This window comes from Aquarana catesbeiana, linkage group LG02 (genome assembly GCF_042186555.1).
Source record: "Aquarana catesbeiana isolate 2022-GZ linkage group LG02, ASM4218655v1, whole genome shotgun sequence".
NCBI lineage: Eukaryota > Metazoa > Chordata > Amphibia > Anura > Ranidae > Aquarana > Aquarana catesbeiana.
The window spans coordinates 70937907-71064019 of NC_133325.1; the positions used below are offsets into that span (position 1 = coordinate 70937907).

General features: G+C 43.2%; 2 protein-coding genes across 6 annotated transcripts; one reads left to right on the forward strand and one right to left on the reverse strand.

Annotated features, from left to right (window-relative positions):
* Window positions 1-20940: 20940 nt before the first annotated feature.
* On the reverse strand, window positions 20941-50103 carry FAM76B (family with sequence similarity 76 member B). Of its 2 annotated transcripts, none has more exons than XM_073613035.1 (10): window positions 49495-50103; window positions 45485-45549; window positions 43283-43337; window positions 41777-41932; window positions 39863-40062; window positions 38058-38105; window positions 35399-35479; window positions 30956-31091; window positions 27255-27356; window positions 20941-23928 (listed from the first exon to the last, which is right to left on the reverse strand). In XM_073613035.1, exons 1-10 carry the CDS (start codon window positions 49576-49578, stop codon window positions 23842-23844), a joined length of 1014 nt encoding a protein of 337 aa, XP_073469136.1. In that variant the 5' UTR covers window positions 49579-50103; the 3' UTR covers window positions 20941-23841. The 2 variants fall into 2 exon arrangements, with proteins under 2 accessions (XP_073469136.1, XP_073469135.1); XM_073613034.1 differs by having other exon boundaries at window positions 30956-31106.
* On the forward strand, window positions 49492-114043 carry CEP57 (centrosomal protein 57). Of its 4 annotated transcripts, none has more exons than XM_073613032.1 (11): window positions 49492-50603; window positions 58508-58655; window positions 64817-64996; window positions 69372-69493; window positions 77527-77634; window positions 79252-79329; window positions 86964-87062; window positions 88574-88657; window positions 90767-90987; window positions 99985-100129; window positions 105113-111041. In XM_073613032.1, exons 1-11 carry the CDS (start codon window positions 50574-50576, stop codon window positions 105320-105322), a joined length of 1425 nt encoding a protein of 474 aa, XP_073469133.1. In that variant the 5' UTR covers window positions 49492-50573; the 3' UTR covers window positions 105323-111041. The 4 variants fall into 4 exon arrangements, with proteins under 4 accessions (XP_073469133.1, XP_073469132.1, XP_073469131.1 ...); XM_073613031.1 differs by lacking the exons at window positions 49492-50603; window positions 58508-58655 and adding exons at window positions 62956-63157; window positions 113250-114043 and having other exon boundaries at window positions 105113-105341; XM_073613030.1 differs by lacking the exons at window positions 49492-50603; window positions 58508-58655 and adding an exon at window positions 62956-63157.
* Window positions 114044-126113: the final 12070 nt, after the last annotated feature.

A 126113-nucleotide genomic window follows, 5' to 3' on the forward strand; every position in this document is an offset into this window, starting at 1 on the left:
GAATTTTTCTTTAATTTAAATAGTTTTTTTTTTACACTGTAGCTTTATTTATTAGGATCAAGTTTATTGCTACTACAAGGAATAAACAACATCTCTTGTGATAGCATGGGACATGACAGGTCCTCTTTATGGAGAGATCTGGGGTCTTTTAGACCCCAGATCTCTCCTCTGGCCTCTAAAGCATCTGATCAAACCAAGAGTGGTTTGATCAGATGCTGTCCAAGCCGGAGACCAGATTTCTGACATCATGGAAGAGGGGCAAGAACGTCCATTCCTACCACTCTTCACAGGGAATGTGACCCGAGCAGTTGCATTGGTACAATGGGGCTGGAGAGCCCAGTAAAGGTGACAGTGCCACCTGCAAAAGTGATGGAGTGGCTGTATAGTTGCTCGGATCACTTTGCCGACAGAAAAGAATGGCATCAGGATCATGGCTGTAGTTGCCATGATCCTAGTATAACCACTTCAACCTGAGCCCCTATATACATTCACAGGACACTTTATTAGGTACACCTGTTCAACTGGTAACACAAATTGTAAATCAGCCAATCACATGGCAGCAACTCAATGCATTTAGGCATCTAGATGTGGTGAAGATGACCTGCTTAAGTTTAAACAGTATCTGAATGGGGAAGAAAGGGGATTTAACTGGCTTTGAATGTGGCATGGTTGTTGGTGCCAGACGGGCTGGTCTGAGTATTTAAAGGGTAACTTCACTTTCGTGGGGAACAAAAAATATATAGCATGTACAATTGCGATACAAGTCGTATTGTAATTGAATGTTATTAAGAATTATCTTTCCTTTTCAATCTGCAGCCGCTGTAATTTTCTATACATGCAAAGCAATATTAAGAGTTTTTCTGTACACAGAATGTGTACAGACCACTCCCCAGAAACATAATTTCCTGCTTGTGTGATTGGCTCAATAATTTTCCCAGAAGTCTGCCCAGGCATGTACTGGACATCGGGACTACCAGGAGCTTCCCGGTGGGCTAATGACTCAGTGGGCCGGTTCGAGTGACAGCCTGTCAAAGTAATGGCTGCGCGGCCCTGCTGTACTACAGGGGTGGACTGACCTATTGGCCTTGTGGGGCCCCATGAGAGGCTCTGCAACACTAGCACCAGAAGCGGCTGCAATAGGACCTCTCACAGCATGCTGTTCCCCGCCGGCCCCTCCTTCTCTCCCGTCCACCCCAGGTGCTTGTACATGACATCATCCAGGGCGGACGAGAAGAGCGGAGGGGCCGGCAGAGAGCAGCACGCCATGAGAGGTCTTATTGCAGGCATCGGGTGAGGCTGTCTACTATCAACATCACTGAGGAGGAGGGAGCAGAGGCAGCCAGTACAGAAGTAGGGGGCCAGAGCCCCAACAGGATCGCAGGAGGCACCATGATACTCTCCTGTTTCCCCCCCACACTTTCCCCCTCTGTCCTCCAGCCCCCACGCTGTCCCCCTCAGTCCTCCACCCCCCACAGTGTCCCCCTCTGTCCTCCAGCCCCCACACTGTCCCCCCCAGTCCTCCACCCCCCACTGTGTCCTCCACCCCCCATGGTGTCCCCCTCTGTCCACCACCCCCACAGTGTCTTGCACCCCCCACAATGTCCCACTGTGTCCTAAACCCCACATGGTGTCTCACTGTGTCCTCCACCACCCACGCTGTCCCTCTGTGTCCTCCACCCCCCACGCTGTCCCACTGTGTCCTCCACCCCCACGCTGTCCGTGTTCTCCACCCCCCCCCCACTGTGTCCCACTGTGTCCTCCACCCCCCCCAATGTGTCCTCCACCACCCCACAATGTCCCACTGTGTACTCCACCCCCCCCCCCACGCTGTCCCTCTGTGTCCTCCACCCCCGCAGTGTCCAAATGTGTCCTCCACACCCACTGTGTCCTCCACCCCCCACAGTGTCCCACTGTGTCCCCCACACTGTCCCTCTGTGTTCTCCAACCCCCCCCCCACTGTGTCCTCCACCCCCTATGGTGTCCCCCCCATGGTGTCCCTCTGTGTCCTCCACCCCCCAGGCTGTCCCTCTGTTTCCTCCACCCCCACGCTGTGCGTGTTCTCCAACCCCCACTGTATCCTCCACTCCCGCGGTGTCCAACAATGTCCCACTGTATCCTCCACCCCCTCAACAGTATATATAACAATATATACTGTTTTTGTGCGTGTTTGCAAAATTAAAGTGGGTCGGTTTGGATGATGTCCAGGGCCAAATTTTTGTCCCAGTCCAGCCCTAAGTCTGCCTAAGATAAAAGTCAGATTTCAGGCGTAACAAAAATGTCATTTTTGGTGAGATATTTCCAATAGGAACCCGTCTAAAGGGATGCAGGCCCTGCAGCTTTCTTCATTAGTGCCCTGCAGCTGCCACACCTGACTGATAATTATGAAACCACTCCCATTAGACCCACTTAGTATAGAGCCACAGACAAACACACAGGGATTTCTTCAGAATTACAGAATTTGTCCCAGTCCAGCCCTGAGTCTGCCTAAGATACAAGTCAGATTTCAGGCATCCCCTGTAACAAAACCCCCACGCTGTCCTCCACCCCCACATGGTTCCCCACCCCCCACGCTGTCCCTCTGTATTCTCCACCCCCCTACTGTGTCCCACTGTGTCCTCCGCCCTTCCGGTGTCCAACTGTGTCCTCCACCCCCCCCATGGTGTCCAACTGTGTCCTCCACCCCCCCCCCCATGGTGTACCACTGTGTCCTCCACCCCCCCCACAGTGTCCCATTGTGTCCATCACCCCCCACGGTGTCCCACTGTGTCCTCTACCCCCCATGGTGTCCCCCCCCCCACTGTGTCCTGCACCTCCCACAATGTCCCCCTGTGTCCTAAACCCCCCATGGTGTCCCACTGTATCCTCCACGCCCCCCATGGTGTCCTCCACCCTCCCATGGTGCCCCCCCAAGCTGTCCGTGTTCCCCACCCCCCACTGTGTCCTCCACCCTCCCATGGTGTCCACCCCCCCCACTCTATCCCTCTGTGTCCTCCACCCCCCCCCCCAGTGTCCTCCACCCCCCCCACGGTGTCCCACTGTGTCCTCCACCCCCCCACGGTGTCCCACTGTGTCCCCAACCCACACTGTCCCTCTGTGTCCTCCACCCCCCCCCCACGCTGTCCCACTGTGTCCTCCACCCCCACGATGTCTGTGTTTCCCACCCCACCCCCACTGTGTCCTCCACCCCCGCGGCGTCCAACTGTGTCCTCCACCCCCCCCAACAGTATATATAACAATATATACTGTTTTTGTGTGTGTTTGCAAAATTAATGTGGGTCAGTCAGGATGATGTCCAGGGCCAAATTTTTGTCCCAGTCCAGCCCTGAGCCTGCCTAAGATAAAAGTCAGATTTCAGGCATCCCCTGTAACAAAAATGTCATTTTTGGTGAGATATTTCCAATAGGAACCCGTCTAAAGGGATGCAGGCCCTGCAGCTTTTTTTATTAGTGCCCTGCAGCTGCCACACCTGACTGATAATTATGAAACCACTCCCATTAGACCCACTTAGTGTAGAGCCACAGACAAACACACAGGGATTTCTTAAGAATTACAAAAGGTAGGAATCTGCAACAAAGTTTGTTATAATCCGTGCAATGTACATGGATCACCCAGAGGGGAATGTTTTTTTCTCAATAAAAGTGGAGTTACGCTTTAAAAAAAACTGCTGATCTACTGGGATTTTCATACACAAGCATCTCTAGGATTTACAGAGAATGGTCAGAAAAAGAGAAAATATCCAGTGAGCTGCAGTTGTGTGGACAAAAATGCCTTGTTGATGTCATAGGGGAATAGGCAGACTGGTTCGAGATGATAGAAAGGGAACCATAACTCAAATAACCACACGTTACAACCAAGGTATGCAGAATACCATCTCTGAACGCATAACACATTGAACCTTGAAGCAGATGGGCTACAGCAGCAGAAGGCCACACCGGGTGCCACTCCTGTCAACTAAGAACAGGGAACTGAGGCTAAAATTAGCACAGGCTCACCACAATTGGACAATAGAAGATTGGAAAAAAATTGCCTGGTCTTGTGAGTTTTGATTTCAGCTGCGACAATCAGATGGTCGGGTCAGAATTTGGCATAAACAACATGAAATGATGGATCCATCCTGCCTTGTATCAACGGTTCAGGCTGGTGGAGGTTGGGTAAGTTTTCTTGGCACACTTTGAGCCCCTTAGTACCAATTGAGCATCATTTAAATGCCACGGTCTACCTGAGTATTGTTGCTGACCATGTCTATCCCTTTATGACTACAGTGTACCCATCTTCTGATAGCTCCTTCCAGCAGGATTATGCACCATGTCACAAAGCTCAAATCATCTCACCACTGGTTTCTTAAACATGACAACGAGGTCACTGTACTCCAATGGCCTCCACAGTCACCAGATCTCAATCTAATAGAGCATCTTTGGGATGGGGTGGAAGGGGAGATTTGCATCATGGATGTGCAGCCGACAAATCTGCAGCAATTGCGTGATGCTATCATGTCGATATGGACCAAAATTTCTGAGGAATGTTTCCAAAACCTTGTTGAATCTATGCCACGAAGAACTGAGGCAGTTCTGAAGGCAAAAGGGGGTCCAACCCCTTAATAGCAAGGTGTATATAATAAAAGTGGCCGGTGAGTGTACATATATCCTACAGACAGGAAGTGGTTAAGGTAAAAAAAATAATAATTTTATATGTCCCAGTATATGTATTGAAAACAAGGAAAAAAAATTGTGCTTAGTGTTAATTATTAATAGTGTCTAGAGCTGCACTTATAATTCACCAGAATACCAGATGATATAAATTATATACACAAAAAATAAGCGCGCATACAAGCACAAACATCACTTAAAACGTAAAAGTCCAGTGATTCCCAAATGTGATAAAAATCAATATTAAAAAAAAAAAAAAAAAAAAAAAAGTCTTTTCAGACAAAGGTAAAAAAGAAATTCCAGACTTCCACCAATAGGATGCACGATTCTTCAAAAAGCACACATGTCCTTGAGCCCTTCACAACATGAATGAGCCTCTTACCAGATTGTGTTGATCCCCAATTAGAGAGATCAACAAAGCATTTGAACTCTAGGATGATTCCAGGCTTTTAATAGCAGATCATCAGCATCACCATTTATGGAGTCCCCAGACACTTCCAGTATCAGTTGGCTCGGCCGGCTGGCCATGCTATTGAAAGCCTGGAATCATCCTAGTGTTCATATGCTTTGTTGGTCTCTGTAAGACCCCTTTCACATTGGGGCCGTGGCCACGTTAGCGCTAAAGTGCCGCTTGTTATAGTGGCGCTTTTCAGCTGCTAGCAGGGCACTTTTAACACCAAAGAAGGGGTTAAAAACTTCCGTGTTGCGGCGCTTCTGAAGTGCTGCCCTATTATTGCAATGGGTAGGGGCGTTTTGGGAGAGCTGCATACAGAGCTCCCAAACTGCCCCAAAGATGCTGCTTGCAGGACTTTTCCAAACGTCCCGCTAGCGCACCGCCTGTGTGTGAAAGCATTTATTGGAATGAATGGGAGGCAGTTTTCAGGTGCTTTTTGTAGCTAAAAACCCATGAAAACTGCCTCAGTGTGAAAGGGGTCTAATTGGGGATCAACACAATCTGGTAAGAGGCTCATTCATGTGGTGAAGAGCACAAGGACATGTGTGCTTTTTGAGAATCGTGTATCCTGTTGGTGGAAGTCTGGAATTTTATTTACCTTTGTCTAAATAGATTCACTTTTTTCACATCGATTTTTAATCACATTTGGAAATCACTGGACCTTCAAATTTTTAGTGATATTTGTATCTGTATGTGCATTTCCAGTATATGTATTGCCCCAACCCTGTGGTGTACAGTTAGGAAACGTGTCGCTTCAACAACAATGTGGATTTTGTAGATCTCCACTCAGAGATCTACCTACTTAAGCCAAAAAATATTCCACAAAGACACATTGTTACAAGGCATGAGCACAGGTTTGAGAACACTGTATGCGTTAGCAAGAACTATAGGTTCTGGATGTCGTTTGCTATATAGGACCTAAAGGATTTCATTTTATGTCTAGCCAGTTAGGAACCAAGGTTGTACACGGTACGTCTCGAGTCCATTTCCTCAGTCCAGACCACGCATGTAACTGTTGCGACCTTTTTGAGTAAATGGTAAAAGTGAGTGGTGCTGCGCTAATCCAAGAATAGGTGTAAGTAAATGTGTCAAAAATTCAGTGCAATTTCTTAAAAAATATATGTAAATATAACCACAATAATCAATAAATAAAGTGGCTGGAGCAAACGTGGCAAGCATATATTAAAAAGGATGGTAAATCTAAAAATTGTGAACGTAGTGGATATAGCTGCCTGTAACATTAGCTAGTAATAGAAACAATAGCTAATGTTACAGGCAGCTATATCCACTACGTTCACAATTTTTAGATTTACAATCCTTTTTAATATATGCTTGCCACGTTTGCTCCAGCCACTTTATTTATTGATTATTGTGGTTATATTTACATATATTTTTTAAGAAATTGCACTGAATTTTTGACACATTTACTTACACCTATTCTTGGATTAGCGCAGCACCACTCACTTTTACCATTTACTCAAAAAGGCCTGGTGTTCACCTTACCGGTGCATGCGGCTTTTCCAATCTTAGCCATTTCCATATCTGATAGCGCGGGAATAACTCTCTAAATCTACAAAACTGTTGCGACCTGCTGTGAGTTTGACGGGCGAAATCCTGGTTTGCATATTATAGCTGATACTAGCGGCATATGCTGACTTCAAAAAGTCATGTGCTAGCAAAACCCTTTTTTTGTGTGATGCAATTTGAGCCCATACAAAATGAATGGGCTCAAATCGCAATGCAAAAAAAAAAAAAAAAAAATCACGTGATTTAGCGAAGAATGCGGTGTGATTCCTGACCAAATCACATACAGTTTACCAACACTGCTCCTTTGTGAACCCAGACTAACTTTTTGCCTGGACCCAGATGGGGAGAGGAAATCCCCATACTTCAAATCCCAGAGCAGTCAGTGAGAAGAGTAGTGATGATCGGAAGCGGGAGGTGAGACCGCAACCCCACTCCTAGCAAAGGGAAGTAGATCTGGTAAGAGTTGCCTACAAATCCCGGCACAGATCACTCCACTTCCAGAGAATACACACAATAACCCCCCCCCCATAGGTGACTCCAACCAGACCCCTGCTACATACAAAGATCGGGGAGGAGGTGGAGGGGACATTCATCATCAGCACCGGCCTGGGACTTTTGTTTTTTGTGTTAAAAAATGAACTACACAGTGACTGGAGCTTATCCATCATTCATATCTAGAGCACTATGACACTACTTCAGCTTGGGTTCACACAGGAGTGGTGCGGCAAACTGCAAGTGATTCGGATAGGAATCACACCACATTCCTGTCCAAAGCACATGCGCACCGGATAAAAAAAAATAGATATTGATGAGTACTTGATAAAATGTATCGGTACTTGTACTTGTTCTTAAAAATCTGGTATCAGCGCATCCCTACCCAATACCAGCATGGACAAGAAAACAATGGCAGCAGCAAAAAAAAAAAAGTTGTGACTGCTACAGTGCCTTGCAAAAGTATTCACCCCTTTGGCATTTTTCGTGATTTGTTTCCTCACAACCTGGAATTAACATTGTTTTAGGATTTGCATCATTTAATTTACAGAACACGCCCACAACTTTGAAGTTGTTTTTTTTTTTTTTATTGTGAAGCAATCAACAAATAGGACAAAATAACAGAAAAAGTCAATGTGCATAACTATTCACCCCCCTAAAGCCAATACTTTGTAGAGTCACCTTTTGCAGCTATCACAGCTCCAAGTCGCTTTGGATAAGTCTCTATGAGCTTGCCACATCTTAACACTGGGATTTTTGCCCATTCCTCCTTGCAAAACTGTTCCAGCTCCTTCAAGTTGTATGGTTTGCACTTGTGAACAGCAATCTTTAAGTCTGACCACAGATTTTCTGTTGGATTGAGGTCTGGGCTTTGACTAGGCCATTTCAACACATTTACATGTTTCCCCTTAAACCACTCAAGTGTTGCTTTAGCAGTGTGTTTGGGGTCATTTTCCTGCTGGAAGGTGAACCTCCGTCCTAGCCTCAAATCACACAGAGTGGTACAGGTTTTGCTCAAGAATATCCCTGTATTTAGCACCATCCATCTTTCCCACAACTCTGACCAGTTTCCCAGTCCCGACTGCTAAAAAACATCCCCACAGCATGATGCGGCCACCACGTTTCGCTGTGGGGGATGGTGTTCTTTGGGTGATGTGATGTGTTGGGTTTGTACCAGACATAGCATTTTCTTTGAAGGCCAAAAAGTTCAATTTTAGTCTCATCAGACCAGAGCACCTTCCTCCATACATTTTGGGAGTCTCCCACATGCCTTTTCGCAAACTCAAAACATGCCATTTTGTTTTTTGCTGAAAGTAATGGCTTTCTTCTGGCCACTTTGCCATAAAGCCCAACTCTATGGAGCATACGGCTTATTTTCATCCTATGTACAGATACTCCAGTCTCTGCTGTGGAACTCTGCAGCTCCTCCAGGGTTACCTTAGCTCTCTGTGCTGCCTCTCTGATTAATGCCCTCCTTGCCCGGTCCGTGAGTTTGGTGTGTGGCCGTCTCTTGGCAGGTTTGCTGTTGTGTCTTTCCATTTGGTTATGATAAATTTGATGGTGCTCCTAGGGATCATCACAGATTTGCATATTTTTTTTTTTTTATAACCTAACCCTGACTTGTACTTCTCAACAACATTGTCCCTTACTTGTTTGGAGCGTTCCTTGGTCTTCATGGCAGTGTTTGGTTAGTGGTGTCTCTTGCTTGGGTGTTGCAGCCTCTGGGGCCTCTCAAAAAGGTGTGTATATGTAATGACAGATCATGTGACACTTAGATTGCACACAGGTGAATATCATTTCACTAATGTGACTTCTGAAGGTAATTGGTTGCACCAAAGCTTTTTATGGGCTTCAAAACAAAGGAGTTGAATACATACGCACATGCCAATTATCAGTTTTTTTATTTCTGAAAAATAGTTTTATGTATATATTTTTCTAATTTTACTTCACCAACTTAGACTATTGTGCTCCGATCCATCACATATAATTCAGATTAAAAAAAAAAAAAAAGACATTGAACCAAAGGCTGTAATGTAACAAAAGAAGTAAAAAGCTGGGGGGGGTATACTTTTGCAAGGCACTGTATACTCATCTGATCTCCAGTAACATCCCCTCAAAGGCTTACCCCTACAGAGATGGGGTACTGCTCCTATTAAGGACTTAACAACACCTACCATCATTTAACCCTGTCTATGCAGCAGATCAAGTCTCCACCACACCCCCCCCCCCCTCTCTGGACAGGACGCTGATGAGTGCTGGCACACAATTACATTGCATTACTCTTCACAGCCTTTAGGATCCTCACGCTACAGCAGGGATCTGCACTTAGCGGACCTCCAGCTGTTGCAAAACTACAAGACCCATCATGCCTCTGGGTGTCATGCTTGTGGCTGTCAGAGTCTTGCTATGCCTCATGGGTCTTGTAGTTCTGCAACAGCTGGAGGTCCGCTAATTGCATATCACTGCGCTACAGGAACAGGATCTGTGAAATTATTGGACCCAGCCAAACACCAGGAATAGAAGTGTGCCTTTTTGTTCCTAACTGGGTACTGAAGTACTACAAATGGGGAACAGGTGGGGCAAGCCAATGTTCTCCATTATCAATCCTCTTACTACACATCAAAATCCCTAATTAGCTCCTTCCTCAGAATTTATTTTTACACTACCATGACGTTTAAATCACAACACCATGACCTGGTCCATCCCGAATTTGTGAAGCACTTATTCAACCCCCAACCAAACCTTAGCCCAGGAAAAGCACACAATTATTGTTTCAGACGACAGCTCAATACCTTCTTTTCGGCAAATATGGTGGAGAACCATCCAGGAATCCTTACTTCTAGACTTGGCTACAGCATCCAACTCACCAGGGGAATAGGAATGAGAAAAATTACCTACTCTGCAACACCAGCCTGACCAGCAGCCATTCACCAGGTCCTGGAAACTCATAACGAAGTGGGGCCTAGGGCAGGTAACCATTAGAGAATCAACAGGGATGCAGCTAAAAGGCACAGAAAGCATACAAATAAAATCAGAGCTCTAAATACATATGTGAGCTGCTTTACCTGCCAAAAGATAGTTATTGCTGTCCACCCAGTCCAGAGATTTACACAGCTCTGCAACAAAGAACAGTCTTGTGTGGCAGGGGAGATGATTTTTCACTGCTTTAGTTTCCCTTTCACCTAGAGTACTTGCCGCTCCCCCAGCCTCCAACTGGACAGTGACATGAGAAGAAGCAGACCAATGAGGTCATGTCACCAATCCCTTCCATCAGCATGCTCACACCGGATTGGCTTGTGCTGCTCCACCCTCTCCCAGACTTGAGACCCTAGCAATCTTTATGGTGGGCAGTTGTGCATCCACTTGCATTGGGGTTTATCCGATTCGTCACCTTGGGGTCCACAAAGACGCCAGACTATTTCTATTTGTTTTTGCAACCTGCACACTCGGTCTGTGTGCAGGTTGTTCTCACTGCCCAATAGTACTGTGGGGGGCTGTTCTCATGCCTATGTCTGATGCATTTTGTCCCAGCCTTCTCCTGCGACCTTTGTTTAGGACGCCAGTGCTACATGCATGCCAATCTCTGCAGATTTACAAGTGGATACTTTGTTTTATTCAATAAAGATTAGAAGATTACAGATACTCCTCTCGGACATACGACCAACTCTCCTCACCCAAACAACGCGCTATACATCATTGTATTGTACAGTACACAGTTTCATTTTCGTTCTGTACTTATGCAAATTAAAACAATGTTATTGAGCTGGAGTTGTGTTTAGACCTTTTTTTTCACAATACAGTACAGTAGTTAAGAATGCTTAAACTATTGGATTACTTGTGGTTCCTCATTTAACAACCAATTCGTTTAACTTCCTGGTCATTGGAACGGAACCTGGTCGTTAACTGAGGCGTACCAGTAATGATGCATCTCTGCACCTTTGCAGTTTTTCATGTTGCCTGATGCGGTCGGATCCTCCCTGATTTTAAGTGTGTGGTGTTGCAGGAGGCTTTAACCCTTGAATTGACAGATGCCCATTACCCTTGCTGGTTCTGACTGTGTTGGTCCACAGTCCATATGAGTGAGCTTCATCCAGTGACAGATACCTGGACTCTATACTTGAATATTTAATATCACAATTATTCCTAACTTGTAAACTTTTTTCTTTAAAGAGAAGGTCATACTTACCAGATCCTCTTCTTCCGAGGTTCCCTTCTGGCTCCACCTCTTTGGCGAGTGCCCCCATACAAAGTCACTTCCTATGGGGGCACTCAGGCAGGCTCAATTCCAAGATGTGCTGTCTGAGTCAAATAGACACAAACAGCACGGCTTGGCCCTGCCCATCCACTCTGCTATCAATCTGCCCTGTGAGGAGTGAGAAAGAAGAGAAAGCTGCTGCTCTCGGGTACAGCGCTGGATCAAGATCGGGCTCATGTAAGAATGGGGGTCTTACAGAGGAGCTCCGGGGGCCTTCAGAAAAGATTAAAAGTCAGCAGCTAAAAATACTGTAGCTGCTGACTGCTGACTTTTAATACAAGGGCACTTACCTGTCCAGGAATCCAATGGTGTCCTGACACAAGCTGACTTTTCAGTGAGCTATCATCAGGTGCGCCGCCATCTTGACTGAGGTAAATTGGCAGGCCTGAGCCAGTAGGAGGCGGTACCTGTCAAAAGCAGGTACCCGCTCCCCCACAAAACGATGCCAAATGTGGCACTGGATGGGGGGGGGGGGGTGGCTAGGCAGACAAACAGAGCTTCCACTTTTGGGTGAAGCTTTCCTTCAAGCCTTTAGAACCACTTTAAATTGTTGTTGGTATTTTGGAGCTATTAGGTGAGTGATAAGGTTTACAATTTACCGAATGGAAATTTTGGTGCCGAAACTGAAAATGAAGGATACACTAGGCTGAAAACCGATACCGAAAATGACAGTTTAAAAAATATTCATATATAAATCGACTTTAATATCATCAATTTAAATTAATATAAATTTATTGTTGGTCATTATTGGCACCTTTAGTGCAAGAAAAGCTCAAGAAAAATGCAGTCTGCAGTCTGACCATCTCTTGTATCATGTCTGCAAACTCTTACTTAAACACACTTAATAGCATTAGCAAAATTTCCATTCGGTACACCTCTAGCAGACATGATATAGTAGAAGCCAGTGCCTAGCATCCTCACCAGTGCCCATCATATGCAGCCTGCCTGGGCCCAGATTAGAGCAGCAATCTCAAGTGTGTCACAATTTTCTGCGGCCGAAACTTCAGTGCACCACTAGTTTACAGTCAGGTCTATCATAAGAGGTTAACATGTAAAATCATAATTGTTAGCATACAAAACCAGGCAATTTTTTTTTAAATCAAGTTTTATTTTATTGTGAAATATTGGATTTAGAAAAAAATATACAAAATGCCAACAGTAAGATGTGCAAGTATAGTATCCCAATAATCTATACAGGTGAAAAAGCTGACTGCGTCATGTTGACACTGCATATCTGGACAAATATACATAATGTAGGTAGGAACAACGCGTATTCACAAGCTCTGAATGCACAAACAGATCTCACTGGGTAATATCACTAAACATCTGAAAATATCCTGGAGTAAGCACAATACAGTACGTCTTATCTGAGCCACATGAAAAGAAATTCATTCATTCATTTCACTACAGACCCAAGATCAAGAATATTGTTCAAATTGTTTGTTTTTTTCCATCCTTTTTATACATTTTTTTAAGTTAGAAAATGAGGTTAATATAGTCATATTTAATGTGGACTAATACTGTGAAGCCCCTAAAACAAAAGCAAACAAGATTTTAGAGACTTACTCCGCCTTTTTAGGAAATTAGACAGTGTAAAATCAGGGCAGCAAAATCAACTTTGTGAATAGTACACATTAGCCATCTTGTTCAGTTATGTTTGTACTGGCTCTTGCATTATCTACTGTACCCAAAAGGAAAAAAAAAAAAAAAAAAAAAATTTGTTTGCTGGAATGGAGAAATGATTGCAGCTGTAGAATCGTGCTGTGACAACAAGCAAGACTGAGCAATTCTCACTGTATACAAATGAAACATCTCCAACACCATACAGACAGAATTAAACAGAATAGCTAATACAAGGTTGGTTTTACTCTCCTTTCTACCATTATGAAAAGGCATAAAAAGGTGGAGTAATGCAATAAAATAAAAATACCTGATGAAAATATATATTTAGAAAAGTTTTTTTTATTTTTTTATTTTGTTGTTTAACCTTCCTTTACCTTCTTGACCTACAGATCATAATCCAACCACCAAGCGATACATGGGGAAAAAAAAAAAAAATCCAACTCATCTTAAGTTAGTCTTCAATAAAATAAACATATGTATATAGAATATACAAATTTATAATGTACTGCAGTTTTGAATTCTCTTAAATAAGCTAAATATAATAAATCAGACAAATCCAGTTCACCGCTAAGATTAATAACCGCATAAAAAAGGCAGACTTGCTTCCAGGGTTGCAATTGAAATATATTTGGATTTCGACTCTGGCTTTACTACAATAAAAAAAGTGAAGCAAAGGCTAAATCAAGCAGCATTAAATAGGTTAGAGGAAAAAAACAAAAACCGAAAAAAAAAAACAAAAAAAAAAAAATTACAAAAGCTAATGGAAACTGCTGCTGGCAGTTTTGGGTGGGCATATTGCAATAGAAACAACAGGTTTTAATCTGGATAATCAGACTAATTACAGCCAACTGATTAAATATTCAATAGTTGCAACTCAAAACTATTAAAAGAGAAGTACAGTAAAACCTTGGTTTCAGAGCATTTTGCAAGATGAGCAACATTTTTTCATAAATTTTGACTTGATATACAAGTAGCGTCATGTCACAACTAAGTATAAAAGAGAAGAGAGGCGCCTCTAAGTGTAGCAATATGGTTACATTTAACGAAGGTACAACATTTTAGAAACTCACATGGTTGATTAAAACAATCATATCTAAATATGCAGGCATCCGGGGTAAAGCTGTCCACAGACTATCCTCCGCACCGCCGGCTCTCATCGCTGTCAACCTGTAGTCATGACCGGGAAGACTACCCTGCAGTAGAGCGATCTGAACGTGAGGATTGAAGAGCTCGTGGAGCGCAGCGTGGAAAGGATGGTGGATGATCTATGTGGACAGCTTTACCCCGGATGCCTTCATACTTAGATGTGCCTGTTTTAATCATCAGCCATGTGAGTTGCTAAATGCTGTACCTTCATTAAATGTAACCACATTGCTACACTTAGAGGCACCTCTCTTCTCTTTTATACTCAGTTGTGACATGACGCTACTTGTATATCAAGTCAATTCATGAAAAAAAAAAATCTTGCTTGTCTTGCAAAATGCTCTCAAACCAAGGTTTTACTGTACTTCTCTTCATTAAATATTTAATCAGTTGGCTGGAATTGGTCTGAAATCAAAATATATATTACACACACACACACACACACACACACACACAGTTGTGCTCATAAGTTTACATACCCTGGCAGAATTCATGATTTCTTGGCCATTTTTCAGAGAATATGAATAACGCAAAAACCTCTCTTTCACGCATGGTCAGTGTTTGGCTGAAGCCATTTATTATCAACCAACTGTGTTTACTCTTTTTAAATCATAACAGCAACAGAAACTACCCAAATGACCCTGATCAAAAGTTTACATACCCTGGTGGTTTTGGCCCGATAACATACACACAAGTTCACACAAAGGCCAACACTAACCATGAGTGAAAGAAAGGTTTGTGTTACTCATAGTCTCTGAAAACTGGCCAAGAAATCATATTCTGCCAGGGTATGTACACTTATGAGCACAACTATATATATATATATATATATATATATATATATATATATATATATATATATATATATATATATATATATATATATATATATATATATATATATATATATACATACACACACACAGATACATAGTCAGGATCCAACGAGGGGTTAACTAGCAGCTGTGAGATAGTTCAGCCAACTTAAAAAGCTTTATTTAGCAAAAAGCAACAACAATTTGACAGACTGTCTTTATAGGGTGTTCAAACAGCACAAAAGCTCTTCTTAGCAGTACAAGACAGTCCTTTTAATAAATGCTCAGCATCCCAGCCACAGCATAAAACATAGCAAAGTCCCAGTTCAGGCAAGCTCACCCAGCAGGATCAAGTCAACATAGGCAACATGGGTCCTCCCAGCTTCAAGCTCCTCTCAGCTCTGATAGCTCAACAGCCATCTCTCTCACAGCCTCTATGACCAGGTGCCTAAGCAGGCCTGAAAGGTTAGTACTTGCGCTGTGTCATCACCCCTTCCCAGGCCGACTCTCCACATATGTATAATAATAAAGTGTATATCTTAAAAAATATGTAAACACAACATTTTATATTCCTGATGTGCCTGTTGTACCATGTACTTTTATGAAAGGGTATCCTGTTGTCTTTGTATTGCTTCTTTTGTGTGAAATCCTTGGTGATCCTGCCAGTCTACTTTGCTATTAAAAACTGACCACACTAAGCAGAACACATCATGGTCAGTTCACTAGCTATGCTGGGAACTCAACCTGCTCCGCTCCAATTGTCAGACTTGTTCCGACACCCCCTCCCCCCATGCACACCCATTCACTAAGAAGATCAGTGTGCTGTTGATTCTCCTCCCCCAGCTCTTATGCAGCTGAGAACAAAGGGAATTGTATCACTTATAAAACAGGGAAAAATAAGGTAATGTTCTTTTTTATTTCTACATGCATTTTTTTTTTTTTTTTAAACTAAGTGGGTTGTTTTACAAGGTGATCTTTTACAATCACAAAAAGTAAAAAAAACCCACAACAACCCCCCCAAACCCTTACTAGGAGAAGTACAGCCAAAGCTCGTTTGGCTATACTTCTCCTATGGATCACTGTGACCCGTTTTCAGCAGACAGCGAGCTGAAGTCCACTGTCATCACAGAGCCGGTCCAAGCTCAGGAAAATCTGCGACATTGGAGTCGGGATCCGCCCACATGACTGGATCAGCACAGCCTCTAAGAGCCCAGTGCTCTAGTGAGAGAGGAGGGGGCAGAGCAGAGAGCGGTGAATGACAGTCAGCAGCTCTCTGCACAAGGAGCCCTGAGAACCGAGCGATCAGTAGTGTGAACGCTCAGTGCTCAGCATTAGAGCCCACGGGGGACCCAAGTATAAATCTGCAAAAACCCCATAGTTCTCTTTTAAGGGATCATTTACACTAGCAGTTGGGGAGCAGTAAAACCATGCAGGGTTCAGCCACTTCTCCTTAAGCTGCAAAGACAGCAGCCGGGGGTGTACACATGCTGCGGTGCTTTGCTACTAGGGGTGCAACGGATCATCCCCGATTCGTGATCCGAACGGTTCAGCCTGTTTGAATCGGCACACACGCGCTCCACCTCCTCGGCCTTAGGAAAGGCCGCGGCTATCTTGGTACACGCGGCGGCGGCCTAGGTGAGTGGCGCGCTGACGTCATCATCAGCCGCCTCAATTGCTAGCAAGCTCCAATCGTAGGGGAGATGTGGATATTACAGTGGGGGGAGATGTGGATTTTACAGTGGGGGAGATGACGTGGATATTACAGTGGGGACTATATGGTGGTGGAATTTTCACAAATTTTTGTAAATTCAATTAATTTTTTTTTTTTTTGGATCCGAAAATGATCCGATCCGTGACTCCTGATCCAAGGAACGATCCGAACCGTGAGTTTTTTGATCCGTTGCACCCCTATTTGCTACAGAATCACCCCCACCTGTTACTTTTGGCGGGCACTACCATCCACCAAACGCAACCCAGTCAAGTGAATAGGGGCGTACAGCAATCATGCGTAATGAAAGCAGTTTAGGTGTGGTAGTCTGGCATTTAGTGGGTTACAACAAGTGGTGAGGAGGCAATACAATGCCTCCTCACTGCCTGTCAAATGCTCTCTAATTAGCAATCCAAAAGCAGATCCAAGAGCAACGCAAGTGTATACGATTCCCAAGACTATAGTTTCCTTTTAGGGGTAAGCACACTGCAGTTAGATATAGAACAGAAGACATGACACCCCTATAGGTAAGAAATGTACAACAAGGGTGAGATTAAATGGCTATGCCAACTAGTGTGATCTCTCATTAGCTCAAGCAAACCCTAATGAAAAGAATCGGCAATACATTCCCTTCATGCAACACATGGGAGATAGAAATGATTACAGCAAACTACCTTTCACATTATTGATATATACCACAAATCTTCATGCTGACATCAAACACATAATATGTCGCCTCATTCTAAACAGCATGAATTGACACAAATAAAATGCACAACACTGGCGGATCATAGAAAATGCATTCCTGCTTTATAACCGAAGAGACAGATCTAAGGGCCTGTTCAATCTCCGCAATACAACACAGCGGCCGCCAGAGGTAACCTGCAGAACATCGGGGAAATGACCCGAGGTCACGGGAGGTAGATCACAGTGCACCAATTTAAACAGTACATGTTGCTGTTTGACCATATGCTTTCAGGCTTCTAGGAAAATAAATGGTAAAAAAAAACAAACCAAGTATTCTTTTGTGTATTCTCAACTCAAACATATGAGTAAAAAATAAATAAGATAAAAAAAAAAAAAAAAAAACACCACTCACGCCGAAAAACAGCAATGATACTGTATATACCATTTCATTAGCAAAGTCGTAAACAAGGCTTAGGGGTCATGTCACGCCAACAACTTTGTAACAGATTTCTATCAGCTACAGATTTGCTGCTGTGACCGACTACAAGATATACTTAGGAGGCTACAATCCCTGGTGTGCCACGGTCATCAGCAGCTGCACCCCAGAACACTACAAGATAGTAAAAAGCTGAACTCCGGTATAAGAAAATATTCTCTAAATACAAGTCATGAGTATTCATAGGTGAACCTTGGTGTGCTTGCATATTTCTACCAGATATGCGCAGTTAAGTTGCCTCTGAGTCAGAGTTTCCAGTAATAAATACCAATCACGGCTGCTCTCTCTCTCTTTGCACAGGGCGACTGGTCTTATATCAACCCCCTGCGACAGTCATCCTACAGGGGGCACCTGCTCTGCTCTTTTCACAGGCTATGTACAGCACAGTGATGAGGTCACTACTACTACTATTACAAGGTAATAAACTGGGTTTGAAAAGGCATTTGATGCTCACAAAGTAGGTTTATATCCTTTGTGATTATTGAGGAACATATTTATGACATTTTTGTGCCTGGACTTCAGTTTGAAGCTGGCAATTCTGAAGCTAGCTTAAAATGCTGCCAAAAAAAGCCAACCAGCATCAAGGACATAATGGGCCATTTCCAACTACACAACTTAAATCACCAGTGACTGCTAATTTGGGGGGGGGGGAATGGGGAGTTGAGGCAATGCCAAACCGGATGTCCCCTCTGCCCATCCAATGAAAGTGGGCAGCAATCGAGACCTGGAAGCCGGCCGCCCAAAGAGGTCAATGGCTGGGCGGGGGAGCTCAGAGACGCCACATCGCTGAAGCCGAGGAGAGTATAGTGCCATTTTAAAATGGTTATAACTACTAATTTTTTTTTACCGTGATGCATTCCTTGCATTATGGTAAAGAAAGTTTTGGCATCAGTATCCCCTTTAACCCACCCCCCTTTTTACTTACCTGAGTCCTCATTTCATCCAGCGCTGTGAATGTCTGCAGCTCTTCTCTCCCCTTACTTCCTGGTCTCACGGGCTTTACTGATGCAGTGGCTCCCGCTGCTGTCAATCAAAGCCAGTGATGAGGGAGCAGGGGCGGGGCCAAGTTCAGCTGTTCTGTGTCAATACACGCAGTGAGGCTCAACAATGAGCCCGCACATGTGTCCCCATGGAAAGCGGCTTGCTATGGGGACACTTGGCGGAGGGGGAAGAGCCAGTGCTCTGGCAGGTGACCTAAAAAGAGGATGTTAAGGGCCGCTCTGTGCAATTCCATTTCACACAGCATGCAAGTACAAGCCTGTTTTGTTACGCCTGCTATGACATTGAGGAGCTGAAGATATACCACACAACTGACACTGTAAAGGCTAAAAAGTTTTGATAAAACCGCATCAAAGATGCGGCAAGCACATTTTTTTATTTAATGCCTCACACCTTAAAACGCACACTTACAATAAACTGGAGGCTATACCCAAACAGCAGTCAGTTGTGATGGTTTTGCAACTACTGACATCGTGGTTAGCTGTAGAGAAAGTCTAGAGTAAGTCACCAGTATGGTTTTGTCCTACTACTCTATGGTGTGAAGAAAGTTGGGGGGGTGGGGCGGAGGATAGGAAAATAAATGTAATAACCCCTAAGAAACCAATTCATGCATCAGTGGGGTCATGACTTCCATCAGCTAGGCCTCCTCCCCACTCAACAGAATAGAGCCAACTATGGCTTGCCTGGTCCTTTGGCACTGCGGGGGGGGGGTTCAGGGGTTGGGGGTTTATAAAACATCTAAATACATGCAAATGTGCATAATCTGCTTTAACTCCTTCGAGCCCAAGGGTAAAACAAATGTTGATGCTTAAAGCGGAGGTCCGCTGAAAAAAAAAAAAAAAAAAAAATTAAAAGCCACCAGCTACACATACTGCAGCTGCTGACTTTTAATATATGGACACTTACATGTCCAGGGGAACCGCGATGTTGGCAGCCGAAGCCGATCCGTCCTTTGGCTCTCGGCTGCTGCCGCCGCCATCCTCGGTAAGGGAATAAGGGAGTGAAGCCGTGCGGCTACTGTGCTAGTCGCGCTGCTCGTCCTCTCAGGTTCCTGCTGTGTTCTGGGACCTGTGTGTCTCCCAGAATACAGCGGGGGAGGACGGGGTAGGCGCCGGAAGTGGCATAGGTCACCGCAAGTGCCGCGGTGATCTATGTCAGGAAGTGGGATCAAATACCTGTATTAGACAGGTATCTGCTCCCTCCTCCCCCCTGAAAGGTGCCAAATGTGACACCGAAGGGGGGGATGGGATCCAAAAATGTTAAGTTCCATTTTTGGGTGGAACTCCACTTTAAGCTCAAATTTTATTTTTTTGCAACTTTGACATGGGTTAGTAAAACCGTATATAGCATCACAACTCCTTTGTGCATCCAGGTGGATTATACCTTGTTTTTTTCAGGACAAATTGGGATTTCATTTGGTGGTAAATGGTAAAAGGATATCTCCCGTTTTTTTTTTTTTTTAAATCAAAGTAAAACTAGCAAAATAGAAAAAAAAATAAAAATTTATGTAGCTGTATATTTGTTACAACCTCAAACTACCACCAAACAACCACCCAAAATAAATTCTCTTGTTCGCAACGATTCCACATGTGTATGTTATTTGTGCCCGTAGTGCAGGCCCAGAAACAGTAGTGCGCACTTTGCGTTTTTTTTTTTTTTTTTTGTCCAACCTAAAAAACACAGATACAACTTACATTTTTTTTTTCCTTAAATAAGATCCTGCCCAAAATATACTGACCCTTACATGACCCAAACACTAACCCTGGCACTGACCTAGATCAAACCTTGATCTACGCATTTTATCTTCAAAATTACATTTTTTCTAACATTATTTTATTTTTATCACACACGTCTCTCTCTTCAGAGCGAGTACAGAGGCTTCACTGTGACTGATCACTGTGCTAGCCAGAGGGTACCACAGCAATCAGGTGACCCAGAATCGGGAGTTCCTGGTCCCGATCATTAAATAGCGCTCAATGAGACCCCAGTCTCTGTGCTGGGAGCATGCTGTGCCGCACACTCCCAGTACAAAAACAGATAGGCATATATGCATCTCAACAGCAATAAGCCCAGTCCATAGAGATATAGATGGATGTGTGTGTGTGTGTGTGTATATATATATATATATATATATATATATATATATATATATATATATATATATATATACACACACATATACACACACACACGTTATGTCAGCTTGAAGGGGTTAAAGCAGAAATGGAGCTATTTCCAAAAGTAGCCACAAAAAAAAAAAAAAACGCCTGTAAACGAAATGCGGTTAAACACAACTTACCGCGTTTAGAAGCATTTGACGCTTGAAATGCCTCTAAAATCAGCGTCTGAACTCATTTTTTTGCTTTCCAAAAAAGGCCTCTAAACTCAACTGCCTAAAAACGACATTAAATGAACCTGTGTACATGTACACATAAGATAACATTGGATGAGTTCAAAGGCAGTTGAAAAAAAGCATCCAACTGCCTCTGAACGTCTGTTTACTAACAACAGTGTACATGAGGTCTAAGAGCCAGTGTAAATGAGGCCTTAATCTCTACCTTTTCATGAATGGGGAATTATTCAGTGATCTACAACCCCTAGCCTTTTAAATTTCCACAGAAGAGCCAAGGGCCATGTGAAGTATGAGGACATGTAGGCAAGCATCTTCCTAACATGCTGATAATTAAGTACTGTCATAAGTATTCATAAAACTGAATAGCCACCAACCCCTACAACAACCAGTCCTTCTCAACACAGTCGATTTCTGATAGGGGCGGACAACTACATGCAGACCAAGCTTCTCCTAGGAATAATCCAAAAGCTGTAAATCACCGAACAGCCTTCCACTATGAGAAAGGTCTAAATGTCAGATATAAGCTAATGTAGTTGATCTTTCATCAATTTTTTGATGGTCTGTACAAAAAAAAAAAAAAATACACAAACACCACAATACTATGGTTTCCATACATATAAGACACACACACACCTATAAAATTTTAAAAGAACACCCAAGGCACTTGCAAGTAAAAATCCACAGAAAAACAGAAAAAAAAACAAAAAAAAAACAAACAAACCCCACACCTTATTTTCCTGCTGGCACTGTACAAGAAAGAAACGAGCAGTTTCCTTTCTCTTAAGAAAATTACATATTACTGAATAGATAAACCTTGGAAGTCATTTACACAGTAGTTTTTATTTTAAAGAAGAACTCCACCCACAAGCTTAGGCTAAGAGCGTTTGGCAATTAAGCCCCACACTCCAATACGCCATGCTGGTCACATCAATTCTCGAAAACGTTAAAATGGAACATGGAGTAACATTTTTGATTGACCACATTTTTAATTCACTAAAATTTGATTTAGAAAAAAAAAAAACAAAACAAAAAAAACAAAACACCTTGCTATCAAATACTTTTAGTAGGCTAAAATGTAACACTACAATACACTTTAAGGGGAATGTACTACATGCATAAAATGTTTGTATGTTCCAAACTTCAATTTTTTCATTTTTCATAAAATAAAGATCAAATATTGACTATAAACATAACTTGGTACAAGCACCATCTAGGCACCATTTTTTATTTTATTTACTACTGTGATGTAAGGTGTCCAGTGTGGTGACCTGAACAGCAGGATATCACATTACATAGCTATACGTTTTAGAGGAAGGGCCCACTGTGTCTGTCTGGATTTTCTATATGCAGGGGCAGAGTGTATCACAATTTACAAACACTGTATTGTAAAAAAGTACAGTGTGTTTATTTTTTCATAAAAAATGATTAAAATAAGACAAGTAATGAAACCAAATGATATGAATCAGCAATTTATAAACTCATAAAATGTTTAATTAAAATTGATCAAAAAGCCACAATCCTTTCCTTTAATGTCCTATACACATGATTAGCAATATTCAAGTGGTCAGACAAAAACTGGTCAATTTTTTTAGATGCAATTAGAATATCAATCAGGATTGTTCACATAATTGGATAGGAAGTTTTGTAGCCAGTCTGCAGTTGACCTATACACAAGTGATAACATATAGCTATATTAAATTGAGCGAAGATGGAAAATCAAGAGTAATAGTACTGGAGAAAACACTGTCCAAGGCTTCTTCCAGTGGCATGGAGGTATGGCACTAAACTAAAAAGTGAGAGAGATAGGAGAGCAGTCTGGCTGGTCCTCCTTTTACTACAGAACAGATGACCAAAGAGTGGAAACCTGACGGACTGAGACCCCTCCATGTAGTAACTTGGAATGGTCAGAACCCCGATCTCAGACTCTGAACTGCTTCCTGACCATTAAAACCCAATGGGCCTTTTAGATGAGCGCTGCACTAAATGGCCATTGCCACAATAGCAATTCAACACTGAAAACATAATTGGCGTTTTCTGCTCTGTCCCGAAATAAATCATGGGAGAAGCAGGAGTGGTCTTAAAATATTTGCTTCACCAAACCTTTCTGCCCAAACTGTTTTGGGTGGAGTCCCCCTTTAACCCTTTCTATGATAATGAAGGGAAACCAGCAGCACACTATCTTCCATAGCATTTTACCTGTTGCTGACAGCAGAGGGTATAAAGCACCATCATTAATCTTGCTGCATTATTAAATACAAATAAATTTTTAAAACACCCAGGTACCCCCCCCCCAAAAAAATCCCCAAAAAGTAATTTGTCACAGCAGATGTAAAGCGCTCATAAAAATGTGAGCACCAATAAAACACCAGCTGTTGATCTAAGTTTTATTTTTTTTTTTCCATTTTATTGCCTTCTGCTTTTTTCTTTTTTTTTCCTATCTTAGTGATGCTCTTCCTCCACAGCTGAAGTGGATCAGAGGTGTCTTCAAGCCAGTTGAAGTTGGTTGCGTCTGAGCGGTTTATAATTAAAAAGAGTCCAGGATTGACTATAAAATAGGCTAAAAATGAAGATTCCCTTGTGACTAAAACCATTTTAAGGGCTTCACAGACTAACAAACACTGTGTCCTCCTGTTAAACAGGTCCTCAAGAGGTCAGGATGCTGCCACTTTTATCAAATTTTTTACCCTTTGACAGAGCTGCAACTTGTTTCAGTAATTCCCGGTTTTTGCCCTAAAGACCAAAGAAAAGAAAAAAAAGTTAGAACATCACATATATTCGACCAATGTAATATGGAAACTCTCAGCCAGTGTTAGCTCCACTATTGACTAAGCCTGGTACACGCTAGCAGTGTTTTTTTCCCCCCATTTAATCCAGCAGGCAGAGTGAAAAAGGAACAAAAAAACAAAAAACTGAAGAGCTCGGGAGGTGCCACTGTACTAACAATCCGGATGTTAGAACACAATACCTCAGCAGGTGAGATGGCTGTACTAACAGGACGACACCCCCAAACTCTCCCACCCAACCCCGTCAGTTCTCTCAGCCCTTGGCTGATTGGATGCCAATTGGCAGCCCTTTTCTGGTCATGCCCCTTCGACAGAAGCCGGACCGGCTGCTGTACACACAGGCCGAATACCAGGCGGGATCAGGCTGCTTCAATAGAAACCAACCGATACCCGCGTGTATGAGGTTTAAAGCGGTAGTAAAATAAATACTATTGGGCCCCGGAAAGTCCTAATGTGCTGGTGTGCATTGCATACTAGCACATTAGGACAGACTTTAATGAAAATATGAATGTGCGTGGGAGGTGCTGTTTACAGGGTATGCCATTCCTTCAGAGCGCATGCACCGGTGGCATCACTGGCAGCATTTTAAGTAAATACCTCTTATGATGCACGATTAGATCGTAACACAGTACCTATAGGTAAGCCTCATTATAGACCTATAGTTATAAATCATACATGGGAGTTTACTCCCACTTCAAGGGTGGCCATACACAAAAGGTTTTCCATCACCTTATCATGGCCTGAACATCATGTGATTAGGCAAGAACCTGTCCCTTAATACATTTAGCAAATGTTTCTTTTCGATCTATAAGACCTTTCACACTGGGGCGGTTTTCAGGTGCTTTAGTGCTGGAAATAGCTTCTGTTAAGCGCCTGAAAACCGCTTCCCATTCATTCAAGTGTGACTTCTCGCACTGGGGCGGTGTGCTTGCGGGACGCAAGCAGACCAGCCATTTAGCATAGGACCTGGAAGCTAGTGAGGATCACTGGATGAGTGGTGTATACAGATAGTATATATTGTTTCCAGCTTGCAGAGGCATCAGCCAGTAGTACCAAATATCATTTTTTTAAATAATGCAATTCCTGTTTCGTGGCTGTATCACTATAGATGTTGGAGTTTTGTAAGTCGAAATGCGTTACGCCCACATTTATGTAACCAATAAAGTTATCACGTTGCCGGCTATTACCATGCATTTATGGTATACACAGTTTCATTGGTCCAAGCTGAACCAAATGTAACATGTATAAAAATAGCCATACCTGGAAATCATCTTTGAATTCCACAGGGAAGTAAAGCTGCAACTTACACTTGCCTCCAAGGATGCAATGCAGAGATCATCCACAGTCAATTTCAGCTTGTGACACACTTTTCTTAAAAACTGCTTTGCATTACATAGGATGCAGATTTCCCAAAGCCGGACATTTTGCAGATATGTACTCAGGGGCCAGAAGCGTGGCAGCAGGTGTGGTCCCTGCATGGCAGCAATGAAGGTTGATTATTAGCTTTATGCTGCCTTCCCCAGATTCAGAGGTGTGATTTTTACAGGGACCTTTGAGTATCAGATTTGAACATTTCTAACAAGAAAGACAGCATGGCCTGTGCCAGACAAAATGGCAAAAGGCACTGCACAAAAATAAAAAAATTGTCTACAATTGAGGGGGGGGATAAAAAAAAAAAAAAAAAAAAAAAAATGTACTCAACCTCTTCCCGCCCTCAAATGACGGCTGGGCAGCGCGGCTCTCGTTCTGGGTAGACGCCATGTGACAGCCCTCCAGAACGACCACTCTCGCGCACCCCTGGGGGCATGCAGTGATCGTGGCTGTGCCGTGTTGCTAGGACACGGCTCGAGCCCGATCTGTGTCCAGTTACAGCTGGTCACATGTCAACACGGAGATGCCGGTAATCGGCACTCCTCTCCTCACACTGAGAGTGTGAGGAGAGGAGAACCAATCAGCGGCATCTCCTTACAGAGGACATCTAGGGATGTAATCAGGGCACTGGTAATCAGGGCACTGATCATCAGTGCCTTGACTACAATTAAGTGCCAGCAATGTATGCCCACCACTGCCAGCAATCAGTGCCAGCCGCCAGTGCCCACCAGTGGCACCTATCAGTGCCCATAAGTGCAGCATATTCGTGCCTCCTCATCAGTGCCCATAAGTGTTGCCTTATCAACAACGCCCATCAGTAAGGGAGAAAAATTACTTATTTACAAAATTTACTGACAGAACTTTTTTTTCAAAATTTTTGGTCTTTAGGAAAAAATAAAAAAAACCCAGGAGTGATTAAAAGAAAGCTCTATTTATGTGAATAAAACAATAAAAAAATTCACATGGTTATAAAGTAGCATGACCGCGCAATTGTCATTCATAGTGTGACAGCACTGAAAGCTGAAAAATGGCCTGGGCAGGAAGGGGGTTTAAGTGCCCAGTATTAAGGTGGTTAAAGTTGTATTAAACCCAAAATCTAAAATGTAATATATTGCAGATTACCAAGCATTAGATGTGGTGGCTGCATTAGTTTTTTTTACTTAGGCCTTTTTCCCCCCTCTTTTTTCCCCTGGTGATCTGGCCAGTAACATACCTCCTGAAGTGCCCCCATTTTGAATGAAGGAGCACAGGGGGTGCACCTTGGGACAGCAACATTATCAACAACAAAATGAATCTCTGTAACTGAAACAATCTTCTAGAGCACTTGTTCTTTTGAAAAAACAGGACTTACTGGCAGGATCACTAGGTAAAAACAGAGGAAAGCCTAAAAAAAGAAAACGAATGCAGCTGCCACATCTAAGAATTGATAAGCTGCAATATATTAAAGGTTTGCTTTAAAAGTTTAATACTGCTTTAATACTCAAGTTGTCCGGGGCTGTTCTTCTGCAAACTGTTCTGTAAACACAGATTATTCTGTTGAAAAATGTAAAAGTAGGCTCTGTCAGGGTTTGTTCAAACTGCAGCAAGAATGGGACACTCAGCAGGAGATTGTCAACTTCCCAGCACCTACAATTATGTTGGTGACTGGAGGTAGAGGTGGCAAAAAAAAAAACAGTAGACCACGTTAAGGCATGGCTGCCTATTGATTTACACGGCCTAGCCCCTCCCCTCAGGCATGGTTGTCGATTTGTACAGTTTCTGCATGCTCTACCCCCTAGCTGCCTTACCAGCCAATGGATGAACTTCTGAACCACACATAGTATATGAACGCAGTCAAAGTTTTATTCCTTTACCGCAAAACAAGAATGGGATTCTTTAATACAACGAGAAGGAAATGCTTACCTGCAACTGCTCAAACGATTCCTTGTGGGCCTTTTCCATGCCATTCATCTTTGTCCTCAAGTTATTCTCTTGGAACCTGAAGTCTGCTTTCAGCTCTGTCAACTTTAAAAAATAAATAAATCAATCAATCCACAGAAGTATTTAAAACACCATGTAGTAAATATCTACTGGGGTCTAATCATGCCAAAAAATGTCAAAATAAAACCAAGCAGATAAAAAAAAAAAAAAAAAAATGCTGTTTGCGATCCCCCCCATTAGTTACAATAAACTGATGGCCCATGTCAGAAAATGCTGGTTCTTCCATGGAATGGGGTCAATTGCATGTAGCATAATCACTTTCTTATTCGATCTTTTAAAACATGAGCAGTTCATTTAAGACCTCTTTCACACTGAGGAGTTTTTCAGGTGCTACAACGCTAAAAATAGCGCTTGAAAAAAGCCTCAGCTGTGTGAAAGCCCGAGTGCAGGGCGTCACAAAAAGTCCTGCCAGCAGCTTCTTTGCAGCGGTGTAGGAGCAGCGAAGACACCGCTCCTCCACCGATCCTGCCCATTGAAAACAATGGGGCAGCGCTGCTATACGGCCGGCAAAGCGCTGCTGCAGCAGCGTTTTGCGGGTGGATTTAACCCCTTTTCGGCCACTAGCGGGGGTTAAAACCTCCCTGCTAGCGGCCGAATAGCGTCGCTTTACCGCTGACGCCCGGGGCGGCTCAGTGTGAAAGGGGTCTAACACTGAACATGTACTGTTTGCATGGCAGGGCAAGTTTATAGGTCCTCTTAAAGTGGTTCCTAAGGCTACTTGCACTCTGAACCGCCACAAAAATGCATATGCGTGTTTGCAGTGCATTTTTTAAAGAACATGCGACTCAAACTGCACCAAAAATGCATCGAGGGTGCGTTTTTGCTGCATTTTCCATTGCTTTTAATGGAGAGCTGAGTTTCTTTCTTTTTTTTTTTTTTTTTTAACCACTGACCAAAACGTGCTCCAAAAATGGGCAAACAGGATTTTTTAACACTGCAACGGAAGTGCAACGCCCCAGTCTGAACACATACATGGAATTTAAAAAGGAAACATTTTTCTTAAGCTTTTCTGCCTCTTTTTTGTCTGTGCAATGATATTGGGAAGTAAAAAAAAACTGCGCTTAGAGGCAAATAAGCTGCCAACACTTGATCAGAGTGCAGCGCTCATGATAAACCAAATAAATTTAATATGAAAACATGTATATGTATAAACCTGGGTTTCCCAAGGTCTGTAAAAAAACAAAAATAAAGATGCCAAAATAAACACACAATGATGTGAAAAATAAAATGAACAATGATGTGAAAATAAGAGTGGCCCAAAGCTCATAAATGATCATCATATTGTAGTCCATCATAAAAATGAAGTCCCAAAATTGAAGAAAAGAAGAAGATCACCCATGACTGTCCACAGTAGATTAAAACTTGATCTTTAAAGTGCAATCCACCAAGTGAGAACGTTGGCATGCTTACCAGAAATGGTGGACTACAACAGTGTATACAGATCGCAATGACTCCACGAGCGTCAACTGACGCGTTTCATCCTATTGGACATCTGGGATGAACAGATGTCCAATAGGACAAAACGCATTGGATAACGCTTGTGGAGTCATTGCGTTCTGAATACACTATTGAAGGATTACATAGCGTGATTTTATTGGAATTCTTGTAAGTGCACCTTCATTTTTTACATTATATGTGCAGCTGTTTTTTTTTTTTTTATACATACTGCCACGGATTGCCTTATTAACTGATGTGGTCTACAGCATATTGGGAGCTTGTTATATAAAAAGGTGGTACCTCTCCTTTCAAAATCAGATGGGGCTTATTCCATAGACATCAGCATATCCATAATGGATTTGGTTGAGGAGTTTCCTTATGACTGCTTGATTGACTCCCATGCTATACAGTATATAAGTCCACCACTTCTGGTAAGTGTGCCAACGGTCTCACTTGGTGGATTGCACTTTAAAGATCAAGTTCTAATCTACTGTGAACAGTCACGGGTGATCTTTTCTTCAATTTTGGGACTTCATTTTTATGATGGATTACAATAGGATGTTCATTTATGAACTTTGGGCCACTCTTATTTTCACATCATTGTTCATTTTATTTTTCACATCATTGAGTGTTTATTTTGGCATCTTTATCCATTTGTTTGTTTTAGACCTTGGGAAAACCAGGTTTATACTTTTCATCCTAAATTTAGTTTATTATCTTGAGCGCTGCACTATATTTTTTTATATGCTTGACACTTTAACTGCTGCCCTCCACAGCTCCTTCCTTTCACTTTCCTGTTGCTCTAATCAGATGCCATGTGATCAGATCAGTGATCAGAAGATGCCATGTGGAAGCTCTAGGTCATGACTTGCAGCCAACACAGGACTAAGGGCTCACTATCCAACCCAGGTGAAGTTTACAAAGAACTAAGGGATCTCTCTTTACACCCAGGTAATGCTTACACAGGTCTACAGGCTCTCAGGGGCAACAAGACCGCTCTACCTGCCCCCAGGTTAAGCTTACATAGGGCTAAGAGCTCTCTCTTTGCCTCCATGGGTGAACTGGGAGCTCAGAAGTACCAATTATCTTCATTGACTGTGGTTAGAGAAAGCAAAAGACGTGCTGCTGGTGGGGCTACCATTATATTGAACTGGTTTTTACTTTGGAAAAGAACAGATCCACGTTCATCCTATTAAATGAAAAGCCAAATTATACTGGTACAGGCAGTCCCCGAGTTAAGCATCCGACTTACAAACGGAGGGAGACAACAGGGAGTGAAAGGAAATCTACTCCTAGGAAGGGAAATTCACTCTTCTAAAAAAAAAAAGGTATGAGAAAAATTGGTCTCCACTGAAACTTTATTACCAATCCTCATTTCCACAACTCAAAATGTTCTAAAAATATTTTTTTTAAAAATGTACCAGTTTCAACTTACATACACATAGAACTTAAAGTGATACTAAAGTCTCTTTTTTTTGTCAAAAATAACAAACGTTTTATACTTACCTGCTCTTTGTAATGGTTTTGCACGGAGCAGCCCCGATCCTCCTCTTCGGCGCTCCTGGCACCTCCCTCCTGTTGGGTGCGCCCACAGCAAACAGCTTGCTATGGGGGCACCCGAGCCATTCGAGTCGCGGCCTGGCCCTGCCCCCTCTCTCTCTCATTGGCTGAGTTTGATTGTCAGCAGCAGGAGCCACTGGCACTTTGCTGCTGTCTCAGCCAATAAGGAGGGGAGTCCCAGGCAGCCGAGTCTCTCGTGCAACATCGCTGGATAGAGATGGGGCTCAGGTAAGTATTAGGGGGGCTGTTGCACACAGAAGGCTTTTTATCTTAATGCATAGAATGTATTAAGATAAAAAAAACCTTCTGCCTTTACAACCACTTTAAGAACAAACCTACAGAACCTATCTGGGTTTGTAACCCGGAGACTGCCTGTACTTGGATCAAAATTCCTACTAAAAATGAAACAAAAAAAAAAAAAAGGTGCAGCTTGTTATATTTATTTTTAAAAAGACAAGTATGTGGCAAGATTTGGTATAAATCAGACTTTACTTTCATTCTGCTGAGTTATTGTCATATTTAGTATATAAAAAAAATGTTAGCTAATAGAAGCCTGTGATTAGAGCATTTATGTAAACCTCTACAAAAAGAAAGAAAATGAAAATTGAGCCTGCATTCACACATACCTTTTTATCCTTCTCCAGAATGGTTTGGTCTCTCTGTTGCAAGAGACGTTTCAGAGACATGACTTCCTCTTTCAGCTGGCTGATTAGGACAAAGTTGTCTGTACCACCACTGTCAGTCGACTGAGTGATTGAACTACTAAAATAAAACATGCTGGAATTTGAATATTTATTGTAATACCGAAGAATTGTGTGTTTCTCACAGCACAGACATGCTTTTCATTGCAACAAAAAAACTTTAACAATACCAACTACTCCTATCCTCATTACTCTTACTACTAAAGTAAACCCATCGGGTCATTGGGAAAAAAAAAAAAAAAAAAAAAAAACCAGCACTACCAAATGTCTGACGCTCCACAACTAATGTTCCTTGTGCTTGGAGAACCCACCCAGTTCCCAGGACAACACACAAATATGCCACACACAGTAGACGTCTGTAAAGCACATATCTGTACTTATTATAACCGCAATATAGCTGCAGTACAGCCATCCCGATTTTTTACCCCACTTTGATACCAGGTACTTTCACCCCCTTTCTGCCCAGACCAATTTTCAGTGATGTCGCACTTTGAATGACAATTGTGCAGTCATGCAATTCTGTACCCAAACAAAACGGTTATAATTTTTTATAAGCGGATAGAACTTTCTTTTGGTGGCATTTACTAACCACAGAGTTTCATTTTTTACTAAAGAAATGAAAATAGACCGAACATTTTTTTTCTGTTCAAAAAAAAAAAAAAAAAAAAGTCTTAGTTTGTTACAAAAGTTAGTAAATAAGTAATTTTTCTCCTTCACTAATGTGCGCCGATGAGGCTGCACTGATGGGCGGCAAGGATAAGCAGTACTGATGGGCAGCCTTTATGGGCACCAATAGGCGGCACTGGCAGGCATCACTGATGGGACTGCACTGATTATCAGAAAAGTCGCTTATCGGCTCTCCTCTACTCACGCTGTCAGCATGAGTAGAAGAATGCCAATAACCGTAATTTCCTATTTACTATATAAGATGTGGATTGGACACAGCTGATCACATGGTAAATGGCCTACCTCACTGGCTCTTTACCGTGATTGGAGATGCGGTGTGTCCGAGAAACACACCACACCACCGATCGTCGCGCTGCACACCCCAAGCGGCTTGTTCTGAAGGATGTCAAATGATGTCCAGTCAGAATAATGAAAACCCCGGCTGGCATTTTGCTATAGGCGAGGTAGGAAGGTGTTAAAAATGCCCCCCCAACCCCCCCCCCCGCCCCACATATGTATAGTGTGGGCCTGAGATCCAGGTGTCCTACACACAAGAAAAGGGATTGGCAAATATATATACAGGCACAAAACAAGGTACCTCTATTTTGACAATGTTAATCAAATATTCTTAAATGCCTGAAAGGTTCACTTTGCTTTTCATAATGACCTCAGTTCCTAAAGCTCAAAACCAGGCAAAACTTTGTCAGGTTTTAAATTTCTGCATGTGGTTCTACTACGGAGGTTGACCCAGACCCTGTGACTCGGGTACAAGAAATGAATGGTGAATGGCAGAGGATAATAGTCAGCAATAAAGATGTCAATTTCTATGTTCACCACTTTACTCCGCATTATGGGTTTCTGATTTCACATCATTTTCAATAGTAGAAAATCTCCATTACTTCCTGTTGCTCTGATCGTCTGGTCACTAACACAGAAAGTAGGAGGTATACTGCAGATGACGAAGGGACATATGCTGACCACGGTGGTTAGGGATCAGCAGCCCCGATTATAGTGGTCAGCACAGAGAGGGGGGCACAGGAAGTGGCAGGATCAGCCAGGTTTATTACAGTTTAGAGAGAAGCAGGACTGTGCTGTTTAATGCGCTTTAAGGGAACAGGATCTCTCTTTTTTTTTTTTAGGTTAACAAACACTAAGTTGCCGACCAGTAAAAACAAAAAAAAAAAACAAAAAACAAAAAAAAAAACAAAAAAACATCAGGAATCCTGAACTCATTTACAGCAGTCTTTTTACAAATTTGTGACTTAAAAGTAAAATTAAAAAATATACTGACAGATAGGTGTTTAAGTTATGTAATCCCAATCCAGACAACCAAGACAGGTTGAGAATTTCGAACTCAGAAAACGGGGCAAAGATTGAAGCACTAGTGACCGATGATGGAAAGAGCAGACACCTAAATCGCTGAAGAAGCAAAATTTGCAAGGTAAGACTGTCATAAGACTTCTGCGGGGCCCAAAACTATCTTAGCAATTCAGACAACAGCATTTCAAGAAGGAAGCAATTGATGGCGAGCCCCTGTATGTCTCTTATAATGGTTACTTTAAATGCAACATGGCAGACACACAGGGACAACTATTAAAGTGTTACTAAACCCACAGCAGTAAAATCAGTCTGTGTATGCAGTAAAGCATGCTTATTATACTCACTGTGGAACCTAAGGAGTTAATCCTCTGCATTGCGTAAAAAGGTGGTTCGATCCTCTCTTTTCTTCTCTGATCCTCCCTTTTTTCCCACAGTCCCCCAACCCATCTGCCAATAGTACAGAGCCTTGGGGGCACTCTGCACATGCTCAGTTTGGGGTGTATTGCTAGTTTTTTTTCCTTGGGAAGGTGCATGCGATCAGCATAGGGCCAAGCAGCACTGACCAGACAGAGGGTCAGGGGTCCCGCAGCCTCATAGGACAGTCAGAGTAGAATGAAAACTCCTCCTACAAGCTTTAACCAGACACTGATAGAAGTCACAAGACTGCTATATACTGCTGATGAGAAAAGGTATTTAGCAGTTTATATTTACTAACACTATTGCATTTCCATGTTCTGTGTACTGTGGGAGACCAGATATAATGAATGCAGGGTCCTGGGTTTAGTAACACTTTAAGGGGACTTTATTAATAACATCCATTTTTAAGTGTGTGTAAATATTGGTAAAAGGCAAACCTGTGCTTTTCCCACTCCGCTCTAAGCAACAGATTTGCATTACTGCTGCTGTCTCCAGTAACATAGACCCCAACCCTGTGTAAGCTCCGACCTACGTGACACAGGGCTGTACTAAGAAAAGGTATTATCTTCCCCATGACTATGTGGTCGTGACTAAGCTAGCCCTGTCATATAAAACAAAGGGGAGCGAGACGCACACATCTTCATACCCAGAAATATCAATTTCTTTCACTACAGGTAGCTGAACAGAGGGGTAGGGAGGTGAATAACGTATATATGCTGCAGGGAAAACGGACACTACCAGGAATCTAATGCTTTGTTGTGTGGGCACAGCAGATTTTTGCTTTGAAATCAATTCTTAAAATTAAGTGGCAACATTAAACACCATGTTCCTGTATATAGTTTATAGCCATAAGGGCTTGCTTACCTTAACGGCACTCTCTACCACCATTCTAAAAAAGCGGCATGTAGCCCTGGCTCTCAGGCTCAATTCACATCTATGCATGTTGCTTTTGAGCGTTTCTGCAGTGTTTTTTGTGATGCTTGCCACATTTTTGAGCCAAAAACGCAAAACGCTGCACTTGCGTTTTTGATGCTGGTCCATTGAATACTATTACATGCGAAACGCTGCATTTTGCATGAAAAAAAGTCCCTGACCCTTTCCAAAAACGCAGATGTACAAAAAGGCATTGATGTGAACATGTTCCATAGGAACCCATGTTAAAAAATTGCAATGCATTTCTGCAAAATGCATCAAAAAACGCGCTAGTGTGAATGGAGCCTCAGTGACTTGAATGTGGCCATTTTAACCTGTGGCTTGGCGTTGAGTAAAACTGCAGCCCAGCCACCTATTTTTTTTACTGCTCCCCTCCCCCAACGTAAACGAGACCTAAATGTAGTTGTGGGCATTCATTATTTTTTTTAAATATGCAAGCTCTGCTTCCAGCCTAATAGTGCTGTACAATGATTGTGCTTTACTACACCCCTCCATAATAAATTTGTAGCGTCTAATGGAATTAAAACAACAACAACTGCGCTCCAGTAAGCCAGAGACCATGTGACCATTTTCCTAGTCTAGGCCTCACAAAGCAGCCTGCAGAGCAGTGTGTTTAATGACGGCAACAAAGTTATTTTAAACTTAAACCAATACCATCTTTAGTAATGCTGAATAGCAATGTATTGATTAATAAGACATTTGAATTTTAGGAGGTTCACTTTAAACTGCTTTTTAAATAAAATACATTGAAATATAAAAGACCTGTCACAACGCTGTATTTTTGACATGACGTTTGGGAGCAGTGATTTTTAGGGATATAAATTATATTGTATAACAATTTAAGATTGTTGGGTTTCAATCTCTGTCAAATATGCTGCAAAGTCCCATTTGAGAATTGGAAGCAGAGGGCAGGGCTGGACCCCCAGTAAAATTACATTTGTAGCACCGCTGGATATTATGTTGATAACTATGTATACTACAAACTCACCCCCCCCCATATTGATCCATTGAATAAAAGGTGACTAAGCATACCTGTCTCCGTTAGATGGCTTTGATTCCAATTTGGGCTTTTTCTTTGGAGTTTCATTCTGAATTGCTGTAGTGGATTTATGACTGGAAAAACAAAAAAGAAGAAAGGTTTGTCAAAACGATGAGAGATTACTAAAGTATTTTTCTTCTTTAACCACTTCAATACAGGGGGCACTTCCCCCCTTCCTGCCCAGGACCATTTTCAGCGCTGTCACATTTTAAATGACAATTGCGCGGTCATGCAACACTCTACCAAAACAATTTTTAACATTTTGTTTCCACAAATTGAGCTTTCTTTTGGTGGTATTTGATCACCACTGGGTTTTTTTTTTTTTGCTAAATAAAAAAAGACCGAAAATTTTGAAGTCTGTTTCCGTTATAAAATTTTGTAAATAAGTAAGTTTTCTCCTTCACTGGTGAGGCTGCACTGATGGCACTGATGAGGAGACACTAATATGTGGCACTGATGGGCGTTGGTAGGCGACAATGATGGGCACTTATTTGGGGGGGGGGGCTGCACTGATAATCAGCGCAAACCCCCATAGGGAAAGCAGCCGATCGGCTCTTCTCTATCAGTGCGAGTGGAGGAAAAGCGGATATACGGTTCTCCCTGTTTACGCTGTGATTGGACATAGCTGATCACATAGTAAAGAACCTATGTCAGAAGCTCTTTACCGAGATCGGTGATGCGGTGTGTCAGACTGACACACCAACAATCACAGGACGTCAGGATAACTTAACCACTTTGGTAATGTTATTCTGCTATATGGCGGGCGGGAAGTGGTTAGGGTTTAAATCCCATCAGATTGATACCCGTGTAACTGTTCTGGCGATTCACACTATTTGTCCTGGTAACCACTAGAACTGGCACCCAAAAGAGGTATATTTATAAAGCAATGTCACATTCATTATTAAGTTAAGATTACAGTAAATGATTCATCTGCAGGGAATGACAATTTCACTGCCCCATAGGGTTGGGAAAAAAAAAAAATCAAAAAATGTGAAGTTTACACCAGAAATATGGAGTGACGTTGTCCATGTCACTTCCTGTGAGCTGACCCGGAGGCAGCAAAACAATCTTTTGTAAACGCCTAGTCCAATCAACCCTTACTTAAAGGAGGTTAACAAAAGGCAGATATAATGTAGGGATGCACCAAAATTTCGGCCACCGAAACATATCGACTGAAAATGGGCCTTTCGGCAAAAAGCCTAAAGAGAATTTTTGCCGATTACCGGCGCCGAAAATGTGGCGGGGCCTGAGCGGGGGTGGTGGGGATTGTCGGTGTTTGGGTGTGTGGGGCTCCGCCCCCGGTGCCGCCTATCAGGGGGACTTCCTATATCGTTGAGAGTGGGGAGAGCCGCCGCCTGTTTGATTGCAGCGTCGGGTACATCACAGCTTTCATTTCAATATCTGTGTGTTCCCCGCTTCGCACCGTCACATACAGCCCCTCCCCCTTGTCCGGGCACTTTGATAGACAGATTACCTGTCCAATCCTGGGACGGGTGATCTGTCTATCAAAAGTTCCCCGGACAAGGGGGAAGGGCTGTATGTGACAGCGCGCAGCGGGGAACACACAGCTATTGAAATGAAAGCTGTGATGTTCCCGGTGCTGTAATCAAACAGGCGGCGGCTCTCCTCTCCCTTCACTGGCTGCACTGGGGACACTGGCTACGCTGCACTGGGGACGCTGGCTGCATCTGACGGGCACTGGTGAGGCTGCATTGATCTCTTGTATCATGTCCCCAGTCTCTGACCATCCCCTGTACCATGTCCCCAGTCTCTGACCATCCCCTGTACCATGTCCCCAGTCTCTGACCATCCCCTGTACCATGTCCCCAGTCTCTGACCATCCCCTGTACCATGTCCCCAGTCTCTGACCATCCCCTGTACCATGTCCCCAGTCTCTGACCATCCCCTGTACCATGTCCCCAGTCTCTGACCATCCCCTGTACCATGTCCCCAGTCTCTGACCATCCCCTGTACCATGTCCCCAGTCTCTGACCATCCCCTGTACCATGTCCCCAGTCTCTGACCATCCCCTGTACCATGTCCCCAGTCTCTGACCATCCCCTGTACCATGTCCCCAGTCTCTGACCATCCCCTGTACCATGTCCCCAGTCTCTGACCATCTCCTGTACCATGTCCCCAGTCTCTGACCATCTCCTGTACCATGTCCCCAGTCGCTGACCATATCCTGTATAAAAATATTTTTAAAAACAGTCACTTTCGGTATCTGTGTTGTTTTTGGTATCGGTTTCAGTTTTCGGGATTAAGGAAGATTTATTTTCGGTATCGGTTTCGGCACCAAAAAACCCATTCGGTGCATCCCTAGTTTAAAGTCCAGGTTGAGTAACAACCATGGCTCACTGCTGCCTCCATGTCCAAAAGGAAGAAAGAGCAGTGCCGTTGCTTTTAGGCACAGCGCTGGATCGAGGTCGGGTAAGTATTTAGGGGAGGTTGGGAAAGAGCTGAACATAGAAGGTTTTTTATCTTAATGCAGAGAATGCAATATAAAGGTAAGTAACCTTTACATTCAAACTAATAGCCACTGTGAAAAACATTTTCAAGTATTACCATTACTTGTACACAGAATGTCTGTACCTTTATTTGCACACCTGTAGAGGATAAAGAAAAAGGGGCATATCGTTAAAAAAAAATTACCTTGGTTTCCAAATTCCCTGCTCTGATTCTGGGCTTAGACTGCCAACTCTAAAAGGAAAGAAAAACAATTATGCTTCTGAAAAAAAATAATTTACCCAAGCAAATTTCAGAATAAAGAAAACAAAAAATAAAACATGTTGCCGTGATCATCACACTGCTAATCAAGTTCATTTCAATTCAAACTACAAACCCAACTCCCATTTTCTGCATCTTAAAAACAAAAAATACACCAAAGACTACCCAGGATTGTTGGGCATTTAGATTCCTATATCAGGCAAGAATGGGACAACATTCCTCTCCCAAAACTCCAGAAACTGGTGTCCTCGGTGCCAAGATAAATATTTACAGAGTGTTACAAGAAGAGAGGATGCTACACCGTGGTAAACATGGTCTAATCTCAACATTTTTGAAATATGTGGCTGCCATCAATTTCAAAATTAGCTTATATTTTTCTTAAAAAAAGATGTACATTTTCTCAGTTTAAACATTTGATAGGTTTTCTAAATAAAATATGGCTTTATGTAGGTTTTACACAGCGTGCAAATGTTTTTGGATTTGGGGTTGCTGTCACCTTGATGGTATAAACAAAAGAAATAAAGTAATTTACATGCTTACTTGCAGTGCTATTCCTTTTCACTTTTTTTTATTTATTTTTATTTACTTGCAAGGTGTCTTGATAGAAATACTGACTAGCAAAGCCCCCCTCCTTCCTTTCTCTGTATACGGAGTACAGCTCCACCCATTTGTCACAGCCCTCACTGTTTACCAAACTTCTTTTTAAGGGTTTATAAATTTTACATTATAAGTTGTATGGATTAATACTCCACAACACTGGTGGGATACCAGCAGGAGGATAAGAAGCAGCAGAAGAGAATACAGTTCACCAGAGCCCACTAAAATATCAGTTTTAGGTGGAATATAGAATGAATAACTATCATAATACTTGCTGTCCTGCATTTAATAGGAAAAAAAAAAAAGGTATTTCGTCTTCTTAGTTTGCATATACTGTTTTGCCTACGGAGAGAACATTAGAAGATGCAAAACGTCCTGTAATTCCTAAGCCTTCTCATAGTAAACCCAAATGCAACAATAACCAGTCTGAAAGCTACCCTCCAGTGCCACATTACCTTTGGAATGTTCAAACTAACCCCTTAAAAATGTTATGTAAATAACTAGGTTTACAAAATTGGTATAGGGCCAATTCCTCCCACATGACAACGATTGCCTTTCTCTATAGGTCAACTCCAGTACTAAGCACTGTGAGGCGGGATTGGAGGGGGGCAGGACTATAATAACTTACAGGGCTGCATTAAAGCTTTTTACAAACTGGAAATTTCTGTTTTTGCTTGCATGTGGCTATGGAACACAACCAGTTTCTAAAGCCATCCTACAAGCCTAATAACCAGCCTCAGACAGCCTGCTCCCTGCATTAGGCAGACAGCTTCTAGACTCATGCTCCATATTGACATCAGTGCAAGTATACAGCAGCTCCTAATGCCAGCAAGAATATGCATGCATGCCAAAATTTAAACTGGCATGTTCATGCACAACCTGCAATGCATCAGATGACAGATTGTCAGCTGACAGACTTGACAAACAGTTAGACTTTAGGTCTATGTATTCTGCTGCATGAGAATAGTGGTAAGGGCATCCTTAGGAGCCAGGCTGAAATTTGTATGCTTCTCTACTTTAAAACAAAATATGAATGACAAACTATCTTTAAAATGGACAGAAGTACAATAAACAACTTGCAGTATATGCAAAAAGTACATGTAAACAAGAATACAAACAGGAAAGGGGCTTACTTGTGGTGGCTGCTGCTGTGTCGGTGATGATGGTGATGGTGGTGATGATGGTGAGGTTTAGATTGTTGGTCTTTCTCAGTAAGGGAAGACGTAGAGGAGTTGGAATGGGTGGAGCCCAAACTTTTGCGCTGCTCCTTAGTCTTCTGAAGAACTCTTTTGTAGGACAGCGTACAAAGCCAACAGAGGAGCTTCCCATCAACCTAAATAGAATGAAATGTAGATCTTAAAGTCTCTGGTCCAGCTAATACAGCAGAAATATCAGGAGGAAGCAACCATATCTAGATGTCACTCCTCCAGTGACCGCTCCAATAAGGCCACGGATGAAACACCGAACTTCAGAGAAGACCATCATTTTAAAACTTAAATTATTACAAACATTTAAAGCGGTTGTATACCCTATTAATTTTTTACCTACAGGTAAGCCTATAACAAGGCTTACCTGTAGGTAAAATGAATATCTCCTAAACCTGTATGGTTTAGGAGATATTCACTTTGCATGCAGCCGCTGACGTCAGCTACGCATGCGCTGTGAATGCCCGGCTGAAGGTCCAGCAGACACTGCCGGACCTTGCCAGGAAAAAACTCCCAGGAACCCGGAAGACATGCAGAGGACAAAGTGTCGGGTCCCTCGGCGTGGACTGCGATTAAATACTGACGTCTTGCTCGAAGGTAAGTATTTCATAATGAGCTAGTATGCTGCATACTAGCTCATTATGCCCTTGCCTTACAGGGTTTTTTTTTTTCCTGCAGGTATACAACCGCTTTAAGCTAGATGGAATCTAATTTCCTCTGCCAAAAGCCCCATTATTAAAAAAAGTAATCTGCATATTGATATTAACCACTTGACCTCCAGAAGATTTACCCCCCCCCCCCTCATGACCAGGGCACTTTTTGATATACGGCACTAAGTTACTTTAACGCACAATTGCGCAGTTGTGAGACTTTATACTTTGATCACCTCTGCGTTGTTTTTTTGTGCTATAAGCAAAAAAGACTGACAATTTAAAAAAAAAAAAAAAAAAACAACAAAAAGAAAAAAAAAAAAAAAAAACAAGTAAATAGTCAAATTTCATCAATTTAGACCAATATGTATTCTGTCAAATAATATTTTTGATAAAATAAATCCCAATAAGTGTATATTGATTGGTTTGTGCAAAAGTGAAAGAGTCTACAAACTATGAGATATTTTTATTGACACAGATCAGTGTGAATCCAGGCTTGTCACAGTGACTTCACACTGGATACACACAGGAGCAGTGCAGGAAACCGCATGTGATTCAGAAAAGAATCGCACCACATTCCTGTTCAAATCACAAGCGATTCTTTGCAGTGTGATTTGAGTCCATTCATTTTGTATGGGCCCAAATCTCACCACAAAAGGTATTGGTTTTAGGTATCAGAGCATTTGCATAAGTACTCGAGCAAATGTTTAGTATCAGCACTGATACCGGTATCAGTGAAACCCCAATATTAATCATTGGTGATAACAAATCCATCAGGTTAGTTCCAATTTCTCACACTTTAACAAAGAAAAGTGTCTTCCACACCCCACTGTAAATGTGCTGTTCCCTGTTATGACACCAGATTTAAGTAATCTGTAATTGGAGTAAAAGGTAATTGTTTTTCATGGGCCATTGTTGGATTTTGGCACCTGCCTGTCATCTGGCTGCCATGTTGGCTTCAATACTTTCAATCACTGAACTAGGAGTATGCAGATTGGGATTGTGGCCATTATTTGCTGCACTCTTGCTACAATCCAGTGAAAGCAGCAAAGCCAGAACATTGATATGAATACTGAAGGGAAAAGCAGGTAGCTGGAAAGGCAATTTAATGCTGAAATTCTACTAAAGCCAGTTAAAAATGTCAATATTATGGGAATACATTCACAAAACATGATGCATGATTCTCACATACCTTTCGTCTCCCTTCCTCCTTCCGATCAAAAGCACATTGCTGCTTGCATTGCTCACAGGTCTGAGGAGGTCCATATTTTTTCTCTGAGTTGGTACAACGCTGGCACTTTGTGCCAATAAATGCAGCTATGATGTTACAGTACTGACAAGGCTTGGGCTGCAAGATAAAAAAATATGAAACACTAGAATAAAAAAAAATTGATTTACAACTTAGATCGTTATTTTACATTTAAAAGGTTGCACACAAACCAAAGCAATATGATTCAAGTTCATGTATGTGGTTGTTTGTTTAGGCATCTAATCTAATGAGAGCTCACCACTCATCTCTGGCCCACTCAATGGACACTCTCCAGCATCTTGTTTGTTAAAAAGTCTACCTCCTGGCATACAAACAAACAAACAAAAAAAAAAAAAAAAAAAAAACAAAACCAGGAGGTGTACCAAATGGGAATTTTGGTGCCGCATTTTCTGATTGGTTGAAGTGGAAAGGAGGGGTAGTGACATCACAAGTGGATTCACTAGTACACTGGACTTTCAGATTGTATGGAAACTTCCTCGTCACATTTTGATTTTTTTTTTGCAGTGATATTTGCACAAATTTTTAAGATACAAGAGGTGTACATTTGTTTAAAGCGGTAGTAAAAGGCACTTGCTTTTCTTGTACATAAAGATAAGCTTACAATCAGGCTTAACTGTAGGTACAATGAATATCTTCTAAACGTACAGCGTTTAGGAGATATTCACTGTGACACTCTGCATTCCTGGGCATACAGCATGTTGTAATAATGCAGAAAGCTTTGCCACAGCCGGGGCTCCCACATGCACTTTATTATGGTTATAGAATGGACAGGGTGCATCAAGCTCTGTCTGGTACACTGTCAGCTTACTTCATAGATGCGGTGCTTCAACGTTTAAATTCCAACTCCAGACATAAGATTCCCAGAGTGAAATTAGTTGAACACCCCATTTCCTCTAAAGCTACCTGCCATAGGGTAGGTTTTCTTCAACCCGCAAATATTCTTGTTCACATGCTGGTGAAAGTGCAGTTCCCACTGTACTTCCTGACGACTCTGGCTGTAATCACAAATCCCAAAACACAAAATGCATCTCCACCTCTCTCTCCTCTTTACATTTCACAATGTAAAAAACAAACAAAAAGTAAATAAACCATACAGCCTCAGGCTTTGTTTTGTGAATGCAGAGATGTGACCACAGACCTGGGGTCTATGAGACCTACAGTGATTACAGGGAGCAGGCACACAAGTACATTGGGAGGTGTACTTTTACCAGCATGTATATGTATACAAGAAAATATACCCTATGGCAGTTGGATTTAAAGGAAATGGGGTGTTCAACTAATAAGTAAGCTTTTTGTGTCCAGAGATAAGCTTTAATGGAGTTCAGAAGATCTGAATAAATCTTAGTCCCCAGGTGGTGTTGGATTCATAAGCTGCAGATAAGTATCCAACCTAAAAGTAGATATTTATAACAAAATCTAAAAACTTACCGTTCCAAATTGCTTAACATTTTGCGCACATTTCTTGCATATAGTGTTGGTTTTACTAGGAAAACAAAAAAGTACAATAAATCAGGGTAGGTACATACAGGATGGTAATCAAATAGGTTAATAAGGACACAATGTTAGTTGCAAATTGAATAGAAATTTGATTAGGGGCTACATGTGGTTGAATAGAGGACATTTCGGCCACTCTAGTTTGGGTGTAGTTCAGTTCTCACATATATAAAGTTGATAAAGGGAACTGGTCACTGAACAATCCTCGTAGTGCTCAGGTAGATGGGCGCGCTTTAAAAATGCTAGGTTTGCTTTTTAATTGAAAATGCATGTGTGTGAATGGCAACTGTAAAGTTTGGTATGCTTTGTCTGGAGTTGAAATACATCTCAATAGGACATGCTGCGCCCAAGGAAACTCAACAAAAGACCATAGGAATTCAAAATATAGCCTGGGGAGGGAACCACCATATATACTGCTCAATTAAAAAGGTGGGATGTTGCTGATCTGCATTCTAAAAACATCAAATTCAGGAAAACAATGGCCATTGACACAGGACCTTAGCAAGGTCTTGCTGCATAAGGGTTTTCATGAGCAGAGTTAATGTTTTTCATGCATTTCCAAGCATGTACTAATAAAAGAAAAAGTTGACCCAAAGTTCAATTTTTTGCGGATTTTCTGTTTATTTAGCCCCCCTCCCTCCTAGTACTTTCCTCTAACCCGAAAGTAAAGCCTTACCTAGCAACTGTCCACAACTCAGTTTGGATAGAAGTCCTGGCTGCAGCATCTTCTAGGGAGTTACATGGCTGCTGTCCTTATTCAGGAAGCTTTTGCAACAGAGCCACTTATTGGTCAACTCAGCCAGTCTGGTGCTTTTTTTTTTTTTTTGTTTTTAATGCGTTTTACCGCGCTCCAGTACAGGAAAAATGCAGCATGTTCTACTTTTTTTTTCTGGAACTGACCAAACTATTGGAAACCATATAAACTACTTTCCATGTGTTTTTGATGCAAAAAACAAACAAAAACAAATAAACACTGGACTGCATGTGGTGTGAACCGGTCCTAAAACCAGAGACATCCAGGCAACTAGCATGTACACAGATAGATCAGTAATTGTAGCCCCAACTTTTTTACAGATAAATATTTCCTTAAATCGAAGCTCCACCCAAAAGGGGGAAGCTCAGCCCCCTCCCCACATTTGGCACGGGCCCTGGTTTCGACAGGTAAGATGGCCACAGCGACCTCCGAACATTTCCACCCCTCCTCCTTCCCCCCGCTGCCTTCTGGGACACAGACAGGTCCCAGAAGATGGCGGGACCATTCAGAAAGAGCAGCGCAACTCACACATGGGCAGTAGGAAACCGGCTGAAAAGCCTGAAGGCTTTAGGCTCAGTTCACAGCGGTGCGCTGGATGCAATTTGCACCGCACTGCAAATTACATGTGATGCGAACTCAGCCATGCAGATTGTATGGCTGAATTTACATCACATTTGGACCAAACTCGCACAGGACTCTTTTTTTGGTCCGGACCAGAATCAGATCGCATTGGTTGTTCACACCCATGTGATCTGATTCCTGTCTGAATTGACAGTTTGCACTGCGATATACGAACTGATTTGGGGGTGTCATTAACTTCCTATTGACAGTCCCACCAGTTTGCATATGGCGGTGCGAACTGCCTGCGATGTGAAATCCCACAGTGGATTCGCAGGGTTCTCGCATTGCACCAATGTGAACCGAGCCGGTTTTCCTTATCATCACTGGATCCCTGGACAGGTAAGTTTCCTTATATTAAAAGCCAGCAGCTACAGTATTTGTAGCTGCTGACTTATTTTTTTTTTCCCGACTGGAACACCTCTTTAGTGACACGTTGTTACTTTGAGGAAATGTCCACGCTGCCACATTTTAGGTACTGTCTTTACTTTGCTCAGCATTGCTAGGCAGTAGAAAACACACAACTTACATATCCATTAAACATCTCTAAAATAAAACTTGTCAGATCAAAAAAAAAAAAAAAAAAAAAAAAAACTTTACTTCAAATGGCTTCTTCATGTCCTTGCTAATATAATGCAAAGTCCAGGAATGTTCACAACCACTCATCTCAGTGGGAAAGCTCTCAATGGAAAAAGGATAAATAAATCACAAAAGCAACAGGACTTTGGGTGTGTTGTGCCATCTCGACCCTTAAAACTACCTACCTTTCTTGCTGGAACTCCGATCGGCAATAGGTGCATTTTACAATTGGGTGAGCAATTCGGCACTCCTAAAAATGAAGAACATAAAAGGGTTAATGTCACGACAAATGTCAAGTCACAAGCAACTAACCGACAAGTGCACAACATGTTGTTGGGTAAAGGGCCAGGGCATAATCCAACCTGTGAATGTGTGACTGGAAGTCAATAGAACATGTATGCCTGGTTTGCCCAAACTTACATTTATCTACATGGCTAGAAGGCAGGGGTCTTCAAACTACGGCCCTCCAGTTGTTCAGGAACTACAATTCCCATCATGCCTAGTCAAGTCTGTGAATGTCAGTGTTTTACAATGCCTCATGGGATGTGTAGTGCCGTAACAGCTGGAGGGCCGTAGTTTGAGGATCCCTGGACCAAGGGAATGGTTTGTGTTGGCACTACATTAAAGGGGTTGTAAAGTTAATTTTTTTTTTTTAAATAACAAACATGTTATACTTACCTTCACTGTGCAGCTCGTTCTGCACAGAGTGGCCCCGAACCTGGTCTTCTGGGGTCCCTCGGCGGCTGTTTCAGCTCCTCCCCGCAAGCATTTACCACCTTAATGCGAGCTCCCTCGCACGGTGGTGAGTGCTTGCGGGCGCGCTCCCGTGATACAGCCGGCGGCTATAGCCGCTCGCTGTATCACTCGGCCCCGCCCCCCGGCGCGCCGCGTCATCGGATGTGATTGACAGCAGCGAGAGCCAATGGCTGCGCTGCTTTCAATCCATCCACTGCAGCCAATCAGCGACCAGGCTGAGCTGCAATGAAGATGACGAGGACGAGCAGCGAAGATTCGAGGCGTCAGGTAAGTAAAACGGGGGGCCTGGGGGCGGCGGTACTGTCAAAAGTTTTTTCACCTTAATGCATAGAATGCATTAAGGTGAAAAAATTTTTACCTTTACAACCCCTTTAAGGTTGCTGTTAGCAGGAGCCATGCTGCAGGTTGATCTAATATGCAAATCTCAACACTTAATCTGAATACCTTGCTGTCGCTATGGTGGGCAGCCTTCCTAGCCCATAGAAAAGGGGCATCCTATTGAATGTTTAAAGCAATGCACGTGGTTTAGTATCGACAGATTTAACTAGTCACAGTTGGGTTAATGCAAGAATCCAAACAGTCATATTTTATGTGAAAGCTTACTTAAAGCTGAGCTTTACCCATAACTTGATAAAAAAAAAAAATTAATGTTCTTTATCAAGGAACATACATTCCACATTAATAATTACGCTACCATCATTAGTGTATGCTGTAAATAGCCTTCAGCATTGCTCCTGTTTCTTCTTGCTAGAGGCTGCCATTTTGCTGAAGCCCAGAGCAGCAGTAAATCATAAAGCCAAACTAAACCCAACGACTTAACGGTGTCAAAAACCAGTAAATTCCAGGAATGACGGGATTGCCAACTGTCACATTGGCACTGCTGAGTTTGTAGAGGCCGACCTGCTGACAGCTCTAAAGCAGAATTAAACCCGATCTTTTACAGACAAGGAAGCTGCTTCTGTTTGATCTGCAACTGCTATGGTGCTGCGTATGTGCTCAGTTATGACACCAGCCAATTGATGGTTTGACAGTTTGGTTGAGGACACAAGCAGATGTGACAGTTAGCAATCCTGGCATTTCAGGAATGTAACAGTTTCAAAAGTGCAGTGGGAAACAAGGCCCTGGAAGTGGCGTAGATACCGGCGGGTGGCTCCAGTATCTATGATTGGAATTGGGAGCAAAATATTAGACAGGTATCTGCTCCCCCTGAAAGGTTCCAAATGTGACACCAGAGGGGGGGGGGGATTCCAAAAATCTGAAGTTTCATTTTTGGGTAAAACTATGCTTTAACCCTTTCATGACTAAGCCTATTTTTGACATTTGGTGCTTACAAGTTAAAATTCGTATTTTTTTTGCTAGAAAATTAACTTAGAGCCCCCAAACATTATATATATATTTTTAGCAGAGAATCTAAAGAATAAAATGCAATATTTTATGTCACACAGTATTTGTGCAGCGGTGTTTTGAATGCAACTTTTTGGGAAAAGGGACACTTTCATGAATTAAAAAAAAAAAAAACAGTAAAGTTAGCCCAATTTTTTTGTATAACGTGAAAGATGACATTACGCTGAGTAAATAGATACCAAACGTGTCACGCTTTATAATTGCACGCACTCGTGGAATGGCGGCAAACTACGGTACCTAAAAATCTCCACAGGCGAAGCTTTAAATTTTTTTATGGTTACCAGGTTGGAGTTACAGAGGAGGTCTAGGGCTAGAATTATTGCTCTCGCTCTGACGATCGCGGCGATACCTCACGTGTGATTTTAACACCGTTTACATATGTGGGCGCGACTTCCGTATGCGTTTTCTTTGCTGCGCGAAGTCGCAGGGAGGAGGGCGCTTTGAAAAAAAAAATTTTGTTTTTCTTATTTAAATTTTTTATATTTATAAATTGTGTTAAAAAAAAAAAAATTTGATCACTTTTATTGCTGTCACAAGAAATGTAAACATCCCTTGTGACAGTAATAGGTGGTGACAGGTACTCTTTATGGAGGGATCGGGGGGGTCTAAAAGACCTCCAATCCCTCCTTTGCACTTCAAAGTAATCAGATCGCCATTTTCAGCGATTCTGAATACTGTATATTTTTATCTTTTTAAACCGGCGCCACTGGCAGCCGAGTAAACGGGAAATGATGTCATGGCGTCGCTTCCGTGTTTACAATTAGGAGACTGGAACGAAGTCGCTTATGGCTTTTGTTCCAGTCTGTCCCTAGCCGGCGGATTGTTGATCGGGCCTCCCGGTGGAACGGGAGGCCCGGTAAAAGCGGCGGGAGGGTGGGGGGTGGACGTCCCCTCCCGCTCCTCCAGTATAACAGCCGAGCTGCGTTTAGCCGCATTGCTTCTCCCTGGATAGCTGATCGACAGCTCAAAAAAAAAAAAAAAAAAAAATAGTACCGGGATGATGTCTGCAACTGCGGGCCAGAAAGCCGAGGCCGCACATCTGCGTACGGTCGGCGGGAAGAGGTTAATATTGCAATTTTACGTTTAGACCCCTTTCACACTGGGGCGGTTTGCAGGTGTTATTGCGCTAAAAATACCGCCTGCAAACAAACCCAAAACAGCCACTGCTGTTTTTTGTTCAGTGTGAAAGCCCGAGGGCTTTCACACTGAAGCGGTGCGCTGGCAGAAGAAGAAAACTCATGCAAGCCGCATCTTTGGAGCGGTGTAATCACCGCTCCTGCCCATTGAAATCAATGGGGCAGCGCGGCTATACCCGCGCTATGCAAGCGGTTTTAACCCTTTTTCGGCCGCCGAATACAGCCGCAAAAAGGACGGTAAAGCAGCGCTAAAAATAGCGCTGTTTTCACGCAGACGCCCCAACCGCCCCAGTGTGAAAGGGGCCTTATGGTAACAAGGGGCGTAACATAGGCAGGCCAGTTCTAATCAGGACTGGAAAGAATGTAAACATGTACTGAAAACATGATCAGTGCCATGTGCCATACATACAAAATAGAAAACAAAATTATATACAGAACTTACAAATTTCCTTTACACTTCTGAAGCTGGACGTTGCTAAGAGAAGCCCCCCTTCACCATCACAAGGGGAAGAAGACATGTCGGGGGGGTTTGGATCAGAGACTCAGCCCACTCCTGTGATGGTCAGCAGTAATGACTAGGCCTCTCTTAGCAACATCCTGGGAGTTTCCCAGTCAGGCTTCATAAGGTACATAAATGGCCTACACCTATAACAAGGGGATTCTTCACCTTTAATCAGAGCCACAGAGTCTGTTGTCATCCACAGACACCCCTCACCTACACAGACACTGTTTAGTAAAGGCGAGCTGCCCCTTTAAGGGTAAAGGCTGACTGGTTGCTATAGGCAAAGTAGCAGCCCTCCTTGGTGACCCCGAGGCCTCAGCACTGCGACTCCCCGAGCAGGCCGCACAAGGAGGATTGCGCAGGCGCACTAGCCCCCCCTGTGTTCGGACGGACTCACCTTACACAGTTGCTGGCCCTGGGAGAGCTCCTCGAACGGGTACCGCTGGTGACACTTGGTACAGGCGTACAGAGCCGAGGCCATCCTCCTCCGCCGGCGCTCGCTTCACTCAGGAAGAGGGGGGGAAAAAAAGACGAGAAACTGCCCGACCGCTCCGGATCACACCACAGGATCAACCGGCGAGGGAGAGAATCCGGCCGACCGCTCAGCGGGGTCAACCACAAGATTTGCCCGTGTCCGGCCCTGCGCTGCGCTCTCCTCCCAGCACGGGCCTTTCCTTTTTTTTTATTATTTTTAGAGTCCGCCGCCCGGCCGTCTCCTTTATTTTATTTATTTTTCTCCTTTTTTTGTGTCTGGCGCCCGCCCGTCTGCTTTCTCCTTCGTGTTACACAATCCAAGCCCTGGGAGAGGCGGCGGTGATTGCCGGCTTCTCTGCTCTCTCTCTCTCCGGGGAAGCTTCTCCCGTCCTCGGCCTAAACGATCAGCCGGCGCCGCTCCACGATAAGACAATTTTTTTGTAGAAAAGGAAGGGAAAAAAAATACGGAGCGCTGCAACCGGATGCGGATCACTCTTGCATCACCACAAAGGAAGGGCAGCGGCGACCAATGGGAGCGCCTTGCGTCGGAGCGGGAAACACCCGTTTGAATTTGGCTGGCCAATGGCTGGACGAGAATGTAGAGCTTCGACCAATCAGAGGGCGCAAGATAAAAAGAGACAGGCAGCTTGGATGGCAGTTGGCTGATTTTGGAAGCCAATGAAATCGCCGTAGGGGGCGGGTCGGACTAGGCCTCGCCCACGTGGGGTTATTATTGGTCAGCGGCAGTGCGGAGGCGGAATGCTTTGTGGTGGATCAGCGAAGGTCCACATAGGAAGCAGTATTAGCCGTGACCGTCATCTGTATATCTGTGGGCAGAAAAAGGGGGCGACGCGGGAGCCTCAAATGCCTTGTCGGAGAAACTTTTTTTTGATTGGTCGGTGCGATTGTCAATAACGGGCTGGTGGCCGTGTTTTGATGACGTCACCCGGCCAACCTGCGTGAGCGGAGGGGGCGGGGCTATGCCTGCTTAGAGGAAAAGAGATGAGCAGTGCGGCGCTACAGCCTAGGATGGTGAGATGTGTGCTGTGATGGGGGGGCCTGTCATAGAGTGGGGGGTGATTATGGGGCCCTGCTCTCCCTGGTTGGGCTGGTTTATGTGTATTCTATACAAAGCCCCCCATTGTATCCCCTCTGCACACACCTGTAGCAGATTAGTGCCCCCCCCCCCACACCATTGTGTTGTCTCCCCTTTCTGGGGGCTTCTAATTCTCCATTCTATGACTTCGAACGCTTCTCAGGAATCCTATAGGAAGCTTTGTCCTGTATAAACCCTGATGAAGGGGGGCATGTCCCTGAAACACGTTGGCTGTCCTTTTTTTTTTTTTTTTTTTTATTCCTGTTATTTCCACTCAGGCCTCATTCAGATGGAGCATATAGATCTGTGAGCACCGTGTATTCCGGTACAGGAGTTTCATGTTTCTTGGGTAGGAAGTCCCATTGAATGAAACACAACAGCAGCTTCCAATGTGACATCTGTGTAGGTGCAAATACACATATCCTCCATCACGCCACGGATCGTCAATTACGTCTGAATATTGAAGAACGATCACATCACAGAAGACATAGTACGACGTTTCGGAGCCATGCAGGAACCCTTTATCAGTCTTGACTTCTGAACGGGTCCTGCATGGCTCTGAAAACGTCGCACTATGTCTTCTGTGATGTGATCGTTCTTCAATATTCGGATGTAATTGACGATCCGTGGTGTGATGGAGGATATGTGTATTTGCACCTACACAGATGTCACATTGGAAGCAGCCGCTGTGTCCATGCATTCCCAATTGATTGCCTGTTTGAGGATTCATAGGTTGAAAAAAGACACAAGTCCATCTAGTTCAACCATAAAAAAATAAATAATAATACAATCCCATATACACAATCCTATAACCTCAGTTGATCCAGAGGAAGGCGTAAAAAAAACCCCCAGCAAATCACGATCCAATTTGCTACAGCAGGGGAAAAAATCCTTCCTGATCCCCGAGAGGCAATTGGATTTTCCCTGGATCAACTTTACCTATAAATGTCAGTACCCAGTTATATTATGTACATTTAGGAAAGAATCCAGGCATTTTTTAAAGCAATCTACCGAGGTTGCCAGAACCACCTCTGGAGGGAGTTTTATCTACATTTTTACAGCTCTTACTGTGAAGAAACCTTTCCGTATTTGGAGATGAAATCTCTTTTCCTCTAGATGTAAAGAGTACCCCCTTGTCCTCTGTGATGACTGTAAAGTGAATAATTCAACACCAAGTTCACTATATGGACCACTTATGTATTTGAACATGTTGATCATATCCCCCTTAATCTCCTCTTCTCAAGAGTGAATAAATTCAGTTCCTCTAATCTTTCCTCATAGCTCAGCTCCTCCATGCCTCCTATCAGTTTGGTTCCCCTTCTCTGCACTTTCTCCAGTTCCCTGATATCCTTTTTGAGAACTGGTGCCCAAAACTGAACTGCATATTCCAGGTGAGGTCTTACTAATGATTTGTACAGAGGGGCAAAATTATATCTCTCTCTCTGGAGTCCAAACCTCTCTTATACAAGAAAGGACTTTGCTCGCTTTGGAAACCGCGGCTTGGCATTGCATGCTATTATTGAGCTTATGATCCACCAAAACCCCCAGATCCTTCTCCACCATTGATCCCCCCAGTTGTACTCCCCTTAGTATGTATGATGCATGTATATTCTTAGCCCCCAAAGTGCATAACTTTACATTTATCAACATTCAACCTCATCTGCCACATAGTCGCCCAATTAGACAGTACATTGAGGTCGGCTTGTAAATTGCAGACATCCTGTCAGGACGTTATTCCACTGCATAGCTTAGTGTCATCTGCAAAGACTGCAATGGTACTTTTTCATGGAACACCTGTGCGGGTAAACATGGCCCCCACATGGGTGTACAGCTTCATACACCCTGTGTGATCAAGGCTTTAATCAGCAATAAATAATTGTGGCAAACTTATTGTTGAATTTCAGTTCATTGGAATGGGCTCCCTAGTACATGAACACACCTAATATACACTATATTGATGACAAAAGTATTGGGACACCTGCCTTAACACGCACATGATCTTTAATGACACCCCAGTCTTAGTCTGTAGGGTTCAATATTGAGTTGGCTTCAACTCTTCTGGGAAGGTTGTCCACAAGGTTTAGGAGTGTGTCTATGGGAATGTTTGACCATTCTTCCAGAAGTACATTTGTGAGGTCAGTCGCTGATGACTGACCTCACAAATACTATACTTCAAGAATAAATAACAGCCGATATCTCAATGCACTAACATGCACATTTCTGTAGTGAAAGGTGCAAATCCAGGCTCATAAACCCCAAATGTACTCTTTTGCACATGCTTTGCAGCACACCACAATGTATGTAAATACATTACTGCATGGTGTGATGTGCTTCAACACCTGTGCAAAAGTACATTTGGGTTTGCCTGGGGCTGGATTCACACCTTTGCACTGCAGGAATGTGTGTGTTGGTGCATTAAGGTGCTGCGTTGCCATTATTATTATTTGAGGTACTTGTATAGTGCCGTCAATTTACGCATCGCTTTACATATACATTGTACATTCACATCGGTCCCTACCCTCAAGGAGCTTACACTCTAAGGTCCCTAACTCACATTCATACCTATACTAGGGCCAATTTAGACAGAAGCCAATTAACCTACCAGCATGTCTTTGGAGGAAACCGGAGTACCCGGAGGAAACCCACGCAGGCACAGGGAGAACATATAAACTCCAGGCAGGTAGTGTCGTGGTTGGGATTCAAACCAGCGACCCTTTTTACTGCTAGGTGAGAGTGCTACCCACTACACCACTGTGACACCCAATGTATTATGTATGTTTGTTTTGTTTTTGTCCATTCTGGTGCCTTGGTTGTCCAGGTAAAATTAATGGGTTGTCTTGCCATGTGACATAAGGCATGTAACACAAGAATGGCAGATTGTCAGTCTGCCCTAAGGGCTCGTTCACACCATCAGTGTTGGGTTGCATTGGTAAATACAGTCCCAACACAAGGCAATTACAGTAGTCTTGTGTCCTATAGGCTCAATTGATGCTAATACAATGATGGTGTATGCTGAAAAACAAAAAGTATTTTTGTGCAGTGCATTCCAATGCAGTTCATCACAGCACATGGTAAAATCATTAAGTTAATAAGGGGTGTCTGAATAAATGTACTGAATCCTGCATTTAAAAAAAACTGTGGCTGCGTTAGCGCTAAAGCGCCACTCGTTTTAGCGCTGTTTAAGCAGCGCTTTTAGGCTGCAAGTGGGGCGCTTTTTTACCCCAAAAAAGGGGGTTAAAATCTCCCGTGTTGCGGCGCTTCCGAAACGCTACCCATTCGTTCCAAACCCAAACTGCCCCAAAGATGCTGCTTGCAGGACTTTTTGGAACGTCCCACCCCAGTGTGAAAAGTTGCGCCTGAAAACCGCCCCAGTGTGAAAGGGGTCTAAGAAGGTGTTACATATTAGGTGAGGTTGAAAAAAGACACAAGTCCATCAAGTCCAACCTATGTGTGTGATTATATGTCAGTATTACATTGTATATCCCTGTATGCTGCAGTCGTTCAGGTGATTATCTAATAGTTTCTTGAAATGATCGATGCTCCCCGCTGAGACCACCGCCTGTGGAAGAGAATTCCACATCCTTGCCGCTCTTGCAGTAAAGAACCCTCTACGTAGTTTGTTTAAACCTCTTTTCTTCTAATTTTAATGAGTGGCCACGAGTCTTGTTAAACTCCCTTCCGCAAAAAAGTTTTATCCCTATTGTGGGGTCACCAGTACGGTATTTGTAAATTGAAATCATATCCCCTCTCAAGCGTCTTCTCCAGAGAGAATAAGTTCAGTGCTCGCAACCTTTCCTCATAACTAAGATCCTCCAGACCCTTTATTAGCTTTGTCACCCTTCTTTGTACTCGCTCCATTTCCAGTACATCCCTCCTGAGGACTGGTGCCCAGAACTGGACAGCATACTCCAGGTGCGGCCGGACCAGAGTCTTGTAGAGCGGGAGAATTATTGTTTTATCTTTGGAGTTAATCCCCTTTTTAATGCATGCCAATATTCTGTTTGCTTTGTTAGCAGCAGCTTGGCATTGCATGCCATTGCTGAGCCTATCATCTACTAGGACCCCCAAGTTCTTTTCCATCCTAGATTCCCCCAGAGGTTCTCCCCCCAGTGTATAGATTGCATTCATATTTTTGCCACCCAAATGCATTATTTTACATTTTTCTACTTTGAAACCTCATTTGCCATGTAGTTGCCCACCCCATTAATTTGTTCAGATCTTTTTGCAAGGTTTCCATGTCCTGCGGAGAAGTTATTGCCCTGCTTAGCTTAGTATCGTCTGCAAATACAGAGATTGAACTGTTTACCCCATCCTCCAGGTCATTTATGAACAAATTAAATAGGCTTGGTCCTGGGACAGAACCCTGGGGGACCCCACTTTCCACCCGGACCATTCCGAGTACTCCCCATTTATCACCACCCTCTGAACTCGCCCTTGTAGCCAGTTTTCAATCCATGTACTCATCCTATGGTCCATGCCAACGGACCTTATTTTGTACAGTAAACGTTTATGGGGAACTGTATCAGATGCTTTTGCAAAATCCAGATACACCACATCTACGGGCCTTCCTTTATCTAGATGGCAACTCACCTCCTCATAAAAGGTTAATAGATTGGTTTAGCAAGACCGATTCTTCATGAATCCATACTGATTACTACTAATTATACCGATTTCATTACTAAAATTTTGTATATAATCCCTTATCTCCTCCAAGAGCTTGCATACTAGTGATGTTAGGCTAACTGGTCTGTAATTTCCAGTGATGTATTTTGGGCCCTTTTTAAATATTGGTGCTACATTGGCTTTTCTCCAATCAGCTGGTACCATTCCAGTCAGTAGATTGTCAGTAAAAATTAGGAACAATGGTCTGGCAATTACTTGACTAAGTTCCCTAAGGACCCTCGAGTGCAAGACATCTGGTCCTGGTGACTTATTAATGTAAAGTTTTCCAAGTCTATCTCTAATTCTGTCCTCTGTTAGCCATGGAGGTGCTTCCTGTGTTGTGTCATCAGGATAAGCACTGCAGTTTTGGTTACTAAAGCCCCCCGATTCACTCGTGAATACTGAGGAGAAGAATAAATTCTGTTGCTGTTTTTTCTTTTCTGAAATTATGATGAGCTGGGAGCACACCTCTGCCTAGCGACAACATGCGCTGCAACATCGTGCCAATGCCGCTTATGCAGGTGTTTTTTTTTTTTTTTTTTTATTTAATTTTTTTTTCAGCCTGTAAAAGCACTTATATGTTAAGCCGTACAGACGGTATGATTGTTGGCAGGGGATTGTCTGTCGACAGACTGTTGTCCTAAAATCTTACCGTTAGTACGCTCCTTTTGACAATTGTTGTCCAACTTTTGGCCAACAAATGTTGGATGACAGGCTAGTAAATTTTCGGCGGACAACGATTTTCGTATGGTCCGTACACAAATCCGGCACACAAAAGTCGAAAGTACAAAAAATGCGCATGCTCGGAATCAATGCTCACCAAACATGGAATTAGCAGAAGGGGCCCAAAGGGTGGCGCTCAAGATCTGAAATTCCTTGTAGTACGTTAATTGTGTACCGTTAGTATGCAAGACAAGATCCTGGCACATCTTTTGACAAAAATCAGGCGCTCAGTTGGCCAACAATCGTACCGTGTGTACGAGGCTTTAGCCTTTTGAGGGTTTTATTTACTAAAATTGCATAGTGCAGAATCTGATGCAGCTCTGCATAGAAACCAATCGACCTCCAGGTTTTATTGCCAAAGCTTAATTGAAAAAGCTTAAGTTAATAGTTGATTAGCTTCCATGCACAGCTGCACCGTATTCTGAGTGCTCTAGTTTTAGTAAATCTCCCCCTTTGTCCATGCAGACACTTACAGGAGTAAGGACCGTACACACGATCAGAAAATCTGAAGTTAAATTTCGTCCGATGAACGATCTGCTGATTTTCTGATCATTAGTATGCTGCTTTTGACAGCCGGTTACGAATTTTCGGCAAACAAAAACTGGATGTGCAGGCTCCAAAAACTTTGTCTGATGTGACAACAACGTCCGATTTTCTTTTCATTAGTACGGTTTTCTGCCAAAAAAAAAAGAAATCTGCAGAGCAAGACTAGGCATGCTCAGAAATGAAAGAAGACATACAAAACAATTCAACACATTACGTCACTTCTGATGTTGAATTCTGTTGTCCGAAAATTTTCTGATGGTTAGTACCCACTTCACTTTCGATTTGAGACTAGCATCCAACAAAAAACTGCTGCAAATTCGTCCAATAATCTGACCGTGTGTACAAAGCTTTAGACCAGCTTTTCACACTGGGGCAGTTTTCAGGCACTTTAGCGCTAGAAATGGCCTCTGCTAAGCACCTGAAAAACACCTCCCATTCATTCAAGTGCGACTTTGGGGCACGTTGGGAATGCTGTATTTAGAGCTCCCACAACGCACTGCCCATTGGAAAGAATGGGCAGTGCTTTCAAAGCGCCGCAAAAAGGGACTTTTTACCCTTTTTTTGGGGGGGGGGGGGGAGCCTCCTGCTAATTGGCGAAAAGCACAGCTTAAACAGCTCTAAAGCGCCGCTAAAACGAGCGGTACTTTAGGGCTAATGGCCGTCGCTTTTAGTGTCAAAGTGGCCTAATAGAAGAGGAACATTTACCAGTAGAAAATAAACCCCACCCAAGGCTAACTCTGAAAGGAGCTTTTGAGCAGAAAAACACATCTAAACACGCACTTATACTCCTAAATGTATTCCAAAATTACCATTTTAGCCAGCAGAATGCAATTATGCTCAAACGCCATTGGCGTATAAACACGCCTACATATTGTAACATTAGAGGTGTTTTTGATGCTAAATTCTGGCAGAAAAAAAATGCTGCTTATTTTTATTAATTATAAGAAAGCAAACTGTGCTAAATGTCCATAAATAGAAGAAAAAAGCAGCAGCTCACCTGTGAGATATACACAGTAAAAAACACAATAAAAAAATAGAACTGCTCTAGAATAAACATATATAACAAACAATGACCTATTAAAGTGGTTGTAAACTCTGTTGCACCACTTTTACCTACAGGTACGCTTATAACAAGGCTTACCTTTTAGGTATCATGAATATCTCTTAAACTTGCATAGTTTAGGAGATATTCCGTATATGCGCTGCTGCCGGCGTCATCGGCGAATGGAAGAAACGGGCTGCTGGTGCATACTGGCTCATTATGCTTTTGTCTTACATGGTGATAAACATAACAAATGTAAGAAATTGTGTGTCGCTTTTTAAAGTCCTCTCGTGATTCTAATGATTCACAAACAGGACGTGAAAAGTGCCTCCACCACATAAGATTATTATTTTCATTTGCCTGTGTGCATGAGGCCTAAAAAGTTTTACTGGTGCCAAATTTCTTTGTCTTTTCTGTTGTTTATATACAGTGCACTCCACCTCCCATTACCTGCTGCTGAGATCTAAATTTGTTTGTTTTTTTGTTTTTTATATTTTAAATAGTTTTAGCATCTCTGTGTCCCTATTAGTCATATTCACTCTGTCCCGGTGACTGTAGAAGTGAGGAAGAATGCAGTATTTTAGGTTCCCCCCTCTATTTCTGTTCTGAAGATATCTCCAAATGGGTTTACTAGTTCTGGAGACAACCACCTACAACAGGACTCTCCTCACTATGGGGAGATTTTCTTTCTTCCTGTTGTCTCTAGTGAAAAGGATGTATATGGCAAAATTAAAAACCTGATAGATGTTTAAGCAATATCTATGCTTTTCAAAATAAAGTCTATGGATACACATGAACTTTTTCCACTGCTGTTTTTCACCAGTAAGCTATATTATTCTTACCATTTGTTTTACTCTGTCATTTTAGCTGAAGAGTCCCTTGGCTGGATCTTCTAAAGGTGCACAGTCCGGCACTTCGTATATCTCTTACCCCAATGGAAGGCCATTCATAAATTCTGATTTCCAGAGGTCTCCAGACAGACCAGGTCATGCTTATCCAGAAAGCAATGGCAGAGGTAACATTTGATGTACAGGTTATCTGTTAGTTAATAGTTACATAGTTAGTCTGGCTGAAATAAGACACAAGTCCATCTAGTTCAACCAATAAAAGGGGGGGGGGTGTACTCCAATGCAAAACAGGGGAGGAAAACAGGCATTGAAGAGGCAGCAGTTTTGTCTCCTGTAAGTTGAGGAGACAAAACTGCTGCCTCTTGTAAGCCAATTCTTGACAATCTCTTAAAAGTGGTCCACCTGCTTTTTAGAGGTGTGTTTAGCACCACCGCACATGTGAACAAGGTCTTAAAGGAAGAAGTAGGGCAAAAACTATTTTGGCCATACTTCTCCAGTAGGTCACAGAAGTGCACTTCATTCTGCAGCCATATTCAGCTGACAGGCTAAAGTCAGCAGGGATCCCGATTTTAATGTTGGGATCTGCCCAGATGACTGAGCTGCAGCTAGCTCAGCCTGTCGGCATGCTACTTAGAGCCTAAGCCAGCCACTCCCGCCCCCTCTACAGCTCAGCGCTCCAGTGAGCACTGGAGGGGCAGAGCAGACAGCAGCGATTGGCTGTCACCGGCTCTCTGCTCAGTGAAAATTGGGAACTGAGCGATTTGCGTTGTTTGATCGCTCAGTTTTCAGTGTTGAGGCGCAGGGGACAGATGCAGCATCAGACTAATACAGTCACACCAAAGTCCGACAGATTCGTACGTGATGATGTACGACCGGACTAAAATAAGGAAGTTGATAGCCAGTAGCCAATAGCTGCCCTAGCGTCGGTTTTAGTCCGTCGGACTAGCATACAGACGAGCGGATTTGAAACATGTTTTATTTCTAGGTCCGTCATGGGGAAAAAAAGTCCGCTGGAGCCCACACACGATCGAATTGTGAGCTCTCTCTCTCTCTCTCTCTCTCTCTCTCTCTCTCTCTCTCTCTCTCTCTCTCTCTCTCTCTCTCTCTCTCTCTCTCTCTCTCTCTCTCTCTCTCTCTCTCTCTCTCTCTCTCTCTCTCTCTCTCTCTCTCTCTCTCTCTCTCTCTCTCTCTCTCTCTCTCTCTCTCTCTCTCTCTCTCTCTCTCTCTCTCTCTCTCTCTCTCTCTCTCTCTCTCTCTCTCATAGAATACTACATTCCTTTATCATTATATTATAGAGTGACTTTCGGTGACAGGTGCATTTGATTCCTCACTAGGTAAAGATATACAGTCAGGTCCATAAATATTGGACCATCGACACAATTCTAATCTTTTTGGCTTTATACACCACCACAATGGATTTGAAAAGACACAAACAACTTTAACTGCAGACTTTCAGCTTTAATTTCAGGGTATTTACATCCAAATCAGGTGAACGGTGTAGGAATTACAACAGTTTGTATATGTGCCTCCCACTTTTTAAGGGACCAAAAGTAATGGGACAGATTAACAATCATTCATGAAACTTTCACTTTTTAATACTTGGTTGCAAATCCTTTGCAGTCAATGACAGCCTGAAGTTTGGAACGCATAGACATCACCAGACGCTGGGTTTCATCCCTGGTGATGCTCTGCCAGGCCTCTACTGCAACTGTCTTCAGTTCCTGCTTGTTCTTGGGGCATTTTCCCTTCAGTTTTGTCTTCAGCAAGTGGAATGCATGCTCAATCGGATTCAGGTCAGGTGATTGACTTGGCTATTGCATAGCATTCCACTTCTGTTCAGTGGCTGAAAGCGCTGGCCGGGGTGTTTTGACGTCCCCCTGTCAGATCACAACATCTCAGTGGGGGAGATTGCTGTACTAACATTAGCTAGTTAGTACAGCAGCTCTTCCCGAGCACTTCAGTATTTTTTTGGTTCAACAAAAAAGAAACTAGTAGTGGCGTGTACCAGGCTTAACTCAAACTATTCTTTAAAAGGTTTCATCCCCCCTCTTTCCGCCTATTCTGTATAAAAAAAGGTGTGTGTATTTACATAATGTTAATCTGGTCCGGTCACGTGATCTTCAGCTCCTTCTCCGCTGTGTCAGCGACTTCTGCAAGGGGGAGGGGGGGAGTGCAATCATGGCTTCCGGCATTCATAGCTGTTGTCCAGCACGCCCTTACACAGAAGAACCAGAATAAAAGAAGGTAAGTACACAGATCTTTTTTTACACAGGGTATGCAGGACAGGTAGGCCAGGGGAGGGAACAATCTTTAAGAATAGTTAGTGTTGGGCTTTACTACCACTTTAAGACAACCTGTCCTTAAAGCGGAAGTAAACCCATCCATTAAACAGTTTAATTTCCGGCACGTGCCGGAAATGTAACACTCCCATTGGTTGTGCTCTCAACCAAACTGTCAAACCATCCAATGGCTGGTGTCATAACTGATCACATGTGCAGCATCATGGCAGTTGTAGATTGAATAGAGGCAAAGATGGCAGCTTCCTTGACTGAAAACGATAGGGGGGTTTACTTACACTTTAAGTAGTAGTAGTAAAACCCAACACTAACCTTTCGTAATGTTCCCTCCCTTCTCCTACCTATTCTGCATACTTTATGTAAAAAAATCTGTGTTATTTAGAAGATCATCTACCGCTGTCATCTAAAAATAAGAGTTTTATTAAAAAAAATAAACTCACTGAGTGATCTGCATGGGGCAATTTCAGTTTTAAAAAATTGCTCTTTATCAGCCGTCCTGAATAATCCTCAGAGATCAACTGAAATAGAAGTAATATGCATTCATACTATGATCATTTGAAATAATAAAGCTTTTTTTATGCTTCTTGTCTACTGCCAGTTTTATATACCATTAGATTGATTGATTGTCACCTTTCCATTTGATCTTGAACAGTGTAAATAATTTCAGAGGTCGGATACTGATAGCACTGATTGAATTATGTATGAGTTGCCTTGTTGGTAACATCTGTGCTGTGTCAGAAGCAATGTGTGTTTATTGAAACGGATATCCCTGGACTGCCTACTGTCCTACATCAGTGAGCTGTAGAATTTGTAAGGATTATTGGGAGATCCTGTCAAGGTTTCTGGACAGAGTCCATAGATGTCAACCACTAAAGACCATGTAATTGGGGAACACAAAGACATGAATTAAATGTTCATGATTAACTACACCCTAAACTTCTATTTCATCCGCTGCTATGACATTCCCACATGGGTAATGACTTTTTTTTTTTTTTTTTTATTATTATTCAGCAGGTTGACACTCATAGATATGTGAGAAGGAGCAGTAATGCATAAAAAAATGTATGCAAATATGGCTGCCTGGATGTACATGGAGGGACAAACTATACATAGAAACACAAGCTTAGCCTCACTTCTCTAAAACATGATAGAGGCAGTATTTTCTGAGCTATTTATTTACTTTGCTAAAAAAATGTATTTAATTTTGTAAACACAGGCATTGCCATATTACAGCATGCACATTATTTTATCATTTTCTGATGTGTTTGATTGTTAAGGCCGGGTTCACACCTATGCGAATTAACCCGCATCTAATTCGCATAGCAGGAGAATGTGACTGGCTCCCATATCTCTGCTGCGGCTGCAGAGCTCACTGCACAGAAACGCTGTGCGTCTTTGGCTCAGTTTCAGGGCCGAATTTAAGCAAAGATTCTGCCCTGATACGTCCCTGAAACGGAGAACAGGGACAGACAGCATTGCTGTGCGATCCGCGGCCGGTTTAGGTGTGAACCAAGCCTGAAGCCCAACTAAATACATTTCAAATGCATCAAAACAAAAGGCTTTTAAAGTCTTACAGTTCATTTTCTTTAGGAAGCAGCCTCAGCATGAGTAGGAAAGCCTGTCCTCTGCTCCTCTGCCAGCGTGCTGCTGAGTGGGACCCTTGCTCTGGTATGGAAGCAGTGGCCTCTATGCAGAGTGCCAGCGTGCCCACATCCAAATCAGACCTATAGCTCTGCAATCAGCTAAGCTTATGATTCTTGCTGATTGAAGACCTATAGCTCTGAGTCCGTGGGGGGGGGGGGGGGGGGTTGTCAGTTAATATCAGTGGGCTGCCTTTAACGTGGCAAAGAAGCTCAAATATGTGAGCGTGGCTCGTTTTGCCACACATTTTTTTGTATTAAAAAACGCACGTCTTGCTTGCCAGTTATTAACATTGTAGGCACAATGCACTTTTTTGCACATTTCGTGAAAGTGAGCAAAATCACGCTGAATACAGTCTTGGGCCCCCTTTCACACTGTGCGACTTGTCCTGCAACTTGGGACAGCAAAGTTGCATGACAAGTCGTTCCCCATATTTTCCAATAAGTATCATTCATATCTGTGCAACTTCAAGTCTCAGCGAGTTCAAAGTAGTCCCTGCACTACTTTGGTCCAACTTTGATGCGATTTGAGGCCCATAGACCTCATGTTTACACAGGCATTGCTTAAATTTGCATCAAAATCACGTGACTTTCAGGTCGCACAAGTGGGAAAGGGGCCTAAGGCCTCGTTCACTCAGCACGTAAAACTCATTTACAACCGTTTTTTTTTTTTTTTTTTTATTTACAGATCTGAACACCACTGCATTGTTTTCAATGGAGACATTTACACAGGTGCATAAACATACTCTGCGTTCAGATCAGTAATACAAAATGCTAAAATGTTCATCTCAAAATATGTGTATAAATGTATGCCGTTGAGAGAGAGGGAGAACAGGACAATGTTTATGCTTTAAATAATTGATCTAATTACTGATCATTCTTTCTTTTGTTCCTTGCCTTAATGATCAGTAAAATTTAACAGTTAACAGCTAAAGGTACCAAGGCACATGAAATACGTGAAATACATTATATGCTGTTTGGTCTGAACGAGCCCTAAAAAAAAAAAAAAAAAAAAAAAAAAAAAGTTCAATAACAATAATATGTAGTGGTGCACCAAAATGAAAATTTCGGTACCGAAAATTCAGGGTGCACTTGCCCAAAACCAAAATTGATGGTTTTTTAAAAAAATATATAAAAGGGTTTTTTTTTTTTTGTTTTTTTTAATTGTATCATATTCTACTTAGTTCGACAGCCATTATCGGCCCCTTATTTGAAGCGCTGTTAAAAGTCTTGCTTGCTGAATTTTTGGTGCATATTTGGCAAACTGCACCAAAACGCACCTCCCCATTGAAATGCATTGAAAATGCAGAAAGAACGCATCAACAATGCAGCTGTGTTGCGTTTTTGGTGCATTTTTTTGAGTCACATGACCCATAATAAACCATAAGCAATGTAAAAATCACTGGCGTTTTCAGCAGCCATTATCGGCACTTTTTTTTTTTTTCTTTCTTTCAGCACAACGCTGAAAACCCTATTTTCGACTGATAATTTTCGGTGTCCGAAATTTTGTTGCATAACTAATATGTATCTCATTTTAACACACATCCCAGGCACATTTACAGGTGTTAAAGTGGTTGTAAACCCACATAGGGAAAAAAAAAAAGACCTGCAAGACCAAGACATAATGAGCTAGTATACATAGTATACTAGCTCATTATGTAATACTCACCTGAGATCAAAGCCCCCACTGCGGTGCCCGTACACAGCATCGGCCGGCGACAGTTCTCCCCGGAGTTACTTTCGGGTATCGCGGCTCCAGCGCTGTGATTGGCCGAAGCCACAATGACGTCACTCCCGCGCATGTGCACGGGAGCCACCAGTAACTGCACATTTACTGAAGCAAATGGCACGTACGTGCCATAGTTTCAGTGCGCATGTGCCGATACCTCCTAAACCATGCAATTTTAGGAGATATCCGGGGTAGCTACAGGTAAGCCTTATTATAGGTTTACCTGTAGTAAAAAAAGTGTATTGTAAGGGTTTACAACCACTTTAAGAGCTTGGGCCTTAATTCGTTTCATTGGCCAGAACAATAATTTTTTCTGGCCATTGAAATTAATGCTCAAGCTTTAAACGCGCCTATCATTTTGGCGCGTTTAGATGCGTTTAACAGCGTTAAGCATTATTTCTGCCAAACTGCTGCTCCTGGATGCACTGGCATTGTTTTTTTTTTTTTTTTTTTTCTGCCTCTAATAGCCCCTGCCACTAAACACTGCTAAAAGCCTATGTGTGCATGGACAGATAGGATAACATGCACGGGAGTTTATGGGCAGGAAAATAGAACGTCAGCTGCAAAAATGTCCAGTGTGCATGAGGCCTTACTCTTTCACCAAAACTCTTCCCTTCTTATGCTGTTTTTTTTTTTTTTTTTTTTTTTTTCCATTTCTACAGCAATTATCTCCGCTTTAAAGAATCTTCAGGAAAAGCTCCGGCAGCTGGAACTAGATCGAAAGAAAGCTGAGGAGAACATAAACCAACTGGCAAAGGAGTCTTTGGATTATAAGCAGCACCTGGATGAGGAAAGACAGTCTAAGGACAGCCTGGTGGATGATGTGTCCAGAAAGAATAAAGGTACAGAACAGGTTCTACTGCCACAGACAATGAGTCACGTCCCAGCTTCTCTTCTATTTTAGCTTACATTGGGAAAACTAGCACAGGATTGGTTGCTGAGGGCAGGCCAAGTATTTCTCTCACCTTCACTTTTCCTGGAGTGTATTTTTTTTTTTTTTTAAACTGTTACATATTGGTGACTGCAAAGTCACTAGTGTATGTATTCACTACCTGAAACACATAGGTTCCTCCCCACCTGTCCTCCTTTGCCATCCTGATCTGTATTCTGATCACTGTAGGGACCCTCTGCTCAGGTTGTTACTGCAGTCTGTGACCCCATAAGCGGGATATCCTTTTAAGTCCAGTGACACCAAGAAAATAAAATGATTGGAACTGGTGTCAAGACAGAGACAGCAAAAACCCCTAGGTATTTTCAATCTATATATTAGTACCTAATCTCACGTCTGCTTGCTGTGGAAACAAGAATGAAAGTATTTGTGAGCACACTGCTTCAAAAGGGCATTTTATTACAGAATATAGAATTGCATGTATACATTTTTATTAAAAAAAAGTTTTTCTCTTGTGTTCATTGACCGACACACCATCTTCTATTCTCCTCCACCTCTAGGATGCCTACCTACACATCCCCACCAGCGTTTCCTCCCCTTTGCGGTGGGAGAAGAGCATTATCAGTTTGTGGAGCTGCCCTTTGGTTTCGCTTCCACTCCTTGGGTTTTCACCAAGGTGCTGGCTCCAGTCTTGGCCTTGCTGAGACAATGGGGGATTGGTTATCTGGACAACCTGCTTCTCTGGGCAGAGTCTCACTTGGGCTTGAGGGAAGATGTGGCGATCATGCTCAGCACCTTGCAAGAGTTCAGGTGGATCCTGAATTTCCAGAAATCCATGAGTCAGTGTGTACAAGGAGCTGAGGGGCTTGTCCCACTTGGACAGAATTTCCTGAGCGTACGGTACCACCTTGAAGGCAGATACCAGTAATCCCAGGATCTGCATGCAATAGCGAAGGGAGGACCATCTGAGGAAGAGCAGCAGTTGAACCACTGATTGAAGCTTCCAGAGCTTGTCTAGCGGTAGGAGTGCACCTTTGCCAACGCCGTGTTGAGAGTCAATCCCAGATAGTCCAGTTTTTTGGAAGTAACAGAGCATATTTTTGGAAGTTCGGGATCCACCCGAACTCTTGTAAGGTGCTGATCGTGATAGCCATGTCGTTCCTCAAGGCCAAGTGAGAATCTGCCCTCAGAAGCAGATTGTCAAGATAACCAATAATGGAAATCCCCCATTTGTCTCAGCAAGGCCAAGACTGGAGCCAGCACCTTGGTGATAACCTGAGGAGCAGAGGCGAGACCAAAGGGCAGCACCACAAAGTGATAATTCTCCTGTCCCACTGTGAAGCGGAGGAAACGCTGGTGCCAAGCACAGATGGGGATGTGTAGATAGGCATCCTAGAGGTCGAGAATAGAAGACATTGTGTCTGTCAATGACGTAAGAGAAAGGGATTTTACGGTGAGTAACAAAAAAAATTCAGTTTTTAACCTCTTTCATGCTTTTATTTTGGCATGTGAGGTCAAAGCCTCACCAGTCTCTCAGTAGCAGGGGGTGTGACTGTTTAGAAGATGCGGACACAATGGAAAAGTCTACATCTGTGGCTTAGTCTAGTGGTTGTCCACTTATGAGCTAAAGCGGGTTAGCAATATACATACACACAGCAGAGAACTTTGGTTTGGTTTTAACAGCCGCTTTAAGCTGGATCCTTGCTGTCAAAATTGACGCTGTCCCTGCAATGCAGCACACACAGACAGGAAAGTAACTCCACCACTGTATGTGTGATATAAGCCAATTCACCTGCCCGCTGTGCAGGGATGTGCAGTCAGGTGAGGCAGAGCCTCACGTGCCATGAACATTAAAAATAAAATATCAGTTTGTAGCTCGGCAACCTGAGGTCACAGAGACCCCAAATTGGGGGGTAGGTAGCCCAAGTCCTACCCCACCACTGGTAAAAATAAAATTGGGGTTCCTATGACCTATGGTTCCAGAGATATGGGGCTGCTTACGCAGCCTGTCAGAAGCTACATACAGAGCGTCCAGTTAAAATACAAGCTGACACATTTTGTATGCAGCAGACTGAGAGGATGAGCTCACAGTGCCTCTCCTCACTTCTTGTCAGAGGCACTGACCTCAATGGACAGCTTGGAGTCTTGGACCAATGGTAAAGTACCGTTAGCCCCAGCTGTCCAAAAAAAATGCTGCAGTGGAGGCTGTCCTCTCACTGCAGTGTCATAGAAGGGGCATGTGTCTAAAAAAACAAAGACAAATACTCCCGCCCAGCCCTCCTAACTACAAGGAAAAAGCATGTGTTTATGTGTATAAGATTTACCCATAATCCCATGTTTTTCTCACACAGTTAAGAGGGAGAATCTGCTGCCTGTTGAAAAAGTACTGTTATAATCAAGCTAAATCATATCTATTTAAATGCTTTATGTTCTAACATAATAATTTTATTATTTATTTACTGGGAAACTACTGGTTTGAAGTTATAACTTCAAACTTCAGTCGTTTGTCCGTTAAGCCACCTGCTTGAGTACAGTTTTTGAAAATATAGTAAATTACCTTATAAACAATATAGAATAATTATTTGTATATTACTTATGGTAATTAACCTCTTGCCATTCAGGCCAATTCTGACACTTCTCCCCTATGTGTAAAAATCATCTTTTTTTTTTTTTTTTTTTTTTTTTGTGATTATTATTAATATATATATTAATGATATATATGGCTTGTACCCGAGGGTACTTGGGGAACTCAGTCAAGTAATTGCCAGACCATTGTTCCTAATTTTTACTGACAGTCTACTGACTGGAATGGTACCAGCAGATTGGAGAAAAGCCAATGTAGCACCAATATTTAAAAAGGGCCCAAAATACATCCCTGGGAATTGCAGACCAGTTAGCCTATAACCAATAGTATGCAAGCTTTTGGAGGGGATGATGAGGGAATATATACAAGATTTTAGTAATGAAAAACGGTATCATTAGCAGTAATCAGCATGGATTCATGAAGAATCATTCTTGCCAAACCAATCTATTAACCTTCTATGAGGAGGGGAGTTGCTATCTAGATAAAGGAAGGCCCGTAGACGTGGTGTATCTGGATTTTGCAAAAGCATTTGACACAGTTCCCCATAAACGTTTACTGTACAAAATAATTCATGGGCCATAGGGTGAGTACATGGATTGAAAACTGGCTACAAGGGTGAGTTCAGAGGGTGGTGATAAATGGGGAGTACTCAGAATGGTCAGGGGTGGTTAGTGGGGTCCCCCAGGTTCCTGTGCTGGGACCAATCCGATTTAATTTGTTCATAACCAACCTGGAGGATGGGATAAACAGTTCAATCTCTGTGTTTGCGGACGATACTAAGCTAAGCAGGGCAATAACTTCTCCGCAGGATGTGGAAACCTTGCAAAAAGATCTGAACAAATGAACGGGATGGGCAACTACATGGCAAACGAGGTTTAATGTAGAAAAATGTAAAATAATACATTTGGGTGCCAAAAATATGAATGCAATCTATACACTGGGGGAGAACCTCTGGGGGAATCTAGGATGGAAAAGAACTTGGGGGTCCTAGTAGATGTTAGGCTCAGCAATGCCAAGCTGCTGCTAACAAAGCAAACAGAATATTGGCATGCATTAAAAAGGAATTAACTCCAGGGATAAAACGATAATTCTCCCACTCTACAAGACTCTGGTCCGGCTGCACCTAGAGTATGCTGTCCAGTTCTGGGCACCAGTCCTCAGGAAGGATGTACTGGAAATGGAGCGAGTACAAAGAAGGGCAACAAAGCTAATAAAGGGTCTGTAGGATCTTAGTTATGACAAAAGGTTGTGAGCACTGAACTTATTCTCTCTGGAGAAGAGACGCTTGAGAGGGAATATGATTTCAATTTACAAATATCATACTGATGACCCCACAATAAGGATAAAACTTTTTTGCGGAACGGAGTTTAACAAGACACGTGGCCACTCATTAAAATTGGAAGAAAAGAGGTTTAACCTTAAACTATGTAGAGGGTTCTTTACTGTAAGAGCGGCAAGGATGTGGAATTCCCTTTCACAGGTGGTGGTCTCAGCGGGGAGCATTGATAGTTTCAAAAAACTATTAGATAAGCACCTGAACGACCGCAACATACAGGGATATACAATGTAATACTGACATATAATCACACACATAGGTTGGACTTGTGTCTTTTTTTTTTTTTTTCAACCTCACCTACTATGTAATATAACAATGGCCAAGCAAAAATCCCCAGAAGCCTCCAGTTTTCATGCATTGAAGTCTGGTTATATACATGGTAGTGATTTTCTCTGCGTTCCTCCACAGATCTCACCAGACAGCTGTTGACGGCACAGTCCCGATGCAGCCTTTTGGAAAGACAGCTGGAATACATGAAAAAGACGGTACAGAATGCAGAGAGTGAAAGGAAATCTGTTCTCCAGACACAGGTAGATCCAAATGTGTGCCAACATTTAATGTTTTTTTTTTTTTTTTAATATGCTTTATTTATTAATTAGAATCAGTTTAACACCATATAAACTTCAAGTGATTGTAAAGGCTCTTTAAAAAAAAAATATATTTAACAAACAAAATGTTATACTGACCTGCTCTTTGCAGTGGATTTGCACAGAGCAGCCCAGATCCTCCTCTTCTTGGGTCCCTCTTCGGCTCTCCTAGCCCCTCCCTCCTGCTGAGTGCCCCCACAGCAAGCAGCTTGCTACGGGGACACCCGAGCCGAGCTGCAGCTCCGTGTGTCCATTCAGACACGGAGCTGTCGTTCAGCTCCACCTCCTCTTTCCCCTGATTAGCTAGATTACTTTGACAGCAGCGGGAGCCAATGGCGCCACTACTGTGTCTCAGCCAATCAGAAAGGAGAGTCCCGGGTGGCCAAGGGATTTGTGGACATCGATGGACAGAGATGGGGCTCAGGTAAATATTGGGGAGTTCTGAGGGGCAGTTACACACAGAATACATTTTATCTTAATGCATTAACCACTTACGGCCCGCCGTCGTTATACGTTGGCTGTTTGAAGAGGGATATTGTTGTTATGGCAGCAGCTAGCTGCCATAACCCCGGTATCCTCTTCTTAAGCGGGCAGTCCACTTTCAGATAAAAGTGGTCTGTGCGGCGGATTCAGCGCAAGATCACTTTTATCGGCGGTGGGAGTGGGGTGCCCTCCGCCGCTTACCAGAGGAGGTGATCGGGTCCTTCTCCCTTGCTGGGTATGGAGATGAGTGAGGGGAAGATGGCCCCCACCCGTCTCCATACCATTGCAGGGCGGAAGTGACGTCAAAACGTCACTTCCACCCATAGCTCTTAAAGCAACTTTTTTTTTTTTTTTTTTTTTTTTTTAAATGACATTTAAATATTTATTTTTTTTAATGCATTTTAATGTAAATATGAGATCTGAGGTATTTTGACCCCAGATCTCATACTTAAAGGGGTTGTAAAGGTTCATGTGTTTTTTCACCTTTCCTATGCATTAAGGTGAAAAAACATCAGCAAACACCCCCCCCCAAACCGCCCAGCCCCCCCCCCCCCCCCCCCCCCGTTTTTACTTACCTGAGCCCTGGAAAGTCCCGCGTCGCGAACGTGCTTTTCCTGTGCTAGCTCTTCTCTGCTCTTCATTGGATAGATTGATAGCAGCACAGCCATTGGCTCGCGCTGCTGTCAATCAACTCCAGTGACGCAAGGGGCGGGGCCGAGTCCTGTAGTCGGCGGCAATGGACGCCGAATACAGGGCCCGGGAGAGCGCCCGCAAGGTAACTCCCTGGGGAGAGCAATTCCCAGAGGGGTTATCAGAAGCGGGGAGGAGCCGAGACAGCCGCTGAGGGACCCCAGAAGAGGATGATCGGGGCCACTCTGTGCAAAACGAGCTGCACAGTGGAGGTAAGTATGATATGTTTGTTTTTAAAATTAAAAAAAAAAATTCAAACCTTTTAATGTCGCTTTAAGAGGTCCTGTCATGTGTTTTTTTTTTTTCTTCTTCTATTACAAGGGATGTTTACATTCCTTGTAATAGGAGTAAAAGGGGGACACACACACACACACACACACACACACACACACACACACACACACACACACACACACACACACTTTTTTTAAGAACAGTGTAAAAATAAAAGGTAAAAAAAATTTTAAACGAGCCCATCCTGCTGAGCTCGCGTGCAAAAGTGAACGCATACATTAGTAGCGCCCGCATATGAAAACTGTGTTCAAACCACACATGTGAGGAATCGCCCTGATCGTTAAAGCGAGCGCAATAATTCTAGCCCTAGACCTCCTCTGTAACTAAAAACATGCTACCTGTACAATTTTTTTAAAAATGTATCATTTGGACATTTTTAATGGTAAAACTTTGTCGCCATTCCAAGAGCGGGCGCCACTTTGAAGTATGACATGTTGGGTATCAATTTGCTCGGCGTAACATCATCTTTCACAATATAAAAAAAAATTGGGCTAACTTTACTGTTGTCTTATTTTTTAATTTAAAAAGGTGATTTTTTTTTTTCCAAAAAAAGTGCGCTTGTAAGACCGCTGCGCAAATACGGTGTGACAGAAAGTATTGCAAGGACTGCCATTTTATTTTCTAGGGTGTTAGAACCCCCAAACTATATAGATAGATCTATACAGTGGGGCAAAAAAGTATTTAGTCAGCCACCAATTGTGCAAGTTCTCCCACTTAAAAAGATGAGAGAGGCCTGTAATTGTCATCATGGGTATACCTCAACTATGAGAGACAAAATGTGGAAACAAATCCAGACAATCGCATTGTCTGTCTGATTTTTGAAAGAATTTATTTGCAAATTATGGTGGAAAATAAGTACCGTATTTATCGGCGTATAACACGCGCCGGCATATAACACGCACCCCAAGTTTTGGTGGGAATTTTAAGGAAAAAACTTTTAGGAGGGAAGCTTAAGGAAAAAAACTTACATTTAAATGCCCATCAATGCAGCCTCCTCAGTGTCCATCATTGCAGCCTTGTCAGTGTAGCATTGTCCGTGTCCATCTGTAGCCTTGTCCATCATTGCAGCCTTTCAGTCTTAGTGTAGCCTTGTGAGTGTCCATCTGTAGTATCATTGCAGCCTTGTGAATTTCAATCTGCAGCCTTGCCCCTGTGTTTGCAGTGCTGCCGTTTAAAAATGGCGCAGCCGAGAGCCATTCTCGGCCGCTCTCGGCGGCTTTCGGCCATTTTCGGCGGGACTGCGAGAATGGCCGAAAGCCGCCGAGAGTGTCCGAGAGCCGCGAAAAGGCTCACAATCGGCGGGGGATCGGCGTATAACACGCACCCACGATTTTCCCCTGATTTTAAGGGGAAAAAAGTGCGTGTTATATGCCGATAAATACGGTATTTGTTCAATATCAAAAGTTCATCTCAATACTTTGTTATATATCCTTTGTTGGCAATGACAGAGGTCAAACGTTTTCTGTAAGTCTTCACAAGGTTGTCACACACTGTTGCTGGTATGTTGGCCCATTCCTCCATGCAGATCTCCTCTACAGCAGTGATGTTTTGGGGCTGTCGCTGGGCAACACGGACTTTCAACTTCCTCAAATGTTTTCTATGGGATTGAGATCTGGAGACTGGCTAGGCCACTCCAGGACCTTGAAATGCTTCTTACGAAGCCACTCCTTCGTTGCCCGGGCAGTGTGTTTGGGATCATTGTCATGCTGAAAGACCCAGCCACGTTTCATCTTCAATGCCCTTGCTGATGGGAGGAGGTTTGCACTCAAAATCTCACGATGCATGGCCCCATTCATTCTTTCATGTACACGGATCAGTCGTCCTGTTCCCTTTGCAGAGAAACTGCCCCAAAGCGTGATGTTGCCACCCCCATGCTTCACAGTAGGTATGGTGTTCTTTGGTTGCAACTCAGCATTCTCTCTCCTCCAAACACGACGAGTTGTGTTTCTACCAAACAGTTCTACTTTGGTTTCATCTGACCATATGACATTCTCCCAATCCTCTTCTGGATCATCCAAATGCTCTCTAGCAAACCTCAGATGGGCTCGGACATGTACTGGCTTAAGCAGGGGGACACGTCTGGCACTGCAGGATCTGAGTCCCTGGCCGCGTAGTGTGTTACTGATGATAGCCTTTGTTACGTTGGTCAAAGCTCTCTGCAGGTCATTCACTAGGTCCCCCCATGTGGTTCTGGGATTTTTGCTCACCGTTCTTGTGATCATTTTGATCCCCAGATCGAGGGAGATTATCAGTGGTCTTGTATGTCTTCCATTTTCTAATTATTGCTCCCACAGTTGATTTCTTCACACCAAGCTGCTTGCCTATTGCAGATTCAGTCTTCCCAGCCTGGTGCAGGTCTACAATTTTGTTTCAGGTGTCCTTCGACAGCTCTTTGGTCTTCACCATAGTGGAGTTTGGAGTGTGACTGTTTGAGGTTGTGGACAGGGGTCTTTTATACTGATAACAAGTTCAAACAGGTGCCATTAATACAGGTAATGAGTGGAGGACAGAGGAGCCTCTTAAAGAAGAAGATACAGGTCTGGGAGAGCCAGAAATCTTTGATTTATTGTAGGTGACCAAATACTTATTTTCCACCATAATTTGCAAATAATTTCTTTCAAAAATCAGACAATGTGATTGTCTGGATTTGTTTCCACATTTTGTCTCTCATAGTTGAGGAATACCTATGATGACAATTACAGGCCTCTCTCATCTTTTTAAGTGGGAGAACTTGCACAATTGGTGGCTGACTAAATACTTTTTTGCCCCACTGTGTAATATATATATATATAGAGAGAGAGAGAGAATTTAATTAATTTTCCAGCAAAAAAATTATTTTAACTTGTAAACAACAAGTTTGAAAAATAGACCTGGTCTTAAAGTGGTTAAGATAAGAAACCTTCTGACTTTACAACTCCTTTTTAAAGTGGTTCTAAAGTCCTAAACCATTTTTTTTACCTTAATGCATTTCTTGTACTAAGGTAAAAAATGTTTAGGCATCAGCAACCCCCCTTACTCCCCCTTATACTTACCTGAGCTCTCATTCTACCCAGCGCTGTGCACGTCTGCAGCTCTTCTCTCCCCTCACTTACGGGTCTGACTGGCTTTACTGGAGCACCAGAAGCCATTGGCTCCTGCTGCTGTCAATCAAAGCCAGTGACTGGTGGGGGGCTGAGTCCTGCTGTCTGTGTCAATGGACGCAGTGGTGGGGCTCGGGAGCGAGCACGCACAAGTGCCCCCATAAGAAGCAGCTTCCCATGGGTGCACTGGAGAGGCCAGTAGCCCCGGTGGGGGACCCGAGAAGAGGAGGTATGTGCCTGCTCTGTGCAGTTCTCTTGCACAGAGCAGGTAAGTATAGACTTGTTTGTTTTTTTTTCTTTATTATTAAATTTACCTTGCTTTAAAACAAAGTTTTACAATTGCTTTAAAACAAAGTTTTAGATGTCTCATAATATGTACCCAAAACCGTTTAATTTTTGCCTGAAAAGCCGGTTCACACCGAAGCCCGGATGTACGTGTGTTTTTGAGCATTCGCTACAACCCATTTATTTCAACGGGCTGCCAGACATGCAAAAATATGGCATATGCAACTTTATAAGTCGTACGGCACTAAATTGCATGGTACTGTGGTACACTTTGGTGTACATATTTCCTATATGCCTTTTAGCAATCAATGGTACCCATGCGTATCTAACAAGGGCAGCGCATTCTCATGCGGTGCGTGAAACGCACATGAAAACAAAGCATGTCCCGGCAGTTGGCGTGAACAGGCTCTAAAAGAAACTTTAAATTATTAGCAGCTCCAATTAACAAAAAATTCTTTTTACTTGTTTGGTTGCTTTAAGGGCTTGTTCACGTTTGTCAATGCCCTGTGTTTTATGCTGCATTTTTAAAGCCTCATAACTGCCCTTCAATGCCTGCCATGATTATTACAATGGGCACCACGCCGTGCTGTACACACAGGAGTGGTATTGTTGTGGTAAATATTAAGCAGCATATCGCTTTCATGAGGCATCGACGGTTGTCAGCTGCCTCCATTGATTTCAATGATAATGCTCTGTAACCGCACCTACAGCATTTATGGCATGTTAGTGAAGCATTTATAAAGTGTTAGCTGGGCATTGGGGGAGAGACGTTGGAGGTTCCTGCATCCCAGAATGCACTGGAAAATAATAGAGAACTAGGACAGAGCAGCTCCAGACACTTCCTGGTTGTGCAGAGCAGACGTGTGGTAATGCCATTTGCTTCTGTGTGGGGGCAAAATCATCAAGCCAGCCAGGAATACTGACCGTGCCAGGCAGGAGCAGAGGCACTAAGCATGGTCAGTGGCAACGCTTTTTGTTTCAGCAAAGCTGATCTGGATCAAGCCAAGTGTCAAGGAGATCCAAGTATTTGATCCCCTGCTGATTTTGTACATGTACCATCAAATCTTGGTTGAGAACCTCCTTCCCTCAGCCAGGGCTTTGAAAATGGGTCGTGGATGGGTATTCCAGCATGACAATGACCCAAAACACACGGCCAAGGCAACAAAGGAGTGGCTCAAGAAGAAGCACATTAAGGTCCTGGAGTGGCCTAGCCAGTCTCCAGACCTTAATCCCATAGAAAATATGTGGAGGGAGCTGAAGGTTGGAGTTACCAAATGTCAGCCTCGAAACCTTAATGACTTGGAGAGGATCTGCAAAGAGGAGTGGGACAAAATCCCTCCTGAGATGTGTGCAAACCTGGTGGCCAACTACAAGAAACGTCTGACCTCTGTGATTGCCAACAAGGGTTTTGCCACCAAGTACTAAGTCATGTTTTGCAAAGGGGTCAAATACTTATTTCACTCATTAAAGCGGAGGTTCACACAAAAATTGAACCTCCGCTTTTCGGAACCCTCCCCTCCTCCGGTGTCACATTTGGCACCTTTCAGGGGGGAGGGGGGTGCAGATACCTGTCTAAGACAGGTATTTGCACCCACTTCTGGCATAGACTCCCATGGGAGTCTATGCCTCTTCCCATCCCCACCGCGCTGTCTGCTGGGACACACACGGGTCCCAGAGACAGCGGGGACCAGTTAGGAAGCGCAGCGCGACTCGTGCATGCGCAGTAGGGAACCGGGAAGTGAAGTCGCAGCGCTTCACTTCCTGATTCCCTTACAGAGAAAGGATGGCTGTAGCACCCGAGGGACGATTCGGTCTCGGGTGGCGACATTGCTGGACCCTGGGACAGGTGAGTGTCCTTATTTTAAAAGTCAGCAGCTGCAGTATTTGTAGCTGCTGACTTTTAAAAAAAAATTGTTGTTCTGTCTCTCACTGTTAAAATAAACCTACCATTAAAAAATTATAGACTGATCATTTCTTTGTCAGTGGGCAAACGTACAAAATCGGCAGGGGATCAAATAATTTTTTCCCTCACTATAAGTTGTACCTGTTTATCTGCAGTCTTCTCTTTTCCACATCTGTCTAAAGTCCAGAATTTATAAAGCTTTTCTGAGAGTTCAGAAAAGAGGGCGGAGAGCAGAAATTACACTGCAGAGCTCAGTGAGGAGAGTTCTGAGAGCTGATTGGAGGGAAGGTACGCACCCCCCTTCAGTCAGCACACAGAACAGAGCTGAGGCTGTCAATCACAAGTTGCATGCCGGAGATCCCTCCCCTGTTACCTTTGTTCTTTTTTGTTTTCAGGAAAACTTGTCAGAAGTGATTCCTGCTGATAGCAAAGGACGGAAGCAGCAGACAGAAATGACACTTAGTGCTCTTAATTGAGACAAGTACACACTATAGAGGAAAATGCTTTGTTCTTATTTCATGTCTGAGATTTAAAACCATTTTAAAGCGGAGCTGTACTGAACTTGGACCTCCCGATCTCTTGCTCTAAATACTACATGCTTGATTATTATGTCTGACTTCTCTCTTAGGGTGCCCTCCTCCACGAATGCGGGGTCTGTGCTCCCCTCATTGACACCGCCCCCCCCCCCCCCCCCCCCCAGATCTTATTTCAGGTCTGAACTTTTTGGTCTTTATCCATTGGTTGGCCCATGTGTGGACAAGAGTTTCATTGTCCTAACCTCCGCCTATGCGGTAGTCAGTGTACAACTAATAAAAAAAATGAATAGGGGAAGATATTTTATGGCAGTAGAGACATGCAGAGTCTCTTTTACCATGGCACTTTATTTGCACTTTAAAGCCCAACCCCAGATATCAAAGTAATAAATACCCTTCTCCACCTTCTTTTCCCAAATCCTAAATGGCATAGAAGCAACTCTTTGAGCTTTGACTTCTTATTTGCAATCTTTAAATATCCTTCTGAATAGCTTTCAAAATGTGCATTGTAAATATGAGACACTTTTTGCATGTGATTTGTATGTTCTTCCCATGCTTGGCTGGGTTTTCTCCAATTGCTGTAACTTGATTCAACTGCTGAACCACATACTGATTATTCCATTTCCATTCAATGGAACTTCTCACATACAATATTTCGTAGCTCCGCAATGCTAACCTGCAATATTATTGTCATTGTTACTTCCGCAGGCGACCCTCGAAAGTGATAAAGCACTTGAGAAAATGAATATGCGAGAAAAGCTAGATAAACTGGAACAAGAATACTTGAAGCTTACTACAATACAAGTTGTGTCAGAGGTAAGTTATGTCAAAACACTGTTTGCTATTAAAGTGAGTGTTAAGGGTGAAGGTATTTAACCTTCATGCATAGAGTAAAAAAAATTCAGTGTGCAGCTCCTCCCTCAGCCCCCCCCCCCCCCCCCAATACTTACCTGAGCCGATCCCGATCCAGTGATATGCATGAGAGCCGAGGCTCTCCCGGTTCTCACCCTCATTGGCTGAGATACAGCTGTTAATCACAGCCAGTGAGGAGGGAGCGGGAGGCGGGGCCGAGCCACGCTTTGTGTGTTTTTATAGACACACAGAGGTGACTTGAGAGTGAGCATGCATGAGTGCCCCAGAGCAAGCAGATTGTTATGGGAGCACTCAGCAGGCAAGAGGGGCCAAGGAGCGCCGTTGGGGGACCGAGGATAGGAGGATCGAGGCTGCTCTGTGCAAAACCACTACACAGAGCAGGTAAATATAACCTGTTTCTTATTTTTATTTTTAAATCTGAACCTAACACTTGAAAACAGGAGGTAAGAAAGTATGCTGTCGATGGCAGCTTGTCTTCCTAGCCTGCAAAAAAAACCCCAATTAATCTGTTTCAGCCACTTGGATTAAAAACAGGCTGTTGAATCCACACTGCCAATCTAAGTTCTCAGTTATGGGAACATATATAGCAATTCACAAACAGCAGGTTTACATGAAGACAGCCCCATCATCTTTAAAGGTACAGCAACAAGCCAGAAGCCCAGACATCACCTTTGCAAGGAAGCTGGAGACTTCCAGTGTGTGTCTCCGCCAAATATGGCCATTGCTTTGATCTTTTTTGAAATGAGCAAAAAAAATGAAAGATGCGCATATGCAGGACATTATAAGGCTTAATTCACACGGCCATTAAAAAAACAAACACATTTACAAACTTTTTTTTTTTTTTTTATTTATGGATCTGATTTTAGCTGCATGGTTTTCAGTGGAGACACACAATTATATTTTTTATTATACAATAAAAAAAAAAAATACCCAGTGGTGATCAAATAGAAAAGAAAGAGAGCTCTATTTGTGTGGAAAATATGATCTAAATTTCATTTGTGTACAGTGTTGCATGACTGCACAATTTCCAGTTAAAGTAGCGCAGTGCTGAATAGCAAAAAATGGCCTGGTCATGAAGGGGGGTAAAACCTTCCGGAGGTCAAGTGGTTAAGTAAGGATCGCACATTTTTGCTTCCATGGTGTTGGGCCATTTTCGAGGGATGTTGAACCTCTGGAATACAGGATGTACATGATTTGCAGTAGAGAGAGTAGAGTTCAGAGAGCTGGAAGGAGAGAGTGTTGATATTCAAAAAGCCATGTTATGTGGTGCAGATCTCCTCGTAGAGAAGACACATGAGCCCTGCCAATACATCTTTCTGAATTGAGAACGGCATCCTCTTCTGTGTTACTTGAGCATGGCATTGGTCATGATAATGGTGAAGCACTGATATATACAGTATGTTCAGTGTCTGGTATGGGCCTGATGATAAAAGAACGCAAATAAACAGAATAGGAAGATTGGGGGGGGGGGGGGGGACCTCACAATACATTATACAATTCTGAATTGTTTCAATAGAGATCATATTGACACCACATAATGCATTTATTTTTTCCCTCCAGAACAAAATTCGGGACATTGAGCAGAAATTAAGAGAAGAGGAACACCAGCGGAAACGGATTGAAGAGAAAGCGACACAGGTATGTTCAGCAAAACCTACAGATCTGAGATGATTGAGATGTTCCGTTGCCGCCTCCACCTGGTCATGTGACCTCTTTTGATTTGTGGGCTTTTGTGTTAATATCTGCACAAAAAGGCAGTGATTTGCAGTAACCCTCGATGTAAGATTATAAATTGGTTGTTCTTGGTTACTGCAATTTTGCCTCTATATGGCCACAAAGCCAGTTGTATTGAAAGAAGGGATGGCAGCTGTTGGAGCACCATAAAGCAATCCAGGCCCCAGTATTGTGAGAATCAAAATCAAAGAGGTACAGTGAAGACGGAATAGAAGTCACCTTGTAGAGGCAGGACTCTAATATATAAAATTAAAGTAATTTGTAAAGTCTCGTGTTTTTTTTTTTTTTTTTTTGTTTGTCATACATCATGGGACACAGCCAGGCTAATCTTCATTACCTACTAGGTTATACTTCATCTCCAGGTAAATGGACACTGGTAGACCAAAGGTCTTTAGACCGGAAGTAATCCCCTATATAACCCCTCCCATACAGGAAGCACTTCCGTTTTTTACCAGTGTCTGCTAGGTGGATGGCACGGTTTGTTGGCGCTCTTTAGTCCCACAAACGGTTCTTAAATGAATCAAGGGGTTGACCGATCGGATCCATTTGACGCAGGCTTTATAAGCTTAGATAAATGGTACCCGAGCCTCGCAAAGAAGACTCAAGATCCTGCATGGTTTTGCCTGTAATGCGGCCTCCGGGCGATGGACCCTGCTAAGTGGAATCCTGTACACCACAGCGTTAAGGCATTCCTGCAGGGTGCTGTACAGGTCCAAGGGAGTGGACCCTAAACATGAAAAGGGTATCCAGTCCTTGAAGGTCCTAAAGTGACAGGAACCTGCCGTGATGGGTGAAGTTTGGGCTCTTCGCTTCTAAGCTGCCGTGCACCTGGCAGGTAGGTGAAACCCCTTTACTTATTATTGTGGGGTGTCCCAGTGATTGTAACAATCAGTCAAGCTAGCTAGTGGCTGGACACCTGTGTGCGGTGACCATACGGGGGAGTTTTGGGCTAGCTGTGGGTGTTTGCAAAGCGTGCCTTTTTTGCTTGTGTCTAGCTGTTTTTTACCAGTATGGTGGTGCACGACGGTGCACCATTTCTCCTTGGTTTTTCATGGTGTACTTGCGTTCGCAAGAGTGCCACTGTGCTCAGCAGTTTGTCTGGTGGCCATGGTGCACGTGCATTCGCAAAAGCGTCGCTGGACTTAACAGTTTGCTTGGTAGCCATTGCGCACGTGGCTTTGCCGCACATGCACAGTATCCTTTATCTGGGCACATGGAAATTTGCATCATATGCGAATACAGCCACTCCTGTTCGCCTGGACCAGGCACGTACATGCACACGCATGCACAGAACGTTCCAGGGCACAGCCAGCCTATTTAAACTGTATATGCCAAGCATGCGGTGCTTCCATAAGACTGCTGTGGGACACAGAGCAAACTCTCTGAACAGGCACTTGCAGCGGTTCGTTTCTCCTTACCCGGGTCACGTGAGTCACCAGGTGTTGCTTGGGAGGCTAAGGTGCTTAGCAGGATTGTTACATAGGGGCTTGGTGAGCCCTATTAAAGGGTCTCCCTTCTGAGGTGTTTTAATACTACACCCAAGTACTGTCTTTTTGTGGCTAGTAAATGTCTTCAAAAAAGAGGAGTGGGACTAACACTACAGGCAAGAGCACACCTATGTCATCAGTAGTTCCTGATGAACTGTGTTGTATCCCCTGAAGGACCAGAGGCTTCCGGGCAATCTGAGCCGCTGCGCCTATCTGGGATTGGAGTCATTTATTATAGGCTTCCCTTTCTTTGGCCAGTTCAGCTATTCTGCCAGCTGTTGCAGCAATTGGTATCTGCAAGTCCGTAAAGGATCAGGTCAAATGGCCTGATAGGCCTAACCAGGAGGATGATCTGCTTGAAAATAAGACAAATATTCCTGGAGCGCTGTGTTTTGCTGTTGACGCCTTTAAAAGGATTCCATACAGCAGGTTTCTCGTTTGGCTGTCTTGTCTGTACATATGCACAGACTTTTGTGGCTTAAGAACTAGTCAGCCAAGCTTCCTTGTGAAAAGTTATTGTCAGGTTTCCCTTTTCATCGGGAACATTTATTTGGTGATCATTTGGACGAATATATCCAAAAGATTTCCGGAGGGAAGAGTTATCCACTTCCTCTGAAGAAAAGCACCGGCATCCCTTGTTTAAAACTTCAGGGACTGCTTCCTCAAATGTCTCAGCGCCAAGGCAGTTCAGCTGCCAACAGGGGGCCAGGGCCAGAAAAAGCCCTGGGTCCAAAATTCTTCTAAACCCAGCACCAAGCCCTCCCTTTGAGGGGACGCCCCCACTCCATCGGGTGGGGGGAAGGCTGCTGCACTTTGCGGACATTTGGAGAACGATAATTCAGGACGAGTGGGTCACCTCAATTATATCCCGCGGTTACAAGCTGGAGTTGCGGGGGATTCCCCCTCAGAGGTTTTTAAGATCCAGCGTTCCCTCGGACCCCCCAAAAAGAGACTTATTGCTTCAGGCACTACATCATTTAGTGCATCAAGGAGTGATTGTACAGGTTCCTGTATCCAAAAGAGCGAACCTGTTTTACGGTTTAAAAACCAAACGGGATCACAAGGCCCATTTTTGGACCTAAGATCCCTGAACCGGTATCTACTAATGCAGTCCTCTCGGATGGAGTCTGTCTGCCAAATTGTAGCCTCGCTCCAGATGGAAGACTTTTTAGCCTCCATCGATTATAAAAGACACGCATTTACATGTACCTATCATTCAGCCTCGTTAGAGGTTCCTGCGATTTGCAATATAGGAATGTCATTTTCCGTTTGTGGCTCTACCCTTCGGGCTTGCTACAGCTCTCCGGGTGTTCACAAAGGTCCTAGCACCAGTACTGGGTCTTTTAAGGGCCCAAGGGATCCTGGTGCGTGGGTATCTGGACGACCTCCTGCTCAGAGATCACTCATTGCAGGCTCTAGAACAGAGCATAACATGCACAGTGCGGTATTTGAAAAGCTTAGACTGGATCGGAAATAACAAAAGGTCAGCCTTGAAACCAGCTCAAGGTCTAAAGTATTTAGGTCTGATCCTATATACGGTCTAAGCGTAAGAGTATTCTTGCCACCCGCAAGGATCTGTGCCCTGAAGAATCAGGTGCATCAGATAAGGGGCACCAGACAACCCTCCATTCGGCTCTGTACGAGTCTTCTAGGGAGGATGATATCCTCCTTCGAGGCGGTGCCCTATGCCCAGTTCCATTCCAGGCCTGTACAACAAGACCTCTTGTTGGCTTGGAACAGGAGAGGACAAGCCCTGGATTATCCAATGTTCTTATCTCCTCGGGCACGCTTAAGCCTAAACTGGTGGTTCCAGGATCAGAACCTGCGAAAGGGAAGATCCTTCCTCCCGGTAACTTGGAGAGTACTGACTACAGATGCCAGTCTCTCAGGCTGGGGAGCGACCCTAGAGGGGCTCACAGCTCAAGGGAAATGGTCAAGGACAGAACAGATCCTGCCCATCAACGTCCTGGAATTACAGGCAGTACGACTGGCCCTACGGTCATGGACGGTGGAGCTTTAGGACTGCCCTATCAGGGTTCAGTATGACAATGCCACTGCAGTGGCCTATATAAACCACCAAGGCGGTATCAGGAGTCGTTCAGCTCTGAAGGAGGTGAACCGAATACTAGCCCAGGCAGAAGAACATGTGCAGAACTGGAAGGCAGATTATCTCAGCCGCCAGCAGATCTGCCCGGGGGAATGGTCCCTACACCCGGGGGGGGGGGGGGGGGGGGGATTTGTTCCAGGAAATTTGCCAGCGTTGGATGGCCAGACCTACTGGCATTCAGGTTCAACAACAAGCTACAGCAGTTTGTGTCCCGAACAAGAGATCCTCTGGCAATCGGAGCAGATGCTCTGGTAGTTCCATGGAGCCAGTACTCCCTGGTTTATGCTATCCCTTTCCTTCCACATTTTGTTGCGCAGGATTCGGAGAGAGGGGGTTCCAGTCATTCTGGTGGCACCAGCCTGGCCCAGAAGGCCCTGGTTCCCGGAGATTGTGAGACTCACAACAGACGGGCTATGGACGCTTCCACGATGCCCCATACTACTGTCTCAAGGTCCTATATTCCACCCTATTTTACAGTCTCTAAATTTGACGGCATGGCTATTGAAGCCAGCGTGTTAAAGGACCGTGGCATCTCGGGACCAGTGGTGTCTACCCTAGTGAATGCTAGAAAAGCTGTCAATAGGAAGATCTATCATAAGGTCTGGAAGACTTGTATTGCTTGGTGTGAAACCAAAAAATGGCATCCTCGGAAATACGTGATTGAGAGGATTCTCTTTTCTACACTCAGCTGTGGAAATCAAATTGGCTTTGAGTACAGAGGTCAAGTTTCGGCCCTATCAGTATTCTTCCAAAGGCTTTTAGCCTCCCATTCACTGGTCCGTACCTTTATGCAGGGGGCAACTCGCTTGCTTCCCCCCATTAGGTCACCTATGTGTCCTTGGGACTTGAACTTGGTGCTGTCTGTGTTACAGAAACAACCATTTGAACCTATCAAGGAAATTCCATTAGACTTGCTGTCACGCAAGCTAGCCTTCCTGATGGCTATCACCTCGGCTAGAAGGGTGTTGGAATTGGCGGCCCTTTCATGCAGGGAACTGTACTTGATCCTTCACCATGACAGGGTTACATTATTTTGCCTTCTTTTTTTCTCTCAGCCTCGTTCAGCGGAAGAGAGATTACTGCATTCTTTGGACGTTGCCTGGGCAGTCAAGGTTTATTTGTCTAGATCTGCAGAGATCCGAGGATCAGACTCCTTTTTAGTTTTGCCAAAAGGACCCAAGAAAGGGCAGGCAGCTTCCAAAGCTTCCATTGCCAATTGGGTCCGTCAATTGGTAATTCAGGCCTTCGGTCTGAAACGTAAAGCTCCTCCCTTTTAAGGTGAGAGCTCATTCTACCAGGGGAGTAGGAACCTCCTTGGGCTTTTCGCCATCCGGTATCTGTGGCTCAGATTTGTAAGGCTGCTACCTGGTCTTCAGTGCATACATTAACAAAATGTTATCAAGTGGATGTTCGAGCAGCCGAGGATTCAGCTTTCAGCCGCAGTGTACTGCGGGCTGCCGTATAAGTTCTGATGGCTATTGTTTGGCAGGGTGTCTCCCTCCCCTCAAGGCTATTGCTCTGGAACGTCCAAGCAGGTAATGAATATTAGCCTGACTCTGTGTCCCATGATGTACTCAAAGAAAAGGATTTTACAGGTAAGTATGATGAAAAAATCCTATTTCTCTTTAAAAAATAAAATAAAAAAAATAACAAACATGTTATACTTACCTGCTCTATGCAGTTGGTTTTGCACAGAGCAGCCCAGATCCTCCTCTTCTATGGCCCCTCTTCGCTGCTCCTGGCCCCTCCCTTCTGTCAAGTACCCCCACCGCAAGCAGCTTGCTATGGGGGCACCTGAGCTGAGCTGTAACTCCGTGTGTCCATTCAGACATGGAGCTGCCGTTTGGCCCTGCCCCCTATCTCCCCTGATTGGCTAAATGACTTTGACAACCACGGGAGCCAATGGTATCACTGCTGTGTCTCAGGCAATCAGGAGGAAGAGTCCCAGGCGGCCGAGGAATTTGTGGACATTGCTGGACAGATAGAGGGATCAGGGCTCATTAGGGGATGCTGGGGCGGCTGCTACACACAGGTTTTTTTTTATCTTCTGCCTTTACAACTCCTTTAAGTAGAGATTCACCTTAACCACTTGCGAACCGCCCGCCCGCAATGTACTGCGGACAAGCGGCCCGCACAGGCAAAGCAACGTAAATGTACATCGCTGCCTGCTTCTGGGTTTAGGGCACGCACAAACCAGCACCGGCTAAGTAAGTCAAACCCAATGTTTCACGGCCGGGACCTGCTGATTAGCTGTGTACAATCTCAGCCCGGAGCTCTGTGTTGACAATCAACACAGCACTCTGTATAGAGGGAACAAGCTCTCAGTTTCTCATCAATGCTTTGCAGGGATGAGAAACAAAGAGATATATTTGTAAAAGCAGCACACTGTATATATATTACACTTAGGCACACATTTAACCCCTTGATTGCCCTAGATGTTAAACCCTTCTCAGCCAGTGTCATTAGTACAGTGACAATGTATAGTATCTCACTGGCAATGTCCATGGCAGTCAGTTCCCCTCAGTGTCAGATTGCCTTCCGCACTTTTGCGTTCCCGTTGAAAGTTGTAGATCACCGCCATTAGTAGTATGAAAAAAATTCCAGTTTATATACCATAGTTTGTAGATGCTATAACTTTCGCATAAGCCAATCTATATTCACTAATTGGGATTTTTTTTTAAATTTTTTTATCAAAGACATGTAGCAGAATACATTTTGTCCAACATTTATGAAGAAATTAGATTGTTTAAACATTTTTATTGGATATGTTTTGTAGCAGAAAGTAAAAAAAATTTGTTCTCCAAATTTTTGGTCTTTTGTTTATTATAGGGGTGTTCCAGCCGCAATTTTTTTTTTTTTTTTTTTAAAAGTCAGCAGCTACAAACACTGTAGCTGCTGACTTTTAATAAGGACACTTACCTGTCCAGCGAGCCCGCGATGTCGGCCCCCCGAGGCCGATCCGTCCATTGATTTGATCGGCTGCCAGCGCCTCCATCTTAACGAAGGGAAACAGGCAGTGGAGCCTTGCGGCTTCACTGCCCGTTTCCTACTGCGCATGCTTGAGTCGTGCGACGCTTTGTGAATGGCCCCGGTGTTTTCTGGGATACACACATGTCCCAGAAGGCAACCGGGCCGCTCGCCGAAGAGGAGGAAGCGCCGCAGAATAGGAAGAGGCAGATTAGGAAGACTGCCTAGCAACAGGGGTTTAAGGTAAGTTAAAACTTTTTTTTTTTTTTAAGAATATTAATGCAATTTTTTATTTTGGGGTGAACCTTTAAGTAAATTTAAAAACAAACAAAAATCCAGCGTTGATCAGATACCTCCAAAAGAAAGCTCTATCTGTGTGAAAAAATATCTATATTTTATTTGGGTACAGCGTTGCATGACCGCGCCATTACCTGTTAAAGTCGCATAGAGGTAAATAGCAAAAAATGGCCTGGCCATGAAGGGGGTAAAATCTTCCGGAGCTCAAGTGGTTAAAGTGTGACTAAATCTAGCTTTTAAGAAAACAGCAAGCAGGCAGCTTTGTATTGCAGAAAAGACATGCTGTGTCTCATTTGCAATAACACAATTGTACCTGTTGCTTGCATATTTTCACAGACTGTACATTGAGCTGCGCAGTTCAACGAGCATTCCCGGCGCACTTTGGCTGTGCCACAATGACTAAACCCTGTGCACATGCGTGGGATGATGTTGCCCCCACCGGCCAATCAAACAGCCCAAAACCAGGCACCTGGGGAAATGACAGCTGCCTGCGAGGAATGTGACCGCCGCATTGCTGGAATGTGGAGGTGAGTATACTGGGGAGTTTAGTTCTGATTGAACGCCAGCGGATGAGAATACAAGAGAGTAAAATCTGATTTGTTGCTTTTGGATACTATACTTTTGAGATCATCCTTTTCTTTGCATTGACTCATTAAGTCGGTCCATTTTGTATTTTGCAGCTGCAATCAAGTCTGGAAACCAACAGAATTCTTTTCAAATCTTTAACATCACTCACAAAAGATGCAAAGAGCACAAAGCCCACATCTTATACTGAGAAGGTAATGATACATAATTAATACAACCCCAATTCCAAAAAAGTTGGGACACTGTGTAAAATCTACATTAAAAAAATGCAATGATTTTCAAATCTCAGAAACCCAGATATTATTCACAATAGAAAACGCATCAAATGTTTACACTGTAAAAATTATAACGATATTGCAATTTTTACGTTGACTAATTTTCTGAAATCGACAGTTTTCTGACGCAACTTTTCACAGATTGGTAAACCTCTGAACATCTTCACTTCTGAGACACTCTGATGCTCTTTTTGTACCCAATCATGTTACTGACCTGTTGTCAATTAACCTAATTAGTTACAAAAATCTTTTTTCGGCTCCTCTTTGTTAGTACCGCTTACTTTGCCAGCTTTTTGTTGCCCTAGCCCAGTGATGGCAAACCTTGGCACCCCAGATGTTTTGGAACTACATTTCCCATGATGCTCCAGCACTCTGCAGTGTAGTGGAGCATCATGGGAAATGTAGTTCCAAAACATTTGGGGTGCCAAGGTTCGCCATCACTGCCCTAGCCCAACTTTTTTTGGACATGTTGCTGCCATCAATTTCAAAATGATCTTATTTTTTTCTTAAAATGGTACATTTTCTCAGTTTAACCACTTCAGCCTCGGAAGGTTTACCCTCTTTAACCACTTCAATACCAAGGCACTTGGACACCTTCCCGCCCAGGCCAATTTTCAGCTTTCAGCGCTGTCGCAATTTGAATGACAATTGCGCGGTCATGCTACGCTGTACTCAAACAATTTTTTTTATCATTTTGTTCCCACAAATAGAGCTTTCTTTTGGTGGTATTTGATCACCGCTGCGGTTTTTATTTTTTGCGCAACAAATAAAAAAAGACCGAAAATTTTGAAAAAAAACAAGTTTTTCTTTGTTTCTATTAAAAACTTTTGAAAATAAGTACGTTTTCTTCTTCAATGACGGGCACTGATATGGCTGCCCTGACGGGCACTGATATGGCTGTATGACGGCACTGGTGGGCACCGATGAGGTGGCACTGACGGATACTGATGATGGGCACTAATAGGCGGCACTGATGGGCACTGATAGGTGGCACTGGTATGCGGCACTGATGGGCACTCATAGGTGGCATTGATGGGTACTTATGGGTGGCAGTGATGGGCACTGATGGGTGGCACTGATGGCACTGATGCCCCTAAGGGTGGCATTGCTGGGCATCACTGCTATATAATGGTGCCAATCAGTGCCCATTTGTGGGCACAGATTGGGCACATGTGGATGGCCCTGGGGTACATACCTGGCCATCCACTTGTTGCCCCCTTCCCTGGTGGTCCTAGTGGCGATCCCTGGTGGTCCAGTGTGGTGATCTGAGGGGGGGGCTGTGCTGATAAACGATCAGCGCAGACCCCCCCTGTCAGGAGAGCCACTAATTGGCTCTCCTCTACTCGCGTCTGGCAGAGTTCAGCATGTATTGGGAGATCTGTTATTGCTGCTAGTGGTAATAAGTGTTATCACTTTGTCTTTTACTACAGAAATCCAGCTCATTAAGCCATAGCAGACAGACACAACCCCACTACAGGCTGAGCCTTGGAGATGTTCCGTTTGTGGCAGGAAAGGTAAGCTGTAATTCTCACAATATAATAACTTAAAGGCAAATCCTAATAGGAAAGGAGTCTGTTTTGCACCAGAATAGGTTACATTGATGAAAAGTGTATGTGTATATATGTATGTATGTATATATGTATGTGTGTGTATATATATATATATATATATATATATATATATATATATATATATATATATATATATATATATATATATATATATATATTTACTTGAAAAAGTATTCATATCCCTTAAAATTTTCCACATTTTGTCATGTTACAACCGAAAACATAAATGTGTTTTTTATCGGGATTTTATGTGACAGACCAACACAAAGTGGCACATAATTGTGAAGTGGAAGGAAATTTTTTACAAATAAATACCTGAAAAGTGTGGCGTGCAATTGTATTCAGCCCCCTTTACTTTGATACCCCTAACTAAAATCTAGTGGAACCAATTGCCTTCAGAAGTCACCTAATTAGTAGATAGAGTCCACCTATGTGTAATTTATTCTCAGTATAAATACAGCTGTTCTGTGAAGCCCTCAGAGGTTTGTTAGCGAATCTTAGTGCACAAACAGCATCATGAAGGCCAAGGAACACACCAGACAGGTCAGGGATAAAGTTATGGAGATGTTTAAAGCAGGGTTAGGTTATAAAAAAAAAATATCCCAATCTTTGAACATCTCACGGAGCACTGTTCAATCCATCATCCGAAAATGGAAAGAGTATGGCACAACTGTAAACCTGCCAAGACCTGGCCGTCCACCTAAACTGACAGGCCAGGCAAGGAGAGCATTAATCAGAGAAGCAGCCAAGAGGCCCATGGTAGCTCTGGAGGAGCTGCAGAGATCCACAGCTCAGGTGGGAGAATCTGTCCACAGGACAACTATTAGTTGTGCACTCCACAAATCTGACCTTTATGGAAGAGTGGCAAGAAGAAAGCCATTGTTGAAAGAAAGCCATAAGAAATCCCATTTGCCAATTGCGAGAAGCCATGTGGGGAACACAGCAATCATGTGGAAGAAGGTGCTCTGGTCAGATGAGACCAAAATTTAACTTTTTGGCCTAAAAGCAAAATGCTTTGTGTGGTGGAAAACTAATACTGAGCATCACCCTGAACACACCATCCCCACTGTGAAACATGGTGGTGGCAGCATGTTGTGGGGATGCTTTTCTCCAGCAGCAACAGGGAAGCTGGTCAGAGTTGATGGGAAGATGAATGGAGCCAAATACAGGGCAATCTTAGAAGAAAACCTGTTAGTCTGCAAAAGATTTGAGACTGGGGTGGAGGTTCACCTTCCAGCAGGACAGCGACCCTAAACATACAGCCAGAGCTACAATGGAGTGGTTTAGATCAAAGCATATTCATGTGTTAGAATGGCCCAGTCAAAGTCCAGACCTAAATCCAATTGAAAATATGTGGCAAGTTGAAAATTGCTGTTCACAGATGTTCTCCACCAAATCTGACAGAGCTTGAGCTATTTTGCAAAGAAGAATGGGCAAAAAATGTCACTCTCTAGATGTACAAAGCTGGTAGAGACATCCCCAAAAAGACTTACAGCTGTAATTGCAGTGAAAGGGGGTTCTACAAAGTATTGACTCAGGGGAGCTGAATACAAATGCACACCACACTTTTCACATATTTATCTGTAAGAAATGTTGAAAACTAGTTATCGTTTTCCTTCCACTTCACAATTATGCTCCACTTTGTGTTGGTCCATCACATAAAATCCCAATAAAATACATTTACATTTTTGGTTGTAACGTGACAAAATGTGGAAAATTCCAAGGGGTATAAATATTTTTTTTTAAGTCACTGTGTAAAATAAATATATATAATTTGGGAATTTTTTTTTTTTTTTTTAGAGCTGCAGGGGTACTTCACCCTAAAAGGTTAAGAAACACGGATATAGCGTATGTGGTTTGCTAAGAAAAAAATGTTAGCTTAGCTTTTATTTCCCTTCATTTCCTGTATCAGTGGCACAAACTGGACATGAGGGGCTCAGTGGGGACAACCATGAAAATCTGACCATATCTTTCCAAAAAAGGCTTTAGTTTGTGTTGCACTTTAAAGAGATCACTTATGTATGTTTATTTTGTGTGCTTTTTGTCTTTCAGTCAACAGCTCCAAGCCATTCAGTGGGAGCAAATGTGCAACATGTTCTGCATCTCATGAAACAGCACAATAAGGTCCTATGTAATGATCGTGTGGTCAGTGACCAGCCTATAGACAGGAAAATGTATGGAGTGAGATGGAAGAACGATACAGATTCCAGAGCCTATCAGGACCTCTCTGAACTTTTACTCACTCTGGAAGATGAGTTTGGCCAGATGAGCTTGTGAGTAAAAGATGATATAGATAAAGATGGCATTATAGACACTTCTGCCTAAAAACTCAATACAGGCAGATAGTAAAAAAAAAAAAAACAACTCAATTGAGCCGAATTATGTACACACAAAAAAAAAAAACTCTTGGAAAAAAAAACTAATTGGGTCCCACTAGAGTCGCAAAAAATAAAGAAAGGGGTGAAAAAATAAAAACCTTTTCTTTTTGGATAGAATAGAGAAGGGTTAGAAACCCACGGAGTCTCATATCCTCCTGTCCTGTCTACACAGAAGGAAGTGAGGGGAAATCCCCTCTTAGGCTCAGTTCACACCTTTTTCAAAACATGGCCTACAGGAAAATCGCATGGGCATTTTAACCTAACCATTTTCCCTGCGGTTCTTCAAAAAAGAGGGGAGGGATCTCTGTGTCCCATGAGATACTTAAAGAAAAGGATTTTACAGGTAAGTATGTCAAAAAAATCCTATTTTCTTTTTCATACATTATGGGACACAGCATTAGGCTAATATTTATTACCTACTGGGATGTCCCAGAGCAATAGCCTTGAGGGGAGAGAGACACCCTGCTAAACAATAGCCATCAGACCTTATACGGCAGCCCGCAGTACACTGCGTCCGAAAGCCGAATCCTCGGCTGCTCGAACATCCACTTGATAAAAATTTGTGAATGTATGCACTGAAGACCAGGTAGCAGCCTTACAAATCTGAGCCACAGATACCTGATGGCGAAAAGCCCAGGAGATTCCTACACTCCTGGTAGAATCAGCTCTTATCCTACAGGGAGAAGCTTTACGTTTCAGACCATAGGCCTTAATAACCAATTGACAGACCCAATTGGCAATGGAAGCTTTGGAAGCTGCCTGCCCTTTCTTGGGTCCTTTTGGTAAAACAAAAAAGGAGTCTGATCCTCGTATCTCCGCAGATCTAGACAAATAAACCTTGACTGCCCGGACAACGTCCAAAGAATGCAGTCGTCTCTTCCGCCGACTGTGGCTGAGAGAAAAAAGAATGCAAAATAATGTCCTGATTTAAATGAAAGGCTGACACCACTTTTGGCAAAAAGGATGGAACGGGTCGTAACGCGACCCTGTTGTGGTGAAGGATAAAGTATGGTTCCCTGCACGAAGCGGCCGCCAACTCCGACACCCTTCTAGCTGAGGTGATGGTCATCGGGAATGCTAGCTTACTTGACAGCAAGTCTAATGGAATTTCCTTGATAGGCTCAAATGGTTTCTGTAACACAGACAGCACCAAGTTCAAGTCCCAAGGACACATAGGTGATTTGATGAGGGTAAGCAAACGAATTTCCCCCTGCATAAAGGTTTGGAACAGCGAATGGGAGGCTAAAGGCCTTTGGAAGAATACTGACAACCTGATTTCCACAGCTGACTGTAGAAAAGGGAGAATTCCCCCAATCGCGTATTTCCAAGGATGCCATTTTCTGGCTTCACACCAAGCAATATAAGTCTTCCAGACCTTATGATAGATCTTCCTAGTGACAGCTTTTCTAACATTTACTAGGGTAGATACCACTGGTCCCGAGATGCCCCGGTCCTTCAACACCCTGGCTTCAATAGCCATGCCGTCAAATTTAGAGACTATAAATTGGGGTGGAATATAGGACCTTGAGACAGTAGATCGGGGCGAAGTGGAAGCGTCCATGGCCCATCTATTGTCAGTCTCACAATCACAAACTAGGGCCTTCTGGGCCAGGCTGGTGCCACCAGAAGGACTGGAACCCCCTCTCTCCGAATCCTGTGCAACAAATGTGGAAGGAGAGCGATGGGGGGGGGGGGGGAGCATTAACCAGGGAGTACTGGCTCCATGGAACTACCAGAGCATCTGCTCCGATTGCCAGAGGATCCCTTGTTCGGGACACAAATTGCTGTAGCTTGTTGTTGAACCTGGATGCCAATAGGTCGACTTCTGGCCATCCCCAATGCTGGCAAATTTCCAAATTTTTCTTTTTTAATAAATCTGAAAAAATGTCAACAATTCTGTGTTTTTATGTCCAATATGGGGTGCTGTCTGTACATTATTAAGGGAAAAAATGAACTTAAATGATTTTAGCAAATGGCTGCAATATAACAAAGAGTGAAAAATTTAAGGGGGTCTGAATACTTTCTGTCCCCACTGTATGTACTGGCAAGAGAGACAAACGAAACGAGAAACCTGCTGTATTGAATCCTTTAAGGCACCAACAGCAAAACACAGCGCTAGAGGAATATCTGTCTTATTTTCAGCAAGATCATCCTCCTGGTTAGGCCTGTCAGGCCATCTGACCTGATCCTTTACGGACTGGCAGATACCAATTGCTGCAACAGCTGGCTGAATAGCTGAACTGGCCAAAGAAAAGGAAGCCTTTTAATAATGACTCCAGTTTCTTGTCAACAGGGTCTTTCAAGCCCTGTGCATTATCCACCGGACAAGTTAAGTTCTTGTTTAAGGAAGAGACTGCTGCATCTACGGCTGGCATGCTCCACTTCTTGATGAACCTTTCGTCCATGGGATATAGAAGGGAAAATCTTTTAGGAGAAACAAAAATCCTGTTGGGATGTTCCCAATCAGAATACACCGCCTGTTTCAATAGTGGGTGTAAGGGGAAAGCCTGTGAGGCCTGAAGAGGCCTCATGGACCCCAAAGAGGACCGGGGGGGCTCAGTAACCTCTTCAAGAGGCAACTTAAAGGCAGAATGAACAATCTCGGTAAGAGTCTGGATCAAAAGCCTCTGTGACTGAAGCAGACACCAACTGTATATCTTGTTGTCCAGATTGCTCAGAAGCAGACTCCTCCGCCAGGCCCTCCACAGAACCTGAGATTTTAGCTCTTCCCCATCCTCAACCCAGCAACGCTTCTTGCCACCCTGTGGGATGGTGGCAATCATGCCAGCAATCCTGTGCTCTAACCCGGCTAGGGCAGAGGACAGTTCATCCTTTGCGATAAAGGATGAAGCAGCAGCGTTGACTGTAGGCCTCATACCAGATGGGCATAGCGGCTCAGATTGCCCGGAAGCCTCTGGTCTTTCAGGGGATACAACACTAGGGATACGACTAGGTTCATCAGGAGCTACTGACGACATAGGTGTGCCCTTCCCTGTAATGTTATTCCCGCTCCTCTTTAAGACATTTACAAGCCACAAAAATGAGTAGCTGGATGTAGTATTAACACAAAAAAAGAGGAAAGGAGAGCACACCGACCTTGTGCATTACCAATGGTAAAATGTATTAAACTATAACAGCAGTAGTCATACTTACAAACGAGCGTAAAACAAAAGGCTTATCAGTAGATGAGACTACGTCTCTGAACGCCTGCAACCCGGACCGCTTTGGCTCTGAGGAAGAGGGTACGCCCTTGAAACGCGCCCGCCGTTTGTGATGCCATCTGACCTCTCCAATATCCGGTCTGGGTTGCAGGCGTTCAGAGACGTAGTCTCATCTACTGATAAGCCTTTTGTTTTACGCTCGTTTGTAAGTATGACTACTGCTGTTATAGTTTAATACATTTTACCATTGGTAATGCACAAGGTCGGTGCGCCCTCCTTTCCTCTTTATGTTTCAGTTTTAAGAATACCCATTGTTCTGAGGAGGGCAGCAAGACTGCAGGCATTGTTTCATTCAGTGGGTTGGCCGCACCACTTACCCGTAGACTAAGCTCCCAAGCGCAGGAGATTGTTTGTTTTTTTTTTTTTTTCTGATGTAGTATTAACACACCTCAGAAGTGAGACCCTTTAATAGAGCTCACCAAGCCCCTATGCAACAATCCTGCTAAGCAACTTAGCCTGCCAAGCAGCACCTGGTGACTCGCGTGACCCGGGTAAGGAGAAATGAACAACTGCAAATGCCTGGTTCAGAGCCTGCTCTGTGTCCCACAGCTGCCTTCTGGAAACACCACATGCTTGGCATACACAGATTAAATAAGCTGACTGTGCGCTGGGACGTTATGCGCGGTCCAGGAAATGGGCGCGGCTGTATTTGCATATGGCGCGAATCTCCGTGCGCCCAAATTAGGCTACGGCGCATGCGCAGCTTCGAGTGTGCACAACGCCTATGGCGAAGCCGCGTGCGCCATTGCCACCAAACAAACTGCTGAGCACAGCAGCGTTCTTGCGAATGCACGTGCGCCATGGCAAACCAAGGCAAAATGGCGCACCATCATACAGGTAAAAAACAGCCAGACATAAGCAAAAAAGGTACACTTTGCAAACACCAACAGCTTGCCTAAAACTCCCCCGTATGGTCACCGCACACAGGTGTCCGGCCTCTAGCTATCTTGACTGATTGTTACAATCACTGGCACACCCCACAATAAGTAAAAAAGGGGATTTCACTTACCTTTCCAGGCGCGGGGCAGCTTAGAAACTAAGAGCCCAATTTTCACCCATCACGGCGGGTTCCTGTCACTTGAGCACCTTCAAGGACTGGGTACCCTTTTCATGATTAGGGTCCACTCCCTTGGACCTGTACAGCACCCTGCAGGAATGCCTTGGCGCTGTGGTGTCCAGGATTCCACTTCGCAGGGTTTAGCACCCTTCGCATTACAGGCAAAACCTCACAGGATCTTGTGTCTTCTTTGCGAGGCTCAGGTACCATTTATCTAAGCATATAGAGCCTGTGTCAAATGGATCCGATTGGTCAACCCCTTGATTCGTTTAAGAACTGTTTTTGGGACTTGAGACCTGGAGCTCAAACAAACGTGCCCATCCACCTTGCAGACACTTGTAAAAAACTGAAGTACTTCCTGTATGGGAGATGTTATATAGGGGAACACTTCCTGTCTAAGACATTGTCTACCAATGTCCATTCACTTGGAGATTGTGTATAACCCAGTAGGTAATGAATATTATCCAAACTCTGTGTCCCATGATGTATGAAAAATAAATTGTACGATCTGGTATCGTACGAGAAAAATGTTCGTGTGTGTCCCATCGGGTAATATCGGATGAACTGTCGTGATCAGCTCTCGAAAGCTGTGTACTAACGATTCGATTATCGTACGATCGCTTCAAAAGAGGTATTTTTCGTCCGATTTTCAGATCGCGTGTACGGGCCATTAGGCCTGGTTCATACCAATGCAGGTTACAGTTGATATGTTTTCCTTGTGTGTTATGCATTTTTGGGAGGTGTCTGTTGCCTTGCAGGAGAAACCAGCAAAAACGCAAACACTGCATTTCCATTGAAGTCTGTTGAACCTAAAAAACACCCTACTGTGGGATAAAGTCCCTGACCCTTTCCAAAAAATGTGATTGTGACAAATAGGAAATTATGTTAAATGGACTGTAGTATGTTTCTGCAAATCTGAAAACGCACTAAAAAATGCATAGGTGTGAACCAGGCCCTAGACAGCTTTTACCATAAGCATCCCCAAATTTCATCTCTATTCTTGTGACAACTTGAAATGTATTAATTTCCCATCCTTTTTTATTAGGGCTGAAACAACTAATCGATTAATCGACAACTAATCGATTATGAAATTACTATTTTCATAATCGATTAATCGGCCAGTAACATAATGTGGTTAAAAAAAAACTAAAATGAGCCCTTTATAGTACAAAAAGAGCTAATAATCGCTACTGTAACTATTTCTTTCACAGTTCTACAGTAAAAAATAATGAACCCCTTACAGTAGTGATTATTTGCTTTTTTTGTACTATAAAGGGCTAATATTAGTTTTTACCCCATTATGTTACTAAATGTCTTAGACCTGGTTCACACCTATGTGTTTTTTGGTGCTTTTTGCAGAAACGGACTACAGTTCATTTACATGGTTTCCTATGGGACACTTTCACATCTATGCTTTTTCAGCCGCTGCATATTTCGAAAGCGTCCGTGACTTTTTTTTAACGCAAAACTGTGCTTTTTTGGTTCAACATACTTCAATGGAGAAGCTGCAGAAAAGCATGTAATGCATTTTTGCAGCAATTTGTGTTTTTTAATCTGCCCAACAACAAATTGGCCCAAAAAAATGCAAATCGCAGCAAAATCACATGCGAAAAAATCAAAACGCACAGCAAAGAGCACTGCAGAAACAGATCAAAAGCAAACTACCTAGGTGTGCACAGAGCCTTATGCTGGCCACACCGATCAATTTTCAGATGAGGATATTCAGACGAAAAATCTTTGTACATTCGATGAATGAAAGAATGTTTGACATTTTCACTTGTTTTTAACATTCTGTTTTTAAAATAATTGTAATTTCTGAACGAAAACCACAATAACTGTCTGATAATTCCTTTCACCAAGAAGTTTTTTATTATTTCCAAATTTTCCCATTACTTTGGTTGAAAATGAACGTCGATTTGACCCCACTAATGATTAGAAAATCAAACGAACGTTCTTATCTCTCCTCTAATAGTATATACAGTATATCTCTTCTGTCTGTTATTCTCAGAGTGGATTCGATATTTTGCTCCCTAACCATATAGTTGGCTATTTTTATTTACCACTGCATAGAGATATTTAAGAATAAATTGCCTTTTTTTTAAACTTTACATATTAACTAAATTATACACCACACTTTTTTTTTTTTTTTTTTTTAAGGTTATTAATCAAAACAATAATCGGCCAACTAATCGATTATGAAAATAATCGTTAGTTGCAGCCCTACTTTTTATCCCTGTTCCCAGTGAACAGAAGAACAAATAGTGGTTCCGCCAGCACAGACTCTGGGGGCAATAAAAATCTAGAATGGGTTTTAACTCTTTACCACTCCCTGGGACAAGGTGCATCCCCGATCTCGGTAAAGAGCCGATGATGCTGCTCTTTACCCATGTGATCAGCTGTGTCCAATCACAGCTGATCACATGTAAACAAGGAAATACCGGTTATCAGCTTTCCTCTCCTCACACTGACAGTTTGAGAAGAGAGCCGATTAGGGGCATTTCCTCACGGGGGGAGACTGTACAGATAATCAGGGCACTGATCAGCAGTACATTCCCAACAGTGCCCATCAGTGATGCCAATTTGCCGGTGCAGCCTTTCAGTGCCTGCTCATTAGTGCAGCGTATCCGTGCCCATCAGCGCACATCAGTGAAGGAGAAAAATTACAAAATGTTCTACCAGAAACAAAATTTGGTCTTTTTAGCATCAAATAATAAACCGAGTGTCAATTTAATACCACCAAAAGAAAGCTCTCTGTTTAAAAAAAATGACAAAAATTTTGTTTGGGTACAGTGTTGCATGATCGCGCAAATATCATTGAAAGTGTGACAGCGCTGAAAGCTGAAAATTGGCCGGGGCAGGAAGGGGGTAAAAGTGCCCGATATTTGAAGCGGTTAAAGAGACACTCTACTAGAGGAAGGATTTATTTTCGCATATGTATGTTTTTGGAGGTAGCATCAAAGCTTCCCCTTGCTTTTTTATTTTGTCCGAAACACAAACCGAATATAAGGAGAAGCTTTGATGCTACCAGGTGCCAAACTATCCCTGATTTGACAGAGCAGGTATGTGCACCTTTAGGGAAAAGGAAAATATACCGCGCTAACCAAATGAACCCTAACGGCAGCAGCTAAAATTGTGCGATATACACGAAAAACAAACATAGGAAGGAGAAAAAAGCTGCGCAAAAAAATAAATAAAAATAATAATGAATAAAACCAAGGCTACTCGTGAGAGAACAACCTCGTGAAAAACAGTGAATAGTGTATAACGATTTGTGACCAGAACTCAATAAAGATAGAATAGTCCAAACAGGAAAATCCAATCAATCCATGTGAAGATCGTGTAGAAACTTGGGATGAATAAACACCACCTACAGTGATCCACCACCACATGAATGTCACGCTTACCAGGGGGCAAGCTTGATAAGCCTGTAAAATGCTACACAAAAAAATGTAAATGCTACACAAACTTCGGTTGAATGTTGATATAGACCTGAATGCATTCATTGATAATGCTTGAATCTTGTTTTTCTATGTACACTTGATGTGACACCTTGTATTTAAATGCGATGAGTCAGTGCGTCGCCCGTTCCCCAGACGACGTCGGTTATAGACGAAACGTGCGTCGGGAGGTTGAAGCACTGACGTCATTGCGACCCGGATGTGAGTGGGTGTATGCAAGCCAGCTGGCGAACTGTTTTTAATGGATGCCTTTTTACTGCTTAATTTCTGTAAGTGCAATCTTCTTTTATAACAATAAATTTTGTTATACGGATTCACACTATGGTTGGTTTCCTTCCATCCCCATGAGCCGGTGATTGGTGTGTGCCCTGTTTACCTGCTGAACTTCTGGCTTACCCTTGATGCTGACTACAGAGAGATGACGCTGTTGGTTTGGTGTCTGGATGTCCGATTTCATTACAGGCTTATCAAGCTTGCCCTCTGGTAAGCGTGACATTCATATGGTGGTGGATCACTATAGGTGGTGTTTATTCATCCCAAGTTTCTACACGATCTTCACATGGATTGATTGGATTTTCCTCTGTTTGGACTAGTCTATCTTTATTGAGTTCTGGTCACAAATCGTTATACACTATTCACTGTTTTCCACGAGGTTGTTCTCTCATGAGTAGCCTTGGTTTTATTTATTATTATTTATTTTTCTGCGCAGCTTTCCTCTCCTTCCTATGTGCACCTTTAGGGCTCTGCTCTTCATCCCTGTCTGCAGCTTGTGGGTTGAGTTTGTATGTGTTTTCTCTTTTTTGCTGTGTCCATTTAAATTGTTGATGTGCTGCTTGTTATTTGCAATATGATTGTTTTCACTTTTTGCTTTCTTTGTCTATACCAGTAGTTCTCAACCTCAGTCCTCAAGTACCCCCAACAGGCCATGTTTGCAGGTTTTCCTTCATCTTGCACAGGTGCTTTAAATCAGAGTCCATGGCTTGGTATTTTGGACAGCTGTTTTTTATCTAAGAGAAATTCCCAAAACATGTCCTGTTGGGGGTACTTGAGGACAGGGTTGGGAACCACTAGTGTAGAAGATGCAGATAAGAACCATCTCTGTTCTATAAGATAAATGACTTCTATTTATTATTTTTTTTTTTTTTTTTTTTTTTAGTGACCACCAGGAGCTGCTGAAGCAGATTCATAAAGCAAATTCCGACCGCCTGAAAACGGATCTTGAATATGAATTGGCAGCTGTAGTGAGGAAAATGGAAGCAAAAGCTGACCAGATAACCAAAGTACGCAAACACCAAGCAAGGGTGGGTTACACTCTTTGTACAATCAGTAACAAATTATAAATATACCTACTGAGGATGGACCAAAATATGTAACTATTCTGATGCAAAAAAAGGCTTTGAGGAGAATTTTAAAGTGTCCGATTTCCTCTCAGGATAGGTCTCTATATGATCCACTAGAGCAGCCCTCAAAAATTGCACTCGCCTGCTTTCATTTTGCGAGTGCATTTTGAGGGCTGGCGAGGAAGGGCTGCCTGGAGCGGAGGGTGTGGGCTGTATATGACGTTGAGCGGCGGGAACACAGCAATTGAAATGAAAGCTGTTATCGCTGTGTTCCCTGCGCTGCGCTCTGAACATCCGGGCCGCTCTCCTGTTCCTCTCCTCCCAGGCACAGGCTGCATGGTGGGCACAGGCTGCATGGTGGATGGTGGGCACAGGCTGGATGGTGGACACAGGGTGCATACTGGGCACATGGTGGATGGTGGGCACAGGCTGGATGGTGGGCACAGGCTGCATGGTAGATGGTTGACACAGGCATCTTGCATTGGTGGGCACAGGCATCTTGCATTGGTGGGCACAGGCAGCTTGCATTGGTGGGCACAGGCAACTTGCATTGGTGGGCATGGATAAAGTTGTTGTTGTTAACTGATTGCCGACCGGCTCACGCCGATATACGTACAGGCATATTAACGTACCTGTACGTTGCCTTTTAAGAAGCGGCTTACAGGCATGCGCCTGCTGCGAGCTCCATGAGTGTGATCGCGGGTCCCGCGGACTTGATGTCTGCGGGGATACCCGCAATCGTCTCTCAGAGAGGAAGAACCGGGAAATGCTGATGTAAACAAGCATTTCCCTGTTCTGCCTAGTGACAGGACACTGATCACAGCTCCCTGAAATCAGGAGCGGTGATCAGTGTAGTGTCACACATAGTCCATCCACCCCACAGTTAGAATCACTCCCTAGGACGCGCTGAACCCCTACAGCACCCCCTAGTGGTTAACCCCTTCACTGTCTGTCACATTTACACAGTAATCAATGCATTTTTAATCGCACTGATCGCTGTATAAATGTGAATGGACCCAAAATAGCGCCAAAAGTGTCCGATCTGTCCGTCGTAATGTCGCAGTCACAATAAAAATCGCTGATCGCCGCCATTACTAGTAAAAAAAAATATATATTAATAAGAATGCCAAAAAACGATCCCCTATTTTGTAGACGCTATAACTTTTGCGCAAACCAATTAAATTTACCAAAAACATGTAGAAGAATACGTATCGGCCTAAACTGAGGAAAAAAATGTTTTTTTTTATATATTTTTTGGGGGGGGGGGATATTCATTATAGCAAAAAGTAAAAAATAATGTTTTTTTTTTTTTCAAAATTGTCGCTTTTTTTTTTGTTATTAGCGCAAAAAATAAAAACCGCAGAGGTGATCAAATACCATCATAAGAAAGCTCTATTTGTGGGGAAAAAAGGACGTCAATTTTGTTTGGGAGCCACGTCGCACGACCGCGCAATTGTCAGTAAAGCGATGCAGTGCCGAATCGCAAAAAGTGCTCTGGTCTTTTGCCAACCAAATGGTCCCGGGCTGAAGTGGTTAATTATTTTTAGAACTTAATTCTGCATAAAACATTTAAGTGTCATTTAATGAGATAATTTATGAGGGCGTGTTTAGGGGGCGGGGCGTGTTTAGGGGCAGGGCGTGTTGTGGGGCAAATGGTGGCGAGTAACCCTTGAGGCCTGGCTAGTAGCTCAGGACTTGAAATTTTGAGCCCTGCACTAGAGGGTCCTTAACACCAGTTTTATGTTGACAGCTGCTGTGCTTGGCTCCTGGACATTACTGAAGCCGTCCAACAGCACCAAACTCGCAAAACACTGATGTATGCTTGAAAGCCTAAAATGGAAATAAATTAAAAGTACAAAACCTTGAGCATTTAGAACCACTTTAATGTATTATAAACCTTGTTTCTGCATACAGTTTATAAATGTGTGTACACAGGATCAGCAATAGTCACTCTGCTGCAATGATTCCTGAATAGTTTTTGCTGCAGTTTGATTTTTGCCCGTCTCATCATCTCGCTGCACGTCAGCAGTGATAGAGTCGGTCTGATTGAAAAAAAATCTATAGATTTTCTGCAGTCTCTTAATATATGAAACATCCACACTGCTCATGGTAAACAGGAACCATATGGCCATTCTAGCTTACAGAAAGGTGCATGGCGCAATTTTTGTTTTTATTTTTTTTGGGGAAAAAAAAAAAAAATGTACTTGGTTAATAGCTGACTTGTGCCATACTGATTCACATCAAGTGAAAATTTTTATTTTTAATGAGATTTACTTTAAAGCTGAATTCTCAGTAGATATAAAAGTATTGCAGCTTTGTAATCGTTAAAGTAGAATTCCAGGCAAAATTTACCTACTGTTAAAAAAAATGCTCCCTCCCTCCTCCAAACACCTATGCTGACTAACCTGTGTAAGAAAGATGTATATACTTGCCTATCTTCAGGCTGCTCCGGTTCGATCACAATAATCTTTCTCCCCCTTGTCAGATAGCAGGGGCTGGAGGGGAAAGGCGGAAGTGCAGACAAGAGATGGGCCATAGGAGCCTATTGGTGATGTCCAAGTATTATCAGCCATTGTCAGGTGCTTTGTCCCTCTCCTCAGCGCTGGCTCACACAGGGGAGATTACTTGACCATATCGGAGCGGCCTGCAAATCCGTAAGTATATCTTTCTTACACTGGTTAGTTGGAATAGGCCCTAGGAGGGGAGCATTTTTAATTGCTTGCCGACCATATACTGTACATATACAGAGGCAAGGCGGCTCTCCTGTGCAAAATACATATTTGTACATGGTCCTGCAATTCCCAGTCTGGGGTGCGCGCACACGCCGCTAGCGACCCGCTCCCCCCTTGTGATTGGACACAGTGGGAGCCAATCAGCGGGTTCATGGCCTCGATGTCCGCCGGGGCACGCCGATCATTCGGGAGAGAAGCAGAATGGTGGTCTGCTTATGTAAACAAGGCAGATCACCGTTCTGTGAGAAGGAAAGGTAGTGATCCTGTGTTTCTGCAAAGCAGGAACACTGATCTCTGCCTTCCCATAGTACAAGCATATCCCCCACACCGTTAGTAAGCACTCCCTAGGCACACATTTAACCCTTTGATCGCCTCTGATGTTAACCCCTTCCCTGCCAGTGTCATTGGTACAGTGAGAGTGCATATTTTTAGCACTGATCACTGTATTCGTGTCACTGGTCCCCAAAAAAGTGTCACTTGGTGTCTGATTTTTCCACCGCAATATCTCAGTCCCAATATAAATCAATGAACACCGCCATTACTAGTAAGAAAAAATAAATAAATAAAAATTCCATATATCTATCATAGTTTGTAGACGCTATAACTTTTGTGCAAACTAATCAATATACGCTTATTGGGATTTTTTTTACCAAAAACGTAGTGGAATACACATTGGGCTAAATTTATGAAGAAATTTTGATTTTTTTTTTTTTTAATGGATCTGTTTTATAGTAGAAAGTATGTATGTATGTGTGTATATATATGTGTGTGTATGTGTGTGTATATATATATATATATAGAGAGAGAGAGAGAGAGAGAGAGAGAGAGAGAGAGATATCAATATATATCTTTTTTTTTTTTTTTTCCCCAAATGACCACGCAATTGTCAGTTAAAGTGACGCAGTGCTGTATAGCAAAAAATGGCATGGTCTTGAAAGGGGGTAAATCTTCCCGTGCTCGAGTAATTGGGTTTAATTCTACTTTAATAAATCATTGAATTTTATATTTTAATGCAAGTAGTGTAAGTACCTGAATGTGACCTAGTATCAGCCTCCTGCAGTTCTTGGTTAGCAGGCTTGAAGTGTGAGAGGAAGATGCAGCACAGGGAGTAGGTCAGTTCATGTGATGAAAAAGTATGCCGATCGAAGTGACAGAGATGAGCTCATTACTCTCCTGCTTCTCCTTTCACTGTCCAAAGTGGGTGGGTCTAGGTCAGTGATGGCGAACCTTGGCACCCCAGATGTTTTGGAACTACATTAAACATGATGCTCATGCACACTGCAGTGTAGCTGAGCATCATGGGAAATGTAGTTCCAAAACATCTGGGGTGCCAGGGTTCGCCATCACTGGTCTAGGACAACCAGGGCTCAGGGGGGAGTGTGTTGAATGATGGTAGCCATCAGAATGAGGACATATAATTGCAAAAACAAGACTATTGGGGAAATCTCTGGTTTGAAGATGAATAGTGCAGCAAAAGCTGATTTAGTTATTTTTCTTTTCCATTGCAAGGGTTATGTTTAGTCATTGCAGTGGACAATAAAAGCAAAGAAAGGGGCTGAACATTGTCCCAGGTGGAATACAAAAAAAGGGGGCCTAATGGCACAGGGCCTTCAATATGTGGGGATCACAGCATAGAAGTTACATCTTCATAATATTACAGCAGGGTTCCAGCTTGAAAATAAGAGGTGAATGAAAAGTGGCCTCATGATCCTTGGGTCTGGAACTGTTGTCAGCAAACTACCAGCTTAACAGTGATTGCTTGGTAACAGGGGTATCGATTTGCTCCAATGGTGGAAAAATGGAGCAAATGTATGGTGGATTAAGAAGATGAAAGCAAAAAAGAGCTTAGAGAAAGGAGCAAGGAAGAAGGGAAAGAACGCAGGGAGAAGGGGAAACACAAGGCTGGAAGCCCGAGCCACGAGCCAAGCTCCAGGTAAGCTTTGTGGGTAGCTATAGCTTTATGAGTGGGAATAGATTCATAGAAGTGAGTACATGAGGAACCCAAGGGTCTCAGATCTTAAATGTGTCATGTGTATCTAACAGAATGCTAGATAACTTCTCATTTAATCATAAAACTATGGAGATGTTTTTTTTTGCTTACTATCACTTACCCGTCTGGATCATTTGATCTTTGATCATCTTCCACTTCATTTTAACATGAATATTGGTAATTGGAAATGCTGTTCACTCATACAAATTTACCCCTACACAGCTTACAAAATTACTGAGGGAATCAAGACCAAAAAGGGAGCCATCGACTCAAGCCTTGAAGTCTCACCAACGGGGAAAGGATAAACCACCAGCAAAGATCCGTCAGGGCCGAGGCAGTCCAGGAGAGAAGAGCAAGAAGAACCTCCAGTTATTACGAGACATGCAGACTTTACAGAGTTCTCTGCAACAGGAGGACCTGCACTGGAGCTAATCGACTCCCCTCCAACCTGGTACATCTCAGGGACCACTTTCTTCCAGAATATGCCCCCCACTATACCGCATATGGCTGACTTTATTCCATACCTAATGATGGATGTGAGGGTGCAGCTCACCAGGCGTTTGGGTTTTAGGTAGTGTAGTTTCAGGGAGAGGACCAACTAAGCACCGATTTCTATGAATGTATTTATATTTACTTGTGCATAAAAAATACAGAATCCGCTATATGGTATTTTTATCTGCTCTTCATTAGGGAGGTATGTATGTGCTGAAACCATTCTCTGTTTACACTTCTATTCATAATACTATGGTGAGGTGAGTTCAGTTTAACAAAAAGTGTATTACAGCCATATCCTGGCACAACCGTGGGACCAATACATACCAATATATCTCTATGGCAGCTTGTGAAGAAAAACCTTATGTTTCCTGGTATGCCAGTGAGCATATCGGACACTTGGTGTGGTGGTTCCTCTTGCTGGCCACTACTGTGACAAGTATGCCTCGTACATGGACAGGTGAGGCCATACAACAGGTGTATTTTTGCACCCGAGAGACACATTTGTAGCATACAGCTGCCCATAATAATGCATTCTAGCTGTACGCAGGTATACACCATATTTACACACAAGATATTTATACCTAATGTGTGAGTTTTACTTAACTACAGCGTATACCTGCCTACAGCTATTGTATAGCCATTCATTACTATAGTTATGTCCCTGGCATGGAAATATGCCCATATTCTATGTTGTATGGTCTCAGGCACCCATGCACATGACACCTAATAACGCCTAATGCTGCATACACACTGTCGGAATTTCCGTCAAAAAAAGTGTGATGAGAGCTTTTGTGTGTGTATGCGTGTGTATGCTCCATCCAACTTTTTCTGTCTGAATTTCCGCCAGCAAAAGATTGAGAGCTGGTTCTCTATTTTTCCGACGGAAAAAGTTCTTGACGGAAATTCCGTTTGTCTGTATGCAATTCCGATGTGCAAAAAAACATGCATGCTCGGAAGCATTGAACTTCATTTTCTCAGCTCGTCGTAGTGTCGTATGTCACCGCATTCTTGGCGGTCACGGTCGCACTTTTGTGTGACCGTGTGTATGCAAGGCAAGCTTGAGCGGAATTTCGTCTGAAAAAACATCCAAGATTTTTCCGACGGAAATTCCACTCGTGTGTACGGGCCATTACAGTAGTGACGTATCGGCCAGTGAGAGGACCCACAGCACTAAGTGGTAGATATGCTCACAGAGACACCTAGAAACATCTGATAACAGTGGATCATAGGTGCATGAGGCCTAAATGTATATCTTCAACCAAAACATTCACTTTAAGGGAGTAGGGAAGGATTAAATATTGAATCCTGCTGGCTGCATTTTTGGTGCGGTAAAAAAAAAACATCAAAAACGCATATCTCCCTTTAAAATAAATGGAAACCACATCAAAATGCACTAGTGGTTGCGTTTTTTTGTTTTTTCACAGGTGCAAAACGCTCTGGAAATGTGACAAAAATGCATATGCATTTTTACAGAGGAGAGAGAAATTAACTCATCAATCTGATGTTTTCTTCTCTCACTGTTCAGTCACGGGCTTGGGGAGGGATGATATGTTGTTTAACTGCAGCGGAAAATGAATGGGTCCCCTCCCCTGCCTGACAGGACTGTGTTGCGTGGCCGAGCTGTGTAAATCTCAGGACTGGATTGACAAACATCCTTGAGGTGAAGCCACTGCCTTATATGTATTTCAAATGTATATTTAGCTCTCTTCCTGGAAGTCAGCTTTAAAGACCCACATCCCCCTTGAGTGTAGCTGGCATAGTTAACACCTTCCTGTTGTTGCCTCCTGGCCATTTAAAGAGGGAGTCCCGCAAAAAAAAATAAATTTAAAAGTCAGCAGCTACAAATACTGCAGCTGCTGACTTTTAAAATAAGGACACTTACCTGTCCAGGGTCCAGCGATGCCGGCACCCAAGACCGAATCGTCCCTCGGTCCTCGGGTGCTGCCGCCGCCATTCTCTGTAAGGGAATCAGGAAGTGAAGCGCTGCGGCTTCACTTCCCGGTTCCCTACTGCGCATGCGCGAGTCGCGCTGCGCTTCCTAACTGGTCCCCGCTGTCTCTGGGACCCGTGTGTGTCCCAGCAGACAGCGCGGTGGGTACGGGAAGAGGCATAGACTCCCATGGAAGTCTATGCCGGAAGTGGGTGCAAATACCTGTCTTAGACAGGTATCTGCACCCCCCTCCCCCCTGAAAGGTGCCAAATATGACACCGGAGGGGGGGAGAGTTCCGAAAAGCGGAGGTTCAATTTTTGTGTGAACCTCCGCTTTAAGAGCTTCTAAATACCAGGAGGCGGGCATTGGGGTCATGTGACCGCTGTGATTGGCTGTCACGGCGGTCACATGATCGGAAAGCTCTCAATCGCTAGTATGCATCGGGAGCTTTCCGTTCCCTGCTGGTGCCTGTGCTGAAAAGTGTTTGCATAGGGCCGCATATATGCGTCCTCTCTGCGATAAAGCCCACCTGCTGAGAGGCCACATATATGGGCCACATTGGCGGGACGAGGTTAAGTACTAACCTTTATCATTCCAAACAAAATGTTTTTTAGTGTTAAAAAGATTTGTAAAGGATTTTTATTGCTGTCTGTGTCAAAAAGGGGAGGCGATGAGGAGAAACCCAAACTTTGACAACTGGCATCAGAATAGGTGACCCCAGTGGGGGATTTCTCATCTTTATTCCTGTTTTGGTGACAACTATAAAATATTTAAATTCTCATTTTCTTTTCGGATGAGGATGGTCAACAAGACAAATGGAGGACAATTCTCTCAGATGGAGTCACAGGCAGCAATGAAAGCGTGACTGAAAGTTATTGTAAAGTCTCGTGTTTTTTTTTTTTTTAGAATAACAAACATGTTATACTTACCTGCGCTGACAGAGCAGCCCCGATCCTCCTCTTCTCAGGTCCCTCTTCTGTGCTGCCAGCCCCTCCCTCCTGTTGAGTGCCCTCACAGCAAGCAGTTTGTTATGGGGGCACCCGAGCCAAGTCACAGCTCCGTGTGTCCATTTAGACACGGAGACCTGACCCCGCCCCTCTCTCTTCTAAATGGCTAATTAACTTTGACAGCCGTGGGAGCCAATAGCGACGCTGCTGTATCTCAGCCAATCGGGAGGAGAGTCCCGGACAGCTAAGACACTTGTGAACATTGCTGGAGAGAGATGGGGCTCAGGTAGGTATTGGGGGGGGGGGGCTGGGGGATGCTGCTACACAGAGAAGATTTTTATCCTAATGCATAGACAGATAAAAAAACCTTCTGACATTACAACTCCTTGAAGTTTGAACCTTCTCAAATCTATCTACAATTAGAGAAAAAAAGGATCGAGTTCCATTTTACCTTTATTAAATGTTGAAGGCTCTGATACCTGGATTTTCTTCCTCTAGGAATGGCCTTTGAATGGTAGAATGTAAGGGTAAGTTAAAGCACTTTAAGTTACCCATACAAGGATCGAAATTCAGCCGATTCAGCAGGCAAATTTGGATCCATGTATGGGCAGGCTGGTTGAACTATTGATCCACTTGTGTACAACCAGCCTGTTGGAAATTTTTCTCTTAATCAGTGTATTCTGACGGTTGGGGATTCTCACCGCTGTCAGAATACAAAGGCTCAATGGGAGGGATTCCCCCATCCACCTCGAGTGTGCAGATGGGGGAATCAAGTCATTTTCTTTCATTCAACCCGCTGATTGAAAAAAAAAAAAAAGACTACGTATGGCTAAAAACCAGGATTTGTATCTAATTCATCCCCAGATTCCGAGGTCACTGGTGGCACAGAAGCAATTTTTTATAATAAAGCACAAGCAGATATGTCCCGAAACCTTGGAGCTCTGCTGGAAAGGACATCCACACTTATATAAAAATGAATGTATCTCACAAGAAGGGAATCATTAGATGGGTGACCTCAGGATTGTCATTCAGATACATATCAAAGTACACCTACCTGGACATACAGTGGGGACAGAAAGTATTCAGACCCCCTTAAATTTTCCACTCTTTGTTATATTGCAGCCATTTGCTAAAATCATTTTAAGTTCATTTTTTTCCCTCATTAATGTACACACAGCACCCCATACTGACAAAAAAAACACAGAATTGTTGACATTTTTGCAGATTTATAAAAAAAAATTAAAAAAGAAAAACTGAAATATCACATGGTCCTAAGTATTCAGACCCTTTGCTCAGTATTTAGTAGAAGCATACTTTTGATCTAATACAGCCATGAGTCTTTTAGGGAAAGATGCAACAAGTTTTTCACACCTGGATTTGGGGATCCTCTGCCATTCCTCCTTGCAGATCCTCTCCAGTTCTGTCAGGTTGGATGGTAAACGTTGGTGGACAGCCATTTTTAGGTCTCTCCAGAAATGCTCAATTGGGTTTAAGTCAGGGCTCTGGCTGGGCCATTCAAGAATAGTCAGTTGTTGTGAAGCCACTCCTTCGTTATTTTAGCTGTGTGCTTAGGGTCATTGTCTTGTTGGAAGGTAAACCTTCGGCCCAGTCTGAGGTCCTGAGCACTCTGGAGGTTATTCGTCCAGGATATCCCTGTACTTGGCTGCATTCATCTTTCCCTCGATTGCAACCCGTCGTCCTGTCCCTGCAGCTGAAAAACACCCCCACAGCATGATGCTGCCACCACCATGCTTCACTGTTGGAACTGTATTGGACAGGTGATGAGCAGTGCCTGGTGTTCTCCACACATACCGCTTAGAATTAAGGCCAAAAAGTTCTATCTTGGTCTCATCAGACCAGAGAATCTTATTTCTCACTATCTTGGAGTCCTTCAGGTGTTTTTTTTTTTTTTAGCAAACTCCATGCGGGCTTTCATGTGTCTTGCACTGAGGAGAGGCTTCCGTCAGGTCATTTTGCCATAAAGCCCCGACTGGTGGAGGGCTGCAGTGATGGTTGACTTTCTACAACTTTCTCCTATCTCCCGACTGCATCTCTGGAGCTCAGCCACAGTGATCTTTGGGTTCTTCTTTACCTCTCTCACCAAGGCTCTTCTCCCCCGATAGCTCAGTTTGGCCGGACGGCCAAAATCTGCAAGAATGTCAACAATTCTGTGTTTTTCTGTCAATATGGGGTGCTGTGTGTGCATTAATGAGGAAAAAAATGAACTTAAATGATTTTAGCAAATGGCTGCAATATAACAAAGAGTGAAAAATTTAAGGGGGTCTGAATACTTTCCGCCCCTACGTCTATGTTTTGCCTTATTAAGATTTTCTGTGATTATTGCTGCATTTTCTGTGTTAAGGTTTACATATTTTTACGCCTTCCCGTCCTATGAGAGGAATCATGTATATGTTGTAAAGGGCAGCTCTTATTTTAGCAATTAAATGAATGGATTTAAACCGTATAGAGTAAAATATAATACATAATATAACATAATATATTATGTTTATTCAGCATTATGGGGTTACTGCCGTTTTATTGCTCTGTACGTTGTTAAAGTCTTTATGTATATGAAATATATTTTCTCACCATTTAACAGACATTGTTAATATATTGCTATTTATTTATTTAGGTATTCACAGAACCTTCTGTTATGTAAGTTGCTTGGCTGTAAGATATAAAAATCTATATGTTCTGCTGGAACCTAGTGTGTAAAACTGACTCCTATTTTATAGACCCCTATTCTTACCTTTCTAATAAATGTCAATGCTTTTCTCAGTTTATGGCTAGACTACTTAGAGGATCTCCACCCTAGGAACAAAAAAATAATATAATAAAATAAAGACAGCAGCTACAATTACATTAGCTGCTGCCTTTTTAAAAAGAGACACTTGCCTGTCCAGGGATCCAGCACTATCCTATCCCGAGCCGGTTCTTCACCGGTCTTTGGGTCCCTAGGGCCAGCCTTTTTTAGTGTGGGAATCGGGCTGTGACTCCTTGTCTCCTTGCCAGATTCCAGCTGCACTTAGTCAATGACCCCGCAGCCTTTTAGGACTTGTGACGTGACTCAGGAGGCTGGAGGCAATGGGAGGAGCGAACTTCCTCTAGGATCACCTAGGCAAAAAAAAGTGTCCAAGGTGAGAGAGGAGGAAGCGGAAACTTCCCCTCCCTTTTGGATGAAGTTCCGTCTTAAAAGAAACCCACCATCAAAAATATATAGAGGCTGTAATTGTTGATCCTTCCTTCTAAAAATGCTAGTTTTCTGGCTATCACACTGACCTGGAACAACTATACAGATATGGTAACTGACCTACATTAGTGTTCACCTTTTCAGGGAAAAATTAAAAGTTGAACTAACCGTACACCCTCCTCACCAACCCTCAACCCATCCCCCAGGTCCCTGCTATAATCTTAACTCCGTGGGTGATGAGTTGTCAGGACCCGTGCAGCCAGTCCAGCAGTCAGGGGAGGATTTGAAATCCCAGCTCTTCTCCCTCTTCTCTTTGCAGTTCTTCTGGGAAGGACCAGGAGAGGGAGAAGAGCTGGGATTTGAAATCGCTGAACTGGCTGCATTGGCACTAACAGCTCAGCATTACTGGAGATAAGTACAGGGGGAACTAAGGGGTGGGGAGTGTGTATGGGGTTTTCATTTTTTTTTGTATAAAGAGTTGACAACCATCACAAAAATTATAAGAATATTCATCTTAATTATTCAATCAGGCAAAAGGCTAATTCCTATTTACTTGTTTCATCTGCACATGATAGGATAGTTGGGAGTACTAACACAATTCATTTTGTAAAGATTCTCAACTCCTTTAATAAATCTGCCCAAGGAAGTCCAGGCTTCCAGATTAGAAAGTTGTCCGGAAGTCATTAGGAATTAGGCAGACCATACACAGCTCGAATCTCTGCCGAATCAGATTCGAACCATGTATAATCGATCAACTTGGGTACAACCAGCATGCTAGGTTTTACCTGGATTATCGCTAGCGGCTGCTATAGCCTCTAGCAATAATCATTTGTCTTCTCCTGGTGGGGGAAGCTGTCCCTTCCAGGAAAAGACAATGGCCCAGCAGGAGGGATTCCTGCATCAACACTGTGTTGATGGGGGAATCGAGCATATTTTTTTCCTGCAACCCATGGTAGCAGGGAAGAAATTCACTCTATGTATGGCTGGCCTTAGAATGGCAGCCAGGTGACTTGTATTTTCAGGGAGAAGTATGGGATGGTGTAATCTTACATGAACATCTAATCTTAATTTTAGGTCATTAACTCAGATTTGTTGCTTTGTGAGTTCTATTCCTGGTTTTAGTGTCTTGCCTACCAAAGAGAAATAAAATTCACAGTAGCTACTCAATGTTCTATGAATCTTCTTGAGAAGCTGTTGCTGGAGGCCTAAATTTGGAAGTACAGCACACCACGTGGCTGCTGAGCTGGTATGTGTGGTGTAAGGCCCCATGCACACAAGTGCCTTAGGGCATTCTGTGTGAATTGTGGGTGTATTTCCATGCCTGAAACATAGCTGCTTCATACGGGTGCCTATAGTAATATATGGCTGAATGTGGGTGTACACCACTCCTTACCCATGCATACGTAAAGCCGTGTGCCTGTACATGTTCGTTACTATGGGTGGTTGGGTATCCTAGCTGCAAAAATACGCTCACAGTTTTCGTTGTATGCTCAAGAGCGTCCATGTGCAGGAGGCCTACATGGTAAGTTCACACCTTGCCTGGATAGGGGCTCTTTGATAAGAGAAATGCCATCATGGCCATCAAAACTCAGCAGCCTGGCAGGGTGAAATGTTCACAAGTCAGGACTCGCTTGTGAATGGACAAGGCCAGAGACTATTTTCTGTAACCTTTCATCTGTTAAGTAAAATTGTAATATTTGTTCTTTTTAGGGGTTTTGCACAGGTACTGTGTTAAGAGATCTATATTGCATATTTATTACGTTTCCTTTGGTTCATTGAAGAATTTTTTTTTTAAGGTAAACGGAAGATCTTGGCAAGATCTGATCAATGAAAAGAGTCCCAGGCAATACTGATGTTGAGGTGGGCGTTGATGAGCACCCAATACAAAATGACACCTCAGAAGTTTAGTCCAAATGTTTTATTGGCAAAGATCATCAGGAGAATCCAACATTTTTGGGAAAAATACCTCCCTACTTCTAATGGGCAGAAAAAGGAAACCATATTAATACCTTACAAGGTTATGTGAAAATTACATCAGCATGAAATAAGATTTAAAAAAAATGTAAATAAACATAAAACTATTTTTGCCTTTGGTGGCACATAATTTAAGTGGGTCTAAAGCCTAGACTTCTTTTACTTTAATGCATTCCCTGCCTTAAAAAAAGTTCCAATACCTGCACCGCTCACTTGATCCAATGCTGTGCCTGTCCATAGGCTCACGCTGCTGTCAGTCAAATCTTGTGATGATGCGTGGGGCCTGAGCTGCGCCGTCTTTATCTATGGACACATACAGAATCCTGTGCCACTGATGACATCGGGTATGACGAAACGTGTAGGGCGGAGCTTAGCGTGCACAGATGCCATCTTGGTTACTGGCTGGTATTAAGGATTGTATAGAGCAGTGGTTCTCAACTCCTATCCTCAGGACCCACTAACAGGTCAGATTTTAGGTATTACCTTGGGGAGATGCAGACTAGAATACTGCAATCACTGAGCAGCAAATGATACCTGCGATGTATTTCAGTTATCTTTCAAACCTGGCCTGTCAGTGGGTCCTGAGAACAGGAGTTGAGAACTACTGGTATAGAGCAAGATCTCTTATTTGTTATATAGAGCTCTCTTTTATTCATAATTCCATGTGAGTGTTTTTAATCCTTTTTAAATAAAATTGGCTATATTTTTTTACACTACTGGTTTGTTTTCTGTGTTCTATGTCCATACACTTGGCACACTGTACCTGGAAAATGGAGGAGATCTCGTTTGGAGAGCTGGGCTGATTGTTTGGCTTGGCCTAGGTGGATGTCTTCCTTATCTATTATGCCCAAATAACCATTCATAGCCTGAGGATCACCATACCCTGGAAAGCTGCAGAGTGTTTTAATGTGGGTGTATAGCACAAGGGGTCATTTTCCTGGTTGAAGTCAAACGTTCTTCTTTTATCCTGCACGAATACCAACTGGAAAATCTTTTTCTCGTGAAATCTGGTTACACCTTTTGCTGGATTCTTCTCCTGAAGAATTATGTTTGCATTAGGACTACAATATTTAACCCATTGGCGCCGGCGCCTCCCCACCCTTTTAAGGATTTTCAGATGCCGGGAGGTGGGGCAGGGTCCATGATCATATGACCGGCGGTCACATGATCGGAAAGCCACCGGTAAACGCTCACGGCACAGCTGTGTTTGCAATGTGGTACGCAAATACAGTGGAACCTTGGATTACGAGCATAATCCGTTCCAGGAGAATGCTTGTAATCCAAAGTACTCGCATATCAAAGCGAGTTTCCCCATAGAAGTCAATGGAGACGAAGATAATTCGTTCCACATTGACTTCTATGGCATGCAATACTGCATGTGGCCAGAGGTGGGGGCGCCGGAGAGACTCGGAAATACTCGGAGACCGCTCAGCTGCACTCAGGAACGGTGTATTTGCGAGTGTTTCAGAGTGTCACCGGCGCCCCCGCACCTCTAGCCAAATGCGGTACTGCACACTGCAGAGGCTTGAATCCTGCTTGTTTTGTGAGACGACGCTCGCAAACAGAGTCAGGATTTTAAAAAATAATTGCTCGTATTGCAAAAGGCTTGTTGCTCGCAATCCGAGGTTCCTCTGTATGCGGTCGCTCAGCGCCAAGGTCCACCCGCCGAGAGGCCGCATATTTGCATGCCGTCGGCCCCAAGAGTTTAACCTGTTATTGTCTGGGTGGTTGGTGCACATATGTTTTTCACATTAATTATTTGTATATTGTGAGAATATTACAGTGCATTTACTTGTACAGAATGTTTGTGTTGCAGTTCATCACTGGATTGGGTGTATCACAATTATTTTTTTTTTCACTGTTTATTTGTCTGAATTACACTTTTGTACACTTCTTTTATTTTCTTGTTTTTCATTGCCTTATAAATATTATATATATATATATATATATATATATTTTTTTTTAAATATTTTTTTTTTTTCTTTTTATAATATTACTACGATTATCTTTTTTTTTTTTTTTTTCCCCCACATAATGAAAATAATAAAAATATATAAAATTATGTGTCACCATGGGCATCAGGATTTTTATGTTTATTTTAAATTTTTTTATTCTTTCTTTCATTCTGATGTAGATTTCACAAAACTTTGTAAGTTATTTATATTGTTTCGTTTTTCTGCACATTAGCCCTGATGAAAGGGGGATGCCGTTCCCCTAAAACACGTTGGCTTCTGCTGATGCTTTTATTTTTCAATAACCAGTTGGGCTAAACTTCTGAAGTGACATGAACTTTTGTGCTGGGCTTTCCTCGACACCACCCCCATATGTCCCCTTGGAGACTATGGGTCAATTCACTAACCTTTATGGCACGCAATAACGTAGGCACATGACTCATTTGCATAAATTATCAGAAGCGGTAAATAAAGTACAATTCAGAAATGTTTTTTTTTTTTTAAATTGTGGTATTAACCGCAAAATGAAAAATGTGCTGCTAAATATAATTTAAAAACCATGTGTGTGGCAAGGGGGGGGGGGAACCCCACGCTGTTTTTTTTTTTTTTTTCTACTTTTTAATTGCCGGCATGTTTTTTTATTTCTTTTTTACATTTTATGTCCGTAAATGATGATGCCCGTTAGCAAGGGACTTAAATGTGAAGAAGGGGGCACTACCCTCTGATAAGGGGTGATGAACAGGGGAGTAGTGGTGCCTATTCTGCCTCTCTAATTGTTCTCTATGTTCCCTATTCACACAGTACCTAACAAAAGTGAGTACACCCCTCCCATTTTTGTAAATATTTTATTATATCCTTTCATGTGACAACACTGAAGAAATGACACTTTGATACAATGTAAAGTAGTGAGTGTACAGCTTGTATAACAGTGTAAATTTGCTGCCCTCAAAATAACTCAACACACAGTCATTCATGTCTAAACCACTGGCAACAAAAGTGAGTACACCCCTAACTGCAAATGTCCAAATTGGGCCCAATTAGGCATTTTCCCTCCCTGGTGTCATGTGACTCTTTAGTGTTACAAGGTCTCAGGTATGAATGGGGAGCAGGTGTGTTAAATTTGGTGTTATCATTCTCACTCTCTCATACTGGTCACTGGAAGTTCAACATGGCACCTCCTGGCAAAGAACTCGCTGAGGATCTGAAAAAAAGAATTGTTGCTTTACATAAAGATGGCCTAGGCCAGTGATGGCGAACCTTGGCACCCCAGATGTTTTGGAACTACATTTCCCATGATGCTCAACTACACTGCAGAGTGCATGAGCATCATGGGAAATGTGGTTACAAAAACTCTGGGGTGGGAAGGTACACCATCACTGGCCTAGGCTATAAGAAGAATGCCAAGACCCTGAAACTGAGCTGCAGCACGGTGGCTCAGAACAGGCCTCGCCATGGTCGACCAATGAGGTCAGCGTCATATCCAGAGGTTGTCTTTGGGAAATAGACGTATGAGTGCTGTCAGTATTGCTGCAGAGGTTGAAGGGGTGGGAGGGGTCAGCCTGTCAGTGCTCAGACCATACACCGCACATTGCATCAAATTGGTCTGCATGGCGGTCGTCCCAGAAGGAAGCCTCTTCTAAAGATGATGCACAAGAAAGCCTGCAAACAGCTTGCTGAAGACAAGACTAAAAACATGGATTACTGGAACCATGTCCTGTGGTCTGATGAGACAAAGATAAACTTATTTGGTTCAGGTGGTGTCAAGCGTCTGTGGCAGCAACCAGGTCAGGAGTACAAAGACAATTTTGTCCTGTCTATAGTTAAGCATGGTGTTGGGAGTGTTGTGGTCTGGGGCTGCATGAGTGCTGGCGGCACTGGGGAGCTACAGTTCATTGAGGGAACCATGAATTCCAACATGTACTGTGACATACTGAGGCAGAGCATGATCCCCTCCCTCCGGAGACTGGGCCACAGGGCAGTATTCCAACATGATAACGACCCCAAACACACCTCCAATACGACCACTGCCTTGCTAAAGAAGCTGAGGGTAAAGGTGATGGACTGGCCAAGCATGTCTCCAGACCTAAACTATATTGAGCATCTGTGGGGTATCCTCAAATGGAAGGTAGAGGAGCGCAAGGTCTCCAACATCCACCAGCTCCGTGATGTCATCATGGAGGAGTGGAAGAGGACTCCAGTGGCAACCTGTGAAGCTCTGGTGAACTCCATGTCCAAGAGGGTTAAGGCAGTGCTGGAAAATAATGGTGGCCACACAAAATATTGACACTTTGGGCCCAATTTGGACATTTTCACTTAGGGGTGTACTCACTTTTGTTGCCGGCGGTTTAGACATTAATGGCTGTGTGTTGAGATATTTTGAGGGGACATCAAATTCACACTGTTATACAAGCTGTACACTCACTACTTTACATTGTAGCAAAGTGTCATTTCCTCAGTGTTGTCACATGAAAAGATATAATAAAATATTTACAAAAATATGAGGGGTGTACTCACTTTTGGGAGATACTGTAAGTGTTGGTGTCATGTAAAAATGCAGCATGTCTCCATTTTTATCACAGTCCAACACATGTCTCCATAGCACATGTAGCTGAATGAATTGTTTTTCAATAATATTGAATAAACCTTAAAAAAAAAAAAAGAGAGAGAAAAGTAAACCGTGCAATGCATTTTAACAAGATATTGCACTGCCCCTCTATAATACATACCAGCAGGCACTCATCAAATGGACCATAACGTGTGCTCACTGGTGTGAATGGGCCCTAAGTGCTAGTACTACTCCCACCTCATTTTCTCTCCACCAGTTAAAGCATCTCCCACCTCTCTCTCTCGCTGGCCACGGTGCCTCTCTGCCAACTACTTTACCTTAGAGATCACAGCACCTGAACTCAAACATCGCCTCCTTATTCCACCTCAATTCTACCCACCTTTTAACTCTCTAGAATTTCCCTCTTACCCATCTCCCCCCCACCCAATTTCATTACCCTCCCTCTGTGCCATTCACCTCTCACCCCTCAGATCATAGCACATACCTTCCACCTCATATACCCCCTTCCCTGTAACCCCCATTTCCCTTGAACCACAACACTACCATCCCACATCCCTTTGGCGGGGGGACAGCTTGGCATCTTCAACCTGGGCACAAGATGACTTTGTCCCAGCACTGCTTCCCTTTTCCTAACGCTGAGTCCTCTTTCTTCCCGGGCTCAGCATAGACGTTTTAGTTTGCCTCACCCGCCAGCTGCCCATAGCCAGTGAGGGGAAACAGGAAGCACATAACCCGGCCCCCCTTTCTACACTGCCATTTAGTGGCAGTTCAGTACAGCTCAAATTTTCAATGCTGTGTGACGTCCTGCATGCTGCACCCCATATTATAAGTGCAACGTGAAGGAGGTACCAGTGCGACTGTAGACAAGTGAGGGGATGTGGGGAGTGAATAAACCCAGTTTGCATTGAGGAGGGGAGTGGGGTGGCAGGAGGATGGCGGTAGTGGTTGGGATGAGGGGGGGGGGGGGGGGGGTGGCAAAATGCACCTTCGCCTGTGTGGAAAGAAATCCTTGCACTGGCCCTGCCTGGGTGGGCAGTTTCCCGGTGGGCGGGGGCCATGTTGGCTGTGAGAGGAGTCAGTTACAGCTCTGTGCACTTGGGCAGTAATACCCTGACACTGACCAAGGAGCTGGAGCGCCTCCAGCCTGACTGTGTGCTGCTTGTAGCGTAGCCGCCACTCCTCCTGCGCAATTGTCAGCTAGAAGAACTGCCCACTGCGATCCCGGGGACAGTCAGTGACATGGCCGCCCTCTCCCAGCATCCCACCCCTCTCCTTCTATGTCTGCTCCATCCTCCCATCTCTCCCCTATGTACTGCATGGAGAGAGAACAGAGTACAGTGTTCCTCCCTCCTGGATGATGTACTGCAAAGAATTATGGGGATTGTAGTCCAGAGGGGCTTATAAAATAGTAATATGGGACAATTCCCCCGAGGGTTTTTTTTAGCAGCAAAGTATTAAATCAAAAAAATAGTGATTTAGTAAAATCTTTTTATTTCACAAAATAGAGTTTAAATACCAATGGGGTATTCATATGGATGGCAATTCTGTTATGTTCAATTTGCTCCACTGTATGACTTTCAAGTCTGTAACCAGAGCACATATTTTCAATTATTCATGAATTTGAATTCTATTTTGTGAAATAAAAAGATTTGACTAAAATCACATTTTTTTTGATTTAATACTTTGCTGCTAAAAAAAAAGAAACCCTTGGAGGAATCATCCCATATTGCAAGTTCTATGTGGTGTGCAGCTATACTGACTCTCACATGTTTTTTCCTAATTTTGCTTATAAAATAGTTTACTATATGCCAATAAAAAAAAAAGAATTATGTCCCCGGATTTTCTTTTGAATAAAATAAACCTCATATATATATATGTGTGTGCATAAGAATAACCTTGAGAGATAAACCTCATGGGATCCATGTACCATCAAAAAAAACCTTAATGTCCAAAAGATAAACAATATATATACATTATGTGCAAAAATGTATAAAACCCAAAACCAGCAAAATCCAGTGACACATATGTGTAGTCATAAACTGTAATAAAAAAATCAGCATGAAGATATAAAATATATATAAAAAAATATTTGTGAAGCTCCAAAATGACCAGCGAAGAACAAAAAAAAAACAAAACAAAGTGCTCAAGTGACTCTTGTGTTCAGAGAATCGAGTGATTTCTGTGCTCCCCCTGATGGGTCCCCACTCACCAGCTCCCTGCACCCCTGAAGGGGTAATGGGCATGTAAAGATAGCCTGGGATGGTTCCTGGTATCTCTCCTAGTGGTCCACACGTGGTATCTGTGGTCTGTAGGGCCTCAGCAGCTCACTCCACCCAGTAAGGGTATCCAAGGGAGTCTTCCTGGTCACTTTTCCCAAAGTTGATTTGTTCATAGTTAGATCCTCATAGAAAGAGATAGGTCTTCCATTGTGTAGTATTTTTAAAAAGTATTTATTAAAAGTTATAAGCAAAAACAAAAAGCTGTCCCAGTACAGGGAGCCCTATAAGTACAATGAAACAGGCAATCTGTAAGGGCACTGGTTCACAGCCCCAGAAGATGGATGCGGCCACCAGTGGGCTTAGCTTGCAGGTAAGTGGCACATAATGGGCTAGTTTGCGATGCATACTAGCCCATTATGCTTTTACTTTGCAGGGGAACAAACAGGAAGTAAAACCCATTAGGGTTTACTTACTCTTTAACCACTTCAGCCCCGGAAGGATTTACCCCCTTCCTGACCAGAGCACTTTTTACAATTTGGCACTGCGTCGCTTTAACTGCTAATTGCGCGGTCATGCAATGCTGTAACCAAACGAAATTTGCGTCCTTTTCTTCCCACAAATAGAGCTTTCTTTTGATGGTATTTGATCACCTCTGCCGTTTTTATTTTTTGCGCTATACACGGAAAAAGACCGAAAATTTTGAAAAAAAATGATATTTTCTACTTTTTGTTCTAAAAAAAATCCAATAAACTCAATTTTAGTCATACATTTAGGCCAAAATGTATTTGGCCACATGTCTTTGGTAAAAAAAATGTCAATAAGTGTATATTTATTGGTTTGCGCAAAAGTTATAGCGCCTACAAACTAGGGTACATTTTCTGGAATTTACACAGTCTTTAATTTATGACTGCCTATGTCATTTCTTGAGGTGCTAAAATGACAGGGCAGTACAAAACCCCCACAAATGACCCCATTTTGGAAAGTAGACACCCCAAGGAAATTGCTGAGAGGCATGTTGAGCCCATTGAATATTCATTTTTTTTGTCCCAAGTGATTGAATAATGAAAAAAAAAAAAAAAAAAAAAAAAAATTACAAAAAGTTGTCACTAAATGATATATTGCTCACACAGGCCATGGGCATATGTGGAATTGCACCCCAAAATACATTTAGCTGCTTCTCCTGAGTATGGGGATACCACATGTGTGGGACTTTTTGGGAGCCTAGCCGCATACGGGGCCCCGAAAACCAATCACTGCCTTCAGGATTTCTAAGGGCGTACATTTTTGATTTTACTCCTCACTACCTATCACAGTTTTGAAGGCCATAAAATGCCCAGATGGCACAACCCCCCCCCAAATGACCCCATTTTGGAAAGTAGACACCCCAAGCTATTTGCTGAGAGGCATGTTGAGTCCATGGAATATTTTATATTTTGACACAAGTTGCGGGAAAGTGACAATTTATTTATTTATTTATTTTTTTTTTGCACAAAGTTGTCACTAAATGATATATTGCTCACACAGGTCATGGGCATATGTGGAATTGCACCCCAAAATACATTCTGCTGCTTCTCTTGAGTACGGGGATACCACATGTGTGGGACTTTTTAGGAGCCTAGCCGCGTACGGGACCCCGAAAACCAATCACCGCCTTCAGGATTTCTAAGAGTGTACATTTTTGATTTCACTCTTCACTGCCTATCACAGTTTCGGAGGCCATGGAATGCCCAGGTGGCACAAACCCCCCCCAAATGACCCCATTTTGGAAAGTAGACACCCCAAGCTATTTGCTGAGAGGCATGGTGAGTATTTTGCAGCTCTCATTTGTTTTTGAAAATGAAGAAAGACAAAAAAAAAAATTTTTTTTTTCTTTTTTTAATTTTCAAAACTTTGTGACAAAAAGTGAGGTCTGCAAAATACTCACTATACCTCTCAGCAAATAGCTTGGGGTGTCTACTTTCCAAAATGGGGTCATTTGGGGGGGGTTTGTGCCACCTGGGCATTCCATGGCCTCCGAAACTGTGATAGGCAGTGAAGAGTGAAATCAAAAATTTACGCCCTTAGAAAGCCTGAAGGCGGTGCTTGGTTTTCGGGGTCCCATACGTGGCTAGGCTCCCAAAAAGTCTCACACATGTGGTATCCCCGTACTCAGGAGAAGCAACAGAATGTATTTTGGGGTGTAATTTCACATATTCCCATTGCATGTTTGAGCAATATATCATTTAGTGACAACTTTGTGCAAAAAAAAAAAAAAAAAATAATAATTTGTCTCTTTCCCGCAACTTGTGTCACAATATAAAATATTCCATGGACTCGACATGCCTCTCAGCAAATAGCTTGGGGTGTCTACTTTCCAAAATGGGGTCATTTGGGGGGGGTTTGAACTGTCCTGGCATTTTATGCACAACATTTAGAAGCTTATGTCACACATCACTCACTCTTCTAACCACTTGAAGACAAAGCCCTTTCTGACACTTTTTGATTACATGAAAAAATTATTTTTTTTTGCAAGAAAATTACTTTGAACCCCCACACATTATATATTTTTTTAAAGCAAATGCCCTACAGATTAAAATGGTGGGTGTTTAATTTTTTTTTTTCACACAGTATTTGCGCAGCGATTTTTCAAACGCATTTTTTGGGGAAAAAACACACTTTTTTACATTTTAATGCACTAAAACACACTATATTGCCCAAATGTTTGATGAAATAAAAAAGATGATCTTAGGCCGAGTACATGGATACCAAACATGACATGCTTTACAATTGCGCACAAACGTGCAGTGACAACAAAATAAATACATTTTTAAAAGCCTTTAAAAGCCTTTACAGGTTACCACTTTAGATTTACAGAGGAGGTCTACTGCTAAAATTACTGCCCTCGATCTGACCGTCGCGGTGATACCTCACATGCATGGTGCAATTGCTGTTTACATTTGATGCCAGACCGACGCTTGCGTTCGCCTTAGCGCGAGAGCAGGGGGGACAGGGGTGCTTTTTTTTTTTTTTTTTTTTTTTTTTTCTTTATTATTTTTTTGCTTTTTTATCTTATTTTAAAACTGTTCCTTTCATTTTTTTTTTTTTTTTAATCATTTTTATTGTTATCTCAGGGAATGTAAATATCCCCTATGATAGCAATAGGTAGTGACAGGTACTCTTTTTTGAAAAAATTGGGGTCTATTAGACCCTAGATTTCTCCTCTGCCCTCAAAGCATCTGACCACACCAAGATAGGTATGATAAAATGCTTTCCCAATTTCCCAATGGCGCTATTTACATCCGGCGAAATCTAAGTCATAAAATGCTCGTAGCTTCCGGTTTCTTAGGCCATAGAGATGTTTGGAGCCACTCTGGTCTCTGATCAGCTCTATGGTCAGCTGGCTGAATCACCGGCTGCATTCTCAGGTTCCCTGTTGAGACAGGAGAGCCAGAGAAAAACACGGAAGACGGTGGGGGGGGGGGGCATTCTCTCCCACTGCTTGTAAAAGCAGTCTAGAGGCTAATTAGCCGCTAGGATTGCTTCTACATGAAAGCCGACCGCTGGCTGAAAAGAATGATACCAAGATGATACCTAAACCTGCAAGCATCATTCTGGTATAACCACTCAAAGTCGTGAATGCTGTACCTGAAGACAAAAAAATGGTTAACAATAAAGCACAGTAAACGGTAAAGTATAAATAATTACATACCTGAAAAACAAACATGATAAAACATAATAACAATAAAACATTGCAGAATAGAATACAGTAAAAAAGAGCAGAACAATAGAGAGAGAATAAAGAGAGAGAGAACAATAAAACGACAACTATTATTTTTTATTTTATATTTTTGTTTGTGTTTTTTTTTTTTTTTTTTTTTTTACACTTTTTTTGTAACTGTAACTTTTATAACTGTAACCGGTTCCAGGTTCGGGTCTCTCAAAATGCGATGGCATCTTGGGAGACCCTGTGAAAGTGTGCCTAGTCTGTGGAATGCTGTACCCTACGCTAATACTCAGCTAGTGAATGGTAGCGTTCAAAACATTCACCAATGCAAAGACCAGGATTGTCAGGACAGGAGGGACAATAATAGTGGGTGTCACGCCTATATCCGCGCTTGCTGCAGACACAACATCTTTTTTGGGGGGGTTCGTTGGGTAGGGGTACTCGGGAGGACATAAAAATGCCTCTCATGCAGCCGACTGCATTTGGTTGGGGATGTGAATGGGGGAAGTACGGGCGCTGCAGAAGTGGTGGGTTCCCAATTAGGATTGGCGAATGCACCAGGAAGGGCACTATGGGCATGACGGGCCTGTGTTTGTCTTCTTGGTGGCAGCGGGACACTACTTGTGCTTGCCACCTCACCAGCTTGAACTGCACTTATGGGACTCGCCACGTCACCAAGTGTTACTGCAGTGCTGGTTTGACTACGACCGGGGTGTACTAGGCCGCTGGCGCTTGCCAGTTCACCAAAACGCTACCAAAAAAACTGTTAACGATCGCAGGGATCAGGCCTGACTCTGCGAACGCTGCAGTTATGCATTTAGTGTTTTGTAGGTGACAGTGATCGATCGATACTGCACTTGGGTGGGCTGGGCTGGGCTGGGCCGGGCGGAGGGGCAAAACGCAGGTGCTAGCAGGTATCTGGGCTGATCCCGCTAACACTGCGTTTTTGGGAACCCTAAACTGCTGGGGACGCCAGTATAGATCTGATCGGATCAGATATTGATCAGTTCAGATACTATACCACTAAGGGAGGTGTACAGTGCGTGCGTGGGTGTTAGCGGTACTGGCACTAACCTGACGCTGCCTGGGGCTGGTGCTTGCCAGTTCACCAAAACGCTACAAAAAAAACTGTTAGCGATCGCAGGGATCAGGCCTGACTCTGCGAACGCTGCAGTTATGCGTTTAGTGTTTTGTAAGTGACAGTGATCGATCGATACTGCACTTGGGTGGGCTGGGCTGGGCCGGGCGGAGGCGTAAAACGCAGTTGCTAGCAGGTATCTGGGTTGATCCCGCTAACACTGCGTTTTTGGGAACCCTAAACTGCTGGGGACGCTAGTATAGATCTGATCGGATCAGATATTGATGCGTTCAGATACTATACCACTAAGGGAGGTGTACGGTGCGTGCGTGGGTGTTAGCGGTACTGGCACTAACCTGACGCTGCCTGGGGCTGGTGCTTGCCATTTCACCAAAATGCTACCAAAAAAACTGTTAGCGATCGCAGGGATCAGGCCTGACTCTGCGAACGCTGCAGTTATGCGTTTAGTGTTTTGTAAGTGACAGTGATCGATCGATACTGCACTTGGGTGGGCTGGGCCGAGCTGGGCAGAGGGGCAAAACGCAGGTGCTAGCAGGTATCTGGGCTGATCCCGCTAACACTGTGTTTTTGGGAACCCTAAACTGCTGGGGACGCTAGTATAGATCTGATCGGATCAGATATTGATCCGTACAGATACTATACCACTAAGGGAGGCGTATGCTGCGTGCGTGGGTGTTAGCGGTACTGGCGCTTATCTGACGCTGCCTGGGGCGACGCATATCACCGCCGGGCGATCAGGGGGCTAAATCTTTATTCGGTAATAAACGGCGGGTGCCTTGACATTATAAAAAATAAACAAACTAACCAGCGTCACCCGTAACGGTTATACAGTGATCAGTGGTGAAAGGGTTAACTAGGGGGCAATCAAGGGGTTAAAACATTTATTAGATAGTATATGGGGGTCCCTGTCACTATAAAACTCTGACGGCGAACCTAAATATTTACGTCCCTAACTAGCGTCACCAGCGACACTAATACAGCGATCAGAAAAATGATCGCTTAGCGACACTGGTGACAGGGGGTGATCAAGGGGTTAAAACTTTATTAGGGGGGGTTAGGGGGGTACCCTAGACCTACAGGGGGCCTAACACTCACTGCCCTGACACTGTAACTGTCACAAACTGACACCAATACAGTAATCAGAAAA

What these genes read in the sequence shown, in the direction of transcription:
- FAM76B (XM_073613034.1), bottom strand. Translation starts at nt 49,578, where the DNA reads ATGGCCTCGGCTCTGTACGCCTGTACCAAGTGTCACCAGCGGTACCCG. An exon ending in AAGCCATCTAACGGAGACAG is followed by an intron (nt 31,107 to 35,398) that starts GTATGCTTAGTC and finishes TTCAAATTCCAG; the next exon opens with CATGTTTTATTTTAGTAGTT. An exon ending in AATCGTTTGAGCAGTTGCAG is followed by an intron (nt 23,929 to 27,254) that starts GTAAGCATTTCC and finishes TTTGGTCTTTAG; the next exon opens with GGCAAAAACCGGGAATTACT.
- CEP57 (XM_073613031.1), top strand. Translation starts at nt 62,971, where the DNA reads ATGTTTACACAGGCATTGCTTAAATTTGCATCAAAATCACGTGACTTT. An exon ending in GAGTTTGGCCAGATGAGCTT is followed by an intron (nt 90,988 to 99,984) that starts GTGAGTAAAAGA and finishes TTTTTTTTTTAG; the next exon opens with TGACCACCAGGAGCTGCTGA. An exon ending in TACGCAAACACCAAGCAAGG is followed by an intron (nt 100,130 to 105,112) that starts GTGGGTTACACT and finishes ACCCCTACACAG; the next exon opens with CTTACAAAATTACTGAGGGA.